Source organism: Triticum aestivum, chromosome 5A, assembly GCF_018294505.1.
Source record: "Triticum aestivum cultivar Chinese Spring chromosome 5A, IWGSC CS RefSeq v2.1, whole genome shotgun sequence".
In the NCBI taxonomy this organism is placed as follows: Eukaryota; Viridiplantae; Streptophyta; class Magnoliopsida; order Poales; family Poaceae; genus Triticum; species Triticum aestivum.
In genome coordinates this window covers 631,878,204-632,022,382 of record NC_057806.1, presented here as the reverse complement: position 1 = coordinate 632,022,382, position 144,179 = coordinate 631,878,204, and the positions used below count along the sequence as shown (strand labels likewise).

The following is a 144,179-nucleotide window of genomic DNA, read 5'->3' as shown; positions in this document are numbered from 1 at the left end:
ATAGCTTCCTCTTACGGCCTTTATTTTTTTCTACGTTTAACGTGCACTAATACAACTGTCATGTGCAAATTTGGAAAATTTCAAGGGTCATTTGACCTTTTAAAGACATTTAATTGATTTTCTAGCCATTGAATGACCGTAATTCAAACTTGAACTACATCTACATGCAACGGCTAACCATAATGGTTTGAAAGATCATATTTTTGTGTACTTGTGTGCGAGTTAAAAACTCATCGGACGATGTAAATATCTGGTGTTCAAAAAAGAAAATATAAAGATCTGGCAAGACAACGGCTAACCATAATGGTTTGAAAGATCATATTTTTGTGTACTTGTGTGCGAGTTAAAAACTCATTAGACGATGTAAATATCTGGTGTTCAAAAAAGAAAATGTAAAGATCTGGAAAGACAACGGCCCCCCACATGATTGGCACTCAATCTCAAAGCTCGAGGTTTGGTAGACGAGTGGCGGGGATAATTAATCAGACACGGTTCTATATTGGAAACTGTCAGCTATTATGTTCACACACAGATTTTGCTGCGGGAATCGTGTGTAATTCAAACTACAGTACTCGTAAATTATGGCGACTAGCGTGTGTACTGTTCCCGTCGATCTAGATTCCGGCCGTCAATAAATACTACCATGCTCACGTCATCCCGCCTGCATTTTCATCTACATCCTCCCCTCGCTCGCCCTCTCTCTCTCTCAAATCTCTCAAATCTCTGCCATGGCGTCGCTGGTCTGCCCACGCGCCGACGCGGAGTCGCCGCCCCCCAGGATGCTCACTCGAATAGCAGCGACGAGGACCCCTACACACCGCCGGACGAGGTTGCGCCGGAGCCCCCAACTTTGAATTGGTTTGGGGCTAGAACAATCTTTGTCTGTGGAAGTCGCTGCCGTCGGCTGAGAAAGCCAGGCATGTGGCGTTCAAGAAAGAGATGGCAGAGGCGGAAGCCAGGTACTAGGCGGCCTGTGAAGCCCGTGATGTGGCTTGGAAAAAAGAGGTGGTGGAGCTTTGGGGGCGGGCGCGTCGTCGTGCGGAGGAGGTGTACGAAGATGGGTACTTCACAAGGAAGGTCGAAGGCGTTGGGTGCCTCTCGCTGCATGGAGGTGGGCCGATAAGCTTCGGCGTGCCACCGACGAGGAGCTCTGGTGGGCGCCCAACAAAATGGCAAGATCGTTCGCTCTCGTCCTCCAGCAAGATGCAGATCAGTACGTCAAGCGTTGCGAGGCGGAGGATGCAGAGTACTGCCTCCGCACTGGGAAGACGCCGCGCACCAGGGGGCTGCTGGCGAGGGGCTGTCGGAATACTCGCCCCAGGAGGGATTATTAGTTTTAGTATTGTTTGTTTTCAATTTTATGCATTGTACCTAGTAGTTAAGTATCATCACGTATATATATATATATATATATATATATATATATATATAAACACTACTAGGAAAACGGCTATAGATGAAATGGACAAAACAGGTACGCCATTAAAAATATATTACTAATGGCGCACCTGGTGTGTGGTGCGCCATTAGAAGTTTTGAAAAAAAAATAAAAAACAAATTTGTTACTAATGGCGCACCGTGGGTGTGGTGCGCCATTACTAGTTGACATAGTAATGGCGCACCACACCCACGGTGCGCCATTATAAGTTTTGAAAAAAAAAGTAAAAAAATAATAAAAATATTTGTTACTAATGGCGCACCTGTGGATAGTGCGCCATTACTAGTTTTAAAAAATGTCAAATAAAAAAATAAAAAAAAATGATAAAAATGTCAAAAAATAAAAGAAAGTAAGTTTCCCATGTGATATGTGGTCTAGTTGTTGGGAAAATTTACAAATATAAATTTCGACTTTATTTGCAAAATCTCTGTGAAAATTTGTAAAATGGGCATAACTTTTGCATACGAACTCGGATTAAAAAGTTTTATATATGAAAAATCATCTGCTCGAAAAGTTACATCCCCAAAAACCTAACACAAAAAAAGTTACGGGGCTTTCAAGATCTAGAGGCAAAAAATTCAAAAAAAAAGGTTTTGAAACTTTTTTTGATTTTTTTTCAAAAAATGATACGTAATATGACCGGGAAGTTTGAAATATTTTTCAAAATTTCATCATAGTCATGAACATGAACAAAGTCCTAGACATCAACAAGGTATAATAGGATTGATATGCTAGATATATCAACAAGTGCCTGTGAAGTGAGCTGTTTCTGGGGTTGGATAGAACTCTTAAGTTAAGCGTGCTTGGGTTGGAGTAGTGTGAGGATGGGTGACCTTTCGGGAAGTTTGACCATGGAGTGCGCTTTGACCTGAGATTAAGCATATTGACCCGAGATTAAGCCATAGTGTTTGACCCGAGATTAAGCATATTGACCCGAGATTAAGCCATAGTGACCTGAGATTAAGAAAAAAAAGGAAAAAAAATTGAAAAAAAATTCTGAAAATAATTTGTTACTAATGGCGCACTTCTATGTGGTGCGCCATTAGTATACCAGATACTAATGGCGCACCATGGGCCATTCTAATGGCGCACCAGCGGTGCACCATTAGAATACCAAATTCTAATGGCGCACTGGTGCGCCATTAGTAGGCAAAACCGGTGCGCCATTAGAAGACCTTTTCCTAGTAGTGAAAGAGAGAGAGAGAGAAAGAGAGAGAAAGATAGATAGAGTCGGTCTATTATGCTAATATTAGCAGAATAACCATTCTGACAATACTTTTGCACTGCACGCTCAACGCAAGTGCACGTCATTGTTTGAACCAAGTGTGCTGCAGTACTCACGCGAGTGAACTTCTCGTTGCAAAAAACTGCACACTGTGTTTTTTGGTACATTTTTTGCTCTAGTTTTTTAACCGTTTGTCAGAAGGAGGCATGTAAAATTCCATTCAAAAGATATAGATTAGGCGCAACTTCGCCATGTTGAACACTTTCCGAGATTTCTCACGGTTTAAGAGCAGTTTTGAAAATGGTGCGGCCCGCAATGAGTGGCAGCGAGCGTTTTTTCACGTTCTTTTCTAAACCGCTCGTCGGAATAAAGCAAATGATACACTGTTGGATAGATATCATCGAGGCGCATATTTTTCATATTTAAATTTTTCAGTTTAAGAGCAGCTTCAAATTTACTAAATCGCGGAATTCTGTTTTTCAAATATTTTCAAATTTTCGGTACTGTTTTCGCTTCAATTTTTTAACCATTTGTCGAAACGAGGCGTGAAATATACCGTTGAAAATCTATGGACAAGGCGCAACTTTCTTATGTTGAAATGTTTTTGAGATTCCTTGCGGTTTTAAGTTAATTTTGAAAATCGTGCGGTGGATGACGAATGGCAGCGGCCATTATTCATAAAAAATTTACAAACCGCTAGTCGAAATGATTCAAACGATACGCCACTGGAAAGATATCGATGAGGCGCCACTTCTTCATGTAGCACACTCTCTCTAAGTCTTTATGGTTTAAGAGGAATTTCGAATTTACCGAAATGCAGACACTCTGTTTTTCACGACACCCAAATCGACGTGGGTACTTCATCCGACTGAATAACCGCACTGCATCGGACGAAAAACCACACTGCATCAGATGGGTAAGAGAACTGCATGGTTTCTTTTATTCAAACGTAATTTTTTCAAGGACGAGAAAGTAGAGTGCACTTAACATCGGGTGTAAATGAACCACAACACTATCAAGAAATGAACCGCATTACTTTTTTTTGCTTCTGTAACAAGTTTTTTGCACTTAGGGATGAACAACATCACACTACCGACCACACTGCCTTAGAATGAAAACCGCGCTGCATCTGACGGCCAAGCGAGCTGCATAATTTCTTTTGTCAGACGTTATTTTTCTCATACGAGTTTTTTTTGTCTTTTTTTAGTTTTTTTATGAATGAGAGTGGACCGCAGAGACGGGGGCAAATGAACCACTACATATGTCTAAGTGAACCTCATTGCCATCTTGTTGTTTTATTAAAAAAATCGCACTTTCATGTTGGGTGCAAGTGAACACCATCACTCTCAAAAGTGAACCACATCCGAGAACTAAACGCACTGCACGTGTAGTCGACTAATTGCACCTCATACATACGTGTAATGAGGTGCTACACGAATTGGAGTGGACTACTTTCTACAATCATCCCACATACAAAACATTTGCATTCGAGAAAGAAAGTAAACTTTCCGTGGGGATTTCTTCTTTTTCTCGTACAAGGTGAACCATTAAGGGGCTGCAGTTCACTTGTTTCCGTATTTTTTCGTTGGTCTTCTTCCGTATTAAACAATAAAGTCGACAGCTAGAGCAACCAACAATGAACAGCAATGCACTGCATCGTTGTTTTTCTAAACAGAGAACCACAGGGCCCCACAATGAACTGCAACGATTTTTAACAAGTTTTCTGATGTTTCTTTTTTGTAAAAAAAAGTGAACTACGGATGCAGGCGAAGTGAGATGCACATACATAGAAAAACGGGTGCAAAGGAAAAATATGAGCCCCTAGAAAAATAGCACGAGCAATAATGCAAACTAGAAGCAGTTTGCAATCGGCCGGGGTGGCACTGCTGTGGCGTGCGAGCACTGCACATGCTTCCTCACCAGACTGCACGCACGTGCCCACCGTACTGCACACATACATGCCGCAAACAGCAAAGGGGAGAGGAGGAGGATGTCGAAGGTGGGGAGGAGGGAGCTGAGGTGGCGGCGGGTATGTGGAACAGTAGAAGGGACGCACGGTCCAGCGAGGTGGAGCTCCTCCTCAGCTCGTCATTTCATCATTGTGGCGGGATGGGGTGCTGCATGTGACCCACACAGTGGACTGCACGGAGCCCCTGCATGGTGCCGGCGACCTCATCTGGACCTGTTTTTGGCCTGAACTACAAGCAGACGCATACACCCCATGGTGCTGTCGATGGTAGGGTTTGCAGTTGAGCTCACAGAAAGAAAAAAAATGACCTGAGTGCACTGCTTCACACCTGCGGCCACCCTACACAAGCTGCGTTAGCAAACTTCAAGTTATTGGGGATGTGCCACCACTAGCAAGCCAACCTATCTAGCGCCATGACCATGAGGATGGCCTGCCGAAGAAGACGAATGGGAACCCCCCGAGCTGCTTCTTCCCGATCTGGCTCGGGGCAAAGGTGCGGCGGCCGGGGCGCCTAGATCTGGCGGCACGGGGGGAGCCAAACCGACGAAGGGAGGTGGTGGGCCCCGATGAGAGCTGGGGTGCCATGGCGCTCCCAGATCTGCACCGGAGATGTGAGAGATGGTGGCCCCTACGGCCGGATCCAGGGCGAGACGGGGCCTGGCACGACGGAGATCGCCGGGATCCATCAGGGGGAGGAGTTGCGCCGATGGGAGCATAGTAGGTGGTTGTTCGTGGAGCCAGGGCGGCCTAGACGAGGGGGCTGGAGTGCGGTTGCCGTGGGGTGACCCAATCCGGCGGCGCTACAGCGGTGGCCGACGTGTCTTGGGGTGCTGGTGCTGGAGCGGTGGTCATGGCAGGTCGGCGGCACGTCGGAGGCGGTCGTGGCTGCGGGTACCGTTGGAGGAAGGTTGTGGGCGCGGGGGGAAGGGGGCAGACGAAGGAGGAGAGGGGCACCAAGGGGGGCGCGGCCGCTCGGGATCCAGCGCCTGAGCCACGACGGAGCGTCGTGCTTGTGGGGATGGGGATGGAGGGTGGTCGCGCTAGGGTGTGGGTTGCGGTCGGGAGGTAATCAGGAGAGGTGGATGGGGGGCTTGACCGGGGAAGAAGGTGGGTTTGGTGGGGGTGGGGCGTGCGTGGGGTGGGTATTTGCAGTTCGCTGGGGTTCTGGTGCGCGCGTGCCAGTGCGGGTTGTTCAGACGGGGGTGTTAGCAGAATAAGAAAAATGTTATTAGAATAAGACTCTTAAGGGTGTTATTATATATATATATATATATATATATATATATATAGGTAAGTTTTTTGGGGCAGCTAGGTGCCTGGGTACCTAGGCCCGTTATAGCAGGTCATTTTTACTAGTGCATGGCATGCAATTCATTAAATACTAGCTTTCCATTTTTCGTTTGCATGCACTATATCCTCAACGGTCAATGATTGCTTTCCAAAAAAACATCATTATGTTAATTTCCTAGCAATATTTCCTTTCTAAATATTATATCAATGCATTGTACCTATTGAAAATATACACATAAGAGGGCTATTATATCTTATAAATTATAAACATACCATAAGTATTGTACTTAATGAAAAATATACATATACCGATGGTATTATGTGTATAAGAATATATACACATACCCGAGGTATTGTACCAACTAAAAGTTATGGATATACCTCGAGTATCTCAAATACCTACTAACAAGACGTAATGAATATACCCACAAACATCATGAGTATGTGGATATCTAGAAATATTATGAGTACATATGTATATCCGGTATGTATATACCAATGGTGTACCTACTCGAAATCATTGGCACATGCCCGAGGTATAAAATACCTACCATGAGACGCAATGTATATACCCAAAAATATCATGAGTATGGAGATACCTCATAATAAATTTGCCATGCATGTCGTAAGAATTTGTCCTAGGTATCATACTCGGTACTTGTATACTCAAAATAAATATGATATACCCCAAGATGATAATAAATAGGACGTACCAAAAATAAATATGATATACCCACAATATTATATTCAGAATTTATATACTCATGATTTGTATCATACTCCTGCTATCGTATACCCAATGTATCGTATACCTAATTTTAAGAAAATAAAACTACGTCCCACATAAGAGTACAACATACCTTTTATTAACATACGTGTGAGAAAATATCTCCGTATACCTATACAAATCATGACACATTAATTTTGATTTGTCTCTCTCCTATTTCTATTAATATATCTCAAATATGCACCATTGCCATGCGTGGCATTCTCCTTCCTATTTAATACCACTACATAATTGTTACCATGCATGTTTCTCTCATTGCCTTAATTACGTTTCGGATTAGCGATTCTATCATAATTATTCCAAATCAGTCATCACAACAACACACATCTAAATGCAATCGAGTGTTGCAAAGTCAAGGAGCATGGGCACCTAGGTGTCCCAAGCTGTCGTCCTATATATACAGACGGTCTATTCTGCTAATATTAGCAAAATAACTATTCTGCACACCACTTCGGCACTGCACGCTCAACAGAAGCGCACTGCATCATTTTGACGACGAGCACTGCAATAGAGACTAGTGAACTTCTCGTCGGAAAAAACTGCACGCATTATTTTTTCGGTATTGTTTTCGCTCTAATTTTTTAACCGTTTATCGGAATGAGGCATGTAATATACCATTGAAAAGCTATCGATTAGGTGCAACTTGGACATGTTGAACAGTTTTCGAGATTCCACACGGTTTAAGAGCAGTTTTGAAAATAGTGCAGCGGATGACGAGTGGCAGTGAGCGTTTTTTCGTATTTTTTTCTAAACCGCTTGTTGGAATGAAGCAAATGATACGCCGTTGGATAGATATCGTCGAGGCGCATCTTTTTCATATATAAATTTTTCTCTAATTCATTACGATTTAAGAGCAGTTTCAAATTTACTAAATCGCGGAACTCTGTTTTTCAAATTTTTTGAAATTTTTGGTACTGTTTTTGCTCCAGTTTTCTAACCGGTTGTCAAAATGAGACATATGATACGCCCTTGGAAAGCTACGGAAAAGGCGCAACTTTCATATGTTGAAATGGTTTTGAGATTTCTTACGGATTTTAGTTAATTTTAAAAATCGTGCGGCTGACTTCGAGAGGCAGCGGCTATTTTTTGCGAAATTTTTATGAACGGCTGGTCAGAATAATTCAAATCATATGTTGTTGGAAAGATATCGACGAGACGCAACTTTTTCATGTAGAACACTCTCTCTAATACCTTATGGTTTAAGAGCAGTTTCGATTTTACCGAAAAGCGGACACTCTGTTCTTTGCGAGATCAAAATCGTCATATTTACTGCATCGGATAGAAGAACGCACTGCTTCAGACGAAATACCACACTTCATTAGATGGTCAAGGGCACTGCATGGTTTCTTTTTGTTTAGACGTATTTTTTCTCGGATGGGGAAAGAAGAACGCACTGCTTCAGACAGAATACCGCACGCCATTAGATGGGCAAGTGCACTGCATGGTTTTTTTTGTGGGACGTAAATTTTTCCAAACATGGGGGAGTGCACTTCGTGTCGAGCGTTGGTACTGCAGGGACGAGGTGAGTGCACTGCATCAATTTTTCTTTTTCCAATATTCTTTCTACTGCACACAACAACAGAGTGAGCTGCATTAAAAAAAAATCAACTTTTCCAATTTGTTTTTGCACTCGGCAACATAGTGAACCACTGGGAGAGAGAAGATCACTGCGGCAATGAAACAAGTGAGCTGCACCTAAACAATTTTTTTGTTGTTTTCTTCAATGAATGTTTCCGGGAGAGCTGCGATCTGTACATATCTGGACTACGAGCCGGGGCGAACGAACTACAGTGATCCTCTTTTTAATCCATAGTACAAACACACACAAATTACAATGACGAGGAACTACTACAACAACAAAAAAAGAACTCCACTTTTTTGCACAAACCGAGCTGCACTGGAGTGGCACCAGGAACTGCAACACGCCATGCGATCTGCAAAGGACAGCGTGGCCAACCACACAGAGAGCGGCCGCTGGCACATCCACGGCACCGCACCAAGATCATAGGAAAACTGCAGACAAGCAAAATCTGAAGAAAAAGAAGGTCCCAAAGTGCAATAGAACGACGGTGACGCACCGCACCACAGCGTGGGGAACCAAGCGAACTGCAAGCCGGCGGCGCCCTATCCTCAACTGAATGCCGGTGATGGGAGACAAGATTGAGATGGCCATGGCGGCACTTGCAGGCATAAGGGAGATGAAGTTGCAGCCCACCACCACCACACCCCCAGCGGTCGAAGTCCAGCGGGTCGCGCGTGGCATGGCGCGCAGGCCTGGTTGCCCGGATCCAGGGGCGCGCGGTCAGGAGGGGCAGCATGAGACGGACGGCGATGGAGGATGGTGGTCGGGGTCAATACGAGATGCACTGAAACACATGCACTCACCGAACGCACTGCACGCACGAGCGCCACCGAGCTGCACTGCCACCGAGCTGCACCACGAGCGCCACCGAACTGCAGAGAGTCCTCTTGCCCAGGAGCCACCGGAGGCATGAGCAACCTGGACCCATCAGCCGTCAAGTCCAGGATGGGGAGGAGGCCGGACGGGGGAGCTGCCCCGGCCGCAGCGGCGAGGGTCCAGGCGGAACGCGATGGAGGCGGATCCCACCGGATCCAGCACAGGGAGAGGTTGTTGTGGCGGGGAAATCGCCATGGATGGGGAGGAGGCAGTGGTGCTGGCCGGAGGGGGCGGACCGGAGGGGCTGGATCCGGCGGCGGGGCGTCACGGGTGTCCGGCGGGGCATGGATCCGGCGCGGCGGGGTGGTGGGGCGGGGATCCGACGGCGCGGGGTGGGAAGGGGAGAAGGTCGGCAGTGGTGGAGCCGTGGCGCGGCGGGGCTCGCCGGGGTGGGCGCGGTGGAGGAAGGTGGGGGCGAGGCGGGGGAAAGGTGGGAGAAGGTGAGGTGGTGCTCTGGCGGCGGCGGCGCCGGTAGAAGGTGGAGGGAGGTGGGGGTTTGGATCGGGGGAAGAGGGAGGTGGGTGTCGTGCGGGAGCTGGGGGTGGGCTTTGTTAGTGGCAGTGGGGTGGTTCGGTTCGCGGTGCGGTACGGAGAGAGGTGTTAGCAGAATAAGCGATTCGGTGTGCAGAATAAGACTCTTAAGGGTGTTATCACAATAGACCCACCATATATATAGTGGCACTATTCTAATCCCAGGATTAGAATAACTATTTAGATCACGACGCCTCTATATAGAAAACAAAAAACAAACCACCCAGCCCCATCCAACCCGCCTCGTTTCCATCGGACGCAGCCCCGCCCCACGCGCCGGCGCAGCCGCCGTGCCCTCGCATCACCTCACCTCCACCTGACTCCGGCCACCTGCCGCTACCAACCAAACGTAGCCACCTCCTGCCACCGTGTCACCCGACCCCCTCCCCGCTACCTTCCCTCACCACGGCAGAAACCTACCCACATCCAGCCTCCTCTCTGCCCTGGGATGCACCCACCACCACCGCCTGCCCGTCACCGCCGGGACCATGTTGCCTCCCTCGGCCACCTACAAGGCATTGTCGATGGCCGCCGATCTGAGCGCTAGCCACTGGATCCGGCGGCTGCTCACGGCGATGCTGCTCCGGCGAGCCTCCGCCCCCAAGCGCGACGCGGACAACGGCATCCTCCCTCTCGTTCCTCCTCCATCCCCTGAGCACGGTGCATCCATGGTGGCGTCCTCCATCCCGCCCTCTCATTCGCGGAGGTAGGCTCCTGTGAAGTTCAGCCTGGCCAGCCGCGTCAGTTCGACCCCTGGCCAGCCGGCAAGATCCACGCATCCGGCCACCAATTCAGCCCCATCCCCCGACGAACTGCTCAAAAGCGAAGGACATCTCATCGACGTCGCCGCCCTTGTCTACCTACTGCGTCGAGGACAATGGGAGGCCATGAATCCAACGGAGCGCTAGCGCGTGGGAGGTGCTGCTGCTCTGGTGATCTACTTCGTCCCCGAGCACAGCACGTCGCCGACGCGGACAACAGCCTCTCCCTCTCGTTCTGTAAGGACAACAACACTTCTTGCAGCCAAAAACTGCAGCATTTCTTCAGTATATTTCCAAAAAATATTTGCTGGAGTTCTCTTGTATCAGCTCAACAAAATAACTAACAGCAGTACGACGGATCCACACCTGGAAGGAATACTTCGTAATAGCGCCTGTCACCGATCATCGACCATGTTCCCAGGTCGTCCTCCCACCAGTGCCTCATCGTCCCTGAGGCTGCCCCTTCTCTAGCACACAGCACCTGCCCGAAGGTGTGCGTGTGTGATGCTGTGTGCGGAGGCGGTGAGCATGGCCGTGTGCATGCGTGCTAGCACGCCGTGTGTTTCCTGTGTGTTGTGTATGCGAGTGGTGTGCGTGCATGTAGCGGCTCGGTGTGTATCCGTAGGTAGCCTGTGTGATTGCTAGTGCCTAGTGCTACTACTGTTGAGGCTTTTCCTTGGAACGTACCTGTTTCAGGTACTTGTGTATTTTTCTAGTGTGCTGCCATGGCCGCATCCTCCGGCTCCACCCCGCCGCTGCAGTCAAACGATTCCAGTTGCCGCCGTTCACCATTACCGCGCGAGGTAAGCTGGATCCTAGCATCTTGCTCATCCCTGTCGCAACCAGAGTGGTCACAGCCATGGCTCCTTGCAGGCCGCAGCTGTAGCTCAACCTGCCTTGTGCCGTAGGCCTCCTGGCGAGATGTGTGCGTGCTACGTGTGGTTTTTGACACTGATCAAAGTTCATCTAGTAGTTTCTCTGAGACGTCCAAGTCTCACTGGCCAAAAAGTTCAGTTAAGATCTCAGCGTGGATTCAAATATACTCACGTTTGCTGGCCGGGTTTGCGACAATAAAACTCCTAGTGTGAATGTGTGAGTCCTTGCATTTCATATCCCTCCATTTGGTGCGTTTTTTCTATACAATACCTCAAACTTTGATCGCTCGCATTAGTTAGTTGTTAGTCTATGAAGTCTGAAGCGTGTGTTTACAACTGCAGCCAAAGTTTCAGATGGTAGCACACTAGAAAAATTGCTGGTGAAAAATCTCTGAACATGTACATTGCAATAATTGAAAAGGCTTGAATCTTTATTGCTTAACCATTGTTGTTCTGTATTATAATTTTTGTTATGCATTCTTCAGTGGGAGCTACCACTGAACACAATCCATGGGGTCCATGCTATTGTGCACATTTGTGATATTACTTTGTACTCATTATTATTTGATTGTGGGTATTGGACGCATGACTTCATGTATCCACATTTTATTTTTTCGCTTGATTTGCAAACAAAATGTTTTAATACTATTCTGATTCATGTGCCTTGTGCATGCATGTCCTCCGTAGCACACAAGGTGCTTGTCTTAATACCTTAGTACCTCGACCACAAGAAAAATGTTAGTATGCAGAATATCTTATAAAACAAATGTAGTATGCAAAAATCACATGCAAGAAATGTGTTTTGTGTGTGCTTGTGTGCCAACACCACAAGTTCGGATGAGGGAAAGTAATAAAAAGAAACCTAAAAATGTTCATTGCAACACGTTCGAATAAAAGAGGAACACACCATCAAAATATCTCATAGTGGAAGGTCAAATTAAAATAACAAAAATAGTTCAGAAAAGTTTAAGTAGAAAACAGATTTCCCTTGTTTCTAAAAAACTAGAAGTCCATATAAGAAAAATGGACCAGATCGATGTTTTACTATAAAACTCAAAATTTTCCCGCTACAAAAGAATAAAACCAAGAAGTCCAAATAAAAAAGTAGCTCGATGTTAATGGAAAACCCAGGTTTTCCCCTTTTCTGAAGAAACCCGGAAGTTCAAAATAAAAAACGAAGAGGTTCAATGTTTATAGCGAAACTCGAATTTCTTCCATTACTAAAAAATAAAACAAAAAAGTTCGATTTAAAATAACAAAAGTAGTTTTATGTTTATACACCTAGAACAAAACAAGCTTCACCAAATTCTTTCTATGCCTAGGAAGAATAAAAGTATGAAGTTCAATTAAAAAACTGTTTGATGCTTATTTAAAAACCATATTTCTGCTAAGAATAAAACTAAGAAGTTCAAATTAAAACACCAAAGAAGTTCAATGTTTATAAAAAACTCAGATTCTTTTCTCGTTACTAAAGCATAAAATGAAGAAGTTCAAATTAAAATAAAAACATGCCTAAGAAAAGTTTAAAAAGAATTTTCTATGCTTTAAAAAACTAGAAGTTCAAAGTAAAATAATGAAGTGGATCGATGTTTATTAGAAAATATAGGATTTTACCATTTTTTATAAAACACACATATCCGTCATTATTGAAGAATCAACCATGAAGTTCAAATTGAAAACAAATAGTCAAATTTAATGTTTGTTTAAAAATAAAAAACAAGTCTTCAAAAATGAAAAAATGTGAAGTTCAAACTAAAATAACACAGAAGTATAAAGTATATTACGACCTACGATTTACATGTTCAAAAAACAAAAAAACAATGTCCTTTTTTGCCTTTTTGAAGACAACTCATAAAGGGTGATGAATTTTGAAAAAAAACTCCACATGCTCAACAAGTGAAGTTAGACCTCTTCGTGCTTTCTAATGGTATATCTTTTACTCAATTTCAATGAGTGTTTTAGGAGTTATTGGTAAGAAAACATAGAGAAGTTCAAGGTGAAAACAATCAGTGGTTCAATGACAACATGGAGCGTGTTTCATATAAAAATAAAAGAAAAAGGCAAAGTCTAAAAAAGACTTTTGCTAGAAGTTCATGTCGTCGGTCGACGAAAGTTCAAAAATTCTTGTAAAGGAGATTCACCATGTACTTGTGCAAAAACACACATTTTTTTGCGTTTTCTGTTTGAAATTAATTCTTTCAATCCATTAGAAATTTGAAACAAAAATGATGTATATGAAAATAGTTTCTTCTATTCAACAACTTTCCAATGGGTTTATGGTATGCTCTATTTCAAAATAAACGGTTAAAACAAATTTGTATATGTTTTTCGAAAAGAAAAGTTTAACCGTATTAGAAAAAGTTGCGTTTTTCAACAGGTTTTTAAAAAAGGTATATCATTTGTCCAACTCCAATGAACGGACGAGGAATTACAAACAAAAATACATGATAAAAGTTCAAAGTGAAAACATCGGGAAGTTCAACTACTACACGGAATGCGTTTTCAGATGAGAATAAAAAAGTTAGAGCGGTTCGATGTCTATAAAAAACTCAGATTTTTTCATTACTAAAGGGAAACAGAAAGAAGTTCAAATTGATAACACCCAGAAGTTCACGTACTGCATGGTGTATGTGTCTGTATGAGAAAAAATGAATAAAAACAAAGTCTAAAAATGTTGTTGTAAGAAGTTCAAGTGCTAAGCCTGAGAAAGTTCAAAAAGTTCCTCCAATTCAAAAACTTTCCAAGGTTATATAATATTCCTATTTCAAATAAACGGTTAATACAAATTGGTGTATCTTATTCGAAACAAAAGTTAAACCGTGTTAGAAAAAGTTGCGTCTTTTCAACAGGTTTCTAATGGTATATCATTTGTTCAACGCTGACGTAAATGGATGAGTAATCGCGAACAAAAATACGTGACAGAAGTTTAAGGTGAAAACAACGAGCAGTTCAATTACTACACGGTATGCGTTTCGGAAGAGAATAAAAGAATACAAAACTAGAGCTTAAAAGGTTTGTTGCAAGAAGTTCACGTGCTCCACCCTGCACGTTTCCAAAATTATATTACGAGACTCCGACCTTTAATTACATGTCAAAAAAGAGAGGAAAAAACAACATCATGTTTTCCATTTTTAAAACTGCTCTCAAAAGGCAACAAATTTGTAACACCTATCTACATGAAAAAGTTGCTCCTATTCACAAGCTTTCCAACGGTATATTATATGCTACATTCCAATGTACGGTTTAGAAGTTTCATGTATACCAATTAAAACATGTTTTTATGTATTGAAAAAATTATTTTGAACTCTCACGAGTATGAAAAAATATCAACAGGGGAACTTTGTGTGTTTTCAACAGCTTTTCATCAGTATATCATTTGATCAATTCCGGTAAGTGGTTGGGGAGTTACGGGCAAAAAACATCACGGGAAAACAGAGTGAAGTTCAAACAGAACTGCTCCAGAAGTTAAACCTCTTCACGCAGTGCATTTTCGGAGACTCTATTTTCACGATGAAGGCAGAACGCATGATCTCAGAAGTTCAGGTTGATAATTGCCAGAAGTTCACGTACTACATTGTGTGCATTTTGTACTAAGAAAGAATGAAAAAGCAAAGGCTAAAAGTTTTGCTGTTATAAGTTCAAGTCCTCCATCGGAGAAAGTAAAAAAAATTATTTAGAGAGTGGTTTGTACAAAAGCAATATCATTTGTGTAACACTAACGAATGGATGAGAGAAATTAAAAACGAAAATACGTCACAGAAGTTCAACGAGAAAACAGCAGGAAGTTCGACTACTATAGTGAATGAATTTGAGATGAAAAACTTTTAAAACCGTCGCGAGTATGAAAAACTGATCAACACGGGAAAGTTGTGTGTTTACAGCAGCTTTCCATCGGTATATCACCTGCTCAATTCCGGTGAATGGATGGAGAGCTACTAGCAGTGGATGAAGATCTATGAGAAAAAAACAAGGGTAAACAGAGTGAAGTTAAGGTAGACATGCCGAGAAGTTCAAGTTCTTCACGCGGTGCATTTTCGAAGAATTCGTTTCGCGATAAAGGCAGAACGCATGATCTCGCTATTTTTGAAATTACTTGAAAACGATTAGGAATCAGAGAAAACCATCAACATGAAAAAGTTTCGCATTTTCCGTAGCTTTTCAGCAATATATTATTTTCCCCATTCCAATAAAGTTTGTAGAAACTACGACAAAAATAAGTTTTTAGCCATTTTCAAAATTGACATAAAACAGTAAGGAATTGAGAGAAACAATATATACAAAAAAGTTTCGCATTTCCTCATGCTTTCCAACGCCATATCATTTTCTGCATTCGGACGTACAGTTAAAAATTAACTTGAAAATATAAACTCGATGGAACTATAGTAGTCGAACTTTCAACATGAAAAAACTTTTAAACCGTTCTAAATTACTTTTAAACCGTTCAAAATTAGAAAAAACTTTCAACATGAAAAAGTAGCACATTTTCACAAGTTTTCCAACGCCATATCATTTGCCTCAATTGGATTAGCCATTTAGAAATTACATTGAAAATACGAACTCGGCTGTTTGGTTTGTGAAATTTTACGATTTTCCAAATTACTCTTTATCCATAGGGAATTAGAGAAAACATTCAACATGCTGAAGGAGAGGTTTTGCAGCAGCTTTCCAACGCCATATTATTTACCTCATTCCGATAAACGGTTTAGAGATGCGACCAAAAATACGATTCACGTATTTTGTACGAAGAAAAAACGATTTTCAAAACTGCTCTTAAACCGCTTACATTTTGCCAAAATTTAACTTGGGTCATGATACTGGTGTCCATAGCTTTCCAACGGTATATCGCAAGCCTCATTTGGACATCTTTTCGCCGAAGTTCAACCTAGTACTCGGGGAAGGTCAGGCGCGTTACTCGGGAAGTTCATGTTGTGATCAGAATATTTTCTGATCCCGTGATCATAATAGTGTTTATATATATATATATATATATATATATATATATATATATATATATATACATAAACACTATTCTGATCACGGGATCAGAATAATATTCTGATCACAATATGAACTTCCTGAGTTACACGTGTGAACTTCCCTTGGTAGAAACCCGACCTTCGGGCTATCTTCTCAACCGTGTCTCCCCGCGCGAATTTTTTTGGTCAGACATGTTCTATATGATGTAAGTGTAATCTACAAACGGGTTTTAGCAACTAAATGTCCGTTTCAAATAGGAATCGCGCTCATTGGCGGATTTGCTCTCGGGTCGTGATGAAACATGTTTTTGTTGCAATTTTACTGCCTGAGTTGTTTGACCTGAACTTCTCCCAAATGAGGCTTGCTATATACCGTCTACACACGAGTATCATGACCCAAGTTAAATTTTTGGCAAAATGTAAGCAGTTTAAGAGCAGTTTTGAAAACCGTATTTTCTTCATACAAAAAACGTGAATCGTATTTTCGATCATATTTCTAAACCGTTTATCGGAATGAGTCAAATAATATGGTGTTGGAAAGCGCTGCAAAACTGCTCCTTCCACATGTTGAAAGTTTTCTCTAATTCCCAATGGTTAAAGAGTAATTTGGAAAGTCGTAAAATTTCGCAAACCAAACGGCCGAGTTCGTATTTTTTATGCCATTTCTAAACGGCTAATCCAATCGAGGCAAATGATACGGCGTTGGAAAGCTTACAAAAATGCTCTACTTTTTAATGTTTAAAGTTTATTCTAATTTTGAATGGTTTAAGAGTAATTTAGAAAATGGTACAAGTTCCAATGAGTTCGTATTTTTGAGTTAATGTTTTAACTGTACGTCCATCTGCAGCAAATGATAAGGCATTGGAAAGCTTGAGGAAATGCGAAACTTTTTGGTATATATTGTTTCTCCCAGTTCCTTTTAGGTTTTAAGACAATTTTGAAAATGGTTAAAAATGTAGTTTTGCGTAATTTTTACAAACTTTGTCGGAATGCGGCAAATAATATACCATTGAAAAGCTACGGAAAATGCAAAACTCTCTCATGTTGATGGTTTTCTCTGATTTCGAGCCATTTTCAAGTAATTTCAAAAACGGCGAGATCATTCATTCTGCCTTTATCACGAAACAGATTCTTTGAAAAGGCACCGCATGAAGAACTTGAACTTCTCGGCATGTCTACTTGATCTTCACTCTATTTTTCACGTGCTTTTTTTCTCGTAGCTCTCCATCCACTCACCGAAACACTCACCGAAATTGAGCAAGTAATATACCGGTGGAAAGCTGATGTAAACACGCAACTTTCCCGTGTTGATCGTTTTTTCATACTCGCGACGATTTTAAAAGTTTTCCATCTAAAAGTCATTAACTATAGTAGTCAAACTTCTTGTTGTTTCCATGTTGAACTTCTGTGGCATATTTTCGTTTGTAATTTTCTCATCCATTTCGTCCGTGTTACACAAATAATTTTTTGTTTTATACAAACCTCTCTCACAATAATTTTTTTAACTTTCTCGGCCGAGCACTTGAACATTTAGCAACAAGACTTTTGGACTTTTATTTTTTATTCTTTTTTTAATACAAAATGCACACCGTGTAGTACGTGAACTTCTAGCATTTATCAATCTGAACTTCTCTCGGCTGCGTAAAAATATCTGAGTTTTTATGAATTTTTAATCTGATTTTCTTAATCCCATATTATGAATTTTGAAGCGCTCTATTTTTAAAAGTTAAACTTCTTGTTATTTTATTTTTGAACTTCTTGTTTTTATTCTTTAATAAAGAGGAAAAGCTGAGTTTTCTATAATCATCGAACTTCTCCATCTTTTTAATTTGGACTTCTTGGTTTTATTTATTAATCTTTTTTTATGAAATTTTGAATCGCTCTATTTTTAAAAGTTGAACTTCTTTTTTTTATTTTTGAACTTTTTGTTTCCATTCTTTGATAACGAGAAAAATCTGAGTTTTCTATAATGAGTAAAATCTGAGTTTTATTTAGAAATTTGGACCTTGCCTTTTAATTCATTTTTTTCATATTAAACACACACCATGTAGTACATGAACTTTTTCCATTTTCATAATTTGAATTTTTTTTCTAGAAATCAAATTGCTCCTAAATAATAACTTAAACTTCTTTGTGGATTGAGAGAATTATTTTAAAATGCAAAACACAATTTCTATTTGTGTTTTCAAACATGGAAATATAAGGTGAACCTCTCTCGCAAGAATTTTCGAACTTCCCCGGATAGAGCACTTGAACTTGTTTCAACAAATCTTTGGTTTCTATTATTATATTCTTATCTGAAACGCATCCCGTGTAGTAGTTGAACTTTCCGTTGTTTTCACCTTGAACTTCTGTCACGTATTTTTGTTCAACCTCTCTCACACGAATTTTTGAATTTTCTCGGGCTGAGCACTTGAACTTCTAGCAACAAAACTTTTAGCCTTTGCCTTTTCATTCTTCTTTTTAATACCAAATGCACACCGTTTAGTACGTGACCTTCTCGCAGTTATCAATCTGAACTTTTCTTTGGTTACATGAAAATATCTGAGTTTTTTATAGACATTGAACCGCTCTATTTCTTTTATTGGTTTTAATCTGAGTTTTTGTAAACATTGAACAACTTCATATATATTTTTAATCTTGAAAAGTCCTAGTTATGTAATAAATATCGACCTACTCAAATATTAAAAGTTGAACTTCTAGATTTAAAAAAATAGTGGCAGATCCATGTTTACAAACTTTTTAAACTGCTCGGTTTTCTTATTTTGACCTTCTTCATCTTTTATAAGCATTTTGAACATCTATGTTTTTTAAATGTGAACTTCTCCAATTTTTTAGTAAAATGTAGAAACACCATTTTTTATAAACTTTTCAAACTGCTCCATTTTTAGTTTTCGCAGTTCTTGGTTTATTCTATAGTAACGGGAAAAATTATAGGTTTGTAATAAACATTGAAACTGCCATATTATTTAAATTTGAACTTCAAGGTATTTTTTAGAAATGGTTAACTTACAAAACAAAATTATGTTTTTCCACCACATCTATGAACTTACTATGTTATAACTTATGCAATTTTATTTTTTTATCACGACATTTTTTGTTGTCGGTGGACTGGCCTTGGTAGTCATTTTTTTTCATTGATGAATTTCTTCAGTATGTACATGTGAACTTATGAATTTCTGAAACATGAACTTCACATGCTATTATAATTCAAGAAAATTACACACAAACAACACACATACACTTCGTGTGCTACATGCAGTTTACAGAAATACAAATGCACACATTTCAAAGAGCATAAACTTCTTACGTAGAGTTCAAAAACTAGAGTGAATTTTTTGAAGCGAACGTGGATCATAAAGTTCTCACAAACAGTTTACGCGCCGCCACTACCACACCACTAGTACGGTGTTAGTAGCTCCGAAGACCGTAACATACTCCCGTATGCTAGCTTATTTGTGAGTGAAACCCATCAACCATTGCTTCCCACACAAATCTCCACACCATCAGTACACAATGCACTTTCGGGAGCACACTAAACAACAATGCTGCTTTGCTGTTTATTGAACTGAGATCCATCAATCGAGCGGGTGTAACGAGGACGACGACGATTACAAACGGATGAAACAAACGATGGGATTCGGGGTCCTCCTGCGACCTACTAGCCTAAACCAGTTCACCGCGATTACAAAAACGAATAATGGGCAAGGAACAAGACACCAAAACTGACGGCACGAAAATAGACACTCTGTACAAAGAAAAATCTCTGCTATTGCTGCTGCTTAATTCAGTCGAAGATCTCCCACTTGGTGGTGACCGGGGGGCTGTTGTCGAACGTCTCCCACTTGGTGGTCACCACCACCATATGAAGCCACGTGTTCGACACCTTGAGCACGTCCAGTGCCTCCACACACTTCTGCACCTGCTTTGCCAGCCAACATAAGAAAGAAATCAGCTTTCTTCTCCACAAGACACTGGGCTACGCTACACTCATGGCTGCACCAGCAAACACCACACGGATAAAAGTTTGCTGTCAAATTGTGATGAAAATTTGGGGCCTAGACGTTTGGTCTCAGTTTCACATTGCTTGTGCCAACATCCTGCGCCACTTCCATGGCAATCTACCTTTCTTGTCATCTACTCTTTGTACACTACAGCACAATCAGGGAGCACATTCATCTCCTTTAACTAAGATGATTTGCTGCTTACAGGATCAGGGGAAGCTACTCACTAGGATGCATGTGACGCGTTCATGTGAAGCTAATCAGGAAAACTACACTGTAATGAATTGGTTGATATTTTGTGTTCATTCTTGACTGAAGGTCATCCACGAGGAGTAGGGGTTGAGTTGAACGACCTAATATACGGCGAGGTTGAACGGCCAGGGTGTGCAGTGCCGACTGTAAGTGGTGGATTGTTGTGGCGGCCCTTGGCCAGCTGCAGGTCGAGGCCCCTTGCTGCTGCAGGTCGACATCTCATCCACCTGCAGGTAGTGCCCAATCTGCACGTGGGCTGTTGGTCACCGGTGAATGGAGAATGGATACGCCACGCTCGGGGTTCGAGGGAACAGGAGGTGGAGGCAGCCATCGATGCGTCGTGCTCGTGGATGGAGTACCTAGCCAGATCAGCACCACCTCCCATGCACTACCCATCGGACTGGTGGCTTCGGCGAAGTTGAACTAAGAGGGATCCACGGCTCGGAGGCGGCACACGGGATCCACGGCTCACGACGACACGCGAGATCCAGGACCGCAGCGGTTGCTCGGGTGGTGGTCTTGGGGAGCCGCGGTGACGACGAGCGGAGGCGACGGGGATCAGTGGCGGCCGTGGCGGTCGGAGGTGATGGGGACGCGCGCAACAGCGGGTGGAGGTCCTGGGGAGGCGCGGCAGCCGTAGAAGGTGGCCGGAGGCCGCGTTGGTGGGAGACGGCGTGTGGGATCCAGGCCTGGTGTCTGCGTGCTGATCCAAGCCCTGCGACGGGGGCGGCGGCCCCTGGGGTTGTAGGGGATGGGGGCGGGGGCGCGGCGGCGACGACGACTGGGGTTTCCGGGCGATGCGGTGCACTAGGTTAGGGGCGGCGGTGCAGGTGGGGGGATCGAGTGGGAGAGTGAGAAGTGCACAAGGTGGGGGACGGTCGTTCCGGTCCTTTTTCAAGATCTCAGGAACATCCAATCGCGCTATATATATATATATGGTCTATTCTGCTAATATTAGCAGAATAGTTATTCTGATAACACTTCCGCACAGCATGTTCAACAAAAGCGAACGACATCCTCTGTACGATGAGCACTGCAATGCTTCACGGGATAACTACTTCATTTTTTGGTGGTCCGCCCACATTTTATTGTGGAATCGGGTGTTGCAGGATGATTTAATTTGTTTATGGATCTCATTTGACCTTTATTCTTTGTGATTTACAGGAAAAGTGACTACAATCTTTGCAAATCGAGCGATTTGGCGGACGAGCTTTCTCTGTTTGTTCGTTTTCGTGTCGGATGCGACTTCTTCGTGCTCGGATGTTGTTTGTTAGTAGGAATTCTTTGACTGTGTTTGTTTTAATCGGTCCGTATACTCTACAATTTGTCTAATTTTTAGTAGTTAGTTATCAATTTCTATGAAATCGATTGTCTGGGCGTGTGAGCTTCGTCCGCTCGTCTGTTCTTGTTGTTTTTTGTATTTTGTGCGTCGATGTGTTTTTTAATCTTGTTATTAGTTTCTCTTTTTCACTTGAATTTACTGTATTGCGCATGTAATGTTTGTCTTTTTGGTCTGCATTTTTAAAGAATAGTTCATGGTGTTCATCGTAGTGGTCGTGGGTTTTTGATGTATTCTTGGTGGGTAATTGTTCAACTTTGAGTGTTTGCGCAATGTTTTGGCCGCTTACCGAGCCGCGAATGGAATTGGCACCTCTGTTGGTATCCTACATGTCTGGATTTGTACTGCTTTGATTTTATTGATGTAGTTCTAGCATATGTTTGTAGTGTGCTGCATTTTGTTAAGTAGTGGACTTCAATGTAACTGCATTATAGTGGGCATGACAGATTATCAGATAATTCTTTTTCTTACACTGCATTCTATGTTTTACAGAACCTCATAGTATGCACTTTCGTACTGCATTAGCAAGATAGTTATACTGCTATTTCTTGTATTTTATGTCAATTCTTTTGAACTTCATAGTATGAGAATTCTGTTGAACATCATATGTTAAGTACAAAGTTTTCGACCATTGGCAATGCACTGTTATTGGTTAGAGTACTGCAGTTTTTTATATAGGGACTATACTATGTGTATTAGAGAACTGCACTTCTGTCAGCAGCAACTTGTCTAAAAAGAGTGATAAAATGATGCAGATGAGGTTGCATACTTTAAATAGGCATCATTCAATCCTTCTGATGGACAAAATTTTAAAATCATACAACATATGCAAAGGATTAGAATATGCAGTGATGGCTTTAGCTTTTATCCTAGACAACCTACAATGCAAATATTTTAAACTTGAGGGAGTCTTCTTCTTTGTAGAAAAACACCATGGCCACTTCTCTAGCCTCAAAGCCATTCTAGGAGACAAAATGAATCCAGCCAGTAGTTATGTTTATGCAGTCTTCAGAGTCAATGTGGTAGTCAGCTCGCATGTTTGCATACCCATTCTTGTGTTGTGTCTCCAAGGTAACCTTCCCTGAACTCGGAGCAGGAAATTTTATTGTGGATGGCAGTTTCTACATTTTGGAATGGATGGAAAAAGAATGTTTATTAGTACATAACAAATGTTTTTCTTTATACTTAGTATCATCTGTTTATGTTGACTTAAATGTGAACATATATATATCTACTATTTTAGTGAAGTAGTTGCAATGTATGAACAAACTTATATACGAAATTGACCTCTAGTTTTACTATGATATATATTATACTATAACATGTTTGTACTGCAAGGTCATTTACAGTGTACTTCGCGAGCATGTTAAGAGAACTACAACACCGATCTACTAACCCTCTTTTTTGTTCGTGTGTTTTGGTTCCGATCTAACTAGTGTCGATACCTGGTGTGGTACTGAAGAAAATAGGTGGAAGCATCTAGTCTTAACAGCTAACAAATCTGAACAACAATACAAATTTTGTTTTGTATTTGTAGACACTACTGAACAAATTGATGGAACTATATATTCAGATGTGGATTTGCAGCCTAGATTATGTCAAAAATTGTGAGGGGAAAAACATACCCAACTTTCCTGCAGGTTTGCGGGTGTGCGGTGATGAAGAAATGGTGCCCGAAACCCCCTGTTGGGTATCATCAGGCACCCGAGCGTGCTGCGCCACTCGGTGTTGGTGAGCTCTAGACCATCTGCATGCACGCATGTGTCCGCTACCGGCACCATCCTTGCCAAAATACGCACTTGCAGTCCATGGCGGGTTCAGTGGAATTTCAGAGAACGGCTGGGGATGGGATGAACCCTTGATCTACGATTTGATGAAAAGAGGAATGGGGGGAGGAGTTGTGTCAGTCTGGAGCATGAATGGATAGGTTTTTATGCAACCAATTGAGCAACGGAAGTAATAAATGTTGTGGTTGGTGTTAGGTGGTGGATTGATTCTGATTCAGTGTACGTGATTGCATTTGAGAAGCAACAAGATTGCTTACTTGAATATAGCGAACTGCATTATCATATCACAACAAACTGCGGAACACGTGGTTGGGCCTGTGTCTGTGGAGTGGTATGTGGCAATGTTTTTTAATTTTCAGTAGCCTCTCTTTTGTCTGTTAGGCCTGTGTTCGGGGAGTGAAGACGCCTTGGGCCCAAGTCAGCCTATGAGCACGGCTGGTTCCCGGTGCGCTGTGTGTGCGGCCTAATGTTCAGTCCCACCACGCCCGCGGAGGGTGCGCTCGACCTGTTTATAAGCTCTAGCGAGGCAGCCATATCGAACTCCTCTTGTTACTTATTTGGGCGCTTATACACAACGCTCGCTGCTCTATGCACTCTGACCTATGGGCCCATGTGTGCCCGACCCCATGCATCGTGGCTCAGAACGACTCGCCTTCTGTGGGTGCAGACCTACTACGAGACTGGCTGGGGCCGGCTGCACCTGGGGTGGTCAATTTTTTTTGTATTTTCTCTCTTAAGCATTTTTTTCAAATGTAGGGGTGTGCACTGCTTAGTAAATCATTCGTGCACTGCAGTGATTAGGGTTCTCTACTGCATGTGCACGCATTCCACACTACATGTACAGTTCACATTTTCTTTTCGTGTTTTTGCTCAAGTATTCTTTAATCAAGTGTAGGACCGTGCACTGCTTTGTTGGGTATGTGTAAACTTCATTAGACAGTTTCTGTACTGCATTCGTACACATTTTGCATTGCATGCATCGTATTTGCACACTGCATCTTCATCCGTTTTGTGCGCTGCTCGAATCTAATGATACATAAGCAAACAACAGAAAAAATTATCACAAGCATTCTGTACGACAAGTTCATCATCAGCAAACTAAGTTCAACAGAAAGTAATCTAACATAATCAAAGTTCATCATTACAAGCGATTCTGCATGACAAGAAAACTAATTTCAGCAAAAGCAAATGATCACAAGCAAACTAACGATACATAAGCAAATAACATACAGCAAATTTGATGATAATTCTAAAACGACGTTGGCATTGTTGGCTCTTGGTCGGAACCATCTGCTTCCGCACCAGTTAGCGTCTCCCCATCCCCAACTGCTCCTGGCACGCTTCTTGGGGGGCTCCTCCTTCTCCATCTTTGCACGTCGAAGCCTATCCTGGGTGAGGGTGATGCGGTTCCATATCTTGTATGCTGCGTAGGCATCCTTTGCCGTGTACTCGATGTGCCTCATGGACAGAGGCAGGGTGGCCTAGCGCCTGTGTTCATCATCGGTGATCTTCTTCTTCGTGTTGTTGTAGTAGTCGTTGATGAGCATGCCAGAGACGTCTCCAAGGGAGTCCTACTCCTTTGTTGCCTCGGGCACCCTCCACTCCTTCTGGATGTCGACAAAGTTGGCGACCTCCAGATTAACGCGCTCTAGCCTGGTTTTGTCGTCGTCGATGGAGATGCCTGCAAAGGTGTACCTGGGGTCAGCGAGGAAGTTGTCGAAGACGGTGCACCTTTCGACGGTGCTCAGTTGGAAGAGAAGCACTGGCTGAGTCTTGCCGACGGAGAGTTGATAGAGGGTAGGTTTCTGCGTCGCTTCAGGCTCGTTGTTGTACTCGAGATCAATGCCGACGATCTTGTGGCGCTAGAGGCTGAGGTGGCGCTCGTACTGCGCGAGGGCGATTGCCATCTGCTTCCTGTCGTTGGTGTGGGTGATGTGCAACTGTGTGTTGCCGTGGATGACCTCCACGCCCTTGTACTCGTTGGTGAACGCCATCGCTGGTAGTAGGGCTTGGTCTTTACTATGGAGATCGATGTGATGGAGCGATTTGGTGGCAGTGCAATGGATACTTGTGTTGTTGTGGATGAGAAGGCCTTTGGCAGGGGTCTGGATTTAAGGGGAGGGTGCGGGGTGTGATGGCCGCATCGGATGAACTGCATGATCTCACTGAAGATGCTGTTGTGCAGATCGTGGGTTGGTGTTGCGTCTGTGATCATGGGTTTGTGGCGATGCGATCGCTCATATTGGGTGGTTGTATGCGAACGTGGTTTTTTTTAACATGGTTTTATTTTATTTTTGATCAATAATTTTTTAACCACCACTTTCTATGCGAACGGGCATTTGTCACATTTATATGTATCCTACCTGTTAATGGAACAACATTGGTTATCATTCTGCACTGCATCGTCTATCAAAGAGAACTGCATTTTGTCTACAGGTGCGTACTTCACCATTTTTTTGTGTCCTTGCTGCAGCCCCTGAAAAAAGTACAATGTATTCTGCAATTTTACGAGTTTTTCGCTGTGGACTATACCGTGTATTTTATTCATGTAGGTAATCCGGAATTGAATTGTTATACCGTACTGCTTCATCTAACCAAATGCACTGCATTTTCCTAGAGCTGCATATTGCATATGTTTTTGCGTGTATGCTGCAGTTCCTGGCATGGGAGGGGTAGGGGCTTGGCCCCCCTTTTTTTGTTGTGGCACTTATTTGAAGGTAGACTTTTTTTTGGATGGTTTTCTTAACCCACGCGTTGTTTTTTATTTTAATTTTTTTGACGAACTGCATGTATTTTATTTTGTTTTACCGTCTAAACATCAACATTCTTCATAGAGAACTGCATCATGTGTGTTTTGATGTAGTCTGTCTTATTTAGCCAGGACGTTTTTGGGCCGGCCCGTTTTATGCGACCCTTTGCCATGCAGGCCTCCTGTGTGTCCCTGCTAGGCGACCCCATCGCTCCGCTAATAGGGAGAGAGACCGAGAAGAATCCCCTCTCCTCTCATGTAGTTTCTCCCGAGGAATCTCTCCCTCGAGCAAAACCGTCGTCCCCCGCAGCAACCGTCTTCGCCCGAGGAACCGCCGCCCTCAAGAGGTCCTTATTCCTGCATTCCATGCCACCGTCCGCTCCGCGAGCCCTTGCCGCTGCGCTCCTGCAGCCCTTTCCTGTCCGTTCCCATCGCCGCCCTCCCTGCCCCCCCCCCCGCCGCCGCTGTTCATCCCCTTTTTGTGGTATGTTCCCCTTGGCCTCGGTCTTGATCGTCCCCTCGTCTAGTTTTGTTATTCTCGTAGTTGTTGTTGCTGTTTTTGCTTGTGTAATTTTTCCGTAAGCAGGCGATTTTATCTTGATTTGAAGTCGATACTCGTGTGTGCTCTATAGGTAGAGCAATGTGGATCTAGGGTTTCATCCGATTTCGTCGATTTTGTTGCTTATATCTGTCACTTCGTCCTTGTGCCGCAGGCAAACGCGATGTTTTCGCCGAGCAAAGTGGGAAGAGGAGTTCAGGGTATGTGGAGTGCTTATTTTTTGCTTTGTTTATTTTGTTTGATGTTTATCTAGTTTCCTAATTCATCCTGCATATTTGTTTATGCTCTGTTAGTTGTCAGCGTTCGTTTGCATTATTATTTGTCATATGATGTTTTGTAATTTCTATTTCTGGTTTTTTTCAATCCAGTAGGTGATTGCAGTGCTCATAATGATACAACAATTGGCTCTCGTTGTCCTGGTGGTAAGGATGATGGTGGTGAGGGAGGACATCAACTGAATTCGCCGATTGAATCTTATCCCATAGGTGTGGCCCCTCCTTCAGGTATTTGAATGCTTTGTTTATTTTGTGTATGCTGGTTACTTGATGTTGTACAAATTGGCGTTGCCTTGCTGTATCTAGTCCGGCATTTTGTTGGGAACAAACGTGAAGTTAGTGTATGCAGCACTACATTTATTTGTATATGTGAACTCCACTATATGTATGTGTGAACTAGATTGTTGTTTTATTCAAGTTTTTTGTACAATGCATTAATTTTTATTTTTAGCTTATGATTGGAGCACTGTATTTATATGTCTAAGTGTACTACAATTGTTCTTTTTTTTGCACTTTTTAACGACCATAATCAAACTTCATTTTGACACAGTGTCTGTTTTCCATGCTAGAGCGCCTGGGTTTGAGGAGGTTACTCAATTGATTGACCATTATGTTGCAGAGGGTGATGTTGGTGTGAGCTTTGACCAGAGACGTCTTGTCTTGTCTGAAACACAATCGCAGTCTGTTGATGGTATAGAGGAAGTTACACATGATTGGATGGTCTCAGAACAGCTTTGTGAATATGAATTGAAGCAAAGAAAGAAGAAGTTGAGGTTTGAAAGTGACTCAAAAGAGTTTGCGGAGAAGGAGAAGCAAAGGAGAGCTCCAAATGGTGCCAAGGGTGCCAAATTTGCCATGGTGAAGTAGCCTGTTTTGCAGAAGAAGAGGCTAAGTACTGTTGCTAAGGAAGGTGGTACTGCTCGGCGGAGTCCACGTGTTGCTGCCATGAACAAGTATCTTGGGAGAGGACTGCTGAAGCTAGTGGAAAGGATCCTTAGCGCAAGCAACTACATGTCACTGAAGGTCCCAACTCTGACGATGATGACTTTGTGCTTGCTGATTTTGTGAGGGATGTTCATACTGGTAGACGCAAAGACTGTGGTTCATCTAAGAGTCCACCCAAGCGTGCCCGTGATGATGTCGATGAAGATGTTGGTGCTGACTCCGGCGAGGAGGCGGTTGGTGCTGACTCTGGCGAGGAGGCGGATGTTGTTCCAAAGGTTTGTTGAAGTGGACTGCATTTGTTTCCTTCATTGCTATTCTATCTGTGTTTTCTCTATCTCTTTTTTATGGCTAATCTTCTAATGTGCACTGCATTTCCCTCTACACAGAGGAAGAAGTCTAGTAAAAGCAATGCAACTGAAGATGAAGCCAAGGGAGATGATTCTCGATTTAACAAGATCGTACGTTTGTCGCTTCCCACATTTGGCAAGGCTGCTGCATTATTGAAAGAGGCACACTGTAGTCGTGTTTGGGATGCTGGATTCGGTGTTGTCTTTGAACAGACAGTAAAGAAAAATGTGTTGCGCATTCTTATGTGCTATCTGATGGGAGTGATTGACCCTGCCACCATGATAATGGACTTTGGGAATGGCAGGGTTCTTCGAATGAATCATGATGCATCTCATCGCATTTTTGATTTACCTATGGGACGTCACACTGCACCCATGCCTGCTGGCAGTGGCTATGATGACTCGTTGACTGCCCTCAAGGATATGCTTGCCTTTGACCATTCAAAAAGTATAGGTGTCAAGGACTTGCTTGAGAAGTTGAAGTGTCGGTGAGAACGACACCTATGGGGTCACTGGGATCCCTTCTACGGTCGGTGGGCGCGAAGTTGTGCAAAGGGCAGGTCTGGCAGGAAGCACACGAGTCCTTTACCCAGGTTCGGGCCGCAAGGATGCGTAAAACCCTAGTCCTACTTTGGTGGATGTATTTGAGTGTTCTTGTGTTCTTGAGCTAGCTACGGGGTGCAACTTGCCCAAAAGAGCTGAATCCCTCTCTTGGTCGCCTCGGGCCTCCTTTTATAGGGAAAAAGGGGTTGCCACAGTGGCACACAGGAGGTGGAGAGGTGTACAGTGTGCGAGCTTATCGCCCAGCATTACAGGTCAAAGCGCATTAAATGCGCTACTTAGGTGTCCATTTGCTTTATCAGGGACGGGAACGAGGCCCGACCCGTCCGTGGCCACTCCGCCTCGTTTCGACACGCGCCCAGGCCAGCAATGTGCGCAGTGCCATGTAGGCAGGCAGGCTGCTGCAGCGGCACGGTTGCAGGGCCTTCACGAAGATCTGCATGCCACCACGCAGGTGCTTGCTGAGTTGGCCTGGAAATCGCTTGTTGCCACGCAGGTGCCTGCCCAGCTGGTTGGTCTGGCAGCTGCATGCGAGCGGTGGCGGAGTCTTGGCTGGCGCGGGCCTGGCAGTGGCCCTGCTGACGCCTTCCGCAAGGGTCTCGCCGGGGGCCCGGCAAGGGTCTTGTCGTGGTGTTGCAGTCGTCCCCGGCAAGGCGCTTGCCGGGAGTCTTTTGAATTTCCTCGGCTACGATCCCGCCGAGGGTCGCCGTCTTCTGATCTTCATCTAATCTTGTGTGTTCATGATCTTGACAAAGATCTGCATGCCACCACGGAGGTGCCTCCCGAGCCCTGGTTCCTATGTAGTTGCTTGGGTTGGAACCCGTGGGCTCAAGGGTGGCCCACTCTGTTGGTCTTGCTGGGGGAGTCCACCTCGCCCCTCTGCTCTTTGCGTCTCTGGTCTTGGCGTTGCCTCTGGTCGCCTTGTGCCTTCGGCTTCTCTTCGGCTTCCCTCCTCTGCCCTGCTAGGTGTGGTCGTGGCGTGTGGCTCTGACTGCCCGTGCACAAGTAAAGGGGTCAAAAGGAGAGCCCCTACTTTTGTACACCGATGGGAGCCCCCGGGTCTCGGCCACACATAAGCGCGACATGTTGTTGGGCCAGGCCCAGAACGGTGTGCCGGCAGTCGGGGCGGGATTTTTACTGTGGTAGCTTCTTCGTCCGCTGCACTTACCCACGACCCGCGTTGAACGCGCGACGTGGAGGGTCGTGCGTGATATGTGGGTCATGCGTGGCGGTTCTCACACGCATGCGTCACATCAGAGTAAAGAGGCGGCTCATGCCTTCCCCATCAGAAAAAGAGGGAGGCGTAGAGGCGCGGCTCATTTACTGAGTGGACTCGGGTCGCGGACTTCAAGGCGCCCACTGTCGGTGTCAAAACCGGCGGATCTCGGGTAGGGGGTCCCGAACTGTGCGTCTAAGGATAATGGTAACAGGAGGCGGGGGACACAATGTTTACCCAGGTTCGGACCCTCTCGATGGAGGTAATACCCTACTTCCTGCTTGATTAATCTTGATGATATGAGTATTACAAGAGTTGACCTACCACGAGATCATAGAGGCTAAACCCTAGAAGCTAGCCTATGATCATGATTGTTGTTGTCCTACGGACTAAACCCTCTGGTTTATATAGGCACCGGAGGGGGCTAGGGTTACACAGAATCGGTTACAGAGAAGGAGATCTACATATCCGAATTGCTAAGCTTTCCTTCCATGCAAAGGAGAGTCCCACCCGGCTTCAATCTTGTATCTTCATAGTCCGACAGTCCGGCTGTCCGAGGACCCCCTAATCCAGGACTCCCTCAGTAGCCCCTGAACCAGGCTACAATGACGATGACTCCGGCACGCAAATTGTCTTCGACATTGCAAGGAGGGTTCTTCTCCAAATCCAAAGTACCTGTTGTAACGAGTAGTGTCCAGCTTCCCATTAATGTTGCACTCCTCGGCTTCTGCACTTTAATAATGGCAATCTCCTTGGGTCGAGCGAATGCGAGAAGTCGGGGTATTTTTACATTTGCCACCCTGACCATGTCAGTAGATCGTCTATTAAAGAGACGGGGATCCTCAGATCCAAATCACACCATCTTCCCCAAGCAAGAATTCATCAGAGCGCGCCCAAAAAAGGTCATCCCATCATGTCCGATCACCGCAGCTCCTCCCGTCGCTCCCGTAGCGCTAAGCCAGGTGATTGGGAGAAGTGTTTAGTATCTCATGGCCGATTGGTGGAGTTGCAGACCCAGGGGTTCCTTCCGCCTGCATATATGGTCCCCATTCGAGCCGGACTAGCCACTTACGATGGCGGGGAGCAAGCAGAGAGTTTCCACAACCCATCCAGGGGGGAGCGAGTATGCCTCGTCCCTTTCTTGCTGAGGGGCCTCGTATTTCCAATCCATCCGTTCCTCCGCGGGCTCCTGGAGCACTACGGCCTCCAACTGCATAACTTCACCCCTGCTTCAATACTGCACATTGCAGGTTATGTCGCCCTTTGTGAGCTATTTCTGGGCTGCAAAGCTCATTTCGAGCTATGGAAGAGGCTATTTTGCCTCGTCACTCGCAATTAGGAGGGATCAATATAACAAGTTGGTGGAGCCGCAGTATGGTGCATCGCCGGAACCAGATACCTATCCGGCACTTCGAAGAAGACAGCCGAAGACTGGCCTTCGGAGTGGTTTTATATAGAGGACGTCCCCCTTCCGGACCCTATCCGGGTAGGCCTTCCTGAGTTTGCCAATGCCCCCCCTAAAGAAACGTTATAGCTGGCGTCCCCGGAGCCCCCAGGAGGAAGATAATAGAGAGGTCCTTTATCTGATGGGCCGGATAAAAACGCTGCCCAAATCAGGATTGACAATAACCGAGGTTATGTCAATATGCATAATGCGGGGGTGCAGCCTCTTCAGTATCGGGGGAAACCCATGTGGCACTTCAACGGAGAAGATGATGCCACCCGCTGCGGTCGTAAAGGTCTGGACTCCGCCACCGCTCTGTCGAAAATACTGTCCGATTTGTATAAAGGATAAGAAGAGGAGTTTCTCCGCATTAAGCCGCGAGATGGATTTTCCATGTACAACCCCCCAAGCTGGGTGAGCTGCTATCTTTTTCTCAACTCCATTCCTTCCTGCATTCTTCACCACAAATATTTACCTTGCTAATTCATAGCAGGATCTACGAAAAGCTGTGAGGGAGGTGCACGGCCCGTCTCCACAGCTAGAGGACCCTGAATGGGCCCTCGACCCGGACTTGAAGAAGATCCAAACATATTTGTGGAGCTTGTCGACAGGACGTTTTACCAGTTAAGCTGTGACGGTGCCTTAGTGGCCATCATAGCTGATAATCCCGGCCTACTCCCTGCATCACGTGTAAGTAAAACCGGAGTCCTAACCTCCGAGATGGATCCCTTCTTTGCGCCTTACCCACAACACATGTATTGTGTTTACAGGGAAGGCCGTCAGGGCACCGTGCCGAACCCGTGGTGACTCATCAACAAGGGGCACTGAAGCCGGGTATGATTGAAAGGAAGGTGGTCAGGACTGAGACACCGTCACAGAGGTATGATTAAAAACCTGCTCCATGATTATCGTCTTTAAAATATAATAATGTCCAAGGTCCCTGGCAGAAAGAACGCTCGCCGGACTATGTCTGGAGAGCCGGCCAGCCACACCTCCACCAGCCGGACTCCAGAGCCGGACTCAGGGGCGGAGGCTAACGCGGGGACAACGCCGGATGGTCCTCCTACAAAGGATGCGGATAGAATGTCCGCTACGAATTCCGAAGTGGAGAGCACCATGAATCACAAGCGTCGACGGGCCGTACTCCGCGACCCTAATTTCTGAGAAGAGGCGTTCAATGTCTTCAACTTGGGAGACATGTACATCCAAGATGCTCAAGATGGCCTTGCCAGAGCCATGAACCAGTATGTGAAGGATATACGGGTAAGAAAATTTGATAATTATGTATATCAGTAGCCTTTGATAATTATGTAGATCATTGTATGCATAGGTTCTTACGGAGAAGAATACCCACTTGTCTCAAGAGTTGGAGGAGTGCAAAGCCCAGCTACGGGCCGCAGTTGGCGGAATGGAGGAGTGCAAGAAGGCCACATCTGGTAATACTTGCCTTGATCGAAAAGAATGTACTGACATGTACTAGTTAGTATTCGGCATACATGAAAATCTAACAATAGATTCTGCAGACAATCCTGGAGGTAATCCGGAGATCGTACCGGGGGATGAGCACCTTGCTCAACAACAGTTAGAGGCTGGCGAGCACGTGCTTACACGGGTTATTCGAGAGAAGAATGATCTGCAGGATGCCCATACTCGGCTAGGCGTTGAACTAAAGGATGTTCGGGCCCAGCTTGCTGACTCCGTTAAGGAGAATAAGAGGCTTCAATGTGGCATTTTTAGTAAGTGCTCAAACCAACCTTTATACAGTTCGGCGAAGAAGCGGGCTAACAGAGTTATGTCTGTAGGTATGCTGACAGGTCGTCCCGAAGAGGAGATGCCCGGATCTGCAGGCGATCTTCTGCAAGAGCCCTCACAACTGCACGAACAAGTTCGGCAGGTGATGCAGGGTATTGCCCAGGCCTTGTGGCCCTCTGCCTCCCTGCCCGAAGGCATGGGGGAGCTTGTAGAGATGCTCAAGGGAGTGCAGCGGCGCTTCCGATTATGGAAGATATCAGCCTGTCGACAAGGTGCAAGGGAAGCCTGGGCCATGGTGAAGATGCGATACACCAAGGTTGACCTAAATCACATGGCCAAGGTTGGACCTATAGGGTCAAATGGGAAAGAGATCCCCGTTAGTCTGGTATATGACCAGGTAGGATTAGCCGCAAAGTATTCCCAACAGGATTATAGGCTAGACAGCCTGTTGGATGGTATAGAAGAACAATTTAGTCAGTCTAAGTGACTGTGTACTTCAAATGACATATTTTTTCCCTAGCCGGATTGTAAATCATTTGTCATGGCAGACCTTTTCGCTTCAGCCTCTGGACCCGATAGTCTGGAGTGTATCTGAATAACCGCTCAGTTATGTAAAAACCGGGGTACGCGTGGAAACCAGGCCTAGGGGTCATAAGTGCTTGAAAAGACAAGTACCCAACTAGCTATGTTATACTACATGGATAGTAAGAAACATCTTCCAGGGAGAATAGTTCTGTTAAGGGTTCCTTTCCCTGGGCATGCATGCATTAATGTGCATGTCCGAACTGCGAAAAGAGACACAGGATATAAACATCTGGGGGCATGTATTGTGATAGGTAAGAAACATCTTTTGTTCACCGACCGAATATTCCCTTAAGAACGCTAGCTTTCGGCTTCACCCAGTCTGAGGTACACATCCGGCTGATCCGGCAGTAACAATCGCAGAGGTGTTCCCCTTATGCCCTAGCCGAACTAACGGGAATGTAGGCATAAACACAGGAGCCAGGCAACCCAGCTTGGCCAAAACTTAAGTCATATCGATGCATATAATTGCGAAAAAGGTACATATGGAGAAGCGACACATATGTAATGGGCATAAAAGCCAGAGAGATAATTATATTAAGCTTCTGTATAAGAAGCCCCTAGGTATAACGAGCGTGCAGGGCGCGTCAAGATTGTGCAGTCAAGACACACTTTAAGCTTTTAAGGCCATATAGAAAAGGAAGAAAGAAAGAAAGAAAGAAGATATAACTTAAAAAAAAGCGGAGGTAAGGAGACGAACACAGAGTCCGGCACTAGGCGTAGAATCTTCGGAGTCTGGCCGTGTTCCATGGGTTTGGCTCGAGTCAATTATCAGATGCATCACGTAGACGGTACACTCCTCCGGTGAGAACTTTATCAATGATGAAGGGACCCTCCCACTTGGGCTTGAGCTTGTCATTTTTCTTCTCCGGTAGGCGTAGAACGAGTTCACCAACGTTATAAGTTTTGGCCCGTACTTCTCTACTTTGATACCTTCGAGCCTGTTGGTAATAGAATACGGAGTGGGCTTTTGCGACATCATGCTCCTCCTCCAGGGCATCTAAATTGTCCTGCTGATCAAGGTTGGCTTCTCTCTCTTCGTACATGCGCACTCGAGGTGAGTCATGAATGATGTCGCAGGGCAATACCGCCTCTGCGCCGTACTCCATAAAAAATGGTGTGTATCCAGTAGTGCGATTCGGCGTGGTCCGCAGGCCCCATAGTACGGAGTCGAGCTCCTCAACCCAGTGCTTATCTGATTCCTTCAAGGATCGCACTAGTCTGGGTTTGATGCCCCTCATAATAAGACCATTTGCTCGTTCAACTTGACCGTTTTTTGGGGGTGATAGACGGAGGTGTAATCGAGCTTGATGCCCATGTTGCCGCACCAAGTTTTCACCTTGTCGTCTATGAAGTTTGAGCCATTGTCGGTGATGATGCTGTGGGGGACACCATAACGGTGGACGACCCCTGATATGAAGTTTATCACTGGTCCGGATTCGGCCGTTTTAACTGGTTTGGCTTCTATCCATTTGGTTAATTTATCCACCATGACCAACAAGTATTTTTTCTTATGGCTTCCTCCTTTAAGGGGTCCAACCATATCGAGCCCCCAGACCGCAAAGGGCCAAGTTATGGGGATTGTTTGGAGAGCGGTAGGTGGCATATGGCTTTGATTTGCAAAAGGCTAGCAACTGACACAATGTTGGACGAGGTCGTGTGCGTCTGCTCGGGCTGTCGGCCAGTAGAAACCTGTACGGAAGGCCTTGCTTACAAGGGCCCGAGCTGCGGCGTGATGGCCGCCGAGTCCAGCATGAATTTTGGCCAAAAGTTGTCGTCCTTCCTCTTCGGAGATGCACCTTTTGAGTACTCCGGTAGCGCTTTTCTTATAAAGCTCTCCCTCGTGAACCTTGTAGGCTTCAGAGCACCGCACAATGCAACGTTCCTCATTTTGGTCCTCAGGGAGTTCTTGTCTATTTAGGTAGGCTAAGAAGGGTTCTGTCCACGGTGCAATGACAGCCATAATCACGTGGTCCGAAGGTGTTATTTCGGTGGCGGAGCCTCCGATTACGTCAGAGTGTTTGGGATCTGGGGTTGTGGTCGGATAAGGACTGGTATTGCCGGTCTCCCCTTCCCACACCACAGATGGCTTGAACATCCCTTCCAAGAAGATGTTGGGTGGGACGGGGTCGCGCTTAGCGCCGATGCGGGCGAGAATATCCGCCGCTTGATTGTTTTCACGGACCACATGGTGGAATTCGAGCCCCTCGAACCGAGTTGACATTTTGAGGACGGCATTGCGGTAAGCCGCCATTTTTTTGTCCTTGGCGTCAAAGTCTCCATTTATTTGAGATATTGCGAGGTTCGAATCCCCACCCACTTCTAGGCGTTGAATGCCCTTGGAGACTGCCATCCAAAGGCCATGCAACAGAGCCTCGTATTCGGCTGCATTGTTGGAGTCTGTGTATAATATTTAGAGTATGTATTAGACTGTATCTCCGGTGGGGGATGTCAGGACAACACCTGCTCCTAGACCAGCCAACATCTTAGAGCCGTCAAAGTGCATGATCCAATTGGAGTACGCGCCGTACTCTTTTGGGAGTTCGGCTTCTGTCCATTCGGTGACGAAGTCAGCCAGTACTTGTGACTTAATGGCTCGTCGTGGTTTGTATATGATGTCAAACGGGAGGAGCTCGATAGCCCACTTAGAAATCCGGCCCGTGGCATCGCGGTTATTTATTATGTCATTGAGTGGTACTTCCAAGGCCACCGTGATTGAACACTCTTGAAAGTAGTGTCATAGTTTCCGGGATGCCGTGAAGACCGCATATGCTCTCTTTTGATAATGTGGGTACCGTGACCTGCATGGAGTAAGGACAGTGGATACATAGTATAGTGGCTATTGAAGCGGGAAGTTATGTCCGTCCGTCTCTCGTTCGACGATGAGCACCGCGCTTACAACCTTGTGTGTTGCAGCTATATATAACAGCATGGGTTCACCGATATTTGGCGCAGCCAGGATTGGATTGCTGGCCAAGAGGGACTTTATTTCTTCCAGTCCGGCCGTAGCCGCATCCGTCCACTCGAAGTGTTCGGTGCGTCGAAGAAGGCGATAAAGAGGTAGTGCCTTTTCTCCCAATCGTGAGATAAAGCGGCTTAGGGCAACCACGCATCCAGTTAATTTCTGGATTTGCTTGAGGTCTGTTGGGGTAGCCAACTGTGACAGAGCTCGGATTTTAGTCGGATTTGCTTCAATTCCTCTATTGGAAACGATGAAGCCCAAGAGCTTTCTGGCAGGCACGCCGGAAACACATTTTTCTGGATTGAGCTTGATGTCATATGTTCGGATATTGTCAAACATAAGCCTCAAGTCATTTATTAAAGATTCGATGTGTGTGGTTTTGATGACCACGTCGTCTATGTATGCGTCCACCGTTTTGCCGATTAGTTTTTCCAGGCATGTCTGAATCATCATTGATAGGTTGCACCGGCATTTTTGAGCCTGAAAGGCATGGTGTTAAAGCAGAAGGGGCCGTATGGTGTGATGAATTCCGTTGGGGCTTGATCGGACTCTGCCATCTTGATTTGATGGTATCGGGAGTATGCGTCGAGGAAGCACAATGAGTCGTGTCCTGCGGTAGCATCGATGGTTTGATTGATGCGGGGGAGGGGGAAGGGATCCTTGGGGCAAGCCTTGCTGAGGTCCTTGAAATCGACACATAGGCGCCAGGATTTGTCCTTTGGTACCATCACCAGGTTTGCTAGCCAGTCCGGATGTTTTATTTCTCTGATGAATCTGTCCTCGAGTAACTTGGCTAGCTCCTCTCCCATGGCTTGTCGCTTAGGTTCAGAAAAGCACCGAATAGTCTGCTTGACCGGCTTGTATCCCTTCAGTATGTTTAGGCTATGTTCGGCTAGCCTGCGTGGGATACCTGGCATGTCTGAAGGATGCCAGGCGAAGATGTCCCAATTCTCACGCAAGAACTCTCTTAGTGCGGCGTCCATTGTGGGGTTCAGTTGTGCCCCAATGGATGCTGTTTTTGTAGGGTCCATTGGGTGGACCTAGAATTTGACTATTTCGTCCGCTGGTTTGAAAGAGGTGGACTTGGGTTTTTTGTCAAGTATCACGTCGTTCCTGTCCACTGTGGAGCACAGTGTGGTTAGTTCTTCGGCCGCGAGGGCTTCTGATTGTGCCTCAAGGGCTAGTGCGGCGGTTTTATTTTCAGCGCGGAGTGCTACGTCCGGATCACTAGCTAGAGTGATGATTCCATTGGGCCCGGGCATCTTGAGCGTCATGTACCCATAATGGGTGAGGGAGTCCTGGATTAGGGGGTGTCCGGGTAGCCAGACTATACCTTCAGCCGGACTCCAGGACTATGAAGATACAAGATTGAAGACTTCGTCTCGTGTCCGGATGGGACTTTCCTTGGCGTGGAAGGCAAGCTTGGCGATGCGGATATTCAGATCTCCTACCATTGTAACCGACTTTGTGTAACCCTAACCCTCTCCGGTGTCTATATAAACCGGAGGCTTTTAGTCCGTAGGACAACTCCAATATACAACAATCATACCATAGGCTAGCTTCTAGGGTTTAGCCTCCTTGATCTCGTGATAGATCTACTCTTGTACTACCCATATCATCAATATTAATCAAGCAGGACGTAGGGTTTTACCTCCATCAAGAGGGCCCGAACCTGGGTAAAACATTGTGTCCCTTGTCTCCTGTTACCATCCGCCTAGACGCACAGTTCGGGACCCCCTACCCGAGATCCGCCGGTTTTGACACCGACATTGGTGCTTTCATTGAGAGTTCCTCTGTGTCGTCGCTTTTAGGCCCGATGGCTCCTTTGATCATCAACAACAATGCGGTCCAGGGTGAGACTTTTCTCCCCGAACAGATCTTCGTCTTCGGCGGCTTCGCACTGCGGGCCAATTCGCCTGGCCACCTAGAGCAGATCGAAAGCTACGCCCCTGGCCATCAGGTCAGATTTGGAAGTTTAAACTACACGGCCGACATCCGCGAGGACTTGATCTTCGACGGATTCGAGCCGCAACCAAGCGCGCCGCACTGTCTCGATGGGCACGATCTAGATCTGCCGCCGAACAGTGTCCTGGAGGCCGCACGCGCATTGGTTCCGACCCTTAATTCGGAGCCTACTGCGCCGATCGAGGATGAGTGGTTGGACGCCGCCTCAGGGGCTGAGATCTCAAAGGCGATCGAGCCGAACACCAGCCCCGCACTCCGCAAGGCCCGTGACTCCGAGGGGCCGGATTCCTCTCCGGACTCTGAGCCCTCCGCGCGCCTGCCGATCGAATCCGATTGGGCGCCGATCATGGAGTTCACCGCCGCGGACGTCTTTCAGCACTCGCCCTTCGGCGACATTCTTAAGTCACTAAAGTCTCTCTCTTTATTAGGAGAGCCCTGGCCGGACTACGGTCAGCAAGGTTGGGATACGGACGATGAAGAAATTCGAAGCCCACCCACCACCCATTTAATAGCCACTGTCAATAATTTAAACGACGTGCTCAATTTCGACTCCGAAGACATCGACGGTATGGACGACGATGCAGGAGACGCATACGAACCAATCATATAGGGCATTGGATAGCCACCTCATCTCATGATGTGTACATGGTGGATACACCTAAAGGAAGCGACAACGAGGAACACGGGGATGCAAAGAGGGATCGATCTCTCGAAAAGCAAGCAAAGCGGCGGCGTAAACGCCGCTCCAAGCCCCGCCTCGATACAGATCCAGCCATAAAGCAGGATGAGCCGGCAAACGACAAGCATGCCTTAGAGCAACCGTCCGAACAGGGCAACTCGAATAAAGAAACCGAACAACCCATCCCCGGCGAAAACGGCATTCCGGACGAACTTACGCCGGATAAGCCCACGGAGCAGAAGAACCTCCACAAAAGGCTCGTTGCAACCGCACGCAGCCTGAAAAAGCAGAAGCGGAAGCTAAAAACTGCGGAAGATGCACTCAGAATCAGATGGAGCAAAGTAATCAATACCGCAGACAATTACGGCGGCAGTCGCCACACTAAAAGCTATCTGAAGCGAAAGCTACTGCCCGAATTCGACGAAGAGGCCTTAGAACCCTTGCATTCAAAAAGTAAGAAAGCCACCCAGTCGGATAGACGAGCCCATGGCCAGCATAAAGCGGCAAGCGGCGCCGCACTCAAGCCGGCATGCGACCCACTCAAGGATTTGCATCAAAAAGATGGCCCAGCCAGGTCTATTTATGGGCCAAGAAAGCAAGCTATCGTAAGCAATGCAACAAAACCAGTATCCGAATCCGGCACACCCAAATACAGAGGCGCCGCACATCCCCTATGTTTCACCGATGAGGTCCTGGACTATGAATTTCCAGCAGGATTCAAACCCATAAACATAGAGGTGTACGACGGAACAACACACCCTGGAGTCTGGATCGAGGATTATATCCTCCACATACATATGGCCATAGGAGATGACCTTCACGCCATAAAATACTTACCCCTCAAGCTTAAAGGGCCAGCCTGGCATTGGCTTAAAAGCCTTCCTGAAAACACAATCGGAAGTTGGGAAGAGCTCGAGGACGCTTTCCGAGCAAATTTTCAACGGACCTATGTCCGCCCTCCGGATGCAGACGATCTCATTCACATAACTCAACAGCTTGGAGAGTCAGCTCGGCAATTCTGGTATAGATTTCTTACTAAAAAGAATCAGATAGTCGACTGTCTGGACGCCGAAGCCTTAGCAGCTTTTAGGCATAACGTCCGAGACGAATGGCTCGCCAGACACCTCGGCCAAGAAAATCCAAGAACAATGGCCGCATTAACAAGCCTCATGACCCGCTTTTGCGCAGGAGAGGACAATTGGTTGGCAAGACGTAGCACCAGCGACCCAAGTACATCCGAAACTAGTGATGGAAACGGGAAACCGTGACGCAACAAGGATCGTCGCCAGACTATGGAAAACAGTCCGAAGAGCACGGCAGTCAATTCCGGATTCAAAAGCTCATGGCAGAATCAGAAAAAGCCGCCCCTCCAGGATAACAGAGACGATTTATCCAACCTAAACAAAATCTTGGACAGGATATGTCAAATACACAGTACTCCCGGGAAGCCTGCTAACCATACCCACAAAGATTGTTGGGTTTTCAAACAATCCGGCAGACTCAACGCCGAACACAAGTGGCTCGACACACCAAGCGAAGATGATGACGAATCCCACAAGCAGAGCACCAGGAAACAAAAGAATTTTCCACAAGAAGTAAAAACAGTAAACTTACTTCACATAACAAAACGTGCGGCGCCCATAAACGTACGCGCCATACGGCCTATCCCAAAAGAGTCTTGCCACTGGTTGTCAAAACCAATCATCTTCGATCATCTGGATTATTCTAGAAGTATCAGGAACGCAGGCTGGACTGCCTTGGTACTCGATCCAATAATTGGCGGACTCCAACTTACAAATGTCCTGATGGACAGCGACAACGGTCTAAACCTGATATATCAGGACACAATCCGCCACATGGGGATAGACCCAACAAGAATTCACCACAGCAAAACCTCCTTTCAAGGGGTAACGCCAGGTCCGGACACCCACTGCATGGGTTCTCTCCGGCTCGAAGTTATATTCGGCTCTACCGATAACTACCGCCGCGAAAAGCTGACTTTCCACATCGTCCCATTCTCAAGTCGCTATCAAGCATGTGACACCCCAAAAATTTGCCCTTGTTTTATTAAATTAAAATTTTGCTAGGAATTAAAACTCTGGATTTCTGAGCTCCATTTTGATTTTTTTAAATCATTTCCTTCCCTGTTATGATGAGTTTTTCCCAAAGAGAAAACTTTTCAAATATGTTATTGGACTTATTTAACCTCTCAAGAAAAACTTTCCTTTTTATCAGTATAACTAATTAACTAAGTTAATTGCTTGATCTTTACCTTCTTGAAAATAGTTTTTCAAGGTTATATGGCCATATTTGAACTACAACCATTTGATAGATTCACTTAAAATTTCCGCAAAAAATTGGAGATGTCATGTGATGTTTTTAAATCACTATTATGCAAAAATATATTTTGAGCCCTACACTCAGTTTTTCTTCTCTGGTCCAGAGTGCATTTTGCACTACAACCCTTTTATATATTTCTTTAAAACTTCTACCAAAATTAGGGGAGGTCAGTAGGAGCATATTAGTCCAGTTTGTGCAAAAATCCAGGGTTGTTCTTTGAAAATATTGAGTGTATCAACCTCATTTCCATTCTGGACCAACTTGATGATTTGTACAGCAACCACCATTTTAATTGCTCCTATATCCATGATTACTTTTTCTACTGGTAGTCCCCCTTGCCAAACCCTTAAGTCCAGGAGCATGCACCCATTGGATTAATTTTGGTTCATGAAATAATGCCATTTATTTCCTGTCCAGAATAGAAATTCTGCTAGACTTGCACTAACAAGTTTGTGCATTTCACCAACTAACATCACCACCCTCTCTTTCATCCACAGAGACACTGAGTTGGAGATTTTGGCCACTCCAAGAAATGCCTAAGTGCCCTTGGCATTTTGTCAAACACCTGGTGTGCATGGTCAGTTTTGACATGATTTTGTCTTTGCATTGTGACCTTGAACCTTGGATCATACCAGCTTGTCCAATGGTTTTGCCTTAGACTATAACCCCACCCTGCTAAATCCCAGCTCCAACCAAGTGCTCTGGAGTGCCATGGCATTTCGTCGAGCACTTTCAGTGCGTGCACTGGACGCGCCCAGAGCGCGCGTATTGCAGCCGCACGCCCGAGCCAACACGCTGGCCCCACGGCTTTGGCCCGCTCTGCAGAACCTTGCCGCGCACTCCCTTTCTCTCCGCTACGCGCCAAGCAGCCCCCGCCACGCCCGGCAGGCCAAGAGCTAGCCGCCGCCGCCGCCGACAGCCCCTACTCCGTTCAGCGCCGCCCAAGCCTCGCCCGCTCGCCACCTGGCCCCTGGAGCAGTGCGAGCTCATCCGCAAGCGTGTCTGCTAGCCCTCGTCGCCGCCACGTCGCTCTAGCTACAGAACGTCGGTTCGCCGGAGAGCTTATCCACGGCCGCCGCGGAACCGCCTTGCCACGCTATAAAAGGGAAGCCCCGAGCGTCTCCAAGCCCTCAAGTAGCCTCATGCCATCTCACCAGCGCCCCCATCGTCACCAATTGGAAGGGAGCAGGTCTTCTTCAACCTCTCCGGTCAGTTCGGCCACCGCCGCCTCGCGGCTCCATTCGGCGCAACCAGAGCTTCCCCCTCTCCGTTCTCTTCACCAGGAACCATCTCATCCTCCCGTGAACTCGTTCCCCTGCTTGATTTTGATCGGGAACCCTCGCCGCCACAATGTCACTTCGCCACCGAAGCTTTCCTCCGCCGCGGAGCTTGCCGCCGGCAGCTCCCTCCACCTCCAGCTACCCTGCGACCACCGGGAGGACCGCACTGGAGTGGCGGATCCATCCCCGCCCTCAGGGCCCCGCGAGGAGCCGCCAGTCACCGGCGACAATCGCCGGAGCTCCGCCTCCGCTCGGGACAGAGGAAGGAGAGGGAAAGAGACTAGTCAAACCTGACTAGTGGGCCCCCTGGACCCACTGTCAGCAACCCCGTGCCTGTCCACGTGGGATTAAGTTAAGACGTAATCCGCCTAGTACGTTTTCCCCGCTCTGAAAGCGTATTCCCCTCCGAAACGTTTTCTTTTCTGTTTTAATTTAAATAACAGATTTGACCAGAACTTTGACTGGCTATAACTTTTTAAATATAACTCCAAATGAATTAATTCTTTTTCCTACATCTCTCAAATATTGTTTAGTTTATTTTAAGATTTATTTGAATATTTTCCAAACAACTTTTTTGTACTGTTTTTGAAATAGGTGTTATTTGCATATTATTGAAAATAGGATTTTTGGGAGAGAAAGAAGCTTTCAAAAATTTTGGAGAGCACCCCCACCTCCCCACACCATGAAGGCAAGCATTCTGAAACCTGGCATAATGTTTTTGGTGTGTTATTTGACACGTTTATAACACGACCTTACTTCGGAGGACTTGTTATTTCATGTGACATGATCATTTGCATGGGAGCATATCAGTGATTTCCTTGCTGTTGGAAATGAATATTATTGTGATGGTAATCCTCCTCATATGCCTTGCATGCATGCCGGAAAGGAATCCGGGAAAGCCTCAGCCTTGGGTAGGCGTGAGCTTGTCGCCGGTCCCCGTCGGGACGGTTATGTCCGGTATGGCATGGTAAGGTACATTGAGTGGTGATTTCTTCAGTTGAAATATATTTGTTATACATGTCATGCAGGGAACTCATAAGCCTCCTGAGTCGGCCATAGATCGAGTCTTGTTCCGGTAACCCCCATACTTGTTTTCGTACTGCCACTGGTCCCTACCGTAGGTGGGGTATGGTTCAGTAAGTTGTTAACCCTTGTCTTGGCACACACCGTACAGAGAGGCCATGGTGGAAGATACCGGTTGTAGCCGGTAGGCATGCCACCTGGTCCGGGGGCATGGGTGTATCCGGTTGGGACCGAGAGGGGGGCACCCCTTAGAGCGCGCGATAGAAATTTGATCCCATGCTACGCGAGGTTGTAGCCTCCCCACTTAGAGTTTTGCTTGACAGGTGTCATGGGTGATTCCAGACACGAGTGAAAGCTGGTGTGTGCAAGTCAGGTGTGTTTCAATTAAAAGACCGTAGACGGAGTTAGTCCGATGGACTAAAGGAATCCGTTACTTGTGGGTAAAGAGTACACTCTCTGCAGAGATATTAAACCTATTCGAATAGCCGTGTCCATGGTTAAGGATTACAGTCTGGGATGGGTCAGGTATCGGTCTTAGTGTCGGTCTTCGGAGGTGAAACGGTTAACCAGATATGGAATTACTACTCGTGACTTGTGATATCTATGATTATTATTATTGTTGACTAACCCGTGATATTATTGTTATTACCGAGTATCTCTGGGATGGTTCTACCTCCGGGATATTCATTATGATTATTTCTTTTGAAGCCCTTTATGTGGTGTCGCTCAGACGCCCGACTGTGGCATTTCTTTTAAAGCCCTTTATGTGGTGTCGCTCAGACGCCCGACTGTGGCATTTCTTTTAAAGCCCTTTATGTGGTGTCGCTCAGACGCCCGACTGTGGCATTTCTTTTAAAGCCCTTTATGTGGCGTCGCTCAGACGCCCAACTGTGGCATTCTTTTTAAAGCCCTTTATGTGGTATCGCTAAGACGCCCGACTGTGGCATTGCTTGTTATTTATTTCATATATTTTAATACTACTATGTTATTACAATTTTATAAATAACTGGCTTGCACGTATCCGAGATTTATTTTTTGTGACTGACGTCATGGGCATAAAATATTTTTTTTGCACATCATTGTTATATTATACCTGTGTTCATAATGTTTGCGAGTACATTCAAAGTACTCACTGGCTTGTCCCTAGCTATTGTCTTGGCCAGATTTTCTTGCACGGAGAGGAGCGACGTGATGCCAGCCCCTGAACCCACTCAATGGAGATAGCAGCCTCGCGTAGATAGGAATTAACCTGGTCAGCTGTTCCCGTGGGAAATGGAGTCCCATAGACACTGATGTTTCATAACCCGCTTCCGCCATCAACCACTAGAAACCATTTGTTGTACTCACTGGCCAGAATGGTCTTGTACCACATATTTTGTAATTTGCTTGGAATTTCTGTATCAAGTTGGAGCCTCATCAGCTAACAGTAATCCTGGGGCTGATGAGCACGACGGTCTTTTCTGGAAATTTATTACCCGGAAAACCGGTCGTGACAAAGCACTGCTGGGACGCGAAGCTTTCGCCCGCTTTAACGCAATACCGCATTATGCATCTCTTACACTTAAGATGCCCGGTCCACGAGGCATCATCTCTTTGAAGGGGAAGCACTGAGTGCGCCTCCCCCGAGTGGAGGATTGTGCGGCCGCTTTAACAGCCCCACAATAAAATGGCTTCACCAGCCAAAACATCTGAACAGGTCATTAAAACCACGGACACGGATAGACGAGTCCGGCACAAAAATATCATTGACAAAGGCTTAATAGCCGTACACCCCTGCTCTAGGGGCTCCACAACTGTAAACTAAGATACAATCAAGCTCAATTTTACCCATCTCAATTTCTATTTTGTATATTTTATATAACTTCTATTCGGCATGACCTCTTTTCAACTAAGTTCCTCTCTTTTACAGATGAACATCGTGCTGCGCACGTCCAGGATATGGCACAATGGAGACACAGGCGCAAACGTGTAGTAGGGACCCGTTCCAAGGATTCTTTTCAGATTAAGACCCTTGTTAACCTTTTTTACTGTCTCTTGTTGATATACATCCCCTGGTTTTATCCGATATAACCAAGGAGGAGGCTGGCGTCTTGGCATGTGGCCACGTCAGAACTTTTGCACGTACCTAGACACTAGGGGCTTTTAACAAAGGGCGTTGTCTTGCCCGCACTCATAAAGACCGAATGCCTTAGGGAGTGTTCGGCGTCGCGAGTTTTGGCCTTATATGCATCAGCTCTGAATCATGTCTTTTGTCAAATGTTTGGTCGCCCGGCTCCTGTGTTCGGCTGCCTTATGTTCCGCTCTATCGGCTAAGGTAGCACCAGGAGAACTACTGCGATTGTGCCCCAGTTCGGCCAGGCGAGCACCTCAATAGAGAAAGCCGAAAACTGACTGTCATGATATGCGCGAGACTGGTCAGCCACTCAATGACTTACCGGAATCTATAGGATTCCTCCGCATTAACGAAGGGCTGTTTCCCGGCCAGGCACATACGCGCCCCGGACATGGGCGAGCGCAGTCGCCACCAGGGGCTATCTAAGTAGCCTCACTGTTAAGCTCCTATGGCTAAGTGAAAGTGATAAACCATTATAGTCCGATTGCCTAGTTCGCTGCGCTATCACCTCCTTTGTAGGATCAAGACGTTGGATCATGTGTGGAAATGCGCTTTCTGTGAACACCCCTGCATTATTTGCGTGGGGGCTGAAGCCGACGACTGCCATCTTTCAGATTTTATATATTTTAAAACGGCCGCACAGGAGGTGTTACAATACTTCCAGGCACAAGTATAAAAAAGTTCCTATAATTTATCAAAAATATAGTTTTACAATCGCATAGGCTATTCGAATGTAGCATCCTTGGAGCACTGCGTCTCTATTACACGAGCGCCCTGGAGAACTTCCTGAAAATAGTGCTCGGCAGGTACTCGGCTTCTGTCCGAATCTTTGGATGCAACAGCGATGGTCTCCATTTCTGCCCAGTATGTCTTGACATGGGCGAGGGCCATCCGCGCACGCTCTATGCATGCTGACCTCTTAATCGCATTGATGCGCGGTACCGCACCAAGGAATTGCTGCACCAAGCTAAAATAACTCTTCGGCTCCGATCTCTCCGGCCACAAATGACTCATGACACACTTCATGGCGAGTCCGGACAACCTATTCAGCTCGGCCTATTCGGCCAGACGATCGGCCATAGATAGTGGACGCTCTGGATTGTGGAACTGCGACCAAAAGAGTTTCTCTACTTTGCAATCCTTCTGATCTCAAAAGTGTTCGGTCGCATCAGCAGCACTTGCCGCCAAATCCAGATAGGTGTCCGCCGTACACCACAGTCGGTCCAACGGAGCATGCTTAGGATCACAAAACTTCCTCCGCAGCATGTAAGGCTTTCCAGCCGTGATTTCTCCGGCCTGACGCAGCTCCTCCTTCGCAGCTCTCGTCGCAGAGCGATCATCCCTGGCATCGACAACGGCCTTCTCCAAGTCCGTCTATTCTGCCCGGTCTTCTTTTTCAAGAAGCCTGCAACGGTCAGCAGCGCTCTCTAGCTTCACGGCCATTTCGGCCATATCTTTCTTGCTTTGGCAGTGAGCAGCCTGTTCGGCTCTCAGCTCTTCAAGGGCCTTCTCGGCAGCCGCATTACTTTTTCTGGCTTGTTCCTTGGATAGGGCAGGTTCCGCCCGAAGACTCTCCACGGCGGCCGCACCATCTGCGTCAAGCATACACGATGTAAGATACTGGCATAAAGCTCCTCTTACCAGGTGTTGCCCGAGGAATTACATACCGTGTGCCTCATCAAGCCGCTTGTTGACAAGCGTGATGTCGGCATCTGCCACGTCAAGTTGCCACTTTAGCTCGGCAAAATCATCAGTCCGGCCGGATTCCGGACACTTCGCCACCTACATACAGGCAACATTTTAGACCTGGGATTATGATCCTCTGCGCGCCGTCACTTTTGACAACGCACAGAGTCTCAGGGGCTACTATCTACACAGGGCGCACCTTATTTATGCGCAACTGTCAGAAAATGTACATTATTTTGCGTACCTCAAAACCTGTCTGTAAACTTCTGACAGCCTCGTGCAATATGCTTTCCGTGGACGAAATCCTTTCAATCACCGTGCCCATCAATGCACGGTGCTCCTCTGAGATAGAAGCTCGCCCTAGCAGATTCTTCAGCTCCTCTGGCCGAGCACCGGACGGTGCCGGACTCGTCCTATGGCCTCTTTCGAAGGCCGGATGCGGAGAACCTTGGGGGGCATATGGCTACCTTCCGCCCCTAGCGGATTCGTAGAAGCCCTCCGCCACGACACCTCAGGGTCGCCCGCCTCGCTAGGTGGTACGGCAGGGGGAGGCGTTCCGCTCTCCATCATCCCCGGAAGAAGGTCCCCCGAAGACGAGCTCTGCTGAGAAGGATTGAGGTCCAAGTTACAAGGTAAAATTTCGATTAATCTTCTCAGATATAAAGCAAAGATTTCTCTCATCTCTCAAAAATATAATCTTTCTCTACTTACGGCTCGCTGGAGGGCTGGTCCCCTTGAGGGCATAGCTCAGCCGAGGTATCCCCCGGCGTAGGACCCTCTGACGAGGATTTTTCCCCCTACTTTGAGGCCATGGTCTCCGGCTTTTCAGAGGCGGTCCTCTTCTTCCCCTGAGGAGAGGAATTTTCGGTTCCTCTCTTCCGAACAACCTTCTTCGAGGAGGCCGTAGCTTCCTTGTCCGCACAATCCTCACTTTCCTCCAAAGGCACAATCCTCAACATCCTGACTAGCATGGGATCCGGCCTGGTCTCAGGAAGGGGAGCTGGACACCTTATCAGCTTTGCTTTCTCTATCCACTCCTGTTTAAAGGGACAACTCTTTTAGGGGCAAGTTTATGACAAATATATGGATAACGAGTCCGGGCACAAGGCTACTTACTTGAGTATCCAGGCGATTGCAGCTCAGACCTGCATCCTCGGTCAAATCCGGACACATTGCTTGTGATCCGAAGAAGAGTTTATACATCTCCGCGTCCGTTGCGCCCATAAAATGTTGGAGAGCTCGTGGTCCCTCCGGATTAAACTCCCACAGACGAAGGGAGCGACGTTTGCCGGGCAGTGTTCGGCGGATCAGCATGACTTGCGTCACTTTGACCAGGCTGAGACCTCTTTCTAAGAGATCCCTGATGCGGCTCTGCAACAAAGGCACGTCCTGGGATGGCCCCCAATCTAGGCCTTTATTGACCCACAACCCCAGCTGCTTTGGGGAACCCGAGCAAAAGGCAGGCGGCACCACCCACTTGGTGCCCCTGGGAGCGGTGATATAGAACCACTCTCGTTACCATAAGCCGAGCTCCTCTTGAAAAGGGCCTTTGGGCCATGGAGCATCAACATTCTTGCTTATAACAGCGCCTCCGCACTCTGCGTGCTGTCCCTCAATCATCTTCGGCTCTACCTTAAAGGTCTTGAGCCATAATCCAAAGTGAGGAGTAACACGGAGGAACGCTTCACACACGACGATGAATGAGGAAACATGGAGGATGGACTCCGGAGCTAAGTCGTGGAATTCAAGCCCATAGTAGAACATCAGCCCCCTCACGAAGGGATCCATTGGGAAGCCTAACCCCCGAAGGAAGTGAGACACGAACACCACGCTCTCACCAGGCTGGGGACTGGGAATAGCCTACCCTTGAGCAGGCAGCCTATGCGAAATTTCGGCGGTCAAGAACTTGGCCTCTCTCAAGTTTAGCACGTCCTCCTCCGTGACGGAGGAGGGCATCCATCGGCCTTGAAGGTCGGAACCGAACATTGTAGAAGGTCTGAAGCGCCTGAAATCTAGAGCCTAGGGTGTTGGAACTCGAGGCTACGGGCGAACTTGATTGAGATTGAAAGAAAGGAGTAAGGCCTTGGTCTCTTTATAAGAGGTTGAATACCAAGGGCCCTCCCCGTAACCGTTTGGAACTCGCCTTTACTCGAGAAAACATGCTAACGGGCACGATTGGGTTACCCACGTACGTATTGATGAGAATCCCGTAAATAAAGGGGACACGATCTCTGCTTTGACAAGACGTGCCAAGGAAACCGCCTCGCAAAATACGCTGAGGTGGGGAAGTAAAAACGATTCGAGTAAAGGACTTGGCCATAGCGTGATGTCATGCTACAAAATACGTCAGCAGACTAGATTTGTGTTAATATTATTCTCTCTATGGCCATATGTGGAAACTTATTTTGGAGAGCGGGACACTACCCTTAGTGTTTACAAACTTTTATGAAGAACTTGGAGGAGGAACCCGCCTTGCAATGCCGAAGACAATCTGCGCGCCGGACTCGTCGTCATTGAAGCCTGGTTCAGGGGCTACTGAGGGAGTCCAGGATTAGGGTGTGTCCGGGTAGCCGGACTATACCTTCAGCCGGACTCCAGGACTATGAAGATACAAGATTAAAGACTTCGTCTCATGTCCGGATGGGACTTTCCTTGGCGTGGAAAGCAAGCTTGGCGATGCGGATATTCAGATCTCCTACCATTGTAGCCGACTTTGTGTAACCCTAACCCTCTCCGGTGTCTATATAAACCGGAGGGTTTTAGTCCGTAGGACAAGTCCAATATACAACAATCATACCATAGGCTAGCTTCTAGGGTTTAGCCTCCTTGATCTCGTGGTAGATCTACTCTTGTACTACCCATATCATCAATATTAATCAAGTAGGACGTAGGGTTTTACCTCCATCAAGAGGGCCCGAACCTGGGTAAAACATTGTGTCCCTCGTCTCCTTTTACCATCCGCCTAGACGCACAGTTCGGGACCCCCTACCCGAGATCTGCCGGTTTTGACACCGACAATGGGGTATAGCTTGGAAGCTCGTGAATGCATCCCGCCCAAAAAGGGCATGGTATCTGCTACTGAACGGGGCCACTTGGAATGTGATTTCTTCGGACCTGTAATTCTCCGGCGTGCCGAATACCACATCTAGTGTGATTTTTCCCGCACATCATGCCTCTCGACTAGGGATGATTCCTCTGAAGGTCGTGCTGCTTTGCTCAATGCGGCTCTTGTCTATTTCCATTTTGTTAAGAGTTTCCTTGTAGATGAGGTTTAATCCGCTGCCATCGTCCATGAGCACTTTAGTAAGCTGGAAGCCGTCCACTATTGGACTAAGGACCAAAGCAGCCAGTGCTCGGACTGTTCGGAATTGAGGTTCGTCACTGGCATTGAAGGTTATGGCCGTGTCGTTCCATGGATTTATTGCTGCAACGTGGCAGACTTCGGCGATGCTGCGGAGTGCTCGCTTACGCCTATTATTTGAGGCGAAAGTCTCAAAGACTGTCAATAATGTATTGTTATTTTCCGCGGGATGATGCTCTGTGGTATAGTTGATGAGGACATCCTTGCTCCTATTGGCCACCTGCCGGAGTATCCAACATGCTCTAAGGCTGTGTGTTGGTATTGTATCCGGTGTACTATGAATTTTGCAAGGCTCATTGAGCCATCCCTCCAATATGGTTCCATGCCCTGTAGTGGGCTTTGGTTTCTTTGTAATTGGATCGGGTGACTTGCGAGAGTGCACCCTTTTAGTTCGGACGAGGGGTTTACACTAGTGCAGAACCGGGCAATAGCACCGGTTCGTAAGGCCCTTTAGTGCCGGTTTAGGAACCGGCACTATTATTTCGGCACAAAAGGCCCCCCCTTTAGTACCGGTTCAGCATGAACCGGTGCTAAAGGGGTACCACGTGGCACGAGCCAGCTCCGGGGGCCGGGAGCCCTTTAGTACCGGTTGGTAAAACCAACCGGTACTAAATGGTTCTAGGTTTTTGTTTTATTTTGTATTTTTCAATTAAATTTGTGTTATCAATTTAATTTAGGATTTTTTTACGTTATAATGATTTGTAGTCATCATCGTCATCATCATCATCGCATATTAATAAATAAATAAACTCTAGCTAGCTAAAAATCATCGTAGTCGTCTAATTATCACTATTTAATCATCATAGTCATTACCGCTAGCTATGTAATCATCATCAACGTTGGCTAGCTTAAAGAGGAAACATTCACTTTGTAACAGAAGCAAAGAGATATCATCAAGTTCAACATAATCATCACCAACATCGAAGTTCAGGACACGGATCCATGAGACAAGTACTAATTAAGAGCATGAAGTAGTAGCTACTGATCCTGCTACTCCCTCTCAGGTAGAATAGCATAGAACATGTATAGCTCTCCTGATTCATGATACTGGAGCATGCAGATGAATCTGTCTCCTAATCTTGGGTTGCACTTCTCCTTACCGCCCCCTAGTACTTCTCTGCGATCGTTAACAATTTTGCTCCAATCTTTCACTATTAAGCATTCTTCGCTTTTAGAAATCCTGAATGCACTCATGTGCAATGTAGGAAATCTTGGTCGTAAGCTAACCATTGACATGCGACCTTTTGTCTCGATCCACTGAGGCACAACTGTCATCGGAAGTCCCTGTTGAACAACATCATATAGTAATTAATATACTAAGCAATGAAAGTTTAGCTTCAAAAATAATGTATGCAAAAGATGCACTAATTAAGGACAAATATTTAAAATCTTACCATCTTTTGATTATAGATGTGACCGTAGTTCAATACGATCACCATTGGTCGCACGTTTTGAGTACTAACATTTCTAAGTTTAGGAAAAAAAATTGTCTTGACAGTATTAAGATCCTCAAGCCATGAAACATAATGACTTATCTCCTCGCAGTTTAGTTGAGCCCCGGGGCAGTAGTAGGTCCTGTCTACCAAGCGCCAGACATGTTTGCTTGAACCGAAATAAGCTGACAATACAAATTAGTTGTCAACTATTTTTGAATAAACTGTATGAAAGACATAAACATATGCATGCATGGTTGAGAAAAACTCACCAAATGGTAGGACTGGAGGCGTTTGCACATCGACCCAGATGTCTATATTACCTTCAATATCATCTTCCGGACGAATATCAAAGGTGATAACCATATCAGGCTCAAATGCATAAGCCTTGCATAGTGCTTGCCAAGTTTTGCATTCAAAATGGGTGTATGTGTCTCCATTATATAATTTGACGTTGAAAGTATACCCATGCTCCGTCTTCAAGTAAACTCTCTTTACCTCCATATCATCTATAGCACTAAAACCTATCTTATCCAAGACAAAAATTCTTGCATGGCAGGGGATGCGCTAGTAGAATAGTGAAAATTTAAAATTATAAGTTGAAGCAAATGAAGCATAAGTTTTGCATTCAAATAATAATTGACAAAGTGACTTACTGTATTAACTTCGAATGTCTCATCCAGCTTGATGCTGAAGCGCCTACCACCAACAAGGAAATTTTGGTCGCACAGGCCGCGCTGGTCTTCACAGTGTTCGCACATAATAAAATCTTTTTCATCGTCAGATGACATTTCCTATGTTCATATAGGTGAAACATTAAACACCTATATCTAGCCAAATATATATTCATCTAACATTTGACATTAATATATCTAACTATATATTCAATTGACATTACTATATATTTAACTTTTCTATCTAATTCATCTAACATTCGACATTAATCTAACATTTATATAAACTCAAAATATATAAAAAATTAAATAAACAGAAAAACTCATTAACAAATAATATTTTAATTAGATCATCAAATCTCATATACCTAAATTTTCTTACTAAAAATAAACTAGTTATATTAATTATTCAACTAGTTCTAATCTCATATACCTAATTTTTCTTACTAAAAATAAACTAGTTATATTAATTATTCCACTAGTTCTAATCTCATATACCTAAATTTTCTTACTAAAAATAACCTAGTTATATTAATTATTCAACTAGTTTTAACCTCTAGTACTTCGACAATTTTTCTATCTAGCTAGCTAATTCATCTAACATTCGACATTAATCTAACATTCGATCATCTAATTAACTTTTCTAAAAAACAGAAAATAAGTAAAAAAAAATGTGTGTGTGTATGTTTGTGTGTATGCATGTGTGTGTATATATACGTATATGTGTGTACGTATGTGTGTATGTGTGTGTGTATGCGTGTGTGTGTGGTATATGTGTGTGTGTGCGGCCCCGGCCGTACGCCGCCGCCCCGTACATACGAGCGGGGGCGCTGGCGTACGGGGCGGGGGCGCCGGTGTGTGTGTGTGTGTGTATGTGTGTGTATGTATGTGTGTGTATGTGTGTGCGGGAGCGAGAGAGAGACGTACGGCCGCGGCGATGGCGAGGGACGGCGGCGGCGTTCGGGGCGGCAGCGCGAGACGACGACGACGACGGGCGGCGGCGGGGACAGCGACGATGACGACGGACGACAGTACGGGCGACGGGCGACGATGACGGGCGGAGGTTGGAGACGAAGTGGGGATGAAACTGAAATTTTCGTAAGTGCTATATATATAGGATGGGCCTTTAGTACCGGTTCGTGGCTCCAACCGGTACTAAAGGCCTATTTCCGCCAGGCCAAGCGGCGGGAAACGAAGGCTTTTAGTACCGGTTGGAGCCACCAACCGGTACTAAAGGGGGGGCCTTTAGTACCGGTTGGAGCCACCAACCGGTACTAAAGGGTGTGCGCTGCCAGGCGAGGGGCGCAGAAGTTTAGTCCCACCTCGCTAGCCGAAGGGCAGCCGCACTGGTTTATAAACCCAGCCGCGGCTACCTCTTTGAACTCATCTATATAGCAGGCTTCTGGGCCTAATTAATTAGGGTGCGCTGCCCTGTGAGTCTGCTAGCCCTTCTAGGCCAGCATTTGCACACCCTAGGTCTGGTAGACCCACAGGGCAGTGCGCCAACAAATTTTTTATATAGTTTTTTCTTTTCTGCATTACTTATTTTCTTTTATTTATTTTTGAGTAGTTGTGTAACTAAAATAGGTAGGAGGAGAGATAGCTCTTATGTCACAAAAAAGAAGTTGTATCAAACCTTTTATGTCGGATCTATAACAAACCAATCGGTATCGCCATCATACAGCCCAACCGTGGCTCATGATGCATATATATGCATATCAAATGCACGGTTGGACGTATGATGGCGAATCCAAATGATTTGTATTCAGTCGATGAACTGGTAGATGTATGCAATCGATGAACTGGTAGATGTATGTAGTCAATGAACTGAAAGACTTATGCAGGGAAGGCGAGAGGTGGGCTATATATAGGGTCGTCTGGCTCAGAAAGTGATTGTGGTAGTTTCGATCCAACGACTCACATGAGCTAGGAAGAAACACACCCTTGATCTAACGACTCGCAAGAGCTAGAAAGAAACACACGATCCGTGTGATTCTTTCTGATTGGTGGGATGCACATTAGTACCCACTCCGGACTCCGAAACCCTGATACTCGGAAAGAGTTTGTCCAGTTTGTACACGAAGTGCGTCCAGTTTTTGCCGTGACCCTCTCTACTCTTTCGCGCATGCTATGCGGGTGATATGATGATACCATGCCAAGTTTCAACATTTTCAGGATTTATTTTGTAGTGATTTTCAATTTCACGGTCATTTAGCTCTCTAAACAATTAGTTAAATGACCGAAAAACAACAAATGATGTCAGAACATGTTGGAAATTGATGACGTCGCTTTAAATGCTGCATACTAAACACAAAAGAAGTCCGGAGTTTAAATAAGTTATTAAAAATAAAAAAGAGGTGCAATGCTCGTTAATTTGCTTCAAGCCTTTCGGAATAGTATAGATTGCACTAAGCCAGTGCAAATTGCTCAGTGCAATCTATGCTGTTCCGCAAGGCTTGAAGCTAATCAACATGTAGGTGAGCATTGCAACTCTTCGTCATTGTCTGTAAACTCACGGCTTATAAACCGCTCATACTGCCTCTCTCTTGGCGAAGATCACAAGATAGTTTGGTTAAATTGCATTACTTGTAAGTCCAGTTAACATGGATGCTTATGATGCAAGAGCAACAACAAAAGTGAAAATTTGGAACAAATAGGTAGTTGTGTAACTAAAATAGGTAGGAGGAGAGATAGCTCTTATGTCACAAAAAAGAAGTTGTATCAAACCTTTTATGTCGGATCTAGAACAAATCAATCGATATCGCCATCATACAGCCCAACCGTGGCTCGTGATGCATATATATATGCATATCAAATGCACGGTTGGACGTATGATGGCGAATCCGAATGATTTGTATTCAGTCGATGAACTGGTAGATGTATGCAGTCGATGAACTGGTAGACGTATGTAGTCGATGAACTGAAAGACTTATGCAGGGAAGGCGAGAGGTGGGCTATATATAGGGTCGTCTGGCTCACAAAGTGATTGTGGTAGTTCCGATCCAACGACTCACATGAGCTAGGAAGAAACACACCCTTGATCCAACGACTCGCAAGAGCTAGAAAGAAACACACGATCCGTGTGATTCTTCCTGATTGGTGGGATGCACATTAGTGCCCACTCCGGACTCCGAAACCCTGATACTCGGAAAGAGTTTGTCCAGTTTGTACACGAAGGGCGTCCAGTTTTTGCCGTGACCCTCTCTACTCTTTCGCGCATGCTATGCGGGTGATATGATGATACCATGCCAAGTTTCAACATTTTTAGGATTTATTTTGTAGTGATTTTCAATTTCACGGTCATTTAGCTCTCTAAACAATTAGGTAAATGACCGAAAAACAACAAATGATGTCAGAACATGTTGGAAATTGATGACGTCGCTTTAAATGCTGCATACTGAACACAAAAGAAGTCCAGAGTTTAAATAAGTTATTAGAAATAAAAAAGAGGTGCAATGCTGGTTAATTTGCTTCAAGCCTTTCGGAATAGTATAGATTGCACTAAGCCACTGCAAATAGCTCAGTGCAATCTATGTTGTTCCGCAAGGCTTGAAGCTAATCAACATGTAGATGAGCATTGCAACTCTTCGACATTGTCTGTGCAGTCACGGCTTATAAACCGCTCATACTGCCTCTCCCTTGGCGAAGATCACAAGATAGTTTGGTTAAATTGCATTACTTGTAAGTCCAGTTAACATGGATGCTTATGATGCAAGAGCAACAGCAAAAGTGAAAATTTGGCACAAATAGGTAGTTGTGTAACTAAAATAGGTAGGAGGAGAGATAGCTCTTATGTCACAAAAAAGAAGTTGTATCAAACCTTTTATGTCGGATCTAGAACAAATCAATCGATATCGCCATCATACAGCCCAACCGTGGCTCGTGATGCATATATATATGCATATCAAATGCACGGTTGGACGTATGATGGCGAATCTGAATGATTTGTATTCAGTCGATGAACTGGTAGATGTATGTAGTCGATGAACTGGTAGATGTATGTAGTCGATGAACTGAAAGACTTATGCAGGGAAGGCGAGAGGTGGGCTATATATAGGGTCGTCTGGCTCACAAAGTGATTGTGGTAGTTTCGATCCAACGACTCACATGAGCTAGGAAGAAACACACCCTTGATCCAACGACTCGCAAGAGCTAGAAAGAAACACACGATCCGTGTGATTCTTCCTGATTGGTGGGATGCACATTAGTACCCACTCCGGACTCCGAAACCCTGATACTCAGAAAGAGTTTGTCCAGTTTGTACACGAAGGGCGTCCAATTTTTGCCGTGACCCTCTCTACTCTTTCGCGCATGCTATGCGGGTGATATGATGATACCATGCCAAGTTTCAACATTTTTAGGATTTAATTTTGTAGTGATTTTCAATTTCACGGTCATTTAGCTCTCTAAACAATTAGGTAAATGACCGAAAAACAACAAATGATGTCAGAACATGTTGGAAATTGATGACGTCGCTTTAAATGCTGCATACTGAACACAAAAGAAGTCCAGAGTTTAAATAAGTTATTAAAAATAAAAAAGAGGTGCAATGCTGGTTAATTTGCTTCAAGCCTTTCGGAATAGTATAGATTGCACTAAGCCACTGCAAATAGCTAAGTGCAATCTATGCTGTTCCGCAAGGCTTGAAGCTAATCAACATGTAGATGAGCATTGCAACTCTTCGTCATTGTCTGTGCAGTCACGGCTTATAAACCGCTCATACTGCCTCTCCCTTGGCGAGCTGGGACTAAAAACAGCTTGCCATAACCTCATTAGTACCGGTTCGTGGTACGAACCAGCACTAAATGGTGATGGTGGGGCCATAGCCTGACCGCAGGCTGACACAGCCTCTTTAGTACCGGTTCATGGCATGAACCGGTACTAAAGGTTCGCCACGAACCGGTACTATTGATCGCCGCCACGAACCGGCACTAATGTACACATTTGTGCCGGCTCTAAGTCAAACCGGCACTAATGTGTGCTTCACGTTTGACCCTTTTTCTACTAGTGTTAGTGAGAGGCGGAGGATCCCAGAATTTTGTTTGGGTTTTCCAGGCGCTTTCCATCACACAGTACTTCTGTACTATGGCCACCAAGTCAGCGAAGTGTGCTATGTCATGGCAACTTATGGCGTTGAGGATTCCCCTGTTCGTGCAATTTTTGCAAAAGAATGAAATTGCGTCCTCCTCGCGACAGTCCTTGTCCTTGCTCAGTACAAGGAGGAATCTGGCCCAGAAGTGATGTACTGTCTCTTGGGGATCTTGTCTAATGTGGGAAAGATCACTTGTATCTGGGTGGGTGGATAGATTTAAGTCCAAACCCTGAACCGATCTGAGACCCAGGGGCAGAGGAGCATCCGAGCTTCGCAGTTCGGGCTCCGAGATGTTGCCCAATTTTTCAGGCCCGCTGTCCGATTCTAGGTTCGGAGCTTGGGCCATGCACTAGTGCAGAACCGGGCAATAGCACCGGTTCGTAAGGCCCTTTAGTGTCGGTTTAGGAACCGGCACTATTATTTCGGCACTAAAGCCCCCCCCTTTAGTACCGGTTCAGCACGAACCGGTGCTAAAGGGGTACCACGTGGCACGAGCCAGCTCCGGGGGCCGGGAGCCCTTTAGTACCGGTTGGTAAAACCAACCGGTACTAAATGGTTCTGGGTTTTTGTTTTATTTTGTATTTTTCAATTAAATTTGTGTTATCAATTTAATTTAGGATTGTTTTACGTTATAATGAGTTGTAGTCTTCATCATCATCATCATCATCGCATATTAATAAATAAATAAATTCTAGCTAGCTAATAATCATCGTAGTCGTCTAATTATCACTATTTAATCATCATAGTCATTACCGCTAGCTATGTAATCATCATCAACGTTGGCTAGCTTAAAGAGGAAACATTCACTTTGTAACAGAAGCAAAGAGATATCATCAAGTTCAACATAATCATCACCAACATCGAAGTTCAGGACACGGATCCATGAGACAAGTACTAATTAAGAGCATGAAGTAGTAGCTACTGATCCTGCTGCTCCCTCTCAAGTAGAATAGCATAGAACATGTATAGATCTCCTGATTCATCAGAGTGGAGCATGCAGATGAATCTGTCTCCTAATCTTGGGTTGCGCTTCTCCTTACTGCTCCCTAGTACTTCTCTGTGATCGTTAACAATTTTGCTCCAATCTTTCACTATTAAGCATTCTTCGCTTTTAGAAATCCTGAATGCACTCATGTGCAATGTAGGAAATCTTGGTCGTAAGCTAACCAATGACATGCGACCTTTTGTCTCGATCCACTGAGGCACAACTGTCATCGGAAGTCCCTGTTGAACAACATCGTATAGTAATTAATATACTAAGCAATGAAAGTTTAGCTTCAAAAATAATGTATGCAAAAGATGCACTAATTAAGGACAAATATTTAAAATCTTACCATCTTTTGATTATAGATGTGACCGTAGTTCAATACGATCACCATTGGTCGCACGTTTTGAGTACTAACATTTCTAAGTTTAGGAAAAAAAATTGTCTTGACAGTATTAAGATCCTCAAGCCATGAAACATAATGACTTATCTCCTCGCAGTTTAGTTGAGCCCCGGGGCAGTAGTAGGTCCTGTCTACCAAGCGCCGGAGATGTTTGCTTGAACCGAAATAAGCTGACAATACAAATTAGTTGTCAACTATTTTTGAATAAACTGTATGAAAGACATAAACATATGCATGCATGGTTGAGAAAAACTCACCAGATGGTAGAACTGGAGGTGTTTGCACATCGACCCAGATGTCTATATTACCTTCAATATCATCTTCCGGACGAATATCAAAGGTGATAACCATATCAGGCTCAAATGCATAAGCCTTGCATAGTGCTTTCCAAGTTTTGCATTCAAAATGGGTGTATGTGTCTCCATTATATAATTTGACGTTGAAAGTATACCCATGCTCCGTCTTCAAGTAAACTCTCTTTACCTCCATATCATCTATAGAACTAAAACCTATCTTATCCAAGACAAAAATTCTTGCATGGCATGGAATGCGCTAGTAGAATAGTGAAAATTTAAAATTATAAGTTGAAGCAAATGAAGCATAAGGTTTGCATTCAAATAATAATTGACAAAGTGACTTAGTGTATCAATTTCGAATGTCTCATCCAGCTTGATGCTGAAGCGCCTACCATCAACAAGGAAATTTTGGTCGCACAGGCTGCGCTGGTCTTATAGTGTTCGCACATAATAAAATCTTTTTCGTCGTCAGATGACATTTCCTATGTTCATATAGGTGAAACATTAAACACCTATATCTAGCCAAATATATATTCATCTAACATTTGACATTAATATATCTAACTATATGTTCAATTGACATTACTATATATTTAACTTTTCTATCTAATTCATCTAACATTCGACATTAATCTAACATTTATATAAACTCAAAATATATAAAAAATTAAATAAACAGAAAAACTCATTAACAAATAATATTTTAATTAGATCATCAAATCTCATATACCTAAATTTTCTTACTAAAAATAAACTAGTTATATTAATTATTCAACTAGTTCTAATCTCATATACCTAAATTTTCTTACTAAAAATAAACTAGTTATATTAATTATTCCACTAGTTCTAATCTCATATACCTAAATTTTCTTACTAAAACTAAACTAGTTATATTAATTATTCAACTAGTTTCAATCTCTAGTACTTCGACAATTTTTCTATCTAGCTAGCTAATTCATCTAACATTCGACATTAATCTAACATTCGATCATCTAATTAACTTTTCTAAAAAACAGAAAATAAGTAAAAAAAATGTGTGTGTGTGTGTATGTGTGTGTGTATGCATGTGTGTGTATATATACGTATATGTGTGTACGTATGTGTGTATGTGTGTGTGTATGCGTGTGTGTGTGGTATATGTGTGTGTGTGTGGCCCCGACCGTAAGCCGCCGGCCCGTACGTACGAGCGGGGGCGCTGGCGTACGGGGCGGGGGCGCCTGTGTGTGTGTGTGTGTGTATATGTGTATGTATGTGTGTGTATGTGTGTGCGGGAGCGAGAGAGAGACGTACGGCCGCGGTAATGGCGAGGGACGGCGGCGGCGTTCGGGGCGGCAGCGCGAGACGACGACGATGACGGGCGGCATCGGGGACAGCGACGATGACGACGGACGACGGTACGGGCGATGGGCGGTGATGACGGGCGGAGGTTGGAGACGAAGTGGGGACGAAACTGAAATTTTTGTAAGTGCTATATATATAGGATGGGCCTTTAGTACCGGTTCGTGGCTCCAACCGGTACTAAAGGCCTATTTTCGCCAGGCCAAGCGGCGGGAAACGAAGGCTTTTAGTACCGGTTGGAGCCACCAACCGGTACTAAAGGGTGTGCGCTGCCAGGCGAGGGGCGCAGAAGTTTAGCCCCACCTCGCTAGCCGAAGGGCAGCCGCACTGGTTTATAAACCCAGCCGCGGCTACCTCTTTGAACTCCTCTATATAGCAGGCTTCTGGGCCTAATTAATTAGGGCGCGCTTACCTGTGAGTCTGCTGGCCCTTCTGGGCCTGCATTTGCACACCCTAGGTCTGGTAGACCCACAGGGCAGTGCGCCAACAAAATTTTTATATAGTTTTTTCCTTTCTGCGTTACTTATTTTCTTTTATTTATTTTTGAGTAGTTCTGTAACTAAAATAGGTAGGAGGAGAGATAGCTCTTATGTCACAAAAAAGAAGTTGTATCAAACCTTTTATGTCGGATCTATAACAAACCAATCGGTATCGCCATCATACAGCCCAACCATGGCTCGTGATGCATATATATGCATATCAAATGCACGGTTGGACGTATGATGGCGAATCCGAATGATTTGTATTCAGTCGATGAATTGGTAGATGTATGCAGTCGATGAACTGGTAGATGTATGTAGTCGATGAACTGAAAGACTTATGCAGGGAAGGCGAGAGGTGGGCTATATATAGGGTCGTCTGGCTCAGAAAGTGATTGTGGTAGTTTCGATCCAACGACTCACATGAGCTAGGAAGAAACACACCCTTGATCCAACGACTCGCAAGAGCTAGAAAGAAACACACGATCCGTGTGATTCTTCCTGATTAGTGGGATGCACATTAGTACCCACTCCGGACTCCGAAACCCTGATACTCGGAAAGAGTTTGTCCAGTTTGTACACGAAGTGCGTCCAGTTTTTGCCGTGACCCTCTCTACTCTTTCGCGCATGCTATGCGGGTGATATGATGATACCATGCCAAGTTTCAACATTTTCAGGATTCATTTTGTAGTGATTTTCAATTTCACGGTCATTTAGCTCTCTAAACAATTAGGTAAATGACCGAAAAACAACAAATGATGTCAGAACATGTTGGAAATTGATGACGTCGCTTTAAATGCTGCATACTAAACACAAAAGAAGTCCGGAGTTTAAATAAGTTATTAAAAATAAAAAAGAGGTGCAATGCTCGTTAATTTGCTTCAAGCCTTTCGGAATAGTATAGATTGCACTAAGCCACTGCAAATAGCTCAGTGCAATCTATGCTATTCCGCAAGGCTTGAAGCTAATCAACATATAGGTGAGCATTGCAACTCTTCGTCATTGTCTGTGCACTCACGGCTTATAAACCGCTCATACTGCCTCTCTCTTGGCGAAAATCACAAGATAGTTTGGTTAAATTGCATTACTTGTAAGTCCAGTTAACATGGATGCTTATGATGCAAGAGCAACAACAAAAGTGAAAATTTGGCACAAATAGATAGTTGTGTAACTAAAATAGGTAGGAGGAGAGATAGCTCTTATGTCACAAAAAAGAAGTTGTATCAAACCTTTTATGTCGGATGTAGAACAAATCAATCGATATCGCCATCATACAGCCCAACCGTGGCTCATGATGCATATATATATATATATATATATATATATATATGCATATCAAATGCACAGTTGGACGTATGATGGCGAATCTGAATGATTTTTATTGAGTCGATGAACTGGTAGATGTATGTAGTCGATGAACTGAAAGACTTATGCAGGGAAGGCGAGAGGTGGGCTATATATGGGTCGTCTGGCTCACAAAGTGATTGTGGTAGTTTCGATCCAACGACTCACATGAGCTAGGAAGAAACACACCCTTGATCCAACGACTCGCAAGAGCTAGAAAGAAACACACGATCCGTGTGATTCTTCCTAATTGGTGGGATGCACATTAGTACCCACTTCGGACTCCGAAACCCTGATACTCGGAAAGAGTTTGTCCAGTTTGTACATGAAGTGCGTCCAGTTTTTGCCGTGACCCTCTCTACTCTTTCACGCATGCTATGCGGGTGATATGATGATACCATGCCAAGTTTCAACATTTTCAGGATTTATTTTGTAGTGATTTTCAATTTCACGGTCATTTAGCTCTCTAAACAATTAGGTAAATGACCAAAAAACAACAAATGATGTCAGAACATGTTGGAAATTGACAACGTCGCTTTAAATGCTGCATACTGAACACAAAAGAAGTCAAGAGTTTAAATAAGTTATTAAAATTAAAAAGAGGCGCAATGCTGGTTAATTTGCTTCAAGCCTTTCGGAATAGTATAGATTACACTAAGCCACTTCAAATAGCTCAGTGCAATCTATGATGTTCCGCAAGGCTTGAAGCTAATCAACATGTAGATGAGCATTGCAACTCTTCGTCATTGTCTGTGCAGTCATGGCTTATAAACCGCTCATACTGCCTCTCCCTTGGCGAAGATCACAAGATAGTTTGGTTAAATTGCATTACTTGTAAGTCCAGTTAACATGGATGCTTATGATGCAAGAGCAACAGCAAAAGTGAAAATTTGGCACAAATAGGTAGTTGTGTAACTAAAATAGGTAGGAGGAGAGATAGCTCTTATGTCACAAAAAAGAAGTTGTATCAAACCTTTTATGTCGTATCTAGAACAAATCAATCGACATCGCCATCATACAGCCCAACCGTGGCTCGTCATGCATATATATATGCATATCAAATGCACGGTTGGACGTATGATGGCGAATCCGAATGATTTGTATTGAGCCGATGAACTGGTAGATGTATGCAGTCGATGAACTGGTAGATGTATGTAGTCGATGAACTGAAAGACTTATGCAGGGAAGGAGAGAGGTGGGCTATATATAGGGTCGTCTGGCTCACAAAGTGATTGTGGTAGTTTCGATCCAACGACTCACATGAGCTAGGAAGAAACACACCCTTGATCCAACGACTCGCAAGAGCTAGAAAGAAACACACGATCCGTGTGATTCTTCCTGATTAGTGGGATGCACATTAGTACCCACTCCGGACTCCGAAACCCTGATACTCGGAAAGAGTTTGTCCAGTTTGTACACGAAGTGCGTCTAGTTTTTGCCGTGACCCTCTCTACTCTTTCGCGCATGCTATGCGGGTGATATGATGATACCATGCCAAGTTTCAACATTTTCAGGATTCATTTTGTAGTGATTTTCAATTTCACGGTCATTTATCTCTCTAAACAATTAGGTAAATGACCGAAAAACAACAAATGATGTCAGAACATGTTGGAAATTGATGACGTCGCTTTAAATGCTGCATACTAAACACAAAAGAAGTCCGGAGTTTAAATAAGTTATTAAAAATAAAAAAGAGGTGCAATGCTCGTTAATTTGCTTCAAGCCTTTCGGAATAGTATAGATTGCACTAAGCCACTGCAAATAGCTCAGTGCAATCTATGTTGTTCCGCAAGGCTTGAAGCTAATCAACATGTAGGTGAGCATTGCAACTCTTCGTCATTGTCTGTGCACTCACGGCTTATAAACCGCTCATACTGCCTCTCTCTTGGCGAAGATCACAAGATAGTTTGGTTAAATTGCATTACTTGTAAGTCCAGTTAACATGGATGCTTATGATGCAAGAGCAACAACAAAAGTGAAAATTTGGCACAAATAGGTAGTTGTGTAACTAAAATAGGTAGGAGGACAGATAGCTCTTATGTCACAAAAAAGAAGTTGTATCAAACCTTTTATGTCGGATCTAGAACAAATCAATCGATATCGCCATCATACAGCCCAACCGTGGCTCGTGATGCATATATATATGTATGCATATCAAATGCACAGTTGGACGTATGATGGCGAATCTGAATGATTTGTATTGAGTCGATGAACTGGTAGATGTATGTAGTCGATGAACTGAAAGACTTATGCAAGGAAGGCGAGAGGTGGGCTATATATAGGGTCGTCTGGCTCACAAAGTGATTGTGGTAGTTTCGATCCAACGACTCACATGAGCTAGGAAGAAACACACCCTTGATCCAACGACTCGCAAGAGCTAGAAAGAAACACACGATCCGTGTGATTCTTCCTGATTGGTGGGATGCACATTAGTACCCACTTCGGACTCCGAAACCCTGATACTCGGAAAGAGTTTGTCCAGTTTGTACATGAAGTGCGTCCAGTTTTTGCCGTGACCCTCTCTACTCTTTCACACATGCTATGCGGGTGATATGATGATACCATGCCAAGTTTCAACATTTTCAGGATTTATTTTGTAGTGATTTTCAATTTCACGGTCATTTAGCTCTCTAAACAATTAGGTAAATGACCAAAAAACAACAAATGATGTCAGAACATGTTGGAAATTGACAACGTCGCTTTAAATGCTGCATACGAAACACAAAAGAAGTCAAGAGTTTAAATAAGTTATTAAAATTAAAAAGAGGTGCAATGCTGGTTAATTTGCTTCAAGCCTTTCGGAATAGTATAGATTACACTAAGCCACTGCAAATAGCTCAGTGCAATCTATGCTGTTCCGCAAGGCTTGAAGCTAATCAACATGTAGATGAGCATTGCAACTCTTCGTCATTGTCTGTGCAGTCACGGCTTATAAACCGCTCATACTGCCTCTCCCTTGGCGAAGATCACAAGATAGTTTGGTTAAATTGCATTACTTGTAAGTCCAGTTAACATGGATGCTTATGATGCAAGAGCAACAGCAAAAGTGAAAATTTGGCACAAATAGGTAGTTGTGTAACTAAAATAGGTAGGAGGAGAGATAGCTCTTATGTCACAAAAAAGAAGTTGTATCAAACCTTTTATGTCGGATCTAGAACAAATCAATCGATATCGCCATCATACAGCCCAACCGTGGCTCGTGATGCATATATATATGCATATCAAATGCACGGTTGGACGTATGATGGCGAATACGAATGATTTGTATTGAGTCGATGAACTGGTAGATGTATGCAGTCGATGAACTGGTAGATGTATGTAGTCGATGAACTGAAAGACTTATGCAGGGAAGGAGAGAGGTGGGCTATATATAGGGTCGTCTGGCTCACAAAGTGATTGTGGTAGTTTCGATCCAACGACTCACATGAGCTAGGAAGAAACACACCCTTGATCCAACGACTCGCAAGAGCTAGAAAGAAACACACGATCCGTGTGATTCTTCCTGATTGGTGGGATGCACATTAGTACCCACTCCGGACTCCGAAACCCTGATACTCGGAAAGAGTTTGTCCAGTTTGTACATGAAGTGCGTCCAGTTTTTGCCGTGACCCTCTCTACTCTTTCGCGCATGCTATGCGGGTGATATGATGATACCATGCCAAGTTTCAACATTTTCAGGATTTATTTCGTAGTGATTTTCAATTTCACGGTCATTTAGCTCTCTAAACAATTAGGTAAATGACCGAAAAACAACAAATGATGTCAGAACATGTTGGAAATTGATGACGTCTCTTTAAATGCTGCATACTGAACACAAAAGAAGTCCAGAGTTTAAATAAGTTATTAAAAATAAAAAAGAGGTGCAATGCTGGTTAATTTGCTTCAAGCCTTTCGGAATAGTATAGATTGCACTAAGCCACTGCAAATAGCTCAGTGCAATCTATGTTGTTCCGCAAGGCTTGAAGCTAATCAACATGTAGATGAGCATTGTCTGTGCAGTCATGGCTTATAAACCGCTCATACTGCCTCTCCCTTGGCAAGGTTGGACTAAAAACAGCTTGCCGTAACCTCATTAGTACCGGTTCGTGGTACGAACCGGCACTAAATGGTGATGGTGGGGCCATAGCCTGACCGCAGGCTGACACAACCTCTTTAGTACCGATTCGTGGCATGAACCGGTACTAAAGTTTCGCCACGAACCGGTACTATTGATCGCCGCCACGAACCGGCACTAATGTACACATTAGTGCCGGCTCTAATTCAAACCGGCACTAATGTGCTTCACGTCTGACCCTTTTTCTACTAGTGATGTATTCCCGTAGATGGGTATCCGGCTCGGAGAGCTAGGGAATCCAAACCTAGTTCATCCTCAAAATAGAGGAAGAATCGCTGCATTGCTGCTCCACCACCGCTATCTGATGGGTGACCGGTGGAGAGTTATTCTCCCTTTGGTCGGGTTTAAGCCCGAGCCGATCATAGTCCGTAGCGACTCCCAGGGCGGCGATGCGATCCAAGAGCTCGTTCAGGGAGGAGACACTACTAGGAAAAGGCCTACTAATGGCGCACCAGTTTTGCCTACTAATGGTGCACTACTAGTGCGCCATTAGTACCATGCCACTAGTATTTTTTACTAATGGCGCACCACTGGTGCGCCATTAGTAATAATTTTTTTCATTTTTTTTTAAATTTCAATTTTTTTTTATTTTTTTCTTAATCTCGGGTCACTATGGTTTAATCTCGGGTCAATATGCTTAATCTCAGGTCAAATCGCACTCCATGGTCAAACTTCCCGAAAGGTCACCCATCCTCACACTACTCCAGCCCAAGCACACTTAACTTCAAAGTTCTATCCAACCCCAGCACCAGCTCACTTCACAAGCACTTGTTGATATATCTAGCATATCAATCCTATTATACCTGGTTGATGTTTAGGACTTTGTTCATGTTCATGAGTGTGATGAAATTTTGAAAAAATATTTCAAACTTCCATTCATATTACGCATCATATTTTGAAAAAAAATCCCAAAAAAATCGAAACTAATTTTTTTTTTCTGTTACTAGTGGCGCACCTAGCAAACGGTGCGCCACTAGTAAGTTTGAAATTTTTTAAATTTTTTTGCCTCCAGATCTTAAAAGCCCCATAACTTTTTTCTGTTAGGTTTTTGAGGATTTTGAAAATGTTTAACAAGGTTCCCCCAGTTAAATTTGGATGTAACTTTTCGAGTAGATTATTTTTCATATAGAAAACTTTTTAATCCAAGTTCATATGCAAAAGTTATGCCCATTTTACAAATTCCAGAGAGATTTTGCAAATAGAGTCGAAATTCATATTTGTAAATTTTCCCAACAACTAGACCACATATCACATGGGAAAATTATTTTATTTTTTTGACATTTTCATCATTTTCTTTTATTTTTTAAACTGAAAAGGCGGTCCATGGGGGGGGTGCATTCGGTGGAATTTTTGGGCCAAGTTAGTAATGGCGCACCGTGGGAGTGGTGCGCCATTACTAGTTCAACTAGTAATGGCGCACCACTCCCACGGTGTGCCATTACTAGTTTTGAAAAAAATAAAAAAAATTGAAAAAAAATTACTAGTGGCGCACCGTGGATGTGGTGCGCCATTACTAGTTAAAACTAGTAATGGCACACTATCCCCTTGTGTGCCATTACTAGTTTTGAAAAAAAATTGAAAAAAAATTGATTTTTTTTACTAATGGCGCACCGTGGATGTGGTGCACCATTACTAGTTTAACTAGTAATGGCACACTATCCCCTAGTGCGCCATTAGTAGTTTTGAAAAAAAATTGTTACTAATGGCGCACCGTGGATGTGGTGCGCCATTAGTATTTGGACACTAATGGCGCACCAACACATGGTGCGCCATTAGTATATAGTAATGGCGCACCACATGTCTGGTGCGCCATTAGTGTCCATTTCATCTATAGCCCTTTTCCTAGTAGTGAGAGCTCCATTGGATCCATTTTCTCGGTGAATTCCGAGCTGACGTGGAGGCTGTTTTTGATGACCTGAGAAGTCATCGTCGGCGCGGCGGCCGAACGAGCGGTCATGACGAAGCCGCCTAGTCGGAGAGTTTGGCCTACAGCCAGGGCTCCCCCAGAGGTGATGTTGTCCTTGAGAACAAGGCGAGACATCAAGCCTTACCGTGACGGCACACTGGAACTCTCATTGAAAGCACCAATGTCGGTGTCAAAACCGGCGGATCTCGGGTAGGGGGTCCCAAACTGTGCGTCTAAGGCTAATGGTAACAGGAGGCAGGAGACGCAATGTTTACCCAAGTTCGGGCCCTCTTGATGGAGGTAATACCCTACTTCCTGCTTGATTGATCTTGATGATATGAGTATTACAAGAGTTGATCTACCACGAGATTGTAGAGGCTAAACCCTAGAAGCTAGCCTATGATCATGATTGTTGTTGTCCAACAGACTAAACCCTTTGGTTTATATAGGCACTGGAGGGTGCTAGGGTTACACAGAGTCGGTTACAGAGAAGGAGATCTACATATCTGAATTGCCAAGCTTGCCTTCCACGCAAAGGAGAGACCCACCCGGACACGGGACGAAGTCTTCAATCTTGTATCTTCATAGTCCAACAGTCCGGCCAAAGTACATAGTCCGACTGTCCGAGGACCCCCTAATCCCATTCTCTCGATCCTGCAAGCTCACCACGCGTCCTCCATGCAGGTGGCGGGCGGTGGAAGCGGGAAACCGGGCCGTTGCTAATTGGGGCAGCGGGTCGGTCCTGATTCCCTGCGCCTCCGATGGTTGGATTGGTTGAGCGGGGCGGTTGGGCCTCGACCTCGCCCCTTTATAAGGAGGGGGAGGGGGATGTCATCCCACATTCTCCTAGCATCCATCTTCTTCCACTTCCGCTCCTCCCTCCCACCCGTCATGGCGTGAGGGGGCGCAGGCCCATCAACGGCGGGGGCGAGGGTCGCCGCTCGACAGCTCATTCCTCCTTCCCACGAGCCCGCGACAGTGGAGCCGGCCGCGAGAGGAAGGGGGAGGGGGCAAGGCCGAGCACTACAAAAAAATACACTTCCCTGATGATTCGTGTTTGTCACAGTAGGTCGCGTTTTTTTTCATGCATGTACGTCCATGCCAAATTTATGACAGAATCAAGATAGTCATACCTGTGCTGTTGTAGATGTGTTCCATGACATTACCAAAATTATCATCACGGAAGTGTCCACTTCCATGACGATAAATCGCACGTCACAGAACTGCTTTCGTCAAGGGTGACCGACACGTGGCATCCACCGTAACGGAACGCCGTTAAGCTATCGGGTCGGGTTTTGGATCCGATAACCCGTTAACAGCCCCGACCAATGGGGATTTTCCATGTGTAAAATCATCATTGGCTGGAGGAAACACATGTCGGCTCACCGTTGGGACAGATGGCATCCGCTCATTGGACCGAAGGCGCCTATGATACGGCGACATGTGGCACGGCCCAACAGAGGCCCATTCTTGTGAAAAGGCCGGCCCGTTTGACTTGGTCAAAAGGTGGCGGGCCGGCCCACGGAAAGCCTGTTAACGGCTTGTTCGCATATAGCCCATTTACAGCCCGCTAACCCAGGGCCCGTTACACCCTATCCGAATTAGGCCTAGTAGCATCATCTGGGCCGTCCAATATGATTCAGCCCATTTTAACTTCCGGCCCATGTGTGGCCCATGACTTCTTTCGGCCCATATGAGGACCTTTGTAACTCTTGTCCCATTAACGGCTCGTGGTGAAACTGGCCCATAATGAACAGTGTATCATTTGGGCCGTTTCCAGCCCAAGTTATCTTTCGGCCTTCTCAGGGCCCATTGATTCTTGGGCTCATTTGCAGCATTCGGTTACATATGGCCAGTTACTATCATTTTCTACTTGTGGGCCAAATTCAGCCTGTCGTTATAGTTGGCCCATTTGCGGACCGTTAATAAGTTGGGCCGTTTTCATGTCAAAAAAAACCCGTTGGGCTGTTTTCATAGAGTTATCAAATACGGCCTATTAACGACCCGTTATGGTCCACGAATAGTACGGCCCATGATTGGCGAAATGATGATACACCCCATAGATGGCCCATGGATCCTACGGCCCGTATGAGGCCCATGGATAGTACGGCCCGTAGAAGGCCCATGGACCCTACGGCCCGTAGAAGGGCCATTGATCCATAAGGCCCGTATAGAAGGCCGATGGATCCTACGACCCGTATAGAAGGCCAATGCTCCTACGGCCGAACGAAGGCCCATGGATCATACGGCCCGCAGGAGGCCCATGGTTATAATAGTCCGTGTGTTGCCATGATTATTTTGGCCTAGTTACCAAAAATAGGCTATTGTGGCCACTAGAAAAACACAGAAAAAGAACTGCAGTGACTACAAGCAAACAACTAAACAAGACAATAAGGAAATAAATAAGCAAGCAATTAAGGCTAGCCTATTACCGCTATTACACATATTACATCCACTGGGCATCAAAGTTCGCCACCAGTGCAAATATAGGGAACAAAGCAGCATATTACATACACTGGCCGTCAAAATTGGCCACCAGTGCAAATAAACGCGGTAGCAAAAGAAGAGCATAACTGAAACAACTTCAGAAGAGCTCAAGAAACATTATCCTGGGTATCCACCATGCTGGCAATAAGCTTAGCAAGCTGATTAGCTTTGTCCTGTTTGGCGCTAAAATCCTCCAACACTTGCTGTTGCACCAGAAAGTATGCATCTGAATGCTCCAGGGACTTCCGTAGTCCTTCCGCTTCTTGTCGCGGCACAGCTGATCGATGTCTTTCAGCTTGCAGTTGAGACTCAAGAAACCGAACTAATTCAGACAGTGAGTTTGAATAGCTTGTGCAAGCGGTAGTGGCCAGTAACTAGAACACTAAACCAAGACAGGACTTCGAGGTTGTCTCGCTGTCTTCAAGATAGTCTTCCTTAGCTGTTTTATCAGCTTTGTTGGAGACCAACAAGGATGTGTCACTATCCTGAACCTTATCTACATTACTTCCTTTATCATTGCTTAATAAGGCACTCTTCCCCAATATTCTGTCAGCATTCTAAAAGAGGAAACAAGCAGACACATAACAAGTTTAGCATGTACTAGTATATGAAACTCATTTTGGTGAACCAGTTCATTAGTAAGGTGCCCAAGATTAAACTACCAAGTCTTCTATTGCCAAGTACTAGTACATAATAAAAGCATCAAACAAACATATATCTATGTCCTATGGTCACTGCATTGTCTTGCCAAATCAAAATAGAGACACGGTTCAAATCATATCAGTTCAAGACAAAGCAGCAGTGAAAGAATACAAAGCGTGGGAAACTACACGGCACAACAAGATTTCAGATGGGTACCACGGGTCTACATGTACAACAACACTATTGGCTCTGTTGTGATGCTAGTAATGTGCATGATATGAAAGTCAACTGTATACACAATTGAAATTGAAATCAGAAGAGCTATTGATAAGAGCAAACCTGTTAAAGAAACATGCGTGAACATACCTGCCGTGCCATTGGAGTTTCGATTGGACCCTTCAATTTAAAAATAAGTTTGTATGAGTAAATACAATGATACAAGAGCAAAGCAATCATAGTTAAAAAAGGCGCGCCTAAGCGAGCGCTTAAGCGCGCCTATGCTCTAGGCGTTGGCAAGACGCATTGCGCATAACTACGCTTAATCTGTGCATAACTGCGCATAAGCATGCGCTTTGGTCAGTAAAGTGCAAGGCGGTGGCAAAACGCACAATTAACGCCTAGTGTTTTTTTGAACTATGATAGCAATGGAATCTTAAATTAGAACAGTTGTTCTTCAGGTTTAGGCACTTGTTCTACATGAACAGAGTACAATAAGACGCAAGAATATAATACTTAAAAATAGAAAATGAGCTCATAGACCTTACCACATTCTTGGTTCGGGACCTATACAGAACAAGGCATTCCCAGTCATCGTCCAGTAAATGTGTCTCAGGAGAACATAAGGGAATTTGATTAGTTTCTTTGCCGGTGAAGTACGTTTTCTTCAGGTAATTCCGATACTGCCACCAAGCATTCTTGAAGATAGCAGAGGTATTAGCACAGGTTACCTCATCCTGAGTTTCCAAATCGGTCCTTGTCTATAGAGAAAATGGGAAAATTTGATGTATTCTAACCATCATGGAGGTAGGATGTATGGGACGAAGCAGAGTAATTGCCATGAATAACATTACTTACACATACACTACTAGGGAAAACCTTATACACAGAATCTTAGCAGCAGTGCGGCTTAAAAACAAACGCTACTGCTAACTAGCAGTAGCGAGCTTCAGAAAAGAGCGCTACTAATGACTAGGTAGCAGTAGCGCTCTAGGTGAAAAGAGCGCTACTACTATAATTGCCACGGTGTTGCCCCCAGGCTAGATATAGTAGTAGCGCCCTTCCCATGGACGCGCTACTGCTAAAGAACTTAGTAGCAGCGGTTTTCTTCAAAACACGCTACTGCTAAGTATCACCGCAACTAATTAAGTTTAGTCCCATACTGCTAAGCAAACAAGGTTTTTACCACCTTAAATACGCTACTTCTCAACCTATCTCGAGCACTTGTCTTCATTGAACTATATGTGTATGATTTGTGGTTGCAATATGAATCCTCGCATGTACCTATACAGGTACAGTGAGGATTCATGTTGACTATTTATATTATACACAAAAAGATCAATGATGACCAATGTATATTTTTGATATAACTGCTTCTATTAGCAGTAGCGGTTTTCACTGAAGCGCGCTATAGATAAGTTAGCTATAGTGTGTTTTCCATATGAGCGCTACTGCTAGTTCGAGTTAACCACCCCCCCCCCGGCTCAAAATTTCGCTAAGTCCTCCTTTCCCCCCCGGCCTGTTCCCCTAATCCTGTCGCCACCACCCAAGCCCGAGCGCGCCCGCCCTCACCGCCGCCGCATGAGCCCGCCCTCAACCTCACCGCCGCCGCCCGCCACCACTCTCGACCACACTCTTGCCGCCCTCGACCTCACCGCCGCCACGCTAGACCGAGCCTGCCGCCCTAGACCGCTGCCTCCCGATCCCGAGCCCGCCCTCGCCGCCCCTCCGTCACCGAGCACCTCCCCGCCACCGTCTCTCCCTCTGTAAGCCCCCCACCCCCTCTCTCTTTTATTAGTTAGTAGATGATTTTAGTAGTAGTGGATGTTAATTTAGGGTTCATAGATAATGATTTTTAGAAGTGGTGGATATTAATTACTAGTAGTGATGGTAAACTAGTTGTATAATTAGCAGTAGTAGATGTTAATTAGTAGTAGATGTAGTAGTTAGATGTTAATTAGTAGTAGTAGATGTACTAGTTTCTTTCTATTTATAGTAAGTTTATATTTAGTAAGAATGAGTTGAATTAATAGAACTAGTTTAGTTTTAGTTGAACTAGTTAAGTTTTAGTTGAACTAGTATAGTAAGTAAATTAATAACTAGTTGAACTACTTTATTTTTAGAAAGAACTAGTTTTTTTCTTTTTATACTAAGTTTATATTTAGTAAGAACTAGTTGAATTAATAGAACTAGTTGAACATGTCATATTTGTTGTTATTTTTTAGTTTAAGCAATTATTTCATGTTTTGGTTACACCTCCGAGTGGCCTATGTTTTGCCGGAGTGTTGATTAATTTCTGTTCCGGCAAATTTCAAGCGCTCAATATGTCCTTTTTTTAGCAAAGGTCATGCCGGATTTTTCCGTGAATTCTGGCATGACTTGTGCTAGAATATGTACAAGTTTAATCTTTGAATTATGAACGTAGGAAATGTCGTACTCGGACGATGATAGTCTCCTGGGGGAGTGCAGCTAGTGCCATGATGATCGAGGTATGTGCGACAGGTTCGTTGAGCTGGATGAAGATTGGCGCTTCAGCATTAAGCTCGAGGAGACCTTCGATGTTGAAACGGTACGCAACAACGACAAGTGTTTTTTTTCGTAATTAAGCATGACTTCAACTATTTCAACGTCTAATTTTGATCTTTTACAATTCGACTAGCTTATCCCATGCCATGCAAGAAGCTATGTTTTGGATAGGATGGGTTTTGAAGACCATGAAAATTATGAAACAAAGAAAATACACCTAAGGACCCATCATGATATCAATTTTGAAGTAAATCTGTACAATTCTCAGAGCGTAACCCATTTTGGTTGCCAAAATTGGGAATCACTTTGCAAAAATGTATGGTTTTTATGAGGGTATGATTGTCACCATGGATCTTGGTAATCCTGACATCCAGCAAGACAATATGGACATTTGGGTCCTTGTTGATATGCTTCTGATTCTACCGCAATGTGAGTTTCTCAAACATAGTTATTAACAAATTTATATTGTTTATTTCAAAATAGTTGACAGCTTATTTCCATTGACAGCTTATTTTGAATCTTCAAAGAATGTGCAGAAGATGGTAGACAAAACCCACTACACTAATGGCTCTGAATTAACTTATAAGGAGAAAAGCCAGGTGAATCGAAGGTGCTCACCTGTGCATATCGGATTTCTAAAAGCGGTGAACACATGCTAATCATAGAATGGAAAAAATGTTTGGACATTCGCAAGGAGGTTCTTGGAAGTAACATTAAGCAAAAGGCAAGAATTGGAGACAGGATAATCTCCATTCTCCATAATGGAGAGTCAGGGGCTATCTTGTTTTTTGCTATTTTACCTTAGAGAATATCGTAGGTCCTAAGAGAACGTAGTAGGTCCTATGAGGTACAATATGTTTTTTATGTGATACAATGTGTTAGAGTTGATGATGTGAGGAGTACTTGTGATTACGACTAGTGACCAATGATATGATGATGATGATGATAAGTTGTTAATGATATGATGATGATGATATTTATTATATCATTGGGTGAAAGAACCGCGGATTACTTTCAAGTGGATGTAATAACTCATTATGATGTAAAAACAATTTCTAAATTCCTGTTGTATGAAAACTTGTGTAAAGGTGTACGAATACAACATGAAATTAAAAAGAAATAAAATACGAAATAATAGTAGCAGCGCGGGCAGGGAGAAGCGCTACTACTAATTACGAGTAGCGCTCCTCTGGGAACTCGCTACTACTAAGTCGATTTAGCAGTAGCGTGGGAAGAGGCACGCTACTGCTACACGTTAGTTGTAGCGCCTTATCAGTAGCGCATAACCCCGCGCTACTGATAGGTCTAAAACCCGTGCCGCTGCTAGGCTTTTCCCTAGTAGTGATAACTCCTGGACAAACACCTACAATTGGCATTTTCCTTCATCTTCAGTATAATATTTCCAAGATGGGAAGATACACACATAAGATTTAACAACATCAAATGTGATATATGCTAAACTACGACTGGCTGGTTGTGCTTCCTCCACGGGAATAGGCGTACTAACTGGTGGAGCTGGGGTTCGCCGTGATAGTACTGGCCCTTTGGGCACTGGAGCTGCCTTACTAACTGCTCTTGTTTGGGAGCTCTGTGGTGGAGATGGTGCTGTGTCAACAGGAACTGGGTTACTATCGGCTGGGGTTGGGGTTAGATTGGGTGAAGCTGGTTCTCTGTCCATCATAGTAGGGGTACAATCTACGAGAGTTTGGGTTATGTGTGGTAGGGCTGGCTCTTGTGCATGTACAACCAGGGTGCTATCTCCACCAATAGGTAGCACTGTTTCATTTGAAGACCGTGTTTTTATTCCGCTAGATACTGGCATCACCCGCTCCAATTCAAATGGCTGATAAACAGGAAACATAGTTGAATGTACAGACATTGCATGAGAGACAGATGCAATAGATAGTGTGGAAAAAAGAGGGCATGAAATAGTTGACATGTATATTGTTTAACTAAAACGGATAGCATGACATAATTTCACATATATGATGTCTATCTAAACTGGATAGCATAGCATAACATAACTCAAAGATATGATGAATAACAAAACAGGATCGCATGATGTAATTTGCCTACATGTTATCTAAGTAATCAGGATCGCATCATTTAATTCACATATGTGATTTATATGCTAAACAGAGGGCATCCGATATGATGTCTGAACTAAGAACATGGTGTTGAATATTGTGTATATGATGTCTAAACTATGCAATGCAAGATACCGTATGCATGATATGAGCAGTATAACCCTGCCAAGTTAGAGCATACACCTCAGTAGGGGAATAGGACTGGTCATATGTCTCTGAATCCATCTCCGAGGAGATATCGGGACCCAACAAGAGATCTGCTTCGACAGGTAGCACTGTCTGCTCTCAAGGCCTTGTTTTCACTCCAGATTTTTCCATCTCCCACCCAAATGGCTGATTCAAAGGAAGAGTAGTTTAATGTACAAACATTGTCGACAAATGGAAATGTAATGTAGAAAAGGATGGGCAATATATCATTCAAATATATGATGCCTGGTTAAACAGGATGGCATTTCACATTTCACATATATTATGGCTGGCTAAAAGACATGAGACTGCATATTCCCATATATGATATAGAAACTAAACATGTGGCATTACAGAACATGTCTAAACTAAGCAGATGACATATATGATGTCAAAAATAGGCAGTGCAAGGCAACATATGCATGATATGACTAACATCATCATGCCAAGGTAGAGCAAACACCTTGGGGGGTAAATAGGAGTGGTCAGCGGCGTCTGAATCCGCCTCAGGACAGATATCTTCCTCTGGATTACAATCTGGAGAGGGGTGGGGAGGGTTTGCCGTTGAACCCACCATGGAGCGATGTCTGCATGACATTGTATTGCCGCGCAAAACTCTTCTCTTTTTCTCTACATGTTCAGCATGACTGTGTACAATATCTGACATGCATACGAAAAAATACGGTGAGATTATGTAAGGAGAGCATGCAGAAATTTAGAGTGATGGTAACAACCAGTGGATGGATCCAAAAATAATGATAGCAGGCTGATGATTGCTTTAAATTAATAAAAAGACAGATGATGATTGCTTTACTATTTTTTCCCACCCAAGATGAACAACATAGGCATACCCTAGGTGAACCAGATATTAGACAGACATACTATTCATTGCTGCCTCCATATGTGCCCCACAACTAATTTAGAACTCAAGTTTGAACATGAATTTGGACCTGAGTTGGGAGTCCAAGAGGTGAACAGGATGATAAAGTAGCAGGTAATTTTAAGCAATGCATAACATAAGCAGAAACAAAAGAGTGCGACCTCTCTTGTGGACCCGTGTACTCCTCAGGTTCATCTGCTTAGTCGATGATGGTGATACCGTTGGGGTGCGTGCCGGCGGCAGGGAAGGAGATCTGAGGCGGTGAAAGACGGTCAGGAGTCATGATGTCTGGTTTGGTGGATGCTTCTGTCGATGGAGCAGCTCAGGTGAGGTGGACGATGTCGCAGCAGGAGCAGGACAAACCACAAAAAGTTCCCTTCGACACGTACCTGTAACTGAAGTAATTCTATAAGGGCTCATTTGGCTTGCATGATTCTTAAAACGCAGGGATAGGAAAAACACTGGAATAGGATAGGAAAATGCACATGGTAAACAGAGCATTTGTAAAACACATGATTTCTATCATCTTGGGTGTTTGGTTTACAGGAATTGGAAGAGCAGAGGAATGCAAAGAAACATGGCCAAAATAAAGAGAAACCATATGAAAGCGTGTACAGTTAGAATGTTATTCTGGCACTAATGCACTTGGTCTTGTTTTCATGCATAGGATTTTGAAAAGTAGGTCCAGGTGGATGTTTTGCTTCATTCCTTTCAACAAAATGCATGAATAATTGAATAGTAGAGTGCCATTGGAAAATTCCATATTGCTATGTTTTTCCGTTGAACCAAAATAGCCCTAATGGATCGACGTGAATGTATAGTAATAAGTGACGCAACAAGTGTACAACCTCTTTGCCGTAGCCGTGTCGACCTCAGCATCATTCGGTTGGTCGCTGAAGCAGTTGAGGCAGAGGTGGCTGTCGGAGGTGTTGAGGAAGATTTGAGGAATCTGTAGACGGCGTCCAGGGCACTGCTCTGTTGTGATGGATCGTTCTATCATTGGAGCAGCTCCGGTGAGCCGTAAGACGTCAAGGCTGAAGCAGCACAAGACAGACATCGTCAATCTCAAGTGGGATTCTAATAGCATCTCCAATAGATGATGAAAAATGGATGTAAAATTAACATCACCAAAAACCACCTGACTACAACAAATGAGGTAAAAACTGTTGACTCTGAACTTAACTGTCGAAACTGAAATTTACTGTGGAATCTAAATGCTACTGTCGAAACTGAATGCAATGGTAGCAGAGAGGCACTTGACATGTAGTTTAGGGAGGGCCTGCAGTTCATCTTCAACCTGCACACCCCTGAGCCGCCTGCCACCACCGGCCGAACCGCCGGCCCCAGCACTGCCTCGCCGCCCCAAAACAACTCGCCACCGCCGCCCCGGCCAGCCCTCTAGGCCCCCTGCCCCCATCCTGAACCCTAAGATAGATAGTGGGGTACCTCTCCGGCGAGCCCCTGTCCCCGCTGCGGGTGATTCTTCCTTAACTCCGGCGAGCCCCCCCCCCCCCCCAACCCATGAAAATCGATTGACCCAAAAGTCAATTCAGTCGACTGAAGTGTGGCTTAATCGGAGCAGAGCAGCAACACGAGCGAGGGGGAGAGCAGCAGCTGGGCGAGCGAGCGATCGAGCGAGAGCCGGAGCAGTAGCAGCAGCACGAGCGAGCGAGCGAGAGCCGGAGCAGTAGCAGCAGATCCGGCTGGTATGGACGCTGCCGCCGAAGGGGCCTCGCACTGGGGGAGAGACGCCATGGAGATGTCGCCCGCGGCGCCAGCTTCAAGGTAGTCGCTCCATGGGGGTGCGGGATGGAGCACCGTCGGCGCCGGGAGGTCGAGTTAAGGAGAAGGTGCGATGCGATGAGTGTACAAGCTCTTTGGTGGCGCCGAGTAGGCCTCGGCTTCGTCTGAGGAGTCGGTGAGGATGCTGCGGTTCCGGTGGAGCAGGTTAAGGCAGCGCTGTGGGGATGGAGCAGCCGCGATAGATGAGACGATCGTAGGAGCAACTCCTTGGAGGTGGAGGACGGGGTGGCTGAACCGGTGGGACGGCGAGATGGAGGACGGATCCTCATCCGGGGAGGTGGACGAGGGACGTCGAGCTGTTGCGGTGGACGACGTCGTTGGGGAAGAGGCTCCGGCTGGGCAGCGGTGACGTGGCGGACGAAGGAGGGTCGGGTTTCGCGGCTGGAGCGGAGAGGTTATGGCGGACTGGGATTTCGAATGGCGAAAAGGGGGCGATGGGAGGGGGTGAAGCATGACTTAGGGACGCACTTGTCCAAAATGTAGGGTGTGTTACAAAAGTACCCCCCACCGATTTGAACTAGCGGCCCTTTCAGCTCAGGGTTAGAAGGGGGATTTCGCGTGTCGGGATTTGGCAGCTGGAGGGAGTTTTCGCGCGTGTTGTAATTTCAGAATAGCAAGGCGAGGGTTGTGAAGGCGCCAGTTTTGGGAGCACGATATCTGAATTTTCGGGATATAACAAGACGCGGGTGGAATTTTAGGGACAAGCCTAACGTGTAGTAATATTGTACTTATACGTACCAAATCAATTCACACTTCCCTCAACCAAAAAGAAAACGAAAAAAATAAAACTATTCACACCACACAAAGAGAGAGTCTTGCCCTGTTTTACTATACAAATGCTATTCAAAGCTACTCCCTCCTTACATCTATATAGGGCCTAATGCGTTTTTCGATGCTAACTTTGACCAAATATTTGAGCAATGATATATGACATGCAACTTACACAAAGCACACCGTTAACTTTGTCTGTGAAAGGTCCTTTCAATGATATAATTTTCACATTGTGCATGTCATGTACCATTAATCTTGTCAATTGCCAAAGGCGGTCTTAAAAATCTCACTACTCCCTATATAGATGGAAGGAGGGAGTATGAATCCATGTTATGTCCGATTAATTTTTTTCGCTTGCTGTATAATGCATGTAACCTACTCATACCAACATTTAGTGCATTCCCAATGTCTATACTACCGCTGCAATTCAAACTAAATTTGAATTCGTTTCTCTATTTCAATAGGAATCTACAATCATGATTGTTGCCAACTTCAACCATCATAGTTTCCTTGCTATCCGCCAGATATAAATCAGACGGCCTATAATGCAGGATGGCAGGCACACCATCATCAACAACTCCGTTTTTTTATAAGAGTAGAGATAAAATATATTTAAATGTAGTATAACATGTTCATAAACACACCATGTGTATCACCGTTATATATATTCACACATGCGTCGGTTTAAAACACTATGATAAATTCTTCAAATATCCGAATTCGCTTTTTATAATGAAGTATATATGATCTCTATTCGTCTTTTACACCCACACAACCCTCTTATCTTTGTAGCTAGCACTAACTTTCTCTTGTGCATGCACACGCCCGCATCCCTCTCACCCTCCCTCAGCATTCTCTAGCTCCATCGCGCAAATTCGTCGTTTCACTTTAGGTCGTTCACCCACGGTGTGTGTAGGCCCCCCAGCTCCTTCTTTATGGCACACATCGATCGATATGCCTCTCTAGCCAGGTGTGACTAGCACAATCACAAGCTTCCCCTCTTCTCTTGTCATCGTCCATGCCTGTCTCCCACCACTCTTTTCATCGTTCTCGTACTCGCACACTCCTCCCCGCTCGATATAGTATGCCTCTCATACCAACTCCTACATTCATCCCTCTATCTCTATCCTTCTCCTCGTGCCTCGTTTGCTTCTAACACACACATGCATGTATACCGATCGATCTCCCAACATATACCTGGATCGTCTTTAACTACCCCCCCATCGATCGACGTACCTCACAAGTTATGTCTCTCCTTTCTCTAACAAAGGGTGATTGATCTTCCTATGTAGTTATGTCTGCTTACCACAGCCACGTCGTCCCCCCTCATCATTCGTGCATGCCTCCTGACCCGTCTCTCACACGCACGTGCACAGACAACAAGAAGCCATCTCCTCTCTTATTGATATTGTGGGCGTGCCCTCCGTTTATCTAGCAAGCCTATGCCACCATTTCTTAGAAGCAACTCCACTACCACCCCCTCCAACACTCTAGCTCTGTCTCTCTCCCAACCTTATTCCTCTCCTGCACATATGCATGGATGCCGATCGATCTCCCTAATACATGAGGTAGGCCTCTCTCCTCCTCCACACATATACCAGCCATTGTACCTCTATAGTTAATTGGGCCTCCCTCCGCCCCCACCACACACCGATAGTCGAGCGCTGTAGGTAGGTATCCATGCCACAGATACAAACTGCACATGTCCCCTCTCACGTTCAGTAGGCCAGCCAATCTATATCTTTGACGTGGGCACACACAAATTCGATGGCACTCTTTATCGATCGCGCGCGTGCACACACACACACATCATCCCTCTTTTCGATTCTAAGGACACCTCAAGCCGGTGATACCTCCACTCTCTTCTCATGGATCGCCCCCTCTCTATATATGTTATATCCAGGACTCTATTTCACATACATTGCATATGTTATGTTTTTTGATTGAACCCCCCCCCCCCCAAAAAAAACTCTCAAGAACCCACACACTATATCTCTCTAGGTTTGTATCTCTCTCACACAACCCCACATAGGTGGTGTACATATACAAGAAGAGAATAGGTGCACCATGCACGTACTCACGCTTCGTGCCCAGCCACACCCGCGCGGGTACACGGTGGAGCTCATTTCTTTACGAAATGGTAGCCCACGTGCTAATTTGAACGCCTGTAGCGGTTGTTTACCTAGGGAGGTCGTGTACCATGCCTGCACAAAACAAAGTTCGACTTGACGCGTTGCCGCGCTATTTTTAAATAAAGTTATAGTGCTCAATGGCATGTACATAGAATATAAAACGATTTTTATGGAGAAAAAGGTAGTCCGCTCACTGTATACAATGGAGCCTTGCCTGCCTGGTTTGTCGCTCTTCAGAGTATCTCACACAAGGCTGCGGTGGCCTCTCCTCTCTCTCTCACCGTTGGTCACTGATCCGGCTGCATCCCGTCCGCCGGGGGAAAGGGAGTGTGGTGGCCTCTCTCTCTCTCTCTCTCACCATTGGTCACTGATCCGGCCACATCCCGTCCGCAGGGGGAAAGGGAGGAAGTGCATCGTTTCTCCGTTTGACGGCGCCGAGGCAGCACGTCCCGATCTGTGGTACACGCCGTTCTCTCTGACCAAGCTCCGGCGCAACAGGGCCTACGCCACCTGCTCGCAGATCCGCCCGCCGCTGTTCACCTTGTTACATCCCGACGACCTCCAGGTATCCCCTCCGGCCTTGCTCCACTGCCCGTCTTCCCACGTCGCTGCATGTGGATCTTCCATAGTTCTTGGCCCAAAACGTAGCTCTTCCAGCGTACTTTCCATATTGCATTCTCGTCCTCACGCCATTTTAGACAAACACAACCGTGTTGTTATCTTCCCTAGGGCAAGGAATATGCTTCTTTTTTGTCGTCGCATGTGTCATCAACTGTTATTGGCCAGTAATTGTTTCCTTTCTACCTCTTTTTTGCAAATAGGGCTATCCATTTCACCTCGTTGCTATTGCGACCTTTTGGTGAACTTCACAAATCACTTTTTTCTTAAGAGTGTTTTGTGCAGTTGTACTAAAATGTCACATGGGCAACGTCTCTACATTTCAGTGCGACTGCACAAAGGGAGATTGGTTTTGCTCTATCCTCCTCATCCAACTCCGAGCCTAATCTTCTCAAACTAGTTAGTGTTAAGAGAGGCTGCAAAGGTGACCGGCTTCTATTTATGTGTTTATTGTTTCATCGGCAGTCTTCAATTATCGTAATCACAATTAATATCTTTGGAACAGGGATGCTCAGCTCTATTTTAGTGGAACTGCACAAAATGATCGGAATGCTACATGCTCCAGACAGCTACTTTTTTTCCCAACATGCCTTGTTGATTTAGACAGAGCTGGGGGGACGTTGCTGCCAATGAAAGCATGGATCAATTTTAATTTAACACCTTCTCACAACTTTGTCTTCAGTTGTGATGTAATTATTAGCTCTGGTCTGCTAATAATTGACATGCATTAGCAAGGAAGTTAGTTTTTTATTGTTTCCGAAAGAGCATCGATGGCAAGACACGCGAAACAGAAGCTGAAAGCTCACACCATTGTACAATTTCATGTCTCGCTCGAAAATTATTTGTATAGTACGTCAATTATGTAAACAAATGATGGAAGCTTGATAGCATTGCCAGAAGCCTCTTCATCATCCGGGTCCATGTGCCATGCACAAAATTATACTCCTTCGTTCCTAAATATTTGTCTTTTTACAAATTTCAAACGGGCATATTTTAGAGTGTAGATTCACTCATTTTGCTTCGTATGTGTACTCCCTCCGTTCCTAAATATTCTATTCGTCTTTCTAGAGATTTCAAGAAGTGACTACATACGGAGCAAAATGAGAGAATCTACACTCTAAAATATGTATATACATCCGTATGTGCCAGTCCATTTTAAATCTCTAAAAAGACAAATATTTGAGTAGTCACTCGTTGAAATCTCTAGAAAGACAAATATACTCCGGAGTATATTTAAGAACCGAGGGGATAGTGCACAACCGCATGGGAGACTCAGCCCGGTCGTTGCGCCGCATTAATAGTGAGTAATGAGCAGTCAAATCGTAAGCCCCACCTTTCCCACTGTAAGTTGCTCTGAAGAAGCAACCATCAATATGCTCTTCTTTGAATCCGCTCATACTCCATCCGTCACTGTTTATACAGCGTGCATCAGAAAAAAGAAAAAAGATCTGTGGGACCAAGGCGACTAGCGATCGGCCTGAAAAATAGCATTGGTATTTATAGCACGGCGTCTATTACTAGAGGGAATAATGCGTACACACATGCATGCAGTGCTTCCACCCCGGGTACACACATGCATGCACTTACTCCACTCTGTAGTACTGTAGTACAAAGTACATGGAGATAAAATTGTGGACTTGATTGCGGTTACCACGCCCTAATTAATTGAGCATTAAACCAAACGCGTCTAAAGTCTCTTTGGTGGTGGAAATGCATTGAGAGAAATGCATCATAATGAAGCGCGCCCTGTAAACTGTGACGGAGGGAGGAGTAGTATGAATGTTCAAAACCAAGTACGCGTATGGCCAGTCGGTCAAAGCACCTCCTCTTGGCATATCACTAACATGTGGGACAGGAGTGTGAGCAAACCGATCTCAATTGAGGGCAAAGAGCCAACCCGCCGTTCCTTGAGGGAGACGCGGAGCGAGAACACACAGACGGGTTCGCATGGAGGCCAAGATATATTCGAGCATGGTTGGTTGATCGATATCATTCATTACATGTTGGGCTACCATTTTCTGCCCTCCTCCGGAATAAACGTGTACTTTATCAGAGATAAAAAAATAAGAGTACAGACGCTCCACCATGCGGTTCTAGTAGTAGTACTACTCGTACTACTGCGCTTGGCTCTTCGACTCTTCGTGAAGTCGAACAATGATGGTACTCCGCATGTTGGGTACTACAGTGTATGCCTCTGACAATCTGACACCGAATGGACTGATGCATGTCCACTGAGGGTAGGTTGCATTAGTCAAAAGGCGTAAGCGAGCTTCACCTTGTCCTGCAAGCTTCTCCTCGTTCTACGAGTTGACGGGACACACCAAAAAGTAGTGCTAGTCCATACTCCCTCCTTTCTGGTTAATATGGATTAGTCTTTTTTGCGGGTAAATGAGAGAGCTTTATTCATATATAAGCATTCTTAGGACGATCAGCCAAGACACTGGTCACTAGGAAGCGAGGTACCCCGCAAAAAAGAAGTAGGAAGTGAGGTGTTTCATCAAGCCAGCTCTTGGCCACATTCAAAGTGCAGCAAGCATGGTTCGCACGAAGATGCGCCGCAAGGTTTGCTGACCTGTTTACATGCTGAATAACAAAAAAAGAGGAAATATTACCGAGCGCTACTATTTGTAATAGGATATGAGCCAGAATTAAGCGAGAATAGTGGCGAGTGTTCCATGCAATCAACTTCCATTATCACATGCGAGAACCCTCGAAGAGAACCAAATGTGTTGAAGATTGCTTTATCACATTTTAAATTTATAATAAGAGTGCACACGCTCCTCCATCCGGTTCCTAGTACTAGTATAGTATACTTACGTACCTTTATAGACTATATTAGTAGTACTAGTACTAGTAAACTTTGTGCTTGTCTGTTCGCCTATTCGGGAAGTCGAACAACAGTAGTAGCACTAGTAGTATAGTGTATGCTTCTAGAAATCTGACACCGAATTAACTGTTGCACGTCCACCGCCTGAGCGAGGGAGAGCTTGCATTAGTCAAAAGTTTCTCCTTGTCCTGCGATCCACCGCGCGCAAGTAATGCTAGTCCATACTGCCTCCTCTCCGGTTAATATGGATTAATTTCAAATGAGATAAATACACTGTCAGTCACTGTATATTTGTAATAATACGGTCAGTGGACTTCATAATACGCTCATTGCGCTCAATATATATATTTCGGTGTTTATACGGTCACTAGCTCACCCTGACTGAGTATGTGTGTGCATGCACGTGTAGGTTGAGCACTTAGCGTGACCCTCTGTGTTCTGTCGTGTGCTCGGACATGCATGCATTAGGGCGTCGCGCGCGTTTTTGCGTCCATGTGTACGTGTGACTGTTGAATACATGTAGGGGGAGTACGTGTAGGGGCCACTAAGGAGCAGTCAAATCACACAGTAAGTTAGTCGGAAGAAGCAACCATCATTTCACTCTTGAATGACACGTACGCAATATAAAATGGTTGATATGGAGAGAAAAAGAAAACCACTATATATACACTAGCAGGAGCCTAAGCTACAAGCCTGCTTGCTAAGGTTGCTCTCTTCACAAGCATAGAACGACGGGCCTGATCCTGCAGCTTGGGGAAGGGAACAATGTTCTGCGTAGACGCGGTCGACATCGGCGAGGGAGAAAACCCACAGTCGGTGCGTCCCAATCGGAGGTCACCGCGGTATGGGCCGATGCCGCGTCCCAACCGCCCTTCTAGCTATAGCCCGACGTCCCAGGTAGTCCATCTTCCTTTTGGAGCCGGCTTGCTCCAGTGCCGTAGCTCCATCTCCATGTCGATCTTTCTCTACTTCTACCGTCTTCTACTTGTGATGAGTTTATGTCTCATGAACCAGTGCAAGTACTATTATTGTAATCACACTTCTTCAATATCTTCGCCATCAGGGATGCTCAGGTCGATTTTAGTGGAACTCCACAAAAGCATCGTATGATCCGAGGGTGCCAGCCGTCTTTCCTTCAACAGGTTCTACCTGGCTAGGGAATTAAATCATGTTTAGGGTTTAGGGTTAAAGTCGTAGTGACCCCATCAGTAGTTTTTCTTTCGTACACGCTCTCACAACTTTTTCCTTTAGTTGTGAAGTAAATATTGGCTATGATCTGTGAATTGAGATGCATCAGCATGCGTGTTAGTTTTCCTTTGTATTTGGTGGAATGTTGTAACGGGGCAACATTGGAATAGGAATGAAAATGGAGTGGAAAGTTTCCGTTTTTCTGGAGAAAAAATGGAAACCGAGAGAAACCAACGTTTCGTTTCGTTGGATCGCGCCATCGAGCAAAACGAACGTTTAAATCACGCCTTTCGTGTTCGTGTCTCACCCTCCTCCACGGCTCGACCCCACAGGGTCGCTCGGCATGCCACTCACCGCAAACCGAGTATACGATAACTTTCCCGCCTGCTTGTCGATGGATCGCGCCATGGAGTACTACTAGCACTACTGGAAGAGATTGACGAGTTGGGGGAGGACAGCTAGCAGTAGCGCGGACTCCCAAGAACTTTTTACATGCATGTTGTAGCCGGCTGTAGCAACCTTTGAACGCGGAGCAGCCGCGTGCACCCGGAACCGGCGCGGGCGACGCTCTCTCGGCCGGCGCGCTGCTTCAATGCCGGCGCCAGTGAGAGGTCACGTCCGCTCTGGCCGGGCATGAATGCGGAACTGACCGTTTCGGGCGGGAAGCACGCGCTGGTGATGAAGAGGGTTCGGGTTGGTCAGGACCTGCCGTGGCAGCGGTCCGGACGTGCGCAAACAAGAGATGATGTGATTGCTGAGTATATAATTAACAACATAAATAATGTGCCAGTTGGACAAATATGATTGGAGATGGAGATGGAAATGGAATTTTACGTAAACACGGATATGCATGTCTATGTCTATGTGTGTGTGCGCGACGACTCTCACGACCTAGAAGCGGGGGTGTGTTTTTGATCAAGTTTTCTTTCTTGGTACGTTAGAAAATCAGTTTTTCTAATTCACATCTAGATGTTATTTAAGGATATCACACCTAAGCTCCCACAAGTATATAATGTAGCAACAAGAAACAAAAAAAACTAGGACAAAAAAATAGACCACAAACAGAGTGGACATCAACTTAGATGTGTGCAAGACAGGCCCAAAATCACTGCTATGGAGAGATTTTTTTACTCCATTATAGCCTCTTGTTTGATAGAGTTTCTCGCGTCTCGCTCTCTCACCCTCTCCATATCAAAACAAGATGACAGTGTCCACTCTATCTGTCTCCTCACCGGTGGTCACAGATCCGGCCGAATGCCCGAATCCCGGCCGCTATGGGAGGTGAGGAGGTGCAGCGTTGACGTTGTCGCCGTCGGCGTCAGAGGGAGCCGATGCGCATCGTCCTCTCGGAGCCGGCGCTGGCGCAGACGAAGATACCAAATGGATGATGCATCACCATGATGACCTATCAATGCTCATGGTTGCGCCTCGTGGTTGCGTCGGCTGGTGAAGCTGATCGATTTTCAATGAAAAACAAGTTGTCTTCCATCAGTGCTCTTTGCTTGTTACGCACAAAGATGATATCCTTCGTCAGTTCACCTTGGTTGCGTTGGAGACGCAATCGTCTTTCACATTGGTGCAATTTTATCACACACTTGGCTATGAACCAAATGTTTCCTCAAAGAAGGATCGACGTTGGTACTAAGAGCATAAGTTTTGTATTGATTTCTAAGACTTCTCACAACTTTGTCTCCAGCTCCCCTGTAATTTTATTTGTCCAACTATTAACTTTGATTTAAAAAATGGTGTGGACTAAAAACCCGGATGGACATAGTAGCCCTCTATTTTTATTTACTCCGCATATTAGATTTGACTGAAGTCAAACTTTATAATAGTCTCAAACCTTTCTGATAATTGAAATTAAAATTCTTTATTTGCACACACTCTCACATGTTTCCGATAATTTGGCGCATTTGTGGTTGTTCACTTAAGGGAGGGTAGTGTACCACACATGAAGGACACGAAGTGCGACCAGGACGCGTGGGCGTGGATCGTTAGTTCATCGGAAGTAGTACTAGTTTTCTTCACTATACATTAGATAAAGAGTTTCGTTTTGTACTTACACAATTTAAAACGATTGTTATGGAGAGAATAAGAAAACCACTCCACTAGTATATATTACTCGTATACACGAGAGTACTATATGGATGCGACTTAACTTAGTGCACCTGCCTTTGGGTTTATGACAGGTGGGCCCAAAATGTGGCCGGCTCACCTGTCATACAACCAAAAGCAGGTGCAGTGAATGCACCGGAGCTCAGTCCGTACTACAGTATAGTATATATATAATCGGGAGCCTCAGCGCTTGTTCGCTAGGGTTTGCATTCTCCACACGCTCGCCGCACTACATATATGTTACACGCTGGAGGCTCAGCGTTCATTTGCTAGGGTTTGCTATATTCACAGTCTCTCACCCTCTCTTCACCAGATCTAAACGAGACTGCATTGGCCTCTTGTCTCTCTCTCCCCCCTCACAGCTGGTGAAGGAGGCGTGCGTATCCTGTCGCACCGGGAAGGGGAGGAGGTGCCGCGTTCACTCTATCGCCTTCGGCGAGGGAGGCAATCCACTGCCGGTTGCGTTGTTCTCTTTCACCTAGCGCCTGTGCGGGAAGGCCACCGACCCCTTCTTCCTTGCTGCCGTACGTAGTGTGGGCAGATCCGGCTGGAGCAAGAATCTAGGACATGGTTCAATGAGGAAAGGAGGGGCGAAAAGTAGTATAGACAGGCTATCCAGCCGCTTTGTAGGTCGAAAAGGGAAAAAGGGGGTAACCCAGTACACACATAGAACCGATCTCTTTGTTGAAAAGGGAAAGAAACTGGAGGTCGGGTAGTTTGTGCAGGACTAGATTTGCTGCCCTCACTTAGGAAAAAGGTTCAAAGAGAACAAATATGGGACCAACGCATATATGCTGCTTGGCTACATACTCTGCATCACCCATTTATACGTGTGGATGCACATGGTGCTGGCGTGTCGCATACAGCTATTTTGCTGTTGTTAATCTAAGAATGCCTCCAAAAAATTGAAGCAATGCCACTGTTAAAAGTAAATTAAATTTTTTAACGAATGTTGTTTCAAGAGAATGTCTCTATTAATATGAATCAGTGCAACCGTTTTAGAAATGCTACTATCCTACTTTGTTTTTCATCCAAGATAAGTTAGATGCTTCTTTCTGTCACCGTTTGTTTCATCCTCCTTTATTGGCAAGTAATTGTTTCCTTTTTTGCCTATGTTAAAACAGGGGTATCGATTCAACTTGTTGCTATTGCGACATTTTGCTTCGCTACACGAAACACTTATGTTTGAAGAGTGTTTTGTGCAGTTCAACTTGAATGTCACACCGGTGACTTTGCTTAATTTTTGTGGAACTGCACAAAAGGAGATCGAGATTTGTTTCCGCTCTTCATGTCGAGTTGTTTCAAATCTTGGTCTCATCCACATGATGTGCAGTGTGCTTTGAGATGTTGTGCTACTTGTTTTGGTACTGTTTTAAATAAATGTTGAATTGAAGCTATTGTATTGCTGTCTTTTCCCATTAAGTAGTGAACAAAAATGGGACCAACCCAGACACGATGCTTGTTGCTTTGTTACAACAAATTCAGCATCACCCCCTTTATAAGCCAGTAATTGATGCCACTCTTAGAATTAACTACTGAATCTTATTTCAAAACTGCAACACTTGTTAGGGATTGGCGGGATTACCATTTTTGTGGCCGCATGTTTCATCCTCCTTTATTAGCCAGTAATTGATTCCTTTTTTGCCTTTGTTTAAACAGGGATATCTATTCAACTTGTTGCTATTGCTACATTTTGCTTCGCTACGCGAAACACTTTGCTTGATTTCAGTGCAACTGCACAAAACGAGATTCGATTTCCTATTCGTGTTGGTAGATTCATATTTTATCCTGGTCTTCTCATGAAAGGTCAGTACAGGCCTTCATCCACATGATTATGTAGTGTGCTTTGAGATGTTGTGCTACTTGTATTGGTACTATTTTAAATAAATGTTGAATTGAAGTTATTGTATTACTGTCTTTTCCCATTAAGTAGTGAACAAAAATGGGACCAACCCAGACATGATGCTTGTTGCTTTGTTACAACAAACTCTGCATCACCCCCTTTATAAGTAGATGGAAGCACATACTGTTGTTGCGCCCGATCTCCCCTGGAACTGTTTATGATTTTCGTTAATCTAATGCCGCTGGTAAAATTAAGCAATGCCACTCTCAGAATTAATTAACTACTGAATCTTAGTTCAAAACTGCAACACTTGTTAGGAATGGTACTATCCTGCTTTGTAGTTCTTTCTACATGTTTAACAAAGGTATTGTTAAGATAATGTCTCTGTTAAAATGAATCAGTCGCATTGTTTTAGGAATGATACTTTTCTGCTTTTTCGTTCTTTATACATGTTGAAACAAGGCATTGTTAAGATAATGTATCATTTAATATTAATGAATCACACTGATTGAGAATTGCTACTCTCTTGCTTTGTTTCCCATTAAGATAAGGTAGATCAGTAGATGTTTTTCTTCTGGGAGTACAAGTCATCAACCGTTATTTCTTAGTAATTGTTTCCCTTATACCTTTTGTTGCTTACAGGGATATCACAATTAAAGCTCGGTTTTATCCCGACTTCGATTTTAGTTCAACTGCACAAAAGGAGCCAATGTGTCCAAGGCAAACTGCTGCATTACTGGGTCCAGTTGGTTGTTCCACTTTGCAGAAAGAAGCAGTCATTGTTTGCGCTACATTACAGAAGGAATGACCGAGAAGATTTACAGAGTATTAGGCCTTCCACTATGTAGGCCAAAAGAGGTGCGAATTTCACCTTTTCTTAGTTTGGCACCAAATCCCTCCATTGCTACAGCCGGTGCCATAAATATTAGACACCGATGACATGACTAGTCTACAGAGACCATTGGCAATTTAACAACACGTGGACTGCCCTGGGCAAAAGTGCCCAAACAAGTACAAGGAGCGACATGACTCCACGATCATATGCATTACATATTTTGAATGGAAAAAGCTTGTCAAAGTTTAATCATTGATGTTAGCAAGAAGCGATAGGACTCCACGATCATAGGCATTACATATTTTGAATGGGAAAAGCTTGTCAAAGTTTAATCATTGATGTTAGCAAGAAGACATTAGTTTAATATATTGGAATTGGAAAACCTTGTCAAAATTTGCTCATTGATGTTAGCCAGAAGACATGCATTTGATATTTTTGAGTGGGACGCCCTTGCTGTGAGCAGCGTCGAGTGTTTTTTCCTATTCATGTGTTCAGTTTAGAAGTAAATAGTTACTCTGCTGAGATATTCCTGTGTTAAGAGTTTTTTCTGAATATTGCCTATGTAATGCCAGGCCTTGTGTTTGATTGCAAAGTTGAGCTTGGAATGTTGTGGCATGCGGCATCACGAGCTGTTCACCGTGCCTCCTAAGAATAATGCTTCGTACTGTTTTGCATGTCGATCTAATGCCAGTGATTTGCTTGTTAAGAAGATCATCCTCTTCTGTTGTTTCCGTGCGTAAGAAGTTCATCGTCTGATGTTTCAGAGCCTGTTTGGTTCCAATAAGTCACCTGACTTATAAGTCAGGTGACTTAAAACCAGTGACTTATAAGTCACGCGTATTTGGTTGTCACCTGACTTAGGCCTCCTTTGGTTTGGAGGAATCTCATAGGAATTCTAGAGGATAGGATTCTTATAGGATTTTTTCCTTTAGAGCCCTTTGGTTCATAGGAATGGATTCCTATTCCTACATAGGATTGGTTCCTATCCTCCACATTTCATAGGAAAATAAAAATGAGCCTAGACTCAATGGAAAAATTCCTTTGGTGTCAACCAAATGACATCTCGTTTCCTATTCCTACTCATAGGATTTGAGATACATGTCATCTCATTTCCTACAAAATTCCTATTCCTACGATAATCCTATCCTATGAACCAAAAGAGGCCTTATAAGTCACCTGACACACCTTCCGACCAACTCATGATATTAGGCCGTGATTGGATCGTCGTTTTCCAACACCGCTTGTAAAACTGATGCTTGTAAATTAAAGCAAATGGTCTCGGGCGAAGGCGCTTGGTTGGTCGATTTCGACTAGTAAAATATCAGAAGTACTTCACACATGATAAAAACGCTGAACGACACTCGGAGGATTGCTAATACAGCCGTTAGCCGCTGTTTCAGCCTTGCCCATGGATGGCATGATACGCACATCGTGCATGTATCGTCTGGTAATCTCGTCCATATAGCAGTGCTCGTAAAATATACACTGGTCTCTCAAATTACACGCATAAACCGCTGGTTTTACTTACAGACCTCGGGCCTTCCGATGACGAGTAAATTACACTTGTATGTTAATACAGGTTTGAAATAAACCAGAGCTCCCAAGCGCGGCCTTACCGTTTCATGCCGTCTTAGTTTCTCGAAGGTGCTCATACGTGTCCGATGATACTGGCTTCCTGAATGAGCAGCGGGCACTGTATCAGACCTCCGTAGGGCCCGCGAGGCGCTCTCCATTGTCCTTCAAGTTGTTGCGCTCGCCGTGGCGCCGAGCATTCTTAACATGGTCAACGAACATGAGGATTCATGAGATTACTTTATTTTGACTGGATGACACTATGGACCCACTAGGGCTAGAGCCGTATGTACGCAAGTGCCTCCTTATTATGTACAACTATATTTTTTTTTGCTTTCTCCTAGTTTCCTGACGTCACGGTCGCACACCATTGTCAACCTATGTAGTCAATATAAACGAGAGAATTGCACAAGGTGCGGCCGACATCTGGGACCAAGCAGCTCGAGCAGTATTTGTGTTTTTGAGGCGTGAGCACTACAGAGTTTTTCTTGGCGATGATTTCATTGTTGTTCAGAGGAGAGCAGGGTATTAACTGGGAGGGTTGTGGCCCGTCTAGCCTAGACCAGATATCCAGCCCAGATACTACATTTTTCAAGATGAAAATGGCTATCCCAGCTATACATCTTTTTGAGGAATACCCAGGCAAGGTCAACTTGTTATTCTTCGCCCCGCCAGGCTGCAAATCTTTCCTAGGAGGGATGCATTAGGCTTAATAGGAAAATGGGCTTTAAAAATAATAAATGGGATGTAATTATAAAAACTGGGCAGTAACTATAAAAAATGCACCAAACACGAAATTAGTTTATAAAATATTATTTATGGATTTTGATTTGATTGTTACGTGATACAAATTTATATTTAATCTGACTAGAAATTTTGGATAAAAATATTTCGGATCCCATCAAAATGTGGGAAATTTTATTAAATTCTGTCTTCAACGGTTGGTTGAGATTATTAATCGTTGTCCTAGCTAGAAAATGGGCTGTACTTTTAACAAACTGTAAATGGGCTGTTGTAAGTTCCATTAGAATTCAAAAATGGGTTGTACATTCTTACGGAACGAAAATGGGCTATAAGTTCTCTACCACACACTTGTGGGCCTACTAAGTGACGCGTCCCCTAAAAAATAAGTTGACGCGTATGCAAGGCTTTGTCAACTTATTATAGTGAACACACGGTTCTAGCAGCAGTCGCCGTTGGATGTCTATCCAATAGATGTCGTGCTTCTTCTTCAATCTCGGATATTCTTAGCTTCGGCCGCCCAAAAAATGATTCCTCCCCTGACATCTGGGGCACACATCGGAGGCTGACCTGTGGGCCTACTAAGTTGGAGCATACCAAGGGCTTTGTCAACTTAGTCAATATAAACGATTCTAGCTTCAGTGACCGTACGATGTCCATCCAATGGTCGTAGTGCTTCTTCAACCTCTGGTCTTCTTGGTCCAGCCGCCCAAAGCAGCGCCGATCGTGCCGCCTGCTCCTGCCTCTCGTGGCCGGCTGTGCTGCCGCAGAGGCCTCACCATCCCCATACTACTCCCACCGCTGGCCAGGCCATCCCTCCACTCACCCACACCCCCTGTTATTCTACAGCGACGGCAGCCTCACACCGCAGCCGAACCAGTGAACCCTCGTACTCCTCTCTACGCGGGCTTCCACTGTTGCGTCTTCCTCGGCTCCGCGTCGTCCCCTTCCTAGGCGTCGCCGTCGTCCACCACCCTGGTGCTCTCGGCGCGGCGTGGTCAACGACCGACTTCCATCGGAAAAGTACTGTACGTGGAGAGGCTGACAGCTGGGTCCACGGCGGCCGCAAGGAAGTGCCTCCTTATTATGAGCAAAATAATTATACCTCCACCTGACAATAGGGACCCACCGGACGGGCCACCTTATTTTGCGAAAAAAAAGTTTCCCCCTGACTGCTGGGACCCACCGGACGGGCCACCATATTTCACGAAAAAATGGTCCCCCCGCTGTCAGCTCGGACCCACCGGAAGTGCCTCTTTATTATGCACAAAAAAATGAATACTCCCCCTGCTAGCTGGGACTCACCTTGGTGGGAAGCTGACTTGTGGGCCTACTAAGTTGACGGGGACGAAGGGCTTTGTCAACTTAGTCAATATGAATGATTCTAGCTCCAGTGACCGTACGATGTCCATCCAACGGCCGTAGTGCTTCTTCAACCTCTGGTCTTCTTGCTCCAGCCGCCCAAAGCAGCGCCGGTCGTGCCGCCTGCTCCTGCCTCCCGTGGCCGGCTGTGCTACCGCGGAGGCCTCACCGCCCCCTACTATTCCCTCCTTAGGCCAGGCCCTGCGGCGACGGCAGCCTCACTCCGCAGCCGAACGAGTGAATACTCATACTCCTCTTCGCGTGGGCATCCACTGCCGCGTCTTCACCGGCTCCGCGTCGTCCCCTTCCTAGGCCTCGCTGTTGTCCACCACCCTGGTGCTCTCGGCGCGGCGTGGTCAACATGGTCAAGGAACAACTTCCATCGGACGTGAACTATACGTCGAGAGGCTGACAGTTGGGTCCACAGCCGCAGCAAGGAGGTGCCTCCTTATTACGCGGAAAAATAATGATTCCTCCACCTGACAGCAGGGACCCACTGGACGGGCCACCGTATTTCGCGAAAAAAACATTTCCCTCCTGACAGCTAGGACCCACCAGCTACATCTTCGCACGCAAGGAAGTACGTCCGAGCAAAAAAAACGATTCGCCCCCTGACTGCTGGGACCCACCAGCTACATCTTCGCAGGCAAGGAAGTGCCTGACAGTCGGGACCCACCTGGTTGAAGCGTACATAGCGTTGTCATTCTGGTCGCGAACGTGTACGTACTAAAGGAAATATGCCCTAGAGGCAATAATAAAGTTATTATTTATTTCCTTATATCATGATAAATGTTTATTATTCATGCTAGAATTGTATTAACCGGAAACATAATACATGTATGAATACATAGACAAACATAGTGTCACTAGTATGCCTCTACTTGACCATCCCGTTAATCAAAGATGGTTATGTTTCCTAACCATAAAAAAGAGTTGTTGTTTGATTAACGGGATCACATCATTAGGTGAATGATCTGATTGACATGACCCATTCCATTAGCTTATCATCCGATCGTTTAGTATGTTGCTATTGCTTTCTTCATAACTTATACATGTTCCTATGACTATGAGATTATGCAACTCCTGTTTACCGGAGGAACACTTTGGGTGCTACCAAACGTCACAACGTAACTGGGTGATTATAAAGGAGCATTACAGGTGTCTCCAAAGGTAGATGTTGGGTTGGCATATTTCGAGATTAGGATTTGTCACTCCGATTGTCGGAGAGGTATCTCTAGGCCCTCTCGGTAATGCACATCACTTAAGCCTTGCAAGCATTGCAACTAATGAGTTAGTTGCGGGATGATGTATTATGAAACGAGTAAAGAGACTTGCTGGTAACGAGATTGAACTAGGTATTGAGATACCGGCGATCGAATCTCGGGCAAGTAACATACCGATGACAAAGGGAACAACGTATGTTGTTATGCGGTCTGACCGATAAAAATCTTCGTAGAATATGTAGGAGCCAATATGGGCATCCAGGTCCCGCTATTGGTTATTGACCAGAGAGGTGTCTCGGTCATGTCTACATAGTTCTCGAACCCGTAGGGTCTGCACGCTTAATGTTCATTGACGATATAGTACTATGTGAGTTATGTATGTTGGTGACCGAATGTTGTTCGGAGTCCGGGATGAGATCACGGACATGACGAGGAACGCCGGAATGGTCCGGATATAAAGTTTGATATATGTGATAATAGTGTTTGGTCACCGGAAGGGGTTCCGGATGTTTCCTGAAATGTTTGGGTACGAGAACACTTTATTTGGGCCAAAGGGGAAAGCCCACAAGGTTTTTGGAAAGTGCAAAAGGAAGTTTTGCGGAGTCCAGGGGCCAGACGCCAGGGTCCCTGGCGTCTGGGTCCAGACGCCGGGAACCCTGGCGTCTGGCCCTGGAGTCCGAGAAGGACTCTTGCCTTTCGGGTGAAACCGACTTTGTGGAGGCTTTTACTCCAAGTTTCGACCCCAGGGCTCAACATATAAATAGAGGGGCAGGGCTAGCACCAAAGACAGATCAAGAAACACAAGTCGTGTGCTAGCAACCCCGTCTCCTCTAGTTTATCCTCCGTCATAGTTTTCGTAGTGATTAGGCGAAGCCCTGCGAAGATTGTTCTTCACCAACACCGTCACCACGCCGTCGTGCTGCTGGAACTCATCTACTACTTTGCCCCTCTTGCTGGATCGAGAAGGCGAGGACGTCACCAAGCCGAACGTGTGCAGAACTCGGAGGTGCCGTGCTTTCGGTACTTGGATCGGTCGAACGTGAAGACGTACGACTACATCAACCGCGTTGATATAACGCTTCCGCGAACGGTCTACGAGGGTACGTAGACAACACTCTCCCCTCTTGTTGCTATGCATCACCATGATCTTGCGTGTGCGTAGGAAATTTTTTGAAATTACTATGTTCCCCAACAGTGGCATCCGAGCCTAGGTTTTATATGTTGATGTTATATGCACGAGTAGAACACAAGTGAGTTGTGGGAGATATAAGTCATACTGCCTACCAGCATGTCATACTTTGGTTCGTTGGTATTGTTGGATGAAGCGGCCCGGACCGACATTACGCGTACGCTTACGCGAGACCGGTTTCCCCGACGTGCTTTGCACATAGGTGGCTTGCGGGTGACTGTTTCTCCACTTTAGTTGAACCGAGTATGGCTACGCCCGGTCCTTGCGAAGGTTAAAACGGAGTCTATTTGACAAAATATCGTTGTGGTTTTGATGCGTAGGTGAGATTGGTTCTTGCTTAAGCCCATAGCAGCCACGTAAAACTTGCAACAACAAAGTAGAGGACGTCTAACTTGTTTTTGCAGGGCATGTTGTGATGTGATATGGTCAAGACATGATGCTAAATTTTATTGTATGAGATGATCATGTTTTGTAACCGAGTTATCGGCAACTGGCAGGAGCCATATGGTTGTCGCTTTATTGTATGCAATGCAATCACGATGTAATGCTTTACTTTATCACTAAGCGGTAGCGATAGTTGTGGAGGCATAAGATTGGCGAGACGACAATGATGCTACGATGGAGATCAAGGTGTCACGCCGGTGACGATGGTGATCATGACAGTACTTCGGAGATGGAGATCACAAGCACAAGATGATGATGGCCATATCATATCACTTATATTGATTGCATGTGATGTTTATCTTTTATGCATCTTATCTTGCTTTGATTGACGGTAGCATTATAAGATGATCTCTCACTAAATTATCAAGAAGTGTTCTCCCTGAGTATGCACCGTTGCCAAAGTTCGTCGTGCCTAGACACCACGTGATGATCGGGTGTGATAAGCTCTACGTCCATCTACAACGGGTGCAAGCCAGTTTTGCACACGCAGAATACTCGGGTTATACTTGACGAGCCTAGCATATGCAGATATGGCCTCGGAACACGGAGACCGAAAGGTCGAGCGTGAATCATATAGTAGATATGATCAACATAACAATGTTCACCATTGAAAACTACTCCATCTCACGTGATGATCGGTTATGGTTTAGTTGATTTGGATCACGTGATCACTTAGAAGATTAGAGGGATGTCTTTCTAAGTGGGAGTTCTTAACTAATATGATTAATTGAACTTTAATTTATCATGAACTTAGTCCTGGTAGTATTAGCATATCTATGTTGTAGATCAATAGCTCGCGTTGTTGCTTTCATATGTTTATTTTGATATGTTCCTAGAGAAAATTGTGTTGAAAGATGTTAGTAGCAATGATGCGGATTGGATCCTTGATCTGAGGTTTATCCTCATTGCTGCACAGAAGAATTATGTCCTTGATGCACCACTAGGTGATAGACCTATTGCAGGAGCAGATGCAGACGTTATGAACGTTTGGCTAGCTCAATATGATGACTACTTGATAGTTTAAGTGCACCATGCTTAACGGCTTAGAATCGGGACTTCAAAGACGTTTTGAACGTCATGGACCATATGAGATGTTCCAGGAGTTGAAGTTAATATTTCAAGCAAATACCCGAGTTGAGAGATATGAAGTCTCCAACAAGTTCTATAGCTAAAAGATGGAGGAGAATCGCTCAACTAGTGAGCATGTGCTCAGATTGTCTGGGATCTACAATCGCTTGAATCAAGTGGGAGTTAATCTTCCAGATAAGATAGTGATTGACAGAATTCTCTAGTCACCATCACCAAGTTAGTAGAACTTCGTGATGAACTATAATATGCAAGGGATAACGGAAACAACTCCCAAGCTCTTCGTGATGCTGAAATCAACAAAGGTAGAAATCAAGAAAAACATCAAGTGTTGATGGTTGACAAGACCACTAGTTTCATGAAAAGGGCAGAGGGAAGAAGGGGAACTTCAAGAAGAACAACAAACAAGTTGCTGCTCAAGTGAAGAAGCCCAAGTCTGGTCCTAAGCCTGAGACTAAGTGCTTCTACTTCAAAGGGACTGGTCACTGGAAGCGGAACTACCCCAAGTGATTGACGGATAAGAAGGATGGCAAAGTGAACATAAGTATATTTGATATACATGTTATTGATGTGTACTTTACTAGTGTTTATAGCAAACCCTCAGTATTTGATACTAGTTCAGTTGCTAAGATTAGTAACTCAAAATGGGAGTTGCAGAATAAACAGAGACTAGTTAAGGGTGAAGTGACGATGTGTGTTGGAAGTGGTTCCAAGATTGATATGATCATCATCGCACACCACCTATAATTTCGGGATTAGTGTTGAACCTAAATAAGTGTTATTTGGTGTTTGAGTTGAGCATGAATATGATTTGATCATGTTTATTGTAATACGGTTATTCATTTAAGTAAGAGAATAAATTGTTGTTTTGTTTACGTGAATAAAACCTTATATGGTTACACACCCAATGAAAATAGTTCGTTGGATCTCGATCGTAGTGATACACATAATCATAATATTGAAGCCAAAAGATGCAAAGTTAATAATGATAGTGCAACTTATTTGTAGCACTGCCGTTTAGGTCATATTGGTGTAAAGCGCATGAAGAAACTCCATGCTGATGGGCTTTTGGAATCACTTGATTATGAATCAGTTGATGCTTGCGAACCATGCCTCATGGGCAAGATGACTAAGACTCTGTTCTTCGGAACAATGGAGCGAGCAACAGATTTGTTGGAAATAATACATACTGATGTAAGCGGCCCAATGAGTGTTAAGGCTCACGGCAAGTATCGTTATTTTCTGAACTTCATAGATGATTTGAGCAGATATGGGTATATCTACTTGATGAAACATAAGTCTGAAGCATTTGAAAAGTTCAAAGAATTTCAGAGTGAAGTGGAAAATCATCGTGACAAGAAAATAAAGTTTCTACGATCTGATCGCGGAGACAAATATTTGAGTTACGAGTTTGGCCTTCAGTTAAAAACAATGTGAAATAGTTTCACTACTCACGCCACCTGGAACACCACATCATAATGGTGTGTCCGAACGTCATAACCGTACTTTATTAGATATGGTGCGAACTATGATATCTCTTACCAATCTACCACTATCATTTTGGGATTATGCATTAGAGACAGCTGCATTCACGTTAAATAGGGCACCATCTAAATCCGTTGAGACGACACTGTATGAACTATGGTTTGGCAAGAAACCTAAGCTGTCGTTTCTTAAAGTTTGAGGTTGCAATGCTTATGTGAAAAAGTTTCAACTTGATAAGCTCAAACCCAAATCGGAGAAATATGTCTTCATAGGATACCCAAAGGAGACTATTGGGTACACCTTCTATCACAGATCCGAAGGCAAGACATTCGTTGCTGAGAATGGATACTTTCTAGAGAAGGAGTTTCTCTCGAAAGAAGTGAGTGGGAGGAAAGTAGAAAACTTGATAAGGTAATTGTACAATCTCCCTTATTGGAAAGTAGTTCATCACATAAATCTGTTCTTGTGACTCCTACACCAATTAGTGAGGAAGCTAATGATAAAGATCATGAAACTTCGGATCAAGTTACTACCAAATCTCGTAGGTAAACCAGAGTGAAATCCGCACCAGAGTGGTACGGTAATCTTGTTCTGGAGGTCATGTTACTTGACCATGACGAACCTACGAACTATGAGGAAGCGATGATGAGCCCAGATTCTGCGAAATGGTTTGAGGCCATGAAATCTGAGATATGATCCATGTATGAGAACAAAGTATGGACTTTGATGGATTTGCCTGATGACCGGCAAGCCATAAAAATAAATGGATCTTCAAGAAGAAGACTGACGCTGACGGTAATATTACTGTCTACAAATCTCGACTTGTTGCAAAAGGTTTTCGACAAGTTCAAGGGGTTGACTACGATGAGACCTTCTCACCCATAGCGATGCTTAAGTCTGTCCGAATCATGTTAGCGATTGCCGCATTTTATGAAATCTGGCAAATGGATAAACAAAACTGAAATTCCTTAATGGATTTATTAAAGAAGAGTTGTATACGATGCAACTAGAAGGTTTTGTCAATTTGAAAGGTGCTAACAAAATGTGCAAGCTCCAGCGATCCATCTGTGAACTGGTGCAAGCATCTCGGAGTTGGAATATACGCTTTGATGAGTTGATCAAAGCATATAGTTTTATACAGACTTGCGGTGAAGCCTGTATTTACAAGAAAGTGAGTGGGAGCACTACAACATTTCTGATAAGTATATGTGAATGACATATTGTTGATCGGAAATAATGTAGAATTATTCTGTAAAGCATAAAGGAGTGTTTGAAAGGAGTTTTTCAAAGAAAGACTTCAGTGAAGCTGCTTACATATTGAGCTCCAAGATCTATAGAGATAGATCAAGACGCTTGATAAGTTTTTTCAATGAGTACATACCTTGACAAGATTTTGAAGTAGTTCAAAATGGAGCAGTCAAAGAAAGAGTTCTTGCCTGTATTACAAGGTGTGAAGTTGAGTAAAACTCAAAGCCCGACCACGGCAGAAGATAGAAAGAGAATGAAAGTCATTCCCTATGCCTTGGACATAGGTTCTATAAAGTATGTCATGCTGTGTACCAGATCTATTGTATACCCTGCACTGATTTGACAAGGGAGTACAATAGTGATCTAGGAGTAGATCACTGGACAGCGGTCAGAATTATCCTTAGTGAAATAAGGATATGTTTCTCGATTATGGACGTGACAAAAAGGTTCGTCGTAAAGGGTTACGTCGATGCAAGTTTTTGACACTGATCCAGATGATTCTAAGTCTCAATCTGGATACATATTGAAAGTGGGAGCAATTAGCTAGAGTAGCTCCGTGCAGAGCATGGTAGACATAGAATTTTGCAAAATACACATGGATCTGAATTTGGCAGGCCCGTTGACTAAATTTCTCTCACAAGCAAAACATGATCACTCTTTGGGTGTTAATCACATAGCGATGTGAACTAGATTATTGAATCTAGTAAACCCTTTGGGTGTTAGTCACATGGAGATGTGAACCAATCACATAAAGATGTGAACTATTGGTGTTAATCACATAGCGATGTGAACTAGATTATTGACTCTAGTGCAAGTGGGAGACTGAAGGAAATATGCCCTAGAGGCAATAATAAAGTTATTATTTATTTCCTTATATCATGATAAATGTTTATTATTCATGCTAGAATTGTATTAACAGGAAACATAATACATGTGTGAATACATAGACAAATATAGTGTCACTAGTATGCCTCTACTTGACTAGCTTGTTAATCAAAGATGGTTATGTTTCCTAACCATAAACAAAGAGTTGTTATTTGATTAACGGGATCACATCATTAGGTGAATGATCTATTTGACATGACCCATTCCATTAGCTTAGCACCCGATCGTTTAGTATGTTGCTATTGCTTTCTTCATAACTTATACATGTTCATATGACTATGAGATTATGCAACTCCCGTTTACCGGAGGAACACTTTGGGTGCTACCAAATGTCACAACGTAACTGCGTGATTATAAAGGAGCATTGCAGGTGTCTCCAAAGGTAGATGTCGGGTTGGCGTATTTCGAGATTAGGATTTGTCACTCCGATTGTCGGAGAGGTATCTCTGGGCCCTCTCGGTAATGCACATCACTTAAGCCATGCAAGCATTGCAACTAATGAGTTAGTTGCGGGATGATGTATTACGGAACGAGTAAAGAGACTTGCCGGAAACGAGATTGAACTAGGTATTGAGATACCGACGATCGAATCTCGGGCAAGTAACATAGCGATGACAAAGGGAACAACGTATGTTGTTATGCGGTCTGACCGATAAAGATCTTCGTAGAATATGTAGGAGCCAATATGGGCATCCAGGTCCCGCTATTGGTTATTGACCAGAGAGGTGTCTCGGTCATGTCTACATAGTTCTCGAACCCGTAGGGTCCGCACGCTTAACGTTCGTTGACGATATAGTACTATGTGAGTTATGTATGTTGGTGACCGAATGTTGTTCGGAGTCCGGGATGAGATCACGGACATGACGAGGAACTCCGGAATGGTCCGGAGATAAAGTTTGATATATGTGATAATAGTGTTTGGTCACCGGAAGGGTTCCAGAAATCACCGGAAGGAGTTCCGGATGTTTCCCGAAATGTTTGGGTACGAGAACACTTTATTTGGGCCAAAGGGGAAAGCCCACAAGGTTTTTGGGAAGCGCAAAAGGAAGTTTTGCGGAGTCCAGGGGCCAGACGCCAGGGTCCCTGGCGTCTGGGTCCAGACGCCGGGAACCCTGGCGTCTGGCCCTGGAGTCCGAGAACGACTCTTGCCTTTCGGGTGAAACCGACTTTGTGGAGGCTTTTACTCCAAGTTTCGACCCTAGGGCTCAACATATAAATAGAGGGTCAGGGCTAGCACCAAAGACAGATCAAGAAACACCAAGCCGTGTGCTGGCAACCCCGTCTCCTCTAGTTTATCCTCCGTCATAGTTTTTGTAGTGCTTAGGCGAAGCCCTGCAAAGATTGTTCTTCACCAACACCGTCACCATGCCGTCGTGCTGCCGGAACTCATCTACTACTTCGCCCCTCTTGCTGGATCGAGAAGGCGAGGACGTCACCGAGCCGAACGTGTGCAGAACTCGGAGGTGTCGGGCTTTCGGTACTTGGATCGGTCGGACATGAAGACGTACGACTACATCAACCGCGTTGATATAACGCTTCTGCGAACGGTCTACGAGGGTACGTAGACAACACCCTCCCCTCTCGTTGCTATGCATCACCATGATCTTGCGTGTGCGTAGGAAATTTTTTGAAATTACTATGTTCCCCAACACGTACATACTGGTGGATGTAGAGGCGCGCACGTGTCGTAGTAGAGTCGCGCATGTGTCGATGTAGAGGCGCGCACGTAGCATGTACACGTACGTACAACGGCGAGGGTGCAAGAAAGAAAATACGGCCACGTACGTACATACGGGTAGGGACTCGAACGCCTACTCGCGCATACGTACATGGCTGGGTCGAAACGGAGAAACAGCGTCGCCGTCGTGTTCATGGGGAGCCAACCGGCTGGGTCGAAACGGAATGCGTGGTCGTGTTCATCGAGAGGGCTTGGACGGAATAGGCGATGGAAATGAGGCCTGCCGTACCGCAGAATGGAGGAAACGGACCTCCTATGTTCGGAACGGGGTCCTGTTGATCGGGAGGGGTGTGGCGTACCGCAAAACGGAGGAAACGGACGTCCTACGGTTGAAACGGGGGTCCTGTTGATCGGGAGGGGTGTGGCGTACCGCAAAACGGAGGAAACGGACCTCCTACAGTCGAAACGGGGGTCCTGTTGATTTGGAGGGGTATGGCGTACCGCAAAACGGATGAAACGGACTTGTGTTGGAGCGCTACGGTCGAAACGGGGGTCCTGTTCATCGGGAGGGGTGTGGCGTACCGCAAAACGGGACTCCATGGGATACTGTTCATCTCCACCGTCGACCTCCTCCAGCCTCCACGAGCTACCGTCGACCTCCTCAAGCCTCCACGTGCTCCTGTTCATCCAGCCTCCACCGCGCGCTACTCCACCGGCTAATGTTCAACCACCCCTCCACGGGCACCCCACCACCGTCTACTGTTCATCCAGCCCTCCACACCACGGGGCCCTATTCAACCACCCCTCCACGGCCAACCCTCCACCATCTACTGTTCATCCAGCCCTCCACACCACGGGGTCCTATTCCTCTAGAGGCAACGCCACCGCTCACTGTTCATCCAACCCCCCCCCCCCCCGCAACGCTCCCTATTCATCCAATCGATCGGCTTCAGTTAGCAGCAGCAGCGAAGGAATCGCTCCATCGGGTTCAGTTAACAGCCATCGATCGATCGCTCGGGTTCAGTAACGCGTAGCCTACAGTGCAATCGCTCGGGTTCAGTTAGAGCGAACGCCTCGCACACACGCGCGAACGTACGAGAGAAACGCGCATCGCTCGGCCCCCGACCTCCCACCGTAACCGGCAACTCCCCGAAATTTTCCTTGCCCTCGCTTCTACAACGGTTTTTCCATCTTGGACGGCCCAAAGAATGTCATGCAGCTGCGTCTCCGGCCCGCCCAGGACGAAAAGCCCATTTTCTGTCATGATTTTTTGTCATAGAAGTAGGATCCCACCACATCTATGATGATACCGGGTTTTGTCACAATTATCGTCATAGAAGTGTCATATGTATGACAGAAAAAAAATTCGTTCGGCCCAAAATGTCACGGATGTGTCTTTTTTTGTAGTGGAGGTCACTACGGCGGTCGGGGGAGAGGGGGACGAGGCGGCACGATGGCCGTGCCTCCGCCAGCGATGACTCCCACGATGGAGGGTCACCTCGGGGACCAGCCCCGCGAGTTCTTCATCAGGCTGCGTCGGCCACCACGTCGTCGTCTCCGCCACCCTAGCCCATTTGCTTGGGAGATGGAGCTCGATCCTCCCTAGACCCTGAGGCTGCACATGAGGGGCTGCGGGAACGGCGGCACGCGAATCGATGTCGACTTCCCTGCTCCTCACATCATGTACCTCTGTCGCGGATGGAAGACATTTGCTTGCATCCACAGCCTGACGGCGGTGCACACTTTACTAGGACACATAAGGTCACTGAATTAAATCATATACTATTTGCATTTGGGCATTTAAATGCTATATAATATTTTAAATGCTCAATTAATTCTGAACCTAAGTGAGGGCTGTTGGGAATATTCCAAACAGAGCCCACAATAATTTTCAGGGTTTTTGGAAACGTTTTGGTATTTTTAAATAAATCCTAGAAGCTACAGTAAAATAGAAAAATAAAAACAGAATAAAGAGAAGGGAGAGAAACTTACCTGGCAGCCCACTGGCCGGCCAAGCACTATGCTGGCCCATGCCAGTCAGCTTCTTCCCCTTGCCAGAGCAGGCAGGGAGGTGAGCATGGCGTGCCCGAGCTCGCCATGCACCACCCAGCCTCTCTGCATCGCCCTGGTCGCCGACTCGCTGCGTGGAACGTCTCCTTCTCGTCGCCCCGACCTCGCCGACACCTCATTCTCCCCCCTACGCTTCTCCCTCGCTCTCTCCCACCATGGCCGACGCTGCCGCAGCCGCACCGCCCATGTAGTCGTGCCCACCGATGCTTCCTCGTTGCCCCGCCGTGTCCAACAGCCTTGCCATCGTCCACTCCGTCGACCAGACCGAGCCCCGAGCGCTCGTTCGCCCCGGAGCCACTGCTTAGTCCTCGCCTTAACCGCCTGTCGCCGGAGATCCCCTTCGCCATCATGCTTGCTCTAGCTCGTCCCCGATCTCGCCGCCTAGCTTGTCGTGACCACCATGAGCTCCCGCATCTCCCCCTCCTTTTTGTTCTCGCTGCCGTCCACTGCAACGAGCTCAATCGCACGCGCCGCCGCCGAGCTCGTCGCCGACGTGTCTCCGGCCACGCAACGGCCTCGCCACCCTGTCCACTAGCCTCACCACACCACATAGACCACGTAGGAGCTGGCCCCGCTCTTCTAGAGCCACCGCAACAATGAGTTCGGCCTCTCCCGAACTCCAACAGCCGCAAAGCTTGTCGCCGGCATCGTTTCCGGTGACCCCGAGCTCCACCTCCACCACCCATTGACGCGGCTCACTCCCAGCTACACGTGGGTGGCCTCCGCCGTCCTTTTGGTCGCCGGAGCGCGAAGCCCGAGCCCCTCCGCCGCGTCTACTGCCGCCGGCGGCTAAACACCGGTGGTTAGCCCCGGTTTGACCAGGGGTTTAACCTCCCCTGTGTCAGTGACAGGTGGGGGCCTGCCCTGCTAACTAACCTAGGTTAGGGCTAACTAAAGTTAGTTAGTTTTGTTAACCATTGACATGCGGGACCCACTGGTCAGGTTTGACCAGGACCGCGCCATTGACCGCTGACATCACAGTGATGCAATGCTGACACAGTAAAGAATTTTCTAGATTTAAACTTATTCAGAAAATTGCAGAAATTATTACAAACTTCAAAAAATCATAGAAATTCAATCGTAGCTCAGAATGAAATAAGTTATATATGAAAAATGTTCAGAAAAATCTAATATATCCATATGTACTGGTTTCATGCATGTTTAAACAACTTAACCTTGATGTTTAAATCAAAACATGTTAATGCACTTTGGAAATTCATAGTTTGAATTTGAATTTGAACCTTTGGTTCAAATCAAATCAAACCCTTCTGTTGCTAGCTGCATTAGCTCAAATCACATCATGTTGCCATGTCTCATTCATGCATCATATTTGTCGCATTGCATTGATTGTGTTCCTTCTCTGTTTGCCGGTGTTGTTCCCCCTCGGTAGACGTATGTTCCGATGTTGAGTTCGATGACACCAATGAAGAGCTATACTATCTCCAGAAAAGCCAGGCAAGCGAAAAACCCCTGTTCATTTCGATACACTACAACAGGAACCCCATATAGCAACACTTTTTTTCGTATCTAAAAGTCCATATATGCGTTGCCACGGTCTTTACCAACGGTTTGGCATGCATAGCCTTATCTAATGTTGCTAGTGCATAATGCAACGCTTATACCACCGTTGGTAAATGGGACCGTTGCAAGAGAACAACACACAAAACCGACTTCTACAACACTTTTTTATGTTGGTGAATAATGTACATGATTCCAAATCTCATTGCTTGCAACAAAGAATTTGCAACGCTTCAGGTGATGGTACATATATAATATGAATAATATTAGTTTATGTATATATTGCGAGCAATTAAATTAATGCTTCGCATGATGATGATAATTATGTATATCGACTAAGGAAAAAGAATATACTCACAAGAGAAAAAATCATATATTGGATAAATTGTTGGATTACAATAGTGGATATTACAGGAGGAACATCATCCAATTGTGATGCATAATCTTACTATTTTCTTGACAGCGAAACATAAACTGCATGCATCCATCAACATCCCTACAAGTTAACTAAAACTGAAACTTAACTAAAACTTGACCAAGGAACATCATCCAACAACAACAACATCCCTACAACTTAACTAAAACTGAAAGCATCCGTCATCATCATCATGAACCGGAACATTATCATCATCATTGCATACTTGCCACGCACTCATGTAATCATCCATATATCTTTTGAATCTACAAAGAAAATAACAAAATGAAGTGTTAACACAAAATGCATTGACATGATGCAAGTAGTGATAGAGGCAGGATATTAGTCACATATAAAGGTTGAAAGCCATGCCATCTTTGTTTTTTCTGCATGGGCAAGTTATTTTGCTATAACTATAAAGGTACTATATTATCATATATTGTATTCTAAAATTTATTGGAGCAAAATATACATCATAAATTTGAGAATCTATTTATGATATGGTATGTCACTAAAATGACTTAAATTTCCTCCTATGTCCTCCTTATTGAACAAAGAAATCTTTCTAAATTGTGTAAAATCATAACATCCATATACTGGTAAACGAATCATATGCATTCTCTAATGCCCATTTCATCAATCTACCAAACAACAAAATAGTTGAAAGGGCAAGGTAAAGCCATGATACAGGGCTAAAGTTCAGTATGGACATGTATATAGTTTGGATATTCATCATGCTTCAGAGTTTGCTTCCAAACAACACATAAAATTGGTATTAATAAAATTAGGTATTTGTGCAAAGAATTTGTCACAACGCAGAAAGGTCTCGAAGGGAACACATAAAAATAGCTCCCATGCCCAGATGTGCAGCTGCCAGCAAAAGTGAAACAATGTGCCATTAAAGCCCATTCTCATTTATGGTGTTCTTATTGTTCACGAAAACAACAGTAGGTATGAAAAACTATACTATTCCAAAGTCTCAGAATTTTCGAAAGTCAGTGGTTTTCTCTTTCACTGGACTGTATAGACCAAGTACATACCCATGTTATCAAATGATGGTAGCGATGAACACAATGAAAAAAGGGTTAATGAAAAATACAAAAAATAAATTTACCTGATGAAAGAACAACAGAACAAAGGAAGGCACTGGTCAAAGATATATTCACAATCTAATTGTGAAACGGATAAATTCACAATATAATTGCAGAGTCGTAGGACCTGAAATAGGTCAGATGTTCCAAGTTAGAATAGAAGCCAATATGATGTCTGCAGAAATAATATAATGACAAGTATGATACTAATTAGATGTTCTGATATTGCGATTGAGCTTTATATCTTAGCATTCGCAGTGTCATGGAGTAATTCTCTGCTATGAAACCTGCATGCTCCTTCGTCTTGCGTCTGTACACTGAAAAGTTGAAGCATCTTCTATCAGATGACCACTGATTCTAACCATAGTGATTTCTGAAATGAAGTATTAGCCCATGTATACCATCTAGACATAACACTGGATATGGTCCAGATTATAAGTAATTCACCACAAACTCGTGGCAAGAAAATGATTCAATCTAAGTAATGTGTGTGTGTGTGTGCGCGCGCGTGCGCGTGTGCTGCGTCTGCGTGTGTGTAGCTATAAATTTGACTTAACGATTGTGATATCCATGGATTAAATGAAGATATTGTCAAAGAAATCTATAAAATTGATTTAGTTTAAGAAAAGGAATGCTTAAACAAGAATATTTTTTGGTAACCGTGAGTATTGAAGTGGATAGGCGACATTTCGCTACACATGCAATAGGCATACCAACGTGCGGCAAAAGAGATTCAGTTACACAACCTGTGCGCAGCAACCCTGGCCAGTGGCGTGAGGTTATCAAATCCAGAGAGATAAAGTCTTTGACGTTTCGTTTAAATACTCACTTAGAAAAAGACGATTCACTAAAGAAGAAGAAATCACTGGCATCAACTGTCAGCCTTTTTTTGAGAGAGACAACACCAACACGTTAATCTGAAAAGTACTCTACGTGCACTCTAAGCTAATATGATGCTCTTAATATTCATGATTTGCATCTATTCACAAACTACAAATATTATGATATAGAGGGAGTATTTGATAACTTACTTCTGCATTCAATGGCTTAGGACCCTTCTTAACTATCTGAATTTAGAATGTGTACGTCTGTCTTTGCTAAATGAAATTCTCCTGGTATTAGCATCTTCTACTACAATTAACCAGACAAATTTTCACACAGATATTGGAATAGTTACCACTGTAAATTATTTGGTGCTGATCAATAAAAATATAAGAAATCGGTATTTGAAAACTGCATTTTGGTTTCCTTTATGTGGACATATACTATAGAAAAGGCAGGCATGGAAGAAGAAAACATCACCTCAAATCAATAACTTCAAAATGTTCTGATGTTGATTTGGGACTGGCTCCTCTAGCAGAAAAGACGATTCCAATGACTCCTCTTACAGAACCACCTACAGTTATCAATGTCAATACTACAACAATCAGCATACGAAGTCTCGAGGGACATAACAGTTAGAGTGATTCTCAAGTTCATTTTCCTGCTTTTATGAACCAATTGGAGAAGCACGAATAGGGAATGCATTTTATTGATGCACATAGAGCACTAGATAAAACACTGCCTGGTAGTACGTGGCGTTAACCTTGTAGTTCAATCGAACAATCAATTAACACTTTAGCAGCAAAACATATCCAAATTGACATCAAGCAGCAGGCACTTGAGCCCAAACAGTGGCAAACCCTAACACCACCAGAACCAAAATGGCTCCTGATGTGCCACGAACCGGAACAGAGGGGAGGAGTGGAGCAACTCACCTAAGAGGAGTAGGCTCCATGGCTGCTTCGAACCGAGCAGCAGCAAGGCTATCCAGTGGACGTTCCACCCTGCACATCTACAGGAGAAGAGAAGTGCAAAGATTAGAGGAAGGGGAAGAGAGAAAGGACGAAGCAAGGGGAGAGGAGGGGATGCACTCACCGGATGAGACGAGGACGACATGTCCACCGGCACCAGAGCCAACGTCCGAAACCCTAGCCATCGAGGGAGGGTCAAGGGTGGGCTTTGGTGGCCACAAGCGCCGGATCTAGGCGGATGGGAGGGCGCCGCGGTGCGAGAGGACCCCGGGATGTGCTTCGTAGTGGAGGGATTGGCCCAACATCGCCTGAATCAGCAATAGCAGGTGGCGCAACGAGGAGCCGCGTGAAGAGTGAGATTGGACGTGAGAGGGATAGGTAGGTGGGGGTGCGGCGGATCCGGTAGCCATCAGGGTTGAGAGGTGGGAGGTTGGGCGGAAGGGTCGGCGGTGAGGTGGGGTGGAGGATGGAGACGATACGGTTCACGGTTGGTGGCGGTGATTTGGGAGAGACGGGGAATCGGAGGCTCTGTTTGTCACGCGTCTCTCTCTCCTTTCCTATGTTTTATTAACTGCCACACGTGTGGCAGGAAAGGAGACGCATCACACGTCTCTAATGCAAACAGATTGCCACGTCATCGCATGCATGCATGTAGGAATCTTTTTGAATTTTCAGTTTTTAAAATGTTTTATCTCTTAAATGAAAAATCCGATTGAAGATCCGTTTTCACCATTAAATCCATCGCGATGAGATCTTCGAAACTAGATCCCATGTTGATATGTTTTGATGATTTTTTTTTGGATTAAAACTTGCCATGTCTATTGCATATGAATTGCCATGATGTTTACACTGAAGTTGCCATGATATGTTTCAGCTATTTTCTTCTACATTTAAAAGTAAATTTTGACATTTATAAAACGGGGAATTAAGAAACTAGACTTGCCATGAACCATAAACTAAAATTGCCATGATACATGCACATAAAATTGCCATGGTTCATACAAAAAATAATTTTCATGGTCAAAGTACTGGAGTTGCCATCATCAAAATACTGAAATTGCCATGATCTACAAACTAAAATTGCCACATGGCAACTTTAGTTTAAGCCCTATGGCAACTGCAGTGTAAACATCATGGCAACTTCTGGGAAAAAAATTCGTCGAAACATATCAACATGGGGTCTAGTTTTGAAGATCTCGTCGAGACGGATTTAATGGTGAAAACGGATTTTTAGTTCGCTTTTTTATTTAGGAGATACAACATTTTTAAGCCAAAAACCAAAAAAAAAATCTGATGATGTCATCTATTCATACGTGGCAAAATGAGTGGTGTTGGAGGTGTGTGGGCAATGTGCAAACGCCCACATGTGTGGGTGTTAACATTTTCGTTTATTTTGATCCATATATGTATATCAATCTGCAACACATATGCTGCACCATTTACATGCGTATCTATTATTAATTTTACATTGTATAGTAAAAATGTTGTACAATTTGTGTTGCTTTATAAGGGTATCCTTCTAGTGATACAATCCCACTCTCTCGCTCCTGTTCTCTTTTACTGCATTAGGACAACAACGATTCAATTATTACATGTTGTGGTAGTTGAACCCCTTTCCTCTGCATGACCTGTCATTGCCACAGTAAATAGATGAAACCCACTAGCATGAGTAGGAGTTGTTTGAGCCCTGATGTGCCTACTCATTCATGCTTGTTTGTCATGCCTGCTACTGCTTAGGGTTGAGCCAGGTCCGATTCATCGGGGATGAATTGGAATGTGGTGAACATGTCCTATTGTTGAGAGCTAATTGTGTGTGAACACGATTTGGTAAAGGTAGCGGTGATAGGCCATGTAGGAGTACATGGTGGATTGTCTCATTGAAACCATCCTCAAGAACTGAGTTATGTGTTTGTGATCCATGAATAGTTACTACCACACATTGGGATCCTTAATTGACTCTCTCGACTTATTAATTGGCTTGATATCTGTCCAGGAGTTGCAACTAGTTTCTGGTGTTTGTAGGATATGTGTTGGAGGCCGTGCGTAGCGCTGACCCTAGGGGTGGGCTATGATGCGGTAGATACACCATGGCACAGTGTACTAGGCGCCCATTTGGTGTCTCGGGAACCCTCCACATATCATTTGGGGCTGTGAGCGAAACCACGGCCGGTTCTCCTCGTGGATGGAACCCGAATAGGCGATAAACCTAGACTAGAGACTTGTGTGGTTAGTCAGATCATGGCCGACTCCCTCGCCAGGCTTCCGCTTGAAGGTTGCCAAGATAAACGATGTGTACATGATGGTAAGTGGCGAGAGCGTGTGTGAAGAAGTACACCCCTGCAGGGTTACAAATGGTCTATTCGAATAGATGTGTCCGCGGTAAAGGACTTCTGGGTTGCCTGTACAGTTCATAGACAAGTGAAAGTGGATACTCTAAAATGCGCAAGATAAGCGTGAGTGCTATGGATGGCGTTCTCGTAGGGAGACGGGAGCGGATCCATAGTGGTGTATTGATATGGTGAATATGTGGACTCGTGTGCGCCACCTCAAAGAGTTACTTGCAGTCGTAGTATAGGATAGCCACTGAGTCAAAGTTGGCTTGCTGCAGTTAAACTCCACCTCCCCCTTTGTTGATACTAATGCATACGTAGTTAGTTCTGATGTAAGTCTTGCTGGGTACATTTGTACTCACGTTTGCTTAATTTATGTTTTTGTAGAGAGACTTCAGTCTCGCTAGTAGTTCCGTGTGCACTTCGACGTTTAGCTTGACACCTCAGCTACGATCTTGTGCCCTCGGCAGGATCTGGTAGATAGTCGGGCTTCTTAGGCTTTTTCATTTGTAAATGTTGTATTCAGACATGTTAAGCTTCCGCATGTGCTTTAACTTGTATACTCTGAATGTTGAGTCATGAGACCCATGTTTGTAATATCTGACTCTTCGGAGTCTTATGAATAAATACTTGAGTCGTAGAGTTTTGTTGTGATGCCATGTTGTATTTACACATATCGAGCATATTGTGTGTATGATTGAAATGCTTGGTATGTGTGGGATCCAACAACCTAGTTGTTTATCCCTGGTAGCCTCTCTTATGGGGAAATGTCGTCTAGTGCTTCCACTGAGCCATGTTAGTCTGCTACAGCCCAGTTTACCGGAGTCCTATTAGCCCAGTTGCTACTGCTCCGGAACACTTAGACTGGCCGGCATGTGTCCTTCTTTGATCCTGTTTCTGTCCCTTCGGGGAAATGTCAAGCGGTTTCTTTCGGAGTCCTGTTCACCTGCTACAGCCCGGATTCCCGGAGTCCTGCTAGCCCAGTTGCTACAGCCCGAATTCACTCGCTGGTGACCGACACGTTTGTTGCTGGGTCATGTATGATTGTCCCTGTAAGTTAGTGCCACTTTGGGTTCACGACTAGTCATGTCGGCCCGGGTTCTCTGTCATATGGATGCTAGAGACACTATCATATAGGTGAGCCAAAAGGCACAAACAGTCCCGGGCCAAGGAAGGTGGCACCCATGGGAATACCATGCGTGAGGCCGCAAGGTGATATGATGTGTTACATGCTAGATTGGTGTGACTTAGGATCGAGGTCCTGACAGCTTTGGTATCAGAGCCTGACTGTCTGTAGGATTACCAAGCCAACTGGTCGAAGTTGAGTCTATATATTCTTTAGTTATGTAAGGGAATTGATTGTGGAAGGGGACGTAAGGCTCTTTTTACTTCATTACCTTATGCCCTTCTGATCTGAGTGAATCTCTTCTTTTCTACAGGGATGAAGAACTAGGCCTTCTCATCTATCCTCGGGGTGACGTGTTACTAATCCGTAGACTTATAGGAATGATGGATTCAAGTCTCTGTTCAGTCCCTACTACTGCTGTGTGTTTATAGTTGATCTCGGAACCTTGATCTTGTGATGTTAAGTTGTTATGCCACCATTTTTGCAGGATGCCTCAAATCTTTTGAGCATTTATAGCCGTTATGCTGTCCGAGTCATCCCAAGTTTCTAAATTGTCTGATGCATTTGCAAATCCCTTCTTCCTATTCCCGATGTTTCTTTTGGTCAGTTTAACCACACTAATTGGTGATTTGACGTACTCTATTGCCTCGACATTTATGTTGGAGCTATTATTATGACTGTAGGTGTTTTAGGGAGTCACCTAGTAATCTAGCCATGTTTTGTGTTCCCGGTGTGATGATTCTAGCCACCACTCTTGAAAGCATCCCATGATGCCATTTAGTCATAGGTATTCTACTCCTGGGTTCTTGACCCAAGATTCACTCTACTTACCTCGTGTTGATAGCGTTGCTCGTACCTTTAGGATATTAGTAACCTTTACGATAGTCCTGGAGGTCCGTGATATTTCCTTCTTCCAAATACCATGAACTGCTTATGGCAGAAGTTCTTTTGAACCAAAAGATCACAACTAGAGTGCTCTTGATGAGTTCTTGATTCTACATTGTGAATCTGCCAGTTCTACCTTTCTGCATGGGTTATCCGGAAGAAATGTTGAGCTTTGCTCGACATACTAATCTATGCATCCACAACTCAGAAAGTTATATGTTCCTTTGAGTTGTCCCTCTTTAGTTGTTATCTGACCCTCGTCTATCAATTGATAGTCAGGAGTAGTTATGCACTCGTGTTCATCGATGCCTATTATTCTTGTGGACCGTCAAGCCATTCTATTCCGGAATGTCTATGAGAAACAAACTCCAGTACCTCGTCCATTTCCAGGATTGGGTAAAAGTAGTTGTATTCCGCCAATCAAATGCAATCATGCTTTTGGTCTATTCTACCGTGAAGTATTACCCACTTTATGTCAGGAATATCATGACAATTGCACCTTCTCTTATGAATTCTTGACGTAGTGATACTTCTCGCCATCATTTTTCACTCCTCGGTTTCGTGTTGTCGCAATCGGAATGCCTACAAGTGAATCGTGATGTGTGAAATCTATACTCCTAGCAACTCCGTTGCTTGGTAGTTAAATGGACAAAAACCACATTCTTTCTGTGTTGATTATTGAATCATCACCCTAAAAATTGATCGTGCTACCTAGCCCTTATTTCCTGGTGCACTCTTCGATCAATGAGTTGGGATTGTGTCAGTCCCTCGCTCCCTTGATCATATCGTCTTGCCCTGAAAAGCAAGATTGATCTCGAGCTTAGTAACATATCAGTGGTTTGTGATTTTCTGAATATCTTCTCGGAAGTATTACCTGGTTGTCACCTGATCGCTATGTTGAGTTTGTGATCAAGTTGGTTTTTCTATAAACCACTCTTTCTCCAAGAATCTGTGTTGAATACCCCTGAGCTAGTTGGTCAAGCTAAACAACAACTTGGAGAGTTGGAAGATAAAAGCTTGTCTAACTTAGTTCACTTCTAAAGGGATATCTTTGTGTGTGTTTGTGTGTGCGTGTGTTGTGTTGAAGAAAGATGATATCTTCATCGATTGATCCACGTGATCAATTGTAGGTGCTATTGTCTTACAATCCTTTGATTTGAGTGTGGGCTATTGTCAAATCAAATCAGAACCAACGATGTTCATAATGTTGTCTTACTCGTGGTTGTTTCCCCAAGCATACATCATTATATCTTTTGGGTCTGACCAATACTATCACCTTGTTCACATAGTTGTGGAATTCCATCTTCATGGAAGTATCGATGATTTGTTGTTGAGCTCATCGACATCACTTTATCTTGTTCATGATTCATGTCGAACATCTAAGTGGTGTTGGAAACTTTTGTAAGAATTTCTTCAAGCTAGTTCATGAAGCATATGTTAGTTGAAAGAAGTGACTTCCTCTAATTCATGTGCATTTGATGCAAGTTGCTGCCATGAATTCGAGAAACCTTGTTTTTGCTTCCTCTGGAATAGTCCCAAGTTAGTCACGCATGTGCGAGGTACTCTATGGTTTGATAGGTTTGCCGCCTCCATTCTATAGGAGTTCAAATTTTGAATCGATATCATAGACAGTACCTGACGCTGGGCCGTCAGCAATTCTAATAGGGGTTTGGCCACTGGAGTAGGGATAAAGTCTATTACAGTTGGGCCGGTGTTTTCTGTGGCTGCTGATCTATCTGATTTAACATGTATCACTACCTTCTCCAAATACCTAGTTTGTACTCCTTGAGGATCTGCAATCACCCTCTTCCTTTTGGACATCTATTACGAAAGAACAACATTTGACTTGAAAAACATAGTATGACGACACATGGAATAGGTACAGAAAATAGATAGGTATGGCATATACTCATATATGATGCTTAAACTACGAAGATGGTGTAACAAAGTAGAAGTAATGCAAGAGGTCAGATGCAAAATATGTGCGACCAATACAACCTTGCCAAGTTAGAGCACGCACCATGATGGGTGAATAAGATAGGCCATCCTCCACCATGCTAAGTTTGTTAGCCAGTGGATTGTTCCGCAATATTCCTCTCGTGTGCCCATTCTCATATTCATTTTGATAATGTTCAATACCTGACATGCATGAAAACATAAAAACGAGTGAGATTATCTTTGTAATGCAGAAGTGGTTCTAATCCAATACTTCCTCCATGTACACCCCTTTGTGCTATCTCTGCAATTCTTCTAAGAGGTGCTATGCATGCTGTAATTTGGTGTGTGCATTAATATAATGTGGCCTACTACTCAAAATATGAGAGCTCCAGAAGTGATGATACTTCGCAGATGACAGCTTCAACATATAGTAAAGAAGAACAAGTCGACCTGACCTGAAAGATTCAAAATATACTAAGGGAGAATTACTCGACCTGACCAGTCGACCGCAAGAGAAGAGGATCATCTTAAAGAAGAGCAAAAGAGCAAGTAGACTGAAGATATTACAAGTCTTTATATACAATGTCGGTTGGCCACCCATGATGAACCAGAGCGCCCAGAGAAATACTATTCCTTCCGGTCTCTCCATATGTGGCTCACATGCATTTCGAAACTAAAGTAGGAACATTTAGCTGACCAATTAAACATCTCTCAGTTTTACTAATATCAGCATAATATCAGATTTGAATTTGTACAACTAATCTTGTTTAGCTTGATGGGTGGAGCAGTGCTATTACGTCATGAACCACGTAGGCTGATCGTGGTCATCATAAAATGGGGAAACCGTAAGCATGATGAGTATAGTGTTGACCGTGGCAGTGGGATGGTAGATCTGAAGCTGCAAACCGCGCAAAGGGTAGTTAGCAACCGATATTTGCTTTGAAATAACAACTAAGATTTGGTATGGACAAGAAAGTATAGTCAACAAGTGACAAAGAAATGCAATTCTGCTGTCTCTCTATATGTCGTGACATGCATTTGGAAACTCAAGTGGGACCTTTAGCTAACCAATTAAATGTGTCTGTTAACTAATATTAGTATCATATCAAAATCATATTTGAACAACTAAGCTTTGGAATTGTGAGTGTTGTGTTGTTTAGCTTGAAGGGTGGAGTAATGCTAGTATAAAAGAAATGTCACAGCCTGATTTTTCCCCTCTTTTCTTTGCTTGATTTTCAGCTGAGTTGATTTTGGATTTGGATTTTTTGAATCATTCCATTTGGACTTGACCACTTGGGTATCCCTTGATTTCCACCCAAGTGTTCCCTCTCCTCCTCAAATCCATCATTTCACCCCTGGCCAACCCAACAATATTGCTTGGAATATTTTTCTTAAATGAAAAATATTAATTTTGCCTCCTAAACCCTAGCTAAACTTCTTGACCGATAAAGCAACCCTCATTTCTATTACCCCAAAAAACCTGAGAAAAATCCCAAATATTCTTTGGACTCTAGGGCACATTTCTGAGCAAAAATATTTCACCACTCTTTGGAATATTTTGGCTACAGAAAATAAAATCACTTCTGGGCTGAAATGGTAGTTTCTACATCAACTACCTTTTTACTAGCTCCAATGTAGCTGGTTTTCCCTGAGCTTATTCGCCTTAGTAAGAGTCAGTAAAACCCCAAAGCTCAGCCCTTGCATCCATGTGGTTTGACCACAGTAACTCCTCAAAGTTTCTGTCCAGAAACTTAACCTCATCACCATTTTACCTCCACTGCACCTGGAACCAAACTGAGCCATGGTAGCACTTAATTTACTAAGGACTACACGCCAGACATGCTTGTTAGTGCATAGGTGGCCTGATGTCACGGTCCATGCAGAGACCGCGTTCGTCCGAAGGGGCTGGCATGCCAAACACGCGCTCTGCGCGTCCCCCGCGCCTCTGTAGGGCACGTGCTCGCTGCCCAGCCTGCCGCAGCGTGCCAACCCTTGCCCCCATCCTCGTCTCCACCTCATTAACTCCTCCCTAATGCTCGCCAACGCCGGAGCTTGCCGTAGCGAGCACGGGCACGGTCCGGCCAACGGCACAGTGCGTAGCGCACTGTGTTCGTCCCTTTACTCCTCGATCCTGTGCTCGTCCTTCTCCGTGCACAGCTTCCGCGTGACCTCCGTCGCCTTCCCCCTCTCTCTCTCTCTGATGCCGCTCGTCGCCGGGTGCCATGGACAGGTGTCCACCGGCAGAGCCCGCAACCCGCTCGCCGCGCGCCTATATAAGGAGCCACCCCCAGCCTCCTCGAGCACCATCCCGCACTCACTCACACCCCACAAACTAGTAGGAAGCCGGAGCCCGGCCGGGCAGGCTGCGGGCTGCCGCTCTAGAGCCGAGCTCGCCGGCGATCCCCTCTGGATCATTCCCGCCGCTCTGGCCCTCCCCAAGCCAAGGCGATGCCGCCAGGGCCTCCGCCTCTCCTCCGTGAAGCCAACGCACCAGCTAGAGCCTCTGGAGCCGCCCCTATCCACCGTCTTCCTCACCTCCGGCGACCACCGAGTTCTGCTTCCACTTGCAAGGAAGAATCCAACGCCGTCCGACCACCATTAGCCACGCTACGGGTGCGGGCAGGTGCCCAATCATCTTCTCCGTCGATCCCTCCCTCTCATTTCTCTCCAATAAGCCTCAACACCGGCGTAAGCTCCGGCGAAGCGCCGTGCCTTTCTGTTTCCTTCTCCCCTCCCTTCGGCCTGACTAGCAGGGCCCGCTAGTCTGCCACTCATTACGCGCGTGAAGCGGTATGACTGGTGGCGCCCCGGGAGAATACGCCTTCGACGTCACCCCCCCTCTGTTTTCTTTTTCAAATTCATTTAAATTCCAGTAGCATTCAAATGGACACAACTTTTATTCTACAAGTCCAAATGCAGTGATTCTTTTTGCATCGTGTTCTGTGTCCAAAAATCTAACAGCACCCAAAAGATGGGATTTTTCCTTGCTGTCTAGATTTTTTGGCATTTTTTGGAAGGTTTCTTTATATTTTCTTTTTGTGGTTTTAAATATTTTCAGAAGAACCAGCATGTCTTGGGGATCACCGGGAGCCTTGTGAACCTCATCAGTACTAAGGCAAGCCACAGTAACATTTTTATGGTGCCACTACAATATTTCTGATTTTCATACTTGAACCTATGATTATTAATGCATTTAAATTAGCTATATAATAAATATATTCTGTTATATGCTTGTTATGTTGAAATACTTGAACTTCAGTATGTTTGAAGTAAATATGGTTGGCAAGTTAACGAGAACTTAGTTGATAGTGATAAATAAATAATATGGTCATGGAGTTTGTATGAGTAATTTAAATATTATTTTGCATGAGGTAAAATGATGTTAATACTATAAATGGTTCTGGTATAAGTAAAGAAAGGTTTTTATCATAATAGTAGCATGAATTTATGATGGCTCCGTAGGAGCATGGTTGGTGCAGTCTTTGCATGGTTATGTGATGCATATGTTAAGTGATGCACAATATGGCATGCGACACCAGTTATTTTCTTTTTCACATTAAGTTGAACCTGATTAATAATTCAACTTGAACATGTTGTTGACCGGATCGTGGTGCCGCTGAAACGAGTCTTTCCCAGTGCAACCACATTCACCGGTATGGGATGGCCTTAGTGCGTTTCATTGTCGTTCCTCTGATCGGTACCTCATTTTAGGGAAGGTTATGGGCGTGCTGTACCCTGGCCCAGTAGGCAAGCATAACGTTGTGAGCCCGTTGTTAAGTTAATTTTGGTACCGGATCCCAGAGTGGATCATGGCCACGACGGTGGTCGAGGTGTCTGGAGGTAGACACGAGGCCACCCAGGACTAGCCCGGTGGGGTCTGAGTCGGAAGGGCCGGGAGAGTGTCATGACAGTGAAATGGTTTCGTCGGAACGCTGATGGTCCACCCGAATGGGAGTGCGAGGCCATGGGTTCCGTAGTGTGGGTATAGTGTACTAACCTCTGCAAAGTGTTTTTAATCTATCGATAGCCGAGTCCACGGTTACGGACACGCTCGAAAGTAAGGTACACCAAGGGTCAACACTTAATAAATATGCACACTAATTTGCACTGTGGATGGCAGTGAGGTCATCGTGTTGAGTTGGACATGAGTTGTCGGGTTGTAATCGTCGTAAGGATCATGGGCCACGTGTTGGTCGGGTTGTGATCGCCGCACTAGTAGAAAACGGACCATTAGTACCGGTTTGTAAGGGCCTTTAGTGCCGGTTATGGAACCGGCACTAAAGTTTCGGCACTAAAGCCCCCCCCTTTAGTGCCGGTTCGGCACGAACCGGCGCTAAAGTGCCACCACGTGGCTTGAGCTCGCGCCCTGGTACGCGGGACCTTTAGTACCGGTTGGTATTACCAACCGGTACTAAAGGTTTTTTTTGAATTTTTTTTTGAAATTTTTGGAATTTTTTTTTGGTTTTTTTGATTTTTAATTTTTCTGAATTATTTGATGATTTAGTCTTTAATCACCTCTCTTAACTGATCAAGTGTGGATCACTCATTCCAAATCATCTAACTTCCCGACCGGTCACCCATCCCTCTCACTACTCCAGCCCGAGCACACTTAACTTTCAGGTTCTATTCTCCTTCGTTTCCGAGTCTGCACTTGTTGTTTTCCTGACAATAGTAAGATGTCAATCCTATTAACCTTCAGGAATTTTGCTTGAGCATGAAGTGACACATTTCACTGTTTGAGTTTGAAACTATTGTTTTAAAAAACAATAATTATTTAGTAACACTAATATTTCTTGAATAATTAGTTTGACCATTGTTTGACCACAGTTTGACCAAAATTGAAATAACTAAAATAATTATTTAGTAACACTAATATTCTAGAATAATTAGTTTGACCATTGTTTGACCATAGTTTGCCCACTGTTTGAATATTTTTCAATTTTTTCTAACTCTAGATCTTAAAAGGCCCGTAACTTTTTTTCTATTAGGTTTTTGAGGATTTTGAAAATGTTTAACGGGGTTCCCCCGATTAAATTCGGATGTAACTTTTTGAGTAGATGATTTTTCATTAAAAAACTTTTTCATCCGAGTTAGTATGCAAAAGTTATGCCCATTTTTACAAATTTCAGAGAGATTTTGCAAATAAAGTCAAAATTCACATTTGCAAATTTTCCCAACAACTAGACCACATATCACATGAGAAAATTATTTTCTCTTATTTTTTGACATTTCCATTATTTTCTTTTATTTTTTTTAAACTGAAAAGGCGATCCACAGGGGGGTGAGTTTGAAAATGGGACCTTTAGTACCGGTTCGTGGCACGAACCGGTACTATAGGTTAGACCCCTTTAGTACCGGTTCGTGGCACGAACCGGTACTAAAGGCCGGTACTAAAGGTTAGACCTTTAGTACCGGTTCGTGCCACGAACCGGTACTAAAGGTGATCGTGGGGCCCCGGCCTGATGCCAGCCTGCCACCACCCCTTTAGTACCGGTTCGTACCACGAACCGGTACTAAAGGTTCAACACGAACCGGCATTAATGCAAATCTGTTCGAACCGGCACTAATGGTACCATTAGTACCGGCTCAAATACAAACCGGCACTAACGTGCTTCACGTTTGACCCTTTTTCTACTAGTGCCGTAAGGATCACGGGCCATGAGATGGTCGGGTGGTGATCGCCGTAAGGATCACGAGTATGTTTTGGTAATATCATGTTTGTTGGTCACCTCTGGTAAGCAAGTTGGGAGATTGAGTACCTGTTGAGCATGGTCATATATATATATATATATAGTTGCACTGTTGATTAATTGGATAAATATCATAATATTGTATTTCATCATGTTTATGTTTATTGTGAGATTGCAAGTACATTCAATGTACTGACCTTGCATGTCATGCTAGATTTCAGGGAAGTCCCGTTGGAAAGGAGTGCTATCCGAGCCTAGACCGTGTCCACGTTGGTGTCCTTGTGCTATGGAGTCCCGCTACGACGTTGTTCCGCTGCCGAGTAGTTGTCTTGATCGAGGCCCCTTTATGTTCACTAAATAATGTACATATTGTTCAGCCGCACCGTGTGTGCCGCTTGGCCTCGCTAACCTTTGTAATATGAACTATGTTCCGCTAGCATGAATAAAGCGGTTGTTTTCCGTACCTTGTTGTTGTGTGTTGCCAGAAGACATGGTCTCTGGGCTGGCAATGCAAGGTAAACCGGTCGCTCTGAGCCGGGGTGCCACAACGCTTGGTATCAGAGCTGCGCGGACTGTAGGCCACGCTAGACTAAGCCGAGTTAACTAGATGCTAGATACGAGTTGTAGCTGAGTGTCGGTAATGACTATAGCTAGTTGTTGCATTTCTTGCACTGATTATATTTTTTTCTATGCTAACCTGCTAATGGTTGTGAGTGTAGATGGCTCCGGTGTTATATCCGTGCCAGTTGCAGCTGATGCCGTACACGTCGCCGCATCTCCTTCGTAACGTGTGGCGTTGGCTGTACCCTCACGGAGACGATCTAGTCTATCGGTGTGTACTGGGAGCACCTAGCTGATTCAGTGTATGAGTATCATCCCGTGGTTACTCTGCGCACCAGTTCCAATTCCAGTTCTTACACTTGTACCTCTCGTAGCGGCTACGCTTCTTCCGCTTCTCAAGCTGTCCAGTTTGTTGCATTCGAATTACTTGTTGAGCTCCGCTACAACGAGGTCCGGATGCAGAATTACCCAGGTTTCCATTAATACCCTTCTCTCCACGATAATGGTCGTGTCCGTTTCCCTGTCATTGATCCGGAGTCTGATAGTGTAGCTAGCCACCTTTCTCGCTATATCACTGCTAGCTATCTCCTGATCTACGAGCTGGCTCATGAGCTGAGTCGTGCCTGTACTGCCTTAGCCTCCACTTTAGTCTCTGCTTGCTCAGCCACTACTTCTCCATCTGTGGGACTTATTCCCTAAGTTCCTGCCAGTTCTAGATCCCCAGTTTCTTCGGTTACTCCCCCGAGTAGCTCAGGCACCGCGACTGCGAGTCCACTTAGTGCTCCTGCCGAGTGGGTTTCACTCCTCGCCACTCCTGCAGCCCCTATGATCCACCACCCACCTGCCCCAGAGTGAGAGCCCTCGAGGCAGCGTCGTCGTGTCACTTTTAACCCGGAGGTCTCGGTTAACCCCATCAGTTCTGGATCGGAGTCCGCTTCAGGAGAGGACCCCGCAGCGCCAGCCGAGCAGTAGAGCTTTGGAGTATTCTTAGTCATCGCGATGGAGTATGGATGTAGTCGTACGAACCTTGATGTTTCGTTTCTTGTTTGACAGTAGTTGGACCTGGCATGTTATTATCTTTCATGTATGAGTCTATGTATAATTATGTTGGACTTTATTGTATTCGCCGTTTTCTTCGTCTTTTTCGGTTTCGCTTGGTTTTTGTTGCTGGCTTCTCCCCAGTTTTTGTTGAATGCTTCTCATCTCGGTTGCGTTGACTTAGGAAAAATCATATTAGGATGATGCGGGGAGGCTGCAGTAGCAACGTTTGCGAGGGTTCTCCTGTTCGGCGTTCTGCACGACAGGCGGGACAATCACCCGAGTCGTACATTCCACCACCGCCTCCACCGCAAAATCCGCCCTCCACCGAGCAAATTATGCGTATGTTCGAGGAATGAAGAAACAATGATCTAGTGGAAATATTCAGAAGTATTCAAGCAATGGTTGGACAGAATGGAAATCAGCCTGCCTCTCACTCCAAGTTATCCGATTTTCAAAGGACTAAGCCTCCCAGTTTCAGTCAGGCCGTTGATCCCTTGGATGCTGATGATTGGTTGAGAACTATGGAAAAGAAACTTGAGGTTGCTCGAACTGATGAATAGGATAAGGTTCCTTTTGCAACGCATTATCTGGAAGGCGTTGCTGCCATATGGTGGGAAAGTGAGAAAGCCATCGGGACTGAGAATGAAGCAATTACCTGGTCAAGATTCAAGGAGCAATTCCGGAAATATCACATCCCTGCGGGTATTATGAAGACTAAGCAGCATGAATTTCTCGCACTCCTCCAAGGAATTCAGTCAGTGGGAGAATATTTACAAAAATTCAATCACCTATCACGTTACTCCCAATATGACGTGGCCACTGAAGAAAGGAAGATGGACCGATTTCTTGGGGGATTAAACCCGCAACTTCGCTGTGCTCTCAGTGTGTTCGATTTTCCTGATTTCCAAACACTGGTGAACAAGGCTTTCATTGCTGAAAGGGAACACAAGCTCGTGTCAGATAATAAGTCTGCCCATAATGATCACAAACGGAAGTTTTAGCCCAAGAAGGAAATGCAACCAGTCCAGAAGGTTCGTACCTGGTAGCCAACCCCGATGCCATATCAGCCTAGTTGGCAACAAAATGTTAACAAGACCACCACCCAAGTGAAGAATGATGTGCTCAACCCAATGATGGAGAATCGTCTGTGCAACAATTCCTGTTATAGTTGCAGACAAACGGAACATTATGCCAAACAGTGTCCCAAGAACAACCGGACCAATACTACATTCAAGCCTCAAATCCATTATTTGGAAGCCGGTCCAAGACAACACGACGTCACGGGATACGTTCATCATATTTCAGCCGACGAAGCCCAAGAAAATCCCGAAGTTGTTATTGGTATGTTCCCTGTTAATAACATACTTGCAGTAATTTTATTTGACTCTGGGCTTCCCACTCTTTTATTTCTCGGAGTTTTGTTGCCCAAAACAAATTTCCTTGTTCACTTTTGGGCAAAAATATGCTGGTACAAACCCCGGGATCCATTATTCAAAGCAATCTTTTTTGCCGCAATCTTGAAGTCCGTATCAACGAAATCCGTTTCCTGACGTCTTTGATACTCATTGAGTCTGATAAATTGGATGTTATCTTGGGAATGAATTGGCTGACTCAGTACCAAGTATGCATAAATTGTGCGACCCGAGAAGTCAACTTGACCGGAAAAGATGGAGAAGCTACCAAGTTTATTGCTCGTAGAAGCATACCTTCCAAGGAAATGGTTTTTACAGCAATAGCAGAAATGGAATTAATTCCGGTGGTCAGTGAGTTTCACGATGTATTCCCAGAGGAACTGCCAGGCATGCCACCTGACCGAGAGCTTGAGTTTGCAATAGAACTTGTGCCCGGAACCACACCAACACACAAGAAATATTATCGAATGTCGTCATCTGAATTGGTAGAGCTAAAGAAACAGCTCGATGAAATGCTCCAAAAAGGATATATCCACCCCAGTTCCTCACCATGGGGATCACCCGCTATTTTTGTGGACAAGAAAGATGGCAGCCTTCGTATGTGTGTGGACTACCGACAGTTAAATGATGTCACGATAAAAAACAAATACCCTCTGCCAAGAATTGATGATTTGTTTGATCAGCTCAGTGGAGCCAAGGTATTCTCAAAGATTGATTTGCAAACTGGATATTACCAGCTAAAAATTAAAAAGGAGGATATTCCTAAGACCGCGTTCACCACTCGCTACGGTCTTTATGAATATACTGTCATGTCCTTCGGCCTCACCAACGCCCCTGCCTTCTTCATGCACATGATGAATAAAGTATTCATGGATTTTCTGGATAAGTTCGTGGTCGTCTTTATCGATGATATACTGATTTACTCAAGGAGTGAAGAAGAGCATAAAGGACACCTCCGTGCAGTGTTACAATGACTCCGTGAGCAACAGTTGTACGCTAAGTTCAGTAAATGCGAGTTTTGGCTCAAGCAGGTTGGATTCCTTGGGCATGTACTATCCGCTGAAGGAATAGCCGTGAACCCGAGCAAAGTAAAAGACGTGCTCGACTGGTTGCCACCCGCCACCATGTCTCAGATCCGGAGTTTTCTTGGATTAGCCGGATACTACCGTCGTTTCATTGAAGGGTTGTCCAAGATTGATAAGCCCATGACTGAGTTGCTGAAAAAGCATAAGAAGTTTGAATGGACGTCAGACTGTGAGAAAAGTTTCACCGAGTTAAAGAAGCGCTTAACAACTGCGCCCATATTAACACTTCCAGATATCTACCGCAGTTTTGATGTATATTGCGACGCTTCCCGGCAAGGACTTGGGTGCGTGCTTATGCAAGATGGCAAGGTAGTAGCCTACGCCTCATGGCAGCTACGACCCCATGAAGGAAATTACCCCACTCATGATTTGGAATTGGCCGCGGTAGTTCATGCTTTAAAAATTTGGAGACACTACCTCATTGGAAAAAGGTGCCAAATTTTTACCGATCACAAAAGCCTCAAGTATATATTTACTCAGCCGGATTTAAATCTCCGTCAACGAAGATGGCTTGAGTTGGTCAAAGATTATGACCTTGGAATAAATTACCATCCGGGTAAGGCCAACGTGGTTGCCGATGCACTCAGTCGAAAGCCCGTCAGTTTAAACGTTATGCTGGAATCTCTGCCTTCCGAACTTAATGAAGAAATTGCTCAGCTCAACCTGATCATAGTTGAGGCTAGCCTCTACAATATTCTGGCAGTAACCCCTACTCTTGAGGAGGAAATCCGCAAGGCCCAGCCAGGCGATGCTGATCTCCAGAAGCGTATCAAGTCATCCGATTTCTCGAAGGATCAGTACGGTACCCTCTGATTCAGGGGAAGAATTTGTGTGCCTAACCAAGCTGATCTAAAGCAGAAAATTTTGTTAGAAGCCCACGAATCCTCGTATTCAATCCACCCTGGAGGCACAAAAATGTATGAAGACCTTCGACAAATATTTTGGTGGGATGGAATGAAGAAAGACATTGCTTATTTCGTGGCCTGTTCCGACATATGCAACAAAGTTAAGGCGGAATATCAGAAACCAGCCGGACTTCTCCAACCACTGCCCGTGTCACAATGGAAATGGGATGATGTCTGTATGTATTTCATCATAGGATTACCCAAGACCCGCCGAGGCAACAATGCGATCTGGGTCATAGTGGACACATTAACCAAGGTGGCCCACTTCCTCCTAGTCAAAACCTCATACTAAGCAGATGAACTTGCCCGACTGTATGTATCCACGATTGTCAGTTTACATGGAGTTCCCCAAACCATCACTACAGACCGAGGTTCACTTTTCACATCTGCATTCTTGACCCGTCTCCATCAAGCTCTTGGAACGGAATTAAAATACATCACCGCTTATCATCCTCAGACGGATGGAAAAACGGAAAGAGTAAATCAAATACTCGAAGATATGCTCTGAGCCTGTGTTTTAGCCCAAGTACCACAATGGGAATATTGTTTGCCGTACGCCGAGTTCTCGTATAACAATGGGTTCCAGACCAGTTTAAAGATGTCACCTTATGAAGCATTATATGGCCGAAAGTGCCGCACTCCGTTAAATTGGTCTCAAACCGGAGATAGCCGTATTTTCGGAATAGATCTCATGCTGGAAGCTGAAAGACAAGTCAAGGAGATTCGAGATAGATTACAATTGGCCAAATCGCGATAGAAAAGTTATTACGACGCAAAGCACCGGCAGATCAGTTTTGAACCCGGAGAAGATGTCTACCTTCAAGTCACACCCATGAGGGGAATAAAAAGGTTCCTAACCCATGGAAAATTGGCACCAGGTTTATTGGTCCATTTCCCTTCATGACATGAGTAGGTGCTGTGGCATATCAGTTGGAGCTGCCTCCGGAACTGTCAGACGTGCACAACGTGTTCCACGTTTCACAACTTCGATGGTGCATCTCACCACCCGAGAAAAAGACCGATTTGGCAGAGATAAAATTGGCAAAGGATTTAACCTACGAAGAAAGGCCAATGAAAATTTTGGATCCGATGGAAAGGGTCACTCGCAGTAAGTCACGAAAGTTTTACAAGGTTCAATGGATGCATCATACCGCGTCAGAATCAACCTAGGAATCAGAAGAATTTCTAAGGGCATGTTATCCAGAATGGTTTTCCCAAGCAACCGAATCTCGAGGAAGAGATTCATTCTAAGTGGGGGAGGTTTGTCACAGCCTGGTTTTTGCCCTCTTTTCTTTGCTTGATTTTAAGCTGAGTTGATTTTGGATTTGGATATTTTGAATCATTCCATTTGGACTTGACCCCTTGGGTATCCCTTGATTTCCACCCAAGTGTTCCCTCTCCTCCTCAAATCCATCATTTCACCCCTGGCCAACCCAACAATATTGCTTGGAATATTTTTCTTAAATGAAAAATATTCATTTTGCCACCTAAACCCTAGCTAAACTCCTTGACCTCCAAAGCAACCCTCATTTCTGTTGCCCCAAAAATCCTGAGAAAAATCCCAAATATTCTTTGGACCCTAGGGCACATTTCTGAGCAAAAATATTTCACCACTCTTTGGAATATTTTGGCTACAGAAAATAAAATCACTTCTGGGCTGAAATGGTAGTTTCTACAGCAACTACCTTTTTACTAGCTCCAATGTAGCTGGTTTTCCCTGAGCTTATTCACCTTAGTAAGAGTCAGTAAAACCCCAAAGATCAGCCCATGAATCCCTGTGGATTGACGACAGTAACTCCTCAAAGTTTCTGTCCAGAAACCTAACCTCATCACCATTTTACTTCCACTGCACCTGGAACCAAACCGAGCCATGGTAGCACTTAAGTTACTAAGGACTACACGCCAGACATGCTTGTTAGTGCATAGGTGCGGAACTTGAAACCCCCTCACCGCGCGCCTATATAAGGAACCACCCCCAGCCTCGTCGAGCACCATCCTGAACTCTCTCACACCCCACAAACTAGTAGGAAGCCGCAGCCCGGTCGGGCAGGCCGCAGGCTGCCATTCTGGAGCCGAGATCGCCGGCGATCCCCTCTGGATCGTTCCCGCAGCTCCGGCCCTCCATAAGCCAAGGCGACCCCGCCAGGTCCTCCGCCTCTCTTCTGTGAAGCCAACGCACCCATCTAGAGCCTCCGGAGCCGCCCCTATCCACCGTCTTCCTCACCTCCGGCGACCACCGAGTTCTGCCTCCACTTGCGAGGAAGAATCTGATGCCGTCCGACCACCATTAGCCACGCTACGGGTACGGGCAGGTGCGCAATCATCTTCTCCGTTGATCCCTCCCTCTCGTTTCCCTCCAAGAAGCCTCAACACCGGCGTAAGCTCCGGCGAAGCGCCTTGCCTCTCTGCTTCCTTCTCCCCTCCCTTCGGCCTGACTAGCGGTGCCCGCTAGTCAGCCACTCATTACGCGCGTGAAGTGGTATGAGTGGTGGCGCCCCGGGAGAATACGCCTTCAATGTCACCCCCCTCTGTATTCTTTTTCAAATTCATTTAAATTCCAGTAGCATTCAAATGGCCAAAACTTTTATTCTACAAGTCCAAATGCAGTGATTCTTTTTGCATCGTGTTCTGTGTCCAAAAATCTAACAGCACTCAAAAGATGGGATTTTTCCTTGCTGTCTATATTTTTTGGCAATTTTCAGAAGGTTTCTTGATATTTTCTTTTTGTGGTTTTGAATATTTTCAGAAGTACCAGCTTGTCTTGAGGACCACCGGGAGCCGTGTGAACCTCATCAGTACTAAGGCAAGCCACAGTAACATTTTTATGGTGCCACCTCAATATTTATGATTTTCATACTTGAACCTATGATTATTAATGCATTTAAATTAGCTATATAATAAATATATTCTGTTATATGCTTGTTATGTTAAAATACTTGAACTTTAGTATGTTTGAAGTAAATATGGTTGGCAAGTTAAGGAGAACTTAGTTGATAGTGATAAATAAATAATATGGTCATAGAGTTTGTATGAGTAATTTAAATATTATTTTGCATGAGGTAAAATGATGTTAATACTAGAAATGGTTTTGGTATAAGTAAAGAAAGGTTTTTATCAGAATAGTAGCATGAGTTTATGATGGCACCGTTGGAGCGTGGTTGGTGCAGTCTTTGCACGGTTATGTGATGCATATGTTAAGTGATGCATAGTATGGCATGCGACACCGGTTATTTTCTTTTTCACAGTAAGTTGAACCTGATTAATAATTCAACTTGAACATGTTGTTGACCGGGTCGTGGTGCCGCTGAAATGAGTATTTCCCAATGCAACCACATTCGCCGGTATGGGACGGCCTTAATGCGTTTCATTGTCGTGCCTCTGGTCGGTACCTCATTTTAGGGAAGGTTATGGGCGTGTTGTACCCTGGCCGGTAGGCAAACATAACCTTGTGAGCCCGTTGTTAAGTTAATTTTGGTACCGGATACCAGAGTGGATCGTGGCCACGACGGTGGTCGAGGTGTCTGGAGGTAGACACGGGGCCACCCAGGACTAGCCCGGTGGGGTCTGAGTCGGAAGGGTCGGGAGAGTGTCACGACAGTGAAATGGTTTCGTTGGAACGCTGATGGTCCACCCGAATGGGAGTGCAAGGCCATGGGTTCCGTAGTGTGGGTACAGTGTACTAACCTCTGCAGAGTGTTCTTAATCTACCGATAGTCGAGTCCATGGTTACAGACACGCTTGAAAGTAAGGTACACCATGGGTCAACACTTAATAAATATGCACACTAATTTGCACTATGGATGGCAGTGAGGTCATCGCGTTGAGTTGGACATGAGTTGTCAGGTTGTGATCGCTTTAAGGATCACGGGCCACGTGTTGGTCGGGTTGTGATCGCCGTAAGGATCACGAGTCGTGAGATGGTCGGGTGGTGATCGCCGTAAGGATCACGAGTATGTTTTGGTAATATCATGTTTGATGGTCACCTCTAGTAAGAAAGTCGGGAGATTGAGTACCTGTTGAGCATGGTCACACACACACACACACACACACACACACACACACACACACATATATATATATATATATAGTTGCATTGTTGATTAATTGGATAAATATCATAATATTGTCTGTCATCATGTTTATGTTTATTCTGAGTTTGCAAGTACACATTCAATGTACTGACCTGGCGTGTTGCTGGAAAGGAGTGTTGTCCGAGTCTAGACCGTGTCCTTGTGCTATGGAGTCCCGCTATAACGTTGTTCCACTGTCGAGTAGTTGTCTTGATAGAGGCCCCTTTATGTTCAATAAATAATGTACATATTGTTCAGCCGCACCATGTGTGCCGCTTGGCCTCGCTAACCTTTGTAATATGAACTATGTTCCGCTAGCATGAATAAAGCAGTTGTTTTCTATACCATGTTGTTGTGTATTGCCAGAAGACAAGGTCTCTGGGCTGGCAATGCAAGGTAAACCGATCGCTCTAAGCCGGGGTGCCACAAGAAAGCACCTACACAAATCATAGTAGAGTAGATAAAAGGGGAAAACCCTAAGCATCAAGAGTAAAATCAGGAAAGTGGAACTAGCTGGACCAATGGGTGGCACACATGCATTTCAAAACAAATATAGGAACATTAGGTCACCAATTAAATGTTCTCTGTTTTAGTAATATGAGCCTCATATCAGATTCGTATTTCAACACGTAAGCTTTCGAATTATGAGTGGCATGTTGTTTCGCTTGATGGGTTGAGGTCTTGAGGAGCAGTGCTAGCATGACACGAAGCAGTGAAGCACGTACGATGATGGTAGTGAATATAAAGTGGGGAAACCATAAGATTTACGAGTATAGTGGTCGTGACATGGCGGATCTGAAGGTGCAAACTGGACAAAGCTACTTTGCAACCAATGTTTGCATTTAACTAGCCACTACGATTTGGTACGTACAAGAAAAGTACAGTAAACAATTTAAGATCTATTTCCCGGATGAGATCAATAACTTAAGCACATATGTAAGAGTACCACCTCTCTTGCGACGTTTTGTAGGCCCCTGCTAATACGTTGAGGGTGCTGCGGGTGCGATGGCTGTCGGCAACGGGGAAGAAGACTTTAGATGGCAGACGACCGGGTTGGGGGATAAATCCTGTTGCCGTGGACGAGGCGGTCATAGGAGCGGCGACGGCAAAGTGGACGACGGCTCCGATGAAGCGAGACGACGTGATGAAAGGATCCTGGTCCGACACCATGGATGAGAGACGTCCAACTCTTGCATTGGGCGACGGGATAGGGGTAGCGGCTCCGGCAAGGTGGAGGATGGGGTGGCGGACGGAGGAGGCTCACCGCAGTGGGGAGGTTGTCATGGCGACGACGGTGTATGAATGGGGAAATGGAGGGGGAGGGGGGATCTCAAACTTTGGGACGCGCTTGTCTGAAATGTGGCAAAGTTACGAACATATCCCCCATTTAAAATTTCGGACATCACGTCGGTTGGGGATAGGAAGGTAATCTCGCATCTCCCAAATATTTGTCGGTAACGATTTTGGGCGAGGAGAGGGTGTTTTGCCGCCCACGGTGTGTGAACGGGGCTGACAGGAAGGGCAGTTGTGTCACGTCTGAGGGAAGTTACACATCTGCCCCTATTTAAAATATTAGCCTACATTGATTTCAGACGAGGAGGGTTTGTTTTGCCGCCACCGTGGATGAATGGGGCAATGGAGGGAGAGACACATGTCTTTCGGACGAGCTTGAATCAAATGTGTTTTGCCCCCCACGTTTGGCGCCCACCTTGTCTGAATGGGCTGAGAGGCCGTCATGTCACGTCTGACTGAAGTTACTAGTCTGCCCCTATTGACAACAGTGTAAATCCGGTCGATAAGGATGTCAAGTGTCAGGGGTAGACAGTAATTTCCATCTCGCAAACACCTGCTTCGGGCAGCCCACAAATGATAGTGGGTGTTTAGCCGCTTCGTTCAAAACTTGGGAGAATTAGCATTTACGTTTGCCATGGGCCCTGGCAACTAAATCCAAATCCAATTTTTATTCGATTATGGATATCCACAGATAATTCTATGTTTTGTTATTTATTTCTTCAAAACCACAACAAAGATTTATTCCAGCTTTATATATGATTATGATTTAGAAATGTCGTGATCTTCGCATTCAGTACGTTGGATACACTTTGAGTCAAACAGTTATTTCATCCAATACAATATGCTCACACGAAAAATAGTTCACCTTATGTCAATCATACAAGTACTGAGGGTTACCTCGCCTAAAAAATTCGGATTGTTACAACACATGGACAACATAGGGGGTCTTACAACATAATCCATTCGGAGACATGACACAACATGCAAGTACGATAATCTAATGATGATTTCAACTGCTATCTAAAGAAGAACTGGGATTACCCTGGGCTTCAGATAGCAGAAGTAGCAGGACCTCCTCCGTCTTCAAATGCAACATTCTTACTTCCTCCAATTCTTGGGTTGCTTGCATAATGCGTGCAGCTAATTGCGTAATTTCCAGCTTCAAGATCGAGATTACCACATTCATGGCTGCCACACCATCTCTTTCTGCCTCTAGTAGAGCCTCAAGAACTATATTATTTGTGCTCAGACTGCTCTCCGGCGGTGTTGCCTCTGAACTGCTACCATCTGGTAACATGGATGGCACACTGCTTCCACAAATAGATTCTCGGGTTGTACATTGTGTCCTAGTGTGAACAACATCCTGAAAGGTTTCCACTAGACATAAGTAAGAGATAGTTATCGCATGATCCAGGCAGTAAGCTTACATGGTAAATGACATACGAATTATTTCCGAGCATGGCAAGCTATATTTAAATGGTCCGAAGCAGCATCAGCGGAAAAGAAATTAAAATGGTAAGGTGAAACTAGGGATGTAAGTGGCAAATAAACGACATCCTCCAGTCCCATCTAGTTAGTTTTTGCTAGCTCCATGGTTCATTTTCCTCAAAAACCAAAAACTCTTTTGAACTATCATACCACTAATGGACTTTAATCAGGATTAAACGGGACCCAGTTGAGATCCCTAGTTGAAAGGGAATGTACCACCGCTATATTTAAGTTGCCAAGGCATCTAAGCAGTTGAAATAATCTGAGAAAGCACTTAACAGTGTGGCCTCATATAAACTAGGAAGATAGTCTTGTGATGAAGTTCAGAGGAAAAGTTAGGGACTCAAATGAACTAGGCATGCATTTCTTTAAGATAGTACAGCATGCACTGCTGACATATTGGCCAACTCAGGTATAACGTAACAAGTAACAAACAAGCATTTGAATCAAGCAATATAGCAAAGCAGACAACCGAATTATTTTTTATTCTGTAGGATTACAGGTTGAGGGCACAAGCCAAGAAAGCATCCCACACGCATTACATTTCACATGTACTAAAACACACTGGCTTACCATATGATGCTGTGAAGCCTCGCTGCTGTTGCAATGTTCTTTGAAGATATCGTTAGCATCCCGTGGTTGCAAATCTACTTGTTGTAGTTTATTCTGCACCCTCTATTCACTACTGGAATCTGGCACTTTGCCAACTGCCATGGCAGATGGCAAAGGCATGGTCGGCGGATGGCAAAGGCTTTGCCATCTGCCAGCAGATGGCAAACAGTTTGTCTGAAACCCTGCCGGCAAAGGCTTCTTTGCCGTCTGCTGGCTGATGGCAAAGCCTATTAACGGGGTTAGCCCCGTTAGAAGGCTAACGACATACTTTGCCGTCTGCCAGCAGATGGCAAAGGCTGCAGGCACTTTACTGTCTACCAGCAGATGGCAAAGGCTTCTTGCTTTGCCGTCTGCCAGCAGATGGCAAAGAGCCCAAATAGGCCAGCCCAAATTTTACATGTAGATGACACGTGGCCTCTTTGCCATCTGCCAGCTGATGGCAAAGCTCTTTGCCATCTGCCAGCAGATGACAAGTGACAATATTGCCCCATTTAATTTTGTTTTTTCTTATATCAGTTCATTTTCACAGAAAATCAAACATAAATATATTTATATGACCAATATAGCATATTCAACACATATTACCAATAGTCATGAACACATATATATCCAACACATGTTACCAATAGTAGCAAGTTTCATCCGTACATATACATAGTTTCATCCATAGGTAGCAAGTTTCACAAGGTCAAAACAAAAACTAAATACAAGCACTCCATCAACCCAAGCTTCCGTGATCTTAAGAAAATCTGTAAAATGGGAAAGAAGAAAGTTAGAAGAAGAAGACTAGAAGAAGAAGATTATTATGATGCGGAAATATGCATGGATTGTCAAAACTTGCATTATCCTACTATCACTAGCACAACAAAGCTGCAGGTTGGCATAGTTCATGAACCATGTACATCATGAAAAATACAATATCATCCAATGCTCGACTATGAACAAAATTGAACAATTACACCTCACAAAGGCGGAGCATAGAACCAACAAGCAAGTAGGAGGGGTATAAGATGATGTGAGGAGCTCACCGGAGGGGGTTCTAGCCTAGGCCGAGCTTCATCACCATGGATGTGGCTAGGGGAATCAGACGAGTCTACCGTCATAGGAGCAGCAACACCACCACCGCCAAAATTGGAATGGCCGGAGCGAATCGCCATCATATGGGTCACCACCACCGAATGATCTTGCAAGGTGTAAAGTCTCCACATTTCAGCATAAACTAGTGGCGTCAAGAAACAAGCAGTAGCAGGCAGAAGGTAAATTCTACTAACTGATGATTAGTAGACAAAAACATGAAATAGATCACACCAGTAGCAAAGTCCACTGCCGCAAGTCCTAAACATTTCATTTAGATCATATATGAAACTCACTAGTTTCTCCATTCTGAAAGCTGGGACGATAGATGCCTTCATGTCTGCGAGTGCAAAGAGCGAGGTGGGGATCAGTAAATATCAAGGATGTTGTTGTTATGGGTTAAGCTAAGTAAAAAAATCAAGGGCATAACAGATTCAAGTCAACAAAAATTAACATGTGTACATCTTGCGTAGACTATCATCATAATTAAGATAGAAGACAAATAAGCCACTACGTTCATCCACACAGATTAAATTACCTCAACCGTTAATTTTAGATATAGACGGCCGAGATTTAAAGATTTAACGTTACATACAAATATTGTGAAGTTGCAATGTTTTTACACACAAAAATTCCTCCATGTTTCAACTAAAAAAAGGTTTACCACGTACATATGTCCGTAATGGAAAAGGGCAACCACAGTCAACGTATATGAAAAGGACACTTGCACGCAAAACAACACATGCCCAATTCTGATTTGAATTCTAATAGGAGAAAAAAAACCAAAGCCAGCGCTACACAGAGGCAAACCTGCCACCTAAATCAATGTCACGTCCATGTCCATAGCTAAAGAAAAGTACGAAAAGAAAGAGCAAAGCTGTCCGATCTGCATATGAAATCCCTAACAAGAATTAATGCATTTGATTTAATTTTTTTGCGGTGGGCATTTGATTTAAATTATAATATTTTTTAGGAATATCAAGCTTTACTCCTTTTTTTTAGTTTTGCGAGAATATCACACTTTATAGAACTCCAAATGGGGCCTGAATTTTGCGGTAAACGTAACTTGATAGAAATAATTAAAGGTGGAAGCGCAATGTAAGACCCAGCTATTTTTACATGTATATACATTAGTTCTAGGAGGAAGGTGAGGTACATCTTTCATGTCCAGGATCCTAACTAAACTATTTTAACAGAATAAAGATACACCCTGCTTATTTTTTAAGCCATAATATAATGTAATGTACATTCTTTTTTAACATAAACAAATCTAAGCAACTTTGGAACTAAAACAGTGCTGAAACACGGATCCAGTTTCAAATAAAATTAGAATTTCATTTATTTTCTGTACCATGCACAATATGAAAACGGATAACCCATGTGAATGTAACATGCAGCAGATGTATCAAGATACGTTGGTTGCTTTGTCAACAAAACTTAGAAAAATGTAATATATGTATCGACAAGATTGAGTTGGATGGGACTGTGGAAGAGAGTTGAGTTTTGGCAACTCAAATTTTATGTCTTTCTCATGTTAAGAACTATCTGAAGTAGATTAAAAAGAATAATAATTGAAAATTTCTTAAACCCTGAAAAATGTAAGATTGAATCCAATATGATGTGGCGGTGAGTGACTATATTTTCAAGGCAGGCAAGACAAAATACATTGAAGCAGCAATGATTAATGTTTTTCAAGTGAAAGCCATCATGGAATGGTTACATCATACAGGAGTAAATATTCAAAGTAAGAAATAATATCAAATACGTGATAAGTCATATTAGTTTCACTTAATTACTAGATGAAAACATATGAATGATTTAAAAAGAAATGCTTTGATGAGAACAGTGTAGAAGAGAGCTTCTAACAATGTTTAGATTTGAACTTTTAAATTATGTGAAAGGATTTCTTAAAGCATAACCTCAACATGTTAATCCTTTGGTTTCTAATTAGCTATAGACAATGAATCCTAAAAGCTATAGAGAAAATTGTACACTTAAACATTTTTAAGAATGACTATTAACATTTTAAAGCTTTAGCTTGATTACATCAAGGAATATTCCATTAATGGTTTGTTTTCAATGTATTGTTTTCCAGAAAAAAACATGTTCATATAAGAAAAATGGTCCAGGTAGAGTATTCAAGACAATCTCTATATTAGCAGAGATACATCTTTTGTAAAATCTAGCCGTGCAAATGCGCGGGTCACCCCGCTAGTTTATAAAAGAAATACAAAACAAAATATGCAAAAGCTGTACAATAGTTAAGTGCTCACATTTAAATGCTCAAGATGTAGAATGCTTATTTACAATAGTTTAGGTTTTTAAATTTGTCATCTTGAAGCATCACACTAGCAAATGACATGAAAGATCACATGAAATAACACTGCCCCCTGATCAAGTATACTCTAAGCATCAAAAAAGTCAAACAAGCTCATTGTGCATTTTCTTTTTCAGCATGAGACACAATAAAATGTCTAGAAAATCTATTGAATGGCATCAGTCCCAAATTCTATCTGGTGTGCTAGTAAATCTGGACGATCGATGAACATCAAACATATCAAGGTGGCATGCATAGAAATCTGGAACTAAACTAAGAACTTCGAATTAAAAGAGGAGAAGCAAAGGTTCAGGAATTAGTTGCTCCCCTGCCGACGCATTGGTTGTCGAGGTTGAGGAGGTTGTGTCCATGGCCGCACCATCGACCTGAGCTGCAACCCAGCATCCACCGCAAACCCGTCTTTGCGCTCGAAAGAGTCCACCGCTTCAGACCCCTCCTAGCTCCCCTCCGACGGTGGTCTCCTCCTTGTTCATCCGCCTTGGTATGGCTTCAGGGTGGCAGGCCAGGCCGTCCCTTGTCACTGGGCGTCATCGTCCATGGCCAGATCTAGCCACTCCATGGCGTCCGGGCAGGGGAGGAAGTGGCCATCCTATCCATGGCGTCCCGGTGCTCGAGCGATGATGGATCAGAGAGTTAGAGGGGACGTGGTAAAGAAGATACTGATAATTACATTCAGCTAGAAAGTAGAGTACAATCCTGATAATTACATTCAGCTACTGAAATAAGGTAAGACAATATTCTGCCCATCATCACCCACTGGTAAACGATGATCTCAACAAGGTAAGAGTGCAGACAATGACCTCAAAGTGATGTAGGTAACTAGCAGCTGTGCACTCACCTGCCATTCCATGAATAACCAGCAACTACTCTCACCCACTGGTCAATATTCCAACTAATACTATGAAGCCTCAGCTTACAAGAACACATTTGAGTTTAACGTGATTGGTTATATCTCTGTGATCATGTTCATTCTGAAAAGCTTTATTCCATAGCATGACCCAATAAGCAAATGTATGTCAGTTTAAGGAATAGAGAGGTCGTATATCATGGGAAAACAGAGCATGTGAGCATCAGAATACACACTGCCTACAAGCACATGCCGGCAGCCCCGAACAATTGTTCGGTTTGCTCTAGTGCAACCAAAGAGGCAAGGAGCACCAAATACAGTTTACGGTGAAAAGACTTATCTATCATCTCCAGTTTCATATCACAAACACACATACTGGATCAACTAATCTGGATCATGAACTTACTTTTGCACCTTATTTCAAAAAATCTGTAGCAAATGGTCAGTAACTTCACCTTTACTTCTCCAATTGTGTTGTCACACAACATGCCTGGTTCTGTCCTCCTTGAGAATGAACAGGGAGTCACACGAAGAGGGAGCCCCGCTCGTCTGCGGGGACTATCCCGCCGTCATCGTCGGAGTAGAATGAGGAGGCGGCCTTGGATGAGGTGAGGAGGGCGGCGAGTGGGGAGGAGGCCGTTGCGCCCTGAGTGCGGCCGTGGCGGTGGACGTGGCGGCGGCGAGCGTGCGCGAGCTGGAGAGGATGGATGGATGGCGGCGGCGAGCGTGCGCGAGCGTGGCGGCGGCGAGATTGCATCTGGGGGCGGCGACGATGGAGTGGGATGGGATAGGGTTTGGGTGGTTGGGCTGCCCGGAGGGTGGAGGTTCTTTTCTTTCTTTCTCTTTTTTTGTTTAGATAAATGGGATGGATGGATGGATGCCATGTCATCAATCAATGACACAAACATTTCAACCAATGAGAAAAAAATAACCCCACAGTTTTTTTACCTGGAAAAAATAACCCCATCTCTTTGCCATCTGCTAGCAGATGGCAAAGAATCTTTGCCGTCTGCTGGCAGATGGCAAAGAGGTGGGGCTGGTACACCGTTACACTCTTAACGGCCACAGGATTTGCCAACCTCTTTGCCATCTGCTGGCAGATGGCAAAGATTATTTGCCATCCACTAGCAGATGGCAAAGAATTGGCTGATGGCAACCATGTTCTTTGCCGTCTGTCAGTTCTTTGCCATTTGTTTTTTATAAGCAGATGGCAAAGACGTTCTTTGCCATCAGCTGGCAGATGGCAAAGAGCTGGCTGATGGCAAATTCCCTGTTTCCAGTAGTGATTTAGGTAAAATTAATTTTAATCGCACGCATTGGTTCAAATTGATCATCAATGGTTCATCTAAACTAATGAAAGAAGGGTGTGTGCATACATGACAATATATCTGCTTCCCTCTATTTTTATGCTTGTCCGAGGTGCCAGCCCCAAAAGAACAAATATTTTGCTTGATGGCGTTGGCAGCTCCATAATTAATAGAAGCATCAAATTAGTCATGCAACTTGGGAAGATCAAGAGCACACAAAAAAGTAATGAACCGAGGCTATTAGTAGTGATGTAATAGCTAGCATCAGAAAATGTAGGGTAAAATGAACAAAAACCAGCGGAACCACATGCTAGTTTGTTGATGTGTAATTACATGAAGTAGTCTGATGGAACCAACATGTGGCATCAAAACAACACCATTATCATAAATATAGCATGCAAGAGGCAAAATAGTAGGCAGTGATATCTAGGAAGTACAGTAATACTTAGGACAAAACTAAAGCATATTAACTATATGTGCACTGGTATGTAATTTAGCACATGTATAACATGTTTACTGCCAGAAGTATGGCCCTACAGGTGCAAGCAGAATAACGCGTCTCAAGAAAAACTAAATGATGCCCTGAAGAAATTCAAAGGTGCGGTGCTTATGCTAAGAAAGTGAACGTAGGCGCCGGCCGTTGGATAATAGTACCTGATTCTCAGCGGCGTATGGTTATCAATGGCATACTTGATAGCTAAGGATCGTCGATGGTGCTCGTGTTGCGGTTGAGTTTGGGTCGGCTGTCGCCGTCGCTGAAGCGGCTCCGGTGCTACGGTTGCGGCGCTTGTCGACATACAAGAAAGCACATCTGTGGTAAGTGAATAGTTGCACGATAAAGTGAAAAACCAAAGGAGTACAGATCGAAATAACCTGATGAGGCTGCAGCGTAGGTAAAGCGGGTCCGGTGAAGTGGACGAAGGCTTCGGCGGGCACGTTGTACTGTGCTTTCAGTGAGGCGGATTTGTTGCGGCAGACGAGGGCTTGTATGAAGGGCCAGCGAAGGGACGGAGGAGGGAGTCAGTGAAGGGCCTAAACTGTGGTGGACGAGGGCTCCGGTTAAGCAGATCCGGTGCGGTGGACCATGATGGCGGTCAAGGAGATCTGGAGCGGTGTACAAGTCGGTCGCTGAAACGGCTCCGGTGAAGTGGTGAGTTGGCAGTTCGGGGTTCCAAAGTGCGGAAGGTAGATCCGTCGGGGTGTGAGGTCCACCGCTGCGGCGGAGGACTAGATTTGGCAGCTTTCTGTGGTTGGGGGGGGGAGGGGAAGGGGAGGGGCTCTAGGGAAGAATGTTGGGGGCAAAGAGGGGAAAACAATGGAGTTACCAAAGCAGCCCTTTTCTGTTCATGTGGCATGGGTAAAACAGGAATATCATAGGGCTAAACTTTCGGGCACGAGATATTTCGATGTGAGCGAGAGTTTGAAAGCTTTTGGTGCCTGAAATTATATTCTGCTCTTGTACGGCCGACTATGATATCATGACCGAGAATTTGTTTGTTTTCCACACAAAAATATTGCAAGTTTTGAAAATCAATGTATCCAACTTGAAACTTAGATTGTCCATTCAATTCAAATATGCATCATTGAGCTACTACAAGCAAATACCATCATATGGTCCAATTCAAA

At 44.6% G+C, this 144,179-nt stretch overlaps 1 long non-coding RNA gene across 1 annotated transcript; it reads right to left on the bottom strand.

Moving 5' to 3' along the window:
• Window positions 1-137,676: 137,676 nt before the first annotated feature.
• LOC123105481 (uncharacterized) lies at window positions 137,677-142,075 on the bottom strand. Its single transcript, XR_006450876.1, has 3 exons — window positions 138,358-142,075; window positions 138,016-138,170; window positions 137,677-137,736 (listed from the first exon to the last, which is right to left on the bottom strand). It is a non-coding gene; the product is annotated as an uncharacterized lncRNA (long non-coding RNA).
• Between the last annotated feature and the right edge of the window lie 2,104 nt (window positions 142,076-144,179).